The sequence below is a fragment of the Sorex araneus genome, chromosome 3 (assembly GCF_027595985.1).
Source record: "Sorex araneus isolate mSorAra2 chromosome 3, mSorAra2.pri, whole genome shotgun sequence".
NCBI lineage: Eukaryota > Metazoa > Chordata > Mammalia > Eulipotyphla > Soricidae > Sorex > Sorex araneus.
This window is the reverse complement of record NC_073304.1, coordinates 77,441,082-77,585,260: the sequence shown is the minus strand read 5'-3', so window position 1 is coordinate 77,585,260 and position 144,179 is coordinate 77,441,082. Positions and strand designations below refer to the sequence as shown.

The window sequence follows — 144,179 nt, the reverse complement described above, 5'->3', positions numbered from 1 at the left end:
CTGAGATTTTAGCAGCGTCTCTTTATTTGCCCTTCCCAATGGTGCCGCATTGGAGGCTCTTGCAGGGCTAGGGGAATGAGACCCATCGTTGTTGCTGTTTTTGGCATACCGAATATGCCATGGGGAGCTTGCCAGGCTCTGCTATTCGGGCAGGATACTCTCAGTAGCTTGCAGGGTTCTCTGAGAGGGAGAATTAGACAATAAGACAATAACAATATTTCTCAAAAATTTATGCATTAATGGATGCGGTAAAGAGATTCAGAAGCTTATTATTTTGTAGCTGACACTGAGTTTTACAATTCTTTTTTTCTGTACTGGAGAGGAAGGTAACTTCCAAGTGGCTTCTTTATAAGCCTTTGCAGGTGAAATCTTGTAAGTCTCAGCTTATATTCTATCATAGAACAGCTTTCTCTGTATATTTTGTATTCATTTATTTTGATAACCAAGCGGTTGCACTTTGACACTACTTAATATTTACTCCAGAGATACCAGTAACATCCAAGTCTTGCCCTTTGAATTCCATCAAAGCGCAGGATGGACCACTATCAGAAGTGTATTTATGAGAATTTTCAGGAATAACTTGCCATAAAATTTCTCTGTTTTGGGGGCCGGAGTGATAGCACAGCGGGTAGGGCGTTTGTCTTGCACGTGGCCGACCCGGGTTCGATCCCTGGCATCCCATATAGTCCCCCAAGCACTGTCAGGAGTAATTCCTGAGTGCAAAAGCCAGGAGTAACCCCTGAGCATCGCTGGGTGTGACCCAAAAAGCCAAAAAAAAAATTCTCTGTTTTTTCTTTTGTCTTTCTAAAGGGTTTTGTCACATACAAATAAAAACATTAAATCTCACTATTTCTTTTTCTTTTCTTTCCTTTTCTTTTCTTTCCTTTTCTTTTCTTTCCTTTTCTTTTTTTTTTCTTTTCTCTTCTTTACTTTTCTTTTCTTTCTTTTTTTCTTTATACATGAAAAGAAAATGCTTGACAATTACCTGCTGGAAATGAAAGTAGATGACTAAACACAATGGCATACTACCCTTCAGTGACCAATAATGATATTTTTTGATACTTCTTTGAATTGATTGATTAACCATGTGAGGTTATTTTCGGTTACTGTCACTGCCCTATGGTGCGGGTGATCTGGGAGCAACAGGCCAATTCCAACCTAAGATGGATAATTCACAGACACAAATTCAAGCTACTGACTGGGAACCAATAGGCACAGGCCAATAACTGATGGTCAATTAACAAGTGTATTCAGGGTAAGCAATGATTATATAGAGGCAAAAGGAATGCAGTACGTGCAGGATGAGGGCATCTGGTAAGGGGAGAAAAAGTGAAGGTTAATGTTTGTGTGACATCATAGTTTCTGGGGACACATGAAATGTGTCTTTAAGCTCTCCAAACGGAAACAAAGCTTTTCTCCTTAAAGGTTTCTAAAGGTAACCTGTGTCCCCAAGCCCAGCCAATGGTGTTATTAATCTATATTCTACTCTGGGCCATGCTAGGTCCCTTCACATCAGTCCATGGCCATTGTCTGGACTTAGTATCTGAAACCATTGCCTCTAGGAATCCTGGAGTGATCTCAAGGGTTACTCCGTCCAGCGGCTTTGGGAGCTGCACCAGCCAACAGTCACTATTGTTAGGGTTTGGTGTCCAAAAGATGACACAAAGCAATGAGCTCTGCAGTATAAGTTTATATTTGACACAAGTCAAACAAGTATGGAGTTTGGAAAGTTGACCAGTCAGGGCCTTCCCTTTTAGTAGGAGAGAGACCCCTCCCCTTGTTTTTAGGGTCCTTTTATACTCTAAAAACACTTTACGTTACTACTAAGTCAGGGAAACAATTGTTTTGTATTCTCATTTTTCTATTTCTAAAATTAGTAGTTCTACTTGGTGCATAGGGCTATCTAAGTGTAGTTTTAACTTACATACTGTAATAATTCATTGATGAGAAATGCTGCTCAGCGTCTTTTTAAATGTCTATTAAATATTTGCTTATATTCTACTGTGTAGTGAACTTTCAGACTATTTACCAAGAGGAATTTATTGTGTATTCTTTGTCCTGTTTGATGCAAGTATATGTTTTTTGCTGAATTTTTTTTCTCAAAAGTATTAAATTTGGGGTCAGAGCAATAGCACAGTGGGTAGGGCGTTTGCCTTGCATGCGGCTGACCCGAATTTGATCCCCGGCACCCGGTTTGATCCCCAGAGTCCCATATGGTCTCCCAGGCACCGCCAGGAGTAATTCCTGAGTGCAGAGCCAGTAATAACCCCTGAACATCACTGGGTGTGACCCAAAAAGCAAAAAAAAAAAAAAAGAAAATTAAAAATTTTTAGACATTTTAGCATTTACTACATGCTCCAGAAGTCACATTTCTCACTCTTTCTTAGGCTTTTACTTAATGTGTACATGGCTAATGTGAATCAAAATCTTTAAGACTGTAAAATGTTCTATTTTTTAATCAGAGATTCTACAAGGCACTAACTCAAGTCTTTTAGAGTCTTACTAACAGGTCTTGGAGTCATACCATAGATTTATTCTTTAATCCAACATCATTTATTTCCTGGACAACGCATTTTACGATTGGGAGACTTTCTTGGCTTTAACTTTTTTTCTCATATCTTTTGAAAAATAAACTCTATGTGTTTCTCTTTAGGCTATCTCCTGGTCCTCCATTATATGTTCAAAGAAATGACTGGCACTGTCAACAATCTCCCTAGAAAACTCTTGTGTTTATCTTCAACCTTTGTTTGCTTGGGGGTCACACTTGGCAGTCCTCAAGGGTTGTTCCTGGTTCTTTGCTTAGGGATAATTCCTGACAGGATTTGGAGGATCATATGGAGGAACTGGGATTGAATCCAAGTCAACTGTGTGCAAGGCAAGTGCCGTGCCTATCTCTCTGGCCTCCCGAGTCTGTGCTTTAATAACTTTTTACATTTTCATATTAATTCTAGAAACAATATTATCTATAATTTCCTTATAATGTAAAAGGGACTTATTCTATACATAGAATATTCTACAAATATTCTACATTTCAGCATGAATTTCCTTCACTGTTGTTTCTTTTAGCCCTATTAGTCATCTCCTTGCTACTAACTTCCCTCAATTTCATACCAAAGTCAGTGTCACATGCTTCCAGTTTTTGCTATAGGAGCACCCACGACTGATGCATTTTTCTGTTTGAATCATTGATAACTACATAAAGTCATTCCATAACTTTTGTCACTTAAAGCTGTAGCTCTGTGGTAAAGCACATGCCTGTGTGTAGGGCATCACCTGAAATAAATTTCCTGTGTGAAATCAGTGCAAGTGAGGAACTTTCTCTTGCAATGTAAATGAATATCAATATCTATTTTATCCATTTTGAATATAATTGGAGTAATTGGAGGGTCTGGATTAGTTTTTCAAAGATAGAGGAAAATTTTGCAGAACTAGATACAAGAATGAAAGAAAAATTTAAGCATTATGTTTAAAGCAAGTCACAAATACAAAATCTAAGCTGGTTCCTCTGGCTACTTGTGGTACTTGTGGTTGCATTTGCCCACAGTCATAAAATTTTGTTCAAAATGTGTTATATCCATATTGCTAGGAGTATATATTTAAAGCTTTCTTTATCCTCTCTTTAGTATATACTTGATTCAGGAAAGAAATGTATGAATAGAAACCTATATAATGTTACTTAATGATTGTTAAAAATCATATGATTTGAATTGATATCAATGAGGTCATACTATGACCTTTTATTCTAAAGTTCACAGACAATAGTTCAGACATTATGACTCAGTAAATTTTATGGCTTTCTTTATACACAAGATCCAATTTTGAATACTTCCTGTTCAGTTATTTAAGGAATATCTAAAATAGGTAGTAACTTCTTTGCCTTTTCTGTCCAAGAAGACTAACACAATAGCATGGCTTTTATTTCATTTTGAGTGATATATGAATACAAAGGGCTGGAGCGATAGCACAGCGGGTAGGGCGTTTGCTTTGCATGCAGCTAACCCGGATTTGATTCCTCTGCCCCTCTCAGAGTGCCCAGCAAGCTACTGAGAATATCCCACTTGCACAGCAGAGCCTGGCAAGCTACCTGTGGTGTATTGGATATGCCAAAAACAGTAGCAACAAGTCTCACAATGGAGACATTACTGGTGCCTGCTCAAGCAAATTGATGAGCGACAGTATGACAGTGACAGATGAATATAAAAATGAATAGAAACATTAATAAAAAATGTTAAATTAATTATATGTAACTGCTTCTAAGCAATATTTGTTATTAATTGCATTTGTTATTTGTTATTATTTTCATTTATCTACTCATAAAAATCAACCTGTTCACTTATGGAATTGAAGTAATTTTTGTATAAGTTAGAACACACAAAAATGTTAATTTATACATGTCCAATTCTGTTAATATACTATTTATTTACTAGAGATATTTGTAGGTTACAATAACACAATATTTGTGTTCTTTGATTTTTATTTAAAAATTTGTCTGGACTATTTATAGATTTCTATTATGCTTACTATTTTTCTATTTAATTATTTTCTATATGAAAGATTAATAATCCAAACCAAATTTAATTTCAGTTAATGTATTCTTCTAAAAGAAAATAACATAGAAATATATGAAGCAGTTGAGAATTTCAATATGTTTTACAAAATTTTAAAAAATCATAGAAACGAAACAAATTAAAAGTTATATCTGAGAGGTGATACTTGTAAATTTTGCATGGAAATGATGTTTTCATATGATTGTTATCTACATGGTTTGTTTGGAACTGACATGCTGGAATCTCAGTTTGCCCATGGCGGCTTTCATCTCCTGATTTCTCAAAGTATAAAAATAGGGTTTAATAAGGGGGTATATCACTGTATCACTGTTATCCCATTGCTCATTGATTTGCTCAAGCAGGCACTAGTAACGTCTCTATTGTGAGACCTGTTGTTACTGTTTTTTTTTTTCTGGCATATCGAATACACCATGGGTAGCTTGCCAGGCTCTGCCATGCTGGTGAGATACTCCTAGTAGTTTGCCAGGCTCTCCAAGAGGGGCGGAAGAATCAAACCCGGGACGGCCACATGCAAAGCAAACGGTCTACCCACTGTACTATCGCTCCAGCCCAATAATAAGGGGGTAATAACTGAAAAAATACAGAAAGAAATTTGTCCACGGAGAAACCACTGGATGGCTAAGCATAAATGAAGATGCATGACCTAACTAACAGAATTGCCACAGTAAGATGAGCAGGCAATGTGGACAGAGCTTTGGAGAGACCTCCAGAGGATCCATTCCAAACAGTTAATTAGAATGACAGTGTGGGAAATGAGCAGGAGTACAAAGCAGATGGAAGACAACACTTCACTGTCCGCAGTTACTAGCAATTCCAGAACATAGGTCTGGAGGAAGAGCATCTGTGCCATACAATCCCACAAAGTAGTTTTTTTTTTCTTTTCGAGAAAATCTGCAATCATCTTTGGGGTTGTGATTGTTGAAATAGACATATCTAGAAAGGGGAGATTTCCCAGGAGGAAGTACATTGGTGTGGAGTGCAGGTGAGAATCAAAGGTGACCACAATGAGGTTTCCTGCCATAATTGCTGAGTAGGCCAACAGAAACATGAAAAAAAAAAAGTTCAAGTTTCTCATTACTGCTGAGATGCAGTAACACAAACTCAGTTATCACTGAGCTATTCAACATCTTCATTTAGTCTATATAGAAGTTTTCAGTCTTCAAAAAAAGAAATCTGAAAAAAGTGACAATTTGACCTGTGAAAGTTTGAAGGTGTGAACATATAGAAAATGGTACTTGGTTCCTATAGAAAAAGAGAAGATGGGTATTTAGGCAAATTATGTTTCAATAATCAGGAAAAGTAACATTCATATTTCTGTTTTTCCTTAGAAATGAATGCACAAGTTATGGAAAAATGATTTTGTTTGAAATTACTGTTTGCAGGTAGAGCTTGTTTCTCTGCATTGATTGTTGTTCTATCATTATTTTATGTGCCATGATTTAAATGGGTGAGTTAATAAAAGAGCCACTGACTATTAGTCAAATATGTTAGCCTGTTTAAAAATAATATAATTATATGTATTTTTACTGCCTATCATTTTAAGCCATTTTTCCCTTTATAATGAAAAGATTTATATATGATATTCTATTTTGAGTGCCTATTAATGAATTACATATCTTCTTGGGAAATTAATGTAACTACTTTTGGTGGTAGGGGTACACACTGGTGTGGGGCAGTGAGGCGTTGTGAGCAGAGGCTATCCTGCGTGGATATACATATTGCCAGAAATTGAACCCACGACTTCCACATGCAAAGTGTGTGCTCCAATTCTTTGAACTATCTCTTGGCCCTCTCCCTAATGCACCTTCTATTATCAATCATGTTATATTTTAATTTAATTTCCCCTGTAGTCTGTCATAATTTTTACCTTCCCTTAATTATAAATTATAATAACTAAATAGAAAGTTTCAAAGAAAGAACATGCATAGTTTTAGTGTCCATGATGTGAATTCTCTCTCTTTCACTCTCTATTTCTCTCTTACTGAGATCTGTATCTCATATTCTGTATCAAAATTCTGACTAGATGTTGAACCTTCTTGGCAATTTTTCAAATTCCAATGCTGCTGGATTTCTGGTGGCTATTCTTTTACTGATTTTGCAGTTTGTATATTGATAATATAAATAGTTAAAAAAACTTTCCTTGACTCCTAAATACTTATCTTCTTTACATCTTTGGGATTTTATACTTGTGTACAGGCAAACTTTTGACTACTGTTTCATACATCCTAGACTTCACTGTCACTGTCATCCCTTGCTCATCGATTTGTTTGAGCGGGCACCAGTAATCTCTCTCATTGAGAGACTTATTGTTACTATTTTTGGCATATCCAATACACACGGGTAGCTTGCCAGGCTCTGCTCCTCAGGCTCATACTCTTGGTAGCTTGCCAGGCTCTCCGAGAGGGGCGGAGGAATCGAACTCGGGTCGGCCAAGTGAAAGGCGAACGCCCAACCGCTGTGCTATTGCTCCAGCCCATCCTTGACATATGTAATCAATATGTTTTCCTACGCGGTTGGCCATTTACCTTTCACGTGGTCGACCCGAGTTCGATTCCTCTGCCCCTCTCGAGAGCCCGGTAAACTACCAAGAGTATCACGCCCACATGGCAGAGCCTGGCAAGCTCCCCATGCATATTGGATATGCCAAAACCAGTAACAATAAGTCTCTCAGTGAGAGATGTTACTGGTGCTCGCTTGAACAAATCGATGAATGTTTTCCTACTTTGAACAAAGAGCTTAACTCACTTTTACCTACATTTTATTTTTATTTAGATTTTTTTCTTTTCTTTTTGAGTCACATCCGGCGATGTACAGGGGTTACTCCTGGCTCATGCACTCAGGAATTACTTTTGGCGGTGCTCAGGGGACCAAATGGGATGCTGAGAATCGAACCTGGGTTGGCTGCATGCAAGGCAAAAGTCCTACCCGCTGTGCTATGGCTCCAGTCCCTTTTATTTAGGTCTTTAAGGTTTTGTTTTCTATTTGTCTTTTTTCCTGTTTTAAAAATGTTCCAAATATACATACCAAACATGTAAACACAGAATTCCACATACACAGAGATGCATGTGCTTATACCATATTTCAGTTCTGCAGCCAGTAAAGCTAAGTGAAAACTTTATTCTGAATTAACGTTTTAAAAATAAAATTCATTAAATATTTATAATTTATTATTAAGCCCAACTATAACAATAAAAAGAGTCAACAGCCAAAATTTAAATTCTAGTCTTGGTCTTACAAGTTACTAGAGATATATGCTCTAAAATTTTGAGTTAATATTTATTTGCTTCTCAAAATAAAATAATGCACATTGTTTCATATCATAGAGATTCTAAGGAACAATGTATTTGTAGTGCATTTATATTTTATTGTAGATACATGATATATATGCTTATATATTCAAAATTCTATTTTGCACATTATTTTATTCCCTGGTTAAAAGGAAAGTGAACTAATATGAGCCCTGGAAGAATTTTACTGTGTTAAGAGCTTGGTAAACTAGTTATAAGATTTTTATCCCAACTATAAATAAAATAGTTATCTAGCTATCTTTTTATTAAAAATTATTGTGGTCATTTGTGATGTTTTATATCACGCAGTAATTCTGCAGACTTTATTATTTTAGAATGATTGCAGTCTGTTCTCAATCTTAACATACGAGTAGCAGAAAATCCTTCAGAGAATCACGAAGACCACTTTCACAGTTTATTATGTAAAACTGGAAAATTAAAGTGAATACACTTAAGTCCAACATTTTAAGGGCTTTTTTCTAATATGTTAATCATGTTTAAAATATGAAATTTGGCTAGTACTTGCTTCCCAGGAGTTGGTGTTTCTGAATGCCAGGTGTTCATTCCTGATTTTTGAGCTTTATTTTAAGTCTTGAAGTTACTGTTTTATCACTGTATCACTGTCATCCCATTGTTCGTCGATTTACTCAAGTGGACACCAGAAATATCTCTATTACATTCAGCCCTGCGATTTTATATATATGTGTATATATATATATATATATATATATATATATGTGTAGAAATGGATCTTTGGTGCGTGAAGAGCCTGCAAAGTGTGAGCGGGGTCTGGAGCTGAGCTGCAGGAGATTGCAGCTTGGCACAGTGAAGGTGTTGGCGGCCTCAGCTTTTGCTTTAGGAGCCTGGGATGGTACTCTCTAAGAGGTACACCAGAACCAAAGAGCACAGCCACTCCACTTTACTTGGGACCTAGCATGTCTTCACCACTCCATAACTCATCTCACACATAAAAACTCACTCTAACGTAGGCTTGTGACTGTACAAAAATACCCAGAAATGAGAAACTACAAAGGTCACAATGGTAAAAAAAATCAATGCAGAAACCCACCAGTGTTTCAAAATGAAACACTTCTGACCATGCAAATGGAAGCAAAGATTTTTAGAAAAATGGGACCACATTAAACTAAGAAGCTTCTACATCTCAAAAGAAATGGCGACCGAGATAAAAGATAGCCCACAGATTGGGAAAAATTATTTATGCAATACCCACCTGATATAGGGTTAATATCATTGTTGGTGGGACATTTCTCTGAAAGTTAGAAATTGAACTCTCATGCAACCAAGCAAAAGCTTGCTTATACAATGAATATACAACGGTGGCCCCAAAACACAGAGCAGAAATGCTTTCTTCACTTCTATGTTCATTGCAGCACAATTCATAATTTCCCTAATTTGGAAACAACTCAAGTGCCCGAGAACAGGTGAATGGTTAAAGAAACTATTGTACACCTACAAAATTAAATACTATGCAGCTGTTAGGAAAATGAAATTATGAAATTCACTTATAAGCGGACATGGAGAGTATGCTTAGTGAAATGAGTCAGTAGGAGAGGGGTAGACATAGAATTATTGGACTTATTTGTGAAACATAAAAAACATAGTATGAAACTATTACCCAGGAACAGCAGAAACAAGGCCAGAAGGGTGGGTCCATGCTTGCAAGACTGCCTGAAGCTCTTTTTCCAAGGATTGCTCTAGCTACTCCTGGGGGATCATTGTTCCATATGAATTTCAGGAATGTTTTGCCTATCTTTTTGAAAAATGTCATAGCTACCCTTATAGGGACCACACTGAATCTATAGGATGCTTTGGGGACTATTGCCATTTTGACGATGTTAATCCTTCCGATCCATGAGTAGGGGATACGCCTCCATTTCCTTTTGTCCCCTTTAATTTCCGGAAGTACTGTTTTGTAGGGTTGTTTTGTGTGTGTGTGTGTGTGTGTGTGTGTGTGTGTGTGTGTGTGTGTGTGTGTGCAGGTTCTTCACCTCTTTATTTAAGCTGATTCCAAGGTGCCTGGTTTTCTGAGGCACAATTGTGAACTCAGATTTATCTGGTATATCTTCTCTTTCACTATTTGTATATAGAAAAGTCATGAACTTTTGGGTATTGATTTTGTAACCTGTCACTTTTACAATCGTATTGTTTCTAGGAGTTTTTTTTGTAGAGTCTTGAGAATTTTATAAGTGTAGTAGCATATCACCTGCAAATAGTGATATATTGACTTCTTCCTTTCCTATTTGGATGCCCTTGACGACCTTTTCTTGCCTAACTATTATGAGAAGTAGTTCAAAGTTGAATAGAAGTGATGAAAGTGGGCAACGTTGTCTCGTCCCCAATCTTAGAGGGAAGTCTTTAGTTTTTCCCCATTGAGGATAATGCTTGCTGTGGGTTTGTGTTAGATGTCTGACTATACAGAGGAAAGATATTTAAATTCCCATTTTGTTGAGAGTTTTTATCATGGCCAGGTGCTAGATCTTGTCAAAAGCTTTCTCTGCATCTATTGATGTGTTTTTATGGTTTTTATCTTTTCTTTTATTGATACATAGTATTATGTTAATTGAATTGCGAGTATGAGACCATTCTTGCATCCATAAAATGAATCCTACTTGGTCGTGGTGTATGGAGGAAAATGTAGGCAGAACTGTCCGTGACATTGAAGCTAAAGGTCATCGTTAAGCATAAAAAAACACTGACCCAGCAACTGAAAACAAAGATAAACAAATGACCTACATTAAACTAAGAAACTTCTGCACATCAAAAGAAATGGTGACAAAAATACCAAGACAGCTAATAGAATGGAAAAAATTACATCCAAATATTCATCAGATAAGGGGTTAAGATTCAGGATATATAAGACATTGGATTAGAACTTTAAATTTAAAAAAAAAGCCAACCCCATCAATAAATGGGGAGAGGAAACAAACAGAAACTTCACATACACAAAAAAGAAATTAAAATGGCCAAAAGGCACATGAAAAATGCTCCACATTGCTAATCATCAGGGAGATGCAAATCAAAACAACAATAAGATATATCTCACACCACAGAGACAGTATACATCAAAAATAACAAGAACAACCTTGTGTTGTTCTGGCATGGATGTGGAGATAGGGACTCTCTTTCATTGTTGGTGGGAATGCCTACTGGTCTAGCCTTTTTAGATAAACAATATGGGCATTCATCAAAAGACTAGAAATTGAACTTCCATATGACCCAGCAATACCACTTCTGGGAATATATCCTGGGGGTGCAAAAAAACACAGCTGAAATGACATCTGCACAGTCAAAATGACATCACAGATAAAATGACATCTATGTTCATTGCAGCACTGTTCACAATATCCAGAATCTGGAAACAACCCTTAGTGCCTGAGAACAGATGACTGGTAAAGAAACTTTGGTAAATCTACACAATGGAATATTATGCAGTTAGTAAAATGAAGTAATGAAATTTGCTTATAAGTCAGTGGACATGAAGAGTATCATGCTAAGTACGATGCGTCAGAAAGAGAGGGACAGATATAGAATGACTGCACTCATTTGTGGAATATAAAGTAACATCATAGGAGAGTAATACCAATGACAATAGAGACAAGGGCCAGGAGGATTGGTCCATGGTTGGAAGTCTGCCTCAAGCACTGGGGTAGAAGGCAGTTAGGATAGAGAAGGGATCACTAGGATAGAGAAGGGATCACTAAGTCAAAAGCGGTTGAAGGTATCTCTTGGGTTGGGAGATGTGTACTGAAAGTAAACAAAGGACCAAACAATGATGGCCTCTCATTATCTGTATTGTAAAACATAATGCCCCAAAGTAGAGAGAGAGGAGAAAAATGTCTTTCACAGAGACTGCGGGTGAGGTGGTGGTGGCAGGAGACTAGGGACATTGGTGGTGGGAAAACTACACTGGTAGAGGGATGAGTGTTCCATCATTGTATCACTAAAACTCAATAATGAAAGCTTTGTAACTTTATATTATGGTGATTCAATTAAAAATATTAAGAAAAGAAAAAAGGAAAAAGAAAACTAATCAAACACAGATTATAGATTAAAATACAGGAAGAAATTTAGCTATAAAATAGTACATCTATTTTGAATAGATCATCTTTTTGAATATTTTTGAATTGTTTTGAAAATTGTTTTGAATTTTTTGAATCTATTTTGAATAGTTTATCTTTTCTTCATTCACTTAATAATAGGCATGTATTAATAACTCTGTGCCAATGTAAGTGTTAGATAATGTGAATATGCAACTTGTATCCTAAAATAAAAGTGACATTAGCCTGTAGTTACACAAGTAATTATTGTTTTAATTTGTATATACAATAAAAATTGTAATATGGTATAAATAGAAATACAGAACATAAATATCTTTGGCCAAAGACATTTGGAAAGATGTTCTAAAATGCAACATTTTAAGTATGAAAGTCTCAATTTAGCATTCACTGTTGTCTTCTTATAAATTATTCAGGTTTAACTTATAATGAAGTTAATACCTTCAAATAAACTTGAGATTAGTTTTAGTTTTGAAAAATTGAAAGAAAAAGTTGCAATGGAACAATGCATAAAAGCCAATGTACTTTTACTATTTTTATTAAGGTTTGAACATCACTTATTACATTTGTAGAGCATGTAGCTTCAGTGTTCTTTTTGTCCCCAATACAATTTTATAAGTTGAAGCACTCTGAGTTACAAAATTATTCATAGTTGGCTTTTTAACATATAATATTCCATCACCAATCCTGCCAACTGTGTCAACTTCCCTCCACCAATGTTACCAGGTTCCCTTTTTTGACTGACCCACACACCCCAGCCTGCCATTTCGACAGACATAATTTAAGTTTGGTTATTAAAGTCTGTGTTTTCAGTGGTTTCAGTGAAGTTGACTTTGTTGTTTGGATATTTAGGTCTATCATTCCTTAACAACCACTAATGTACTGAATCCCCTTGATCCCTGCATCCATTGCTTTTAATCTATCTCTTTCCCCTTCCCATTCACTCTGTTTCTTTCCTTTTCCTTAGACTGTGGGTCAAGGATGATCTAGTCACCCCCCTTTTAAACCACTGTATTTTCTCATTCATTTATTCTAAATATCATTTATATAAGTGATATCTTCCTGTATTTATCGTTCTTCTTCTGGTTTGTTTAATTTAAAATGAAGTCTTCCAGTTCCATCCATGTTGTAGCAAATTGCATGATTTCATCATTTCATAGAACAGCCGCATAATATTCCATTGTGTATTTATACCACATCTTCATGATAAACTGATGTGTTGTTGGACATCTAGGCTGATTCCAAACTTTAACTATTGTGCTCAGGGCTCCAGTGAATAATGGTGTGCATATGACCTTTTCAATGAATGCTTTTCTGTCCTGAGGATTACTAGATCATATGGTAACTCAATTATAAGATTACTGAGAACCCTCCATACAGTTCTCCATAAGGATGGAACCAGACAACATTTTCCCAAGCAGTGGATGAGAGTTCCTTTTTCATCACACCACATCCTCACTAATACAGATTTTCCCATGATTTTTGACCTGTACCGTTCTTACTGGCTTAGATGGTATCTCATTTTAATCATGACTTTAATTTTCTGAATAATAAGTGATGATGAGAATTTTTCATATATCTCTTGATCCTCTGCTGCTCAGAGAAGTCCCTTTTTATTTTCTTTCCCCATTTTTTGATTTTGAAATTTATTTTTGTTGTTGCTAATCTTTATGAGTACTTTATATATCCTGGGTATCAACGCTTTATCTGATGTGTTGACCACAAATATTTTCTCCCATTCAGCTAGCTGCCTTTTAATTTTAGCTCCTGGTTGCTTTTGCCACAGAAACTCTTTAATTTGATGTAGTCACATTTATTTATTTTTGTTTCTGTTACCTTTGTCATGATACAGTGGCATTGCATTATTGAAGACTAGGCTGTATCATTGAAGACAGCTTTGAGGTCCAGATCTTGGAATATCTTGATATATTCTTCAATGTATTTTATAGATTATAAAGAGTCTCTTGCCTGCGCGCCTGGCTGTCTTCCCCGGGGCCCTTTGGAGGGGATGGGCTCCAGCTTCCCTCCCCTCCCCAAGCAGAGCTCCCAGTGGCCGAAAACCTCTGGAACCTAGCCACAGCCATGCTCAAGGCCCCTCTCCACACGTTCAGATGAGCCTCACGCATGAAGGTACTGACAGAGGAACCCAGGTGTGTGGGATCCGGGGCTGAGACCTCCAAGGCTGCTCGGATTGAGACTGGGCCTCTTCCGCTCAGACTTCCCATTTCCCAGGGACTGCCCCCGGTGCCATGTAATTCCACCAATGGCCAACATCCAGAGACTTAAAAGCAAGCTCCTGGAAGCGCGCAGCCGCATAGCCTACTTCTCGTCTGAGACAACCTGGCAAACTACATGGAGTTTCCTGCCCACATGGGAGAGCCTCGCAAGGTCCCCACGGTGTATTAAACCAGTAACAAGCTGGGTCTCATTCTCCTGACCCTGAAAGAGCCTCCAATGCATCATCGTTTGGAAGGACAAGAGAGGCTTCTAAAATCTCAGGGCTAGGATGAATGGAGATGTTACTGAGATTGCTCGAGAAATTCGACGATCAACGGGATGATGATGATGATAATGATGATGAGTCTAATCAAGGTCTTTGATCCACTTTGAATTGACTTTTGTGTAGGGTGTGAAATATGGACCCAGTTTTAATTTTTTACCTGTATTTATATAGGTCACATGGCAGAGCCTAGCAAGCTACCCATGGTGTAGTCGATATACCTAAAACAGTAACAACAATGGTCCTTATTCCCCTGATCCTGAAAGAGCCCCCAATATGCCATCAGGCTATACTAGCATGCTACAGGGACGAATGGACACATTACTGGTGCCCGCTGGAGCAAATCGATGAAAAACGGGATGACAGTGATACACAGTGATTTATATAGTTTGGCCAGCATTTGTTGAAGAGGCTGTCTTTACTCCATTTAATTCTCTCAGCACCTCTGCCAAAAGTTAGCTAGCCGTATGTCTGAGGGTGTGTCCTTGAATATTCTATTTTGACCCATTTCTCAAAGAGTCTGTCCTGAGAAGTAGGCTAATTATAGATAGTCTTTACTAGCTTAAGGAATGTTCTTCAACTACTATTGCTTTGGACTTGTTATAGATAGCCTTTACTATCTTGAGGAAGATATCTTCTACTATAATTTTGTTGAGGGTTTATATAATAAATGGATGTTGGATCTTGTCAAAAGCTCTCTCTTAATTGATTGATATAATCATATGATTGTTATCTTTCCTTATACTGATGTGGCATACTTTTTATTGATTGTGATTGATTTGTAATTTATCACTATATGTTGAACCATCCTTGCAATCCTGGGATAAATCCCACTTTGTCATGTATATGATTTTTGTTATATACAGTTGGATTCATTTTGCTGAGATTTTGTTGAGGATTTTGGCATTGATGTTCATCAAGATTATTATTCTAAAGTTTTCATTTTTAGAAATGTTTCTGTCTGCTTTGGGTGTCAGTGTAATGTTAATTTCACAGACAGTATTAGGAGTGGTCCTGTTTCTTTGATATTTTGGGAGAACTTAAGGATGAACAGCAGTAAGTCTTCACAGAATGTTTGATAAAAGTCACCAATAAATCCATCTGTACCAGAACTTTTTTGTTTGTTTGTTTTGAGCCATACCTGACAGTGTTCAGGAGCTACTCCTGGCTCTTCACCCAAGAATTATTCCATGCGGTGCTCAGGGGCCATATGAAATGCTGGCATTGAGACCAGATTGGCTGCTTTCTAGGGAAGTGTCTTACCCACTGTACTATCTCTCTGGTCCTGGAGAGAACTTTTCGGGAAATTCTCTTTTGGGTGATGTTTTTGATTACTGATTTAATTTCCTTGCTTGTGGTTTGCTAATTAAAGCTACCTATTTTCTCCCTCCCTGCCCCAAGGGACCCAGCGCGGGCAGCTGACCTCACTACCCAACCGCCGCCATGTTCCAGGCCGCTTTCCAAATGCTCATGCCGAGCCTCAAGGATGAGTAAAGATATTCCTGGACCGCAGCTGCTTTGTGTGGCCATAAGACATCATAAGACACATCATAAGACACTGTCTACCCATTTGCTATAAAATCTTAGAGAGAAATACATATATGTGTATATATACACATATATGTGTATATATGTGTATATATGTGTATATATGTATGTATGTATATATACATCTCGGAGAGCCTGGCAAGCTACTGAGAGTATCCCGCCCACACGGCAGAGTATCCTGCCCTCACGACCTGGCTAGCTCCCTTGTGGCATATTAATATGCAAAATACAGTAACAATAATAGGTCTCATTGTCCTGACCCTAAAAGAGCCTCCAATTGTTGGGAAAGACGAGTAAGGAGAGGCTGCTAAAATCTCAGGGCTGGGACAAATGGAGATGTTACTGGCACCTGCTCAAGTAAATGGATGAACAACGGGATGACAGTGATACAGTGATTTTCTCTTCATTCAGTTTTAGGAGATTACATGTTTCTAAGAATCTATCCCTTTTTATTTTTGCTTTTTGGGTCATACCCAGCGATGCACAGGGGTTACTCCTGGCTCTGCACTCAGGAATTACTCCTGGCGGTGCTCAGGGGACCATATGGGATGCTGGGAATCAAATCTGGGTCAGCGCCTTGCAAGGCAAACACCCTACCTGCTGTGCTATTGCTCCAGTCCCAGAATCTATCCATTTCTTTTAGGTTTTCTAGCTTAACTGAGGAGAGTTGTTAATAGTCTCACAGTGTTTTGTATTTCTGAGGTTTCTGTGGCAATTTCTCCCCTTTTGTTTCTGATTCTATTTTTTTAGTATTTTTTTTTTCCTCATGAGTCTAGCCAAAGGGTTTTTCACCTTATTTATTCTTTTCAAGACCTAACTTCTGGGTTCATTGATTTTTTTTCTTATTGCTTTCTTGTTTCTATATCATTGGTTTTTGCTCTGGTTTTATTATTCCTTATTTCTGCTTGTCTTTGGAGTCATTTGTTGTTGGTTCTCCAGGTGTTTCAGATGTGCATTTAGATTTTCCTCTTGCTGTTATCCTTTAAATACATTACATTATCTTTCATTCTAGTGCTTATCTTTTCTTTTGCCACTTTCCAACCAATTCTGGTTTATATTTTGTCTTCAAATTCATCTATATAGTTTTCTACCTGTGAGATTTTGCTACTGTGGCTTGCTATTGTGTTCTCTAGTTCCTTCAGTTAACTTTGTATAGAATCTATTCTCTGAATAAATTACTCTTTGAGTTGGTTGAATTTCTTTTCTAGTAATTGCTGAATTTCACCAGTCGGTATTTCTTAATTTTGATTGCCAATGTGTCAGTGTTAGTTTTAGATCTTCACTGGCCAGACTGCAGAGTTTTGCTGGGCTTGAGGATTTGCATGGCTTTTTATCTCTGTGAGACACACCATTTGGGTTATTTAGTCTTTCCATTATTATTTGAGTTTCATGTGGGTTAATGTTGGAGGTTTAGATTCCCAGTTACTTCAGAATTAATATATTCAGTTGTTTATACCAGTGGGCTACTGGTAATACCTCTTTTGTTCAGATTATTTACTTTACCATGTATGCTATTAGACTATGACAAGGGGTTTTGAATTAGTCACTTGATTTATATGACTGAGATATAGACTGTATACAGTCTGTGGAGTATGCCTGTTGTATCCACTGGCTTCAATATGAAGATTGTATTTAGTAATAGTCTTGCAGAGCTAACGCATATGCATGATTTTGGGTTCTGAGAATTAGAACTGATGTCAAATGGTACAACTCTCTGATATTGTGGCTGGGATCAGGTAGGAGGAAGTCATCAAGGTCTGAAGCACAAGACTTTAGGTCTGGGGCCTGGTTGTGGTGAGAGGGAGAGGATAAGTGGAGTTAGGGTTCTTTGAAGGTTTGAAATTTATATTCAAACTCTGTAGTTATACTTAAGTATTCCTCTGTTGTTTATTTTCCCTCTGGTATTTTATAATCACTCTAGCATATTATCACGGTCACTGTTACTGTCATCCCATTGCTCATCGATTTGCTCGAGTGGGCACCAGTAATGTCTCCATTGTGAGACTTGTTGTCACTGTTTTTGGCATATCGAAATACTCCACAGGTAGCTTGCCAGGCTCTATGTGTGGGCGGGATACTCTCAAGGGATAGCACAGCGGGTAGGGTGTTTGACTCATATTTGATTCCTTGTCCCTCTCAGAGAGTCCAGCAAGCTACCAAGAGTATCCCAGCATATTATAACATTATATTTATTACATTGTGAGATTTTACTTTTCAATTTACTTATTCAGGAAATTTGAATCATGCTTTCCCATTTTTGTTAACTTTACTTAATCAAGGTTTGTTCATGGTAACTCATTTGATAGAGGCACATGTTTATTAATATCATTAGAAGAACTTATTTGTTCAAAAATTTCTAATACTATTCATAGTTAAACATTTATTTTGTCACTTGTAGATATGTATCTGATACATATATTAAATGTCTATAAAATTAGTTAATAATTTCATGTGTTTATTTGGCTCCAGGTTCCTAATTACCATTATGTATTCTAATAACATTAACTATGGATTAAATATTGATAGATATACACTGATTATGATACATGCATCAGAAAAGTAAAATTATATATAAAAAGATATTCCCTTCAAATGCAGTTAACATAGTTCTTTTATTGTTTGTTTGGCTTGGGACCATACCTGGCATGATTGGGGCTTACTTCTGGCTCTGTGCTGAGGGGTTACTACTGGAGAATCCAAGAAACCATATGGGATGCCGGAGACCAGTCCTTGGTCAGCTGCATGCGAGGCAAGTGCTCTAGCTGCTGTACTATTGTTCTGCCTCCCATGTATTATAGTTCTTAAAAGCTGTGTCATAAAGTGCTAAAATCTAGACATTCTACACAGAGCTAACGTGATGAAACCTTAATTTTCTCATTGCCCCTTGCATTTTCTCATTTCTCAGAGTATATATAATAGGATTCAGTAAAGGTGTGATAACCGTGTAAAATACAGAAAGTATTTTATTGCCTGCAAAGCTATTGAAGGGCCAGGCATAGATAAAGATACAAGGTCCGAAAAATAAAGTAACCACAATGATGTGGGCAGATAATGTGGAGAGAGCTTTGGAGAGCCCTCCAGATGATCTTCGTCTAACAGTGATCAGTATGACAGCGTAGGAGACAAGCAGAAGGATGAAACAAAGAAATGAAAGCAGTCCACTGTCAGCAATCACAAATAATTCCAGAGTATATGTTTCAATACATGCAAGCTTGATCACAAGGGGAAGGTCACAAAATATGTTGTCTATAACATTGCTGTCACAGAATGGCAAGTTCACTGTCAATACCATCTGGCTCATAGTGTGTATAAAACCAATTATCCATGAAATTATCACAAACCCATTCAGTAACCTGTGGTTCATTATTGTCCTGTAGTGCAAGGGTTTGCATATGGCTACGTATCTGTCAAAGGCCATGGCTATCAAAAGAGTCATTTCAGCACCACCAAAGAAATGCATAAAGAACATCTGTGCCATGCAACCCCACAAGGAGATGGTCTTGTGTACGGTCAGCAAGTCTGTGATCATCTTGGGTGTAGTGACAGTGGACAGACACATGTCCAAGAAAGAGAGGTTTCCAAGGAGGAAATACATGGGAGAATGAAGGGTGGAACTAAATGTCACTGTGATCATAATAAGAATGTTTCCAAACACAGTAGCTCCATAGATCACCGAGAAAGCCACAAAGAAGAAAATCTGAAGTTCCCATTGTGCAGAAAATCCTACTAAAATAAACTCAGTCACGACAGATCCATTTTTAAGATCCATTTATTCAGTTCAGAAAGGTTCCAAAGTTCCTTTAATACAAAGAAAATAGGTGTTAATTAGCACATCTACTTTTGTTTTTATATTTATTGCATTAATCACAACTACCTTTGCCTTTTAGTTTCAGTTGGGAAGAGTAATAGTAATTTTAGAAAAACTGACTTAGCCTAAAATCTTTTCAAACTTTTATTCTCAAATTTTTGTTTTTGTCCAAAGTGAGAAGTTTGCATGTTGTAAGTGTATATGTGATGGCTTTGAAGTAGTGAAATGATTCAATCCTAACATACAGATTTTACTTTGTTTAAAGTGTAACATATTGTATAATAATTACTGAACTTTTGTGGAAATTGCTAAGTGGCTCTAGACTGGTAAAACATCATGAATAATAATTAAGTCATTACTTACATAATTAAGTGATGCATATTTCAATATCTGTTGTAATTAACACATGGTGATCTAAAGATTTTATGAGTCTATTAATTTTAGTATCTGATTTGTTATATGTGGAAACTATGGAATAGAAGTATCTTATGACTAATTTAGAGGCACACAGATAATAAGAAAGATACTTGGTATTCATGTTCAATCTGATAGCAGAATTTGGACTCATATCAATATTAACCATTGCTTTCAAAATTCTATACAAATCTGTAAATATCATGCAAGTAATTATATAGATAGCATAAGAGCATAGATATCTGTTTGTACATTTCAATATGGATGATAGTTCCTAAGTATTTACTGAATTTATATGTTTAATATTAATTTTAAGAGATATTATTCAGGAAGGTTTTTAAAAATTGAATCACTGTGAGATACACAGCTACAAAATTGTCCATGATTTGATTTAAGTCATAATTTTCTAACACCAATACCTTCACCAGTGTATATTTCCTACCACTAATGTCCTCAGTTTCCTTCCCACCCACCCCCACACTCAACTCTATGGCATGCCCTTCCCCCCTCTCCTTTTGAACATTAATTTTTTCCAAAAGGAAAGATACTGAAAAGCTATCAAGTATATCACTCTACCCACTTTCAACACTCAGTTCTTGTCCAGAATGGTCATTGCTAACTCTTATTGTCATACTGTTCCTTCTCTATCCTAACTGCCCTTTCCATATCCCTACTACCCCCAACACACACACTTTTAGCAAGCTTCCAGCCATTTCTTATTCACATTAGAGTGAGCAAAGATTTTTTATTATTAGATAATTGGAAGAAAACATTTCTGCTCTTACCCTTGTATATAAAATTTATACTACTGAATGTAAAATAAGTTATTAAAGTAGACATTTCTTTGTAGTCAATATGCCAAAAATAGCAACAAGTCTCACAATGGAGACGTTACTGGTGCCCGCTCAAGCAAATTGATGAACAACGGGATGACAGTGCAGTGCTACAGACATTTTCTTACACTTTTATTATGGACTTTTAAAAATGTATATTTTCTTTTTGCTCACACCTGGCGATGCTCAGGGGTTACTCCTGGCTCTGCACTCAGGAATTACTTCTGGCAGTGTACAGGGACCACAAGGGATGCCAGGGATCAAACCCAGGTCGGCTGTGTGCAAGGCAAACACCTTACCCACTGTAGTATGGCTCTGGCCCCTATTATAGACTTTTAAAGAAAATAACAATTTCCATCCTGACTTCCTTTACTTTTCAAAAATTATAAGTAATTATGTTAAAATAAATCACATTAAGTCAAAAAGCATCACTCAAAAATCACCTACTCTATGGTTTTATTTCTATAAGAAGAATAAGACGTAATATATTATTGGTGACATTGAACTGGGGATTGTTTACAAGTGGCAATGTTTTCTTTTTGTAGGAATGAAAATGACTTAAACTATAATTGCACTCACTGATGGTTGCACACTATGATTATAATATCATGGAAAGGTATATTTTAAAAGTAAATTTATTAGTGCAAAAGTTATATTTTAAAAATCATTGTAAATTTTTATCTTATGTGTGTTAAATTTATATTTATTAAATTAATTTAGAATTAAAAAATGCAGTTTTAAAATACCATAGAGCTACTTAAGTTAAAATATATTTAACTTATAAGGCAATCACATTGCAATTCCAATAGCAAATTTTTTAATTTTATTATTTTTAATATTTGAATTAATACCTAACTGCATTTTGAGTTGAAAAATTGCTAGTCTCTGCTTTAATTAAAATTTTGAAATACTTTTTAAAGTATAGTACTGATATGTTGTTTCTAAATCCTGTACATTACCCTTCATATCCTTGAAGATGAACATCTATTAAAAATAGTTATCCCACTTCACTCACACCAAATCATATTTATGTTCATGGTATGTTATGGTATGTAATTTTTATGTGGAGATTTCCTAAATATCTAGTTATAGTCACTAATTCTGTCTTTCTAGCTGTATCTTCGAATCTCAAAAAAATATATATGTTTATTTACAAGTTCTGTTAATGCCCATAACCTGATGAAACTAAGAATTACCCTATATTCTTAGTCTTCCCGTTATTTTTAATAGTAATATAAGTTATCTGAATTCTCAGGACTTACCTTTCTTAATCATTGTTAGTAATTTATTATAGTCAAATTATACTCTGCAATATTCTGAGAGCATATACCTTTTGCTTTTTATTAGACATTGTTATCTAGTGAGAGAATTTGATGTACAAAACCACAGATTTCCCCCCATTTAGCATAAAATTAATAAAACCTACCATGATCTATATGCGAGACTTCTAATAGATCAGTTCTTTACCATACTCTTACCTGTCCTAAAGGCACAGAATGAGGAATATGTTCAAAGATTCTTCATAATAAAATATCTGTCCTTTGTTCTCTGTGATTCTTTTTAAATGATTCTGTGTGTTATTTTTCTTCCATTTTAATAAAGATTTGAACCGCTTTGGAAGCCTGGAGCCCGGGGACTCCAAGTTTCAGAGGGAGTTGTTAGGCAACACTAGAGCTGATGCCCTAGTGTGACCAGAAGAGAGATTTACACCTGCTTTCTGGCCCTGACATATGTTGCTGTTCTTCCTGAATGGTGGTCTCTTAAAGTAACTTTGAGACTCTGGTGGGTCGCTTTGATAGAGTTAGTGTAGTAGGTATGTTTGATTTAATGCCCGAGCACTTTCCTTTGTGTTAACTGAGTTCTCCTTTTCTTTTCCTTCGGACAGCTCCATGAAGATATTTTTTCTTTTTTTCAATAAGAAAAACCTTTTAATTTTTATACAATTCTAGAGTTGGTATTGGTTAGGTAACAAAGCTCTGATAATAAAATCAATTGGTATAAAAAATACAATTTCATGTGAAAATCGTTATATATCATCACACAGTTGTTAAGTCCTTGTCTAAGAATTTACTAAGATGTTTGTTGATGGTTGAGTCTTCCATCTTATTGTTCATGTGTGTTGAGTTTAGTTGGCTTCAATGTTCATTTCCCATCTAACTTGCTGTGCTCGTATTGGAATTTCAATATTGAAGGATTAGGAGGTGCTGCAGCCACACAGTTCAGAGACTATAGGATCTATGGTTTGGGCCAGTGATTCAACATGGCAGCAAACGTGGGAGGTGGATGTAGCTTCCAGGGCTTTTGGAAGTAAGGGAGTGGGAGGTTGCCCACCCTGACTTCAAAAAGACATTAGAGTTTTCAGCCTGGGCATTTGAGGACCTGAGATTATTCACAGTTCGGCATCTCTGCAGAGAATATTTGTGAAGTGGTGGGGTTGAGCCCTTGGGGTGACTGCAGTGGCGAAGGGTGAGTTGGCTGCCAGGGCTTCGGTTCCCAAAAGAACAGGGAGATGGGAGGTCTCCTATCCCAGACTCTCTGTAAGCCTGGAGATTTCCGTCATAAAAGCAGCATACCTGAGTTTTTCAGCAGATTCATTCTTATGGATGAGGCTTGTCCAGAGCCTATGGAGACTGGTTGTGAGGATGGCTGTGATTGGGTTCTGGAGCTTTTTGGCTGCCAGGGCTCTGTTGGGGCAGATGGAGGGACTCACCCCATGCTTCTGGGGTGCCCCCGATGATACTCAGACTGGTGCTGGGTCTGGAGGCATCTTTGCAGTGTGTTCTTCACTTTTTGAGATTTATTTGTGAGTCTCTGGATCATGGTTGTTAATGAGCTAAATCCAGGATCTCTGGATTTCTAAGTGTGAACATTCATACTAGAGGGACCAACTGAGATGTCAAGTACTCTCCTTTCCTCTGTGCTTGCTCAGAAAATGGGGATACCAGATTGGGAGGAGAGAACTGCTCCCTTAGCCTCCAGCTCCTGTGTTGTTGCATACAGAGTGTGCCCTAAGGGTGGGCATGCATAGATATGTAGAACCACACTGACTTAAACTGAGGATCTCAGACACATGTTGGAGTTGACTGGATATTTTCAAGAATAAAAGCAACAGTATTAATAAACAGGGCTCCTGGTTTGGTGTAGTCAGGTTTAAGATCTTATGGTCACTGTCACTGTCACTGTCATCCCGTTGCACATCGATTTGCTCGAGCGGGCACCAGTAACGTCTCCATCGTGAGACTTGTTGTTACTGTTTTTGGCATATTGAATATGCCATGGATAGCTTGCCAGGCTCTCCGAGAGGGGCAGAGGAATCAAACCCATGTTGGCCGCGTGCAAGGCAAATGCCCTACCCACTGTTCTGTTGCTCCAGCCCAAGATCTCATGGTAGGACACTGATATCCACAAACTAATTCAATAGGAAACAACAGGGCAAGATATAAGCATTGCAAAAGGTCTTAGTCAACCTTGGGGATAGGTGAACCTGTGGGCATACAGTGGGTATAAACACTTAGGAGAAATCAGAATCGCAGAGAAAAGTAATGGAAAGATTCTCTAAATCACATTCAAATCCATTAACAGAGGATCTCATTGACAAAGAACTTATCACACATGCTCTAAAGTTAGGGGAGAACTGTCCCTTCCTTGAATTGTGATAGCAGCATCCAGTTATCCATAGGCACATATATTTAGTAGCAGAGGTTAACATTTGAATTGGTACAGGAAGCTTAAGCAAAAGCACTATTTAATAAATGGCTTTTGCTTTGCAAAATTAGCCAGTATAGAGGATTATAAACAAGGAAATAAACTTGAGCACAAGGACCAAGTAAGTATCTTTACATTGCATGGGAAAAAAGCTTCAGAGCTAGAACAACCAAATATCTAAACAAACACCCAAGAACATATCACTTCTGCCAGAGCAATATGGGTAAGTAAACCGCCACTACAATATAGTATCTATTCAAACAAATGATGGGACATGAAAATAAAAAAGTATATCCCATACATAAAAATTAAAGCTACATATGTAGGGACTCCAGGTGTTAACAGTTAGTTGAACAATATAATTTGAACACCTGTTATAAAAAATATACTCTGGGAACCAATGGAAATCATGTGTAAACAATTGGAAGAAACTGTAAGATCATCTTATCAAATAAAGAATGTCAAGAAAGATATGACAAATTATAAAATAATGAAACTTATGGAGTAGGAAGGTAAAACTGGAATGAAGAAATTGAAATTAAGCTTAATGGAAAATCTAGTTGTTTCAAAGATATGTTTAAAGGGTTAGGCAGTCTTACAAATAGAAGAAAAAAGAAAATGAGGGAATATAAACAGAACCTTAGAAGAAAGTGGGACCCCATTAAATGCACATACAATATAAACATTCCTGTAACATATAGGTTTATTTTTTGCCAAATATTAAAGATTCTTGTAACATTTGGATACATTGTTTTGATGATACAAAAACTCATAGTTTTATTGTATGATGTTTGCATAAGAAAATGTTACTGATAATTGTAATGTATCAATAACATAACTATTAACTGATAAGTATACATAAAATAAAAGGATATTAAAAAATACATGCACATATGACCTAAACCTTAAGAACTAATTCCAAAAATATACACAGACATGTAACATGATGACTTTTGAATATGGTTTATATTTCTAGTCTTTTGTCTGTTTGTTTTGGGGCCACATCTGGCTGTGCTCAGGGCTTACTTACTGCTTTTCACTCAGGATAACCCTGGTTGTCTTGAGGGATCATTGATCAAACCCAGACTATAACCTTACTCAATGGACTATTTCTCTAGCTCCTGTAGTTTCAAGTTTTACATGTTAAGTGATCAAATAAGCCTGAATGGTGAAACCTGGAATTAAGTTGAAGTTAATTATCGTACTGTGTTATCCAATAAAAGTTACATTCATAATGTAGCCTTTTCAGTACATAGCACATGATACTTTTAAAGGTTGGGAAATCAGTTCTTTCTAATTTAGGTATACTTAAAAATCAATTCTTTCTGAAAAAAAGTTTACTATATTATCCTGTTACCTAATTGTATTAATTAAAAAGCTTAATAACTACTCTTCACTCATACCTTCATTTCCAAGAATCAGAATAGGCTTATTTGCCAATGTTTTCAAGCAATGGCATCATCTGTCATTAGTAACATAAGTTCTTTTGTTGGTTCTTACAGTTTTGAACGGTCTGCACAATCAACCAGAAAATATGCCATTGATAGCAAAGATGTAGTTTATCCATACTCTGAGTATGAATAATTTATATCCTCCCAGATAAAAGAATTGCAAAGATCATGTCAGCAATGGTTTGCTCTGCTGAAATAGATCATAATGTTGAGATTCATCATCCACATTTGTCATCTTTTAGCACATGCAGCAATATTGTTTTTTCTTCATTATCCATTCGAGGAAATACAATTTATAAGTTTTCGTATATAACCCTGAAACCACTGTAAATCCAGTCAAATCCAGTCCAATTCTATTGGTCTGCTACTGGACAGAAGATAGTTCTCTATCTTGGTGATTGCTTTGCAGCTTCTGAGACCCAACCACAAAGCATGATGGCTGCTTTATATATCTCTACATTGGACATGAGTTTCGTCACTGTCATTGTCACTGTCATCCCATTGCTCATCGATTTGTTCAAGCGGGCACCAATAACGTCTCTCATTGAGAGACTTATTGTTACTGTTCTTGGCATATCGAATACGCCATGAGTAGCTTGCCAGACTCTGCTGTGCAGGCGAGATACTCTCGGTAGCTTGCCAGGCTCTCCAAGAGGGGCAGAGGAATTAAACTCGGGTCGGCCTCGTGAAGGGCAAATGCCCTACCGCTGTGCTATCGTTCCAGCCCATGAGTTTCTCAATTAATTTAATTTAGCTAATGGGTACAAAAAGTAGCTAGGAGAAGTTATGTAATTAATTTAGCTCAGGTTTCCTATATGGCCTCCCTAAGGGCTCCCAGGCTATTTTATGGGGACCACAAGTGAAAACAGCATGGATAAGCGACGAAATGCATGGGACTATAAGACCACCCCATAGGACAGGGAGGTCACAGGAAGCAAACAATGTCTAGAGGAGGGTATGATCTGAAAAAGATTGAGAAACCCTGATGTAATAATTGTCCAAGATATGTCACATTTAGATTTTAAGTTTGGGGCTTGAGGTATTGTCAAGACACTCAGGGAATGGAGTAATTAGAAATAAAATTTTCAGGCTGGTTGAGTCTTCTACTATAGTAAAAATGATGCTCCAAAAGCTAATATGGGGAGAGATACGACAGTGAGGAAAGTGCTTGTGTTGCATGCTGTCAACTCTGGTTCAGTCTCTGGCACCACAGGTGGTCCTCCAAACACCAGCAGGAGTAAACCTTGAACACAGAGCCAGAACTAAATCCTGAATAACACTGGAGTTTACATACCAAAAAATAAAATAAAACAAAACAAAACCTACATGAGACTGAAGACACTCATTCAGACTCCTTTTTCCTTTACTCAGTATCTCTATCTCCTTTTATATAGTAGATATCCCAGTGCACTTTGATAATGGGATTGATCTTGATCGCTGGCTTAATAAGAACTTTTATAGAATCAGAGGCATAAGAAGACTGAAATAATTGCTGGTATTATACTTTTAGATCAATAGAAATGCCAAGAATGTCATATCTATTGTAAAAATTTATTTACTAAGAGCAATGATTAGTATAAAGGAGAGGACAGGAAAGAATAGCTTATGAATTTTTTCCTTCTTGTTTTCTGGGGGCCACATCCAGCAGTGTTTGGAGGCTGTTTGTGGCTCTGTGCTCAGAAATGATTCCTGGCGCTGTTCAGGGGATGTATATGGTGCCAGGAGTTTAAACTGGGGTTAGCCAAATGCAAGGTAAATGTCTAACCTCCTGTACTATCTCTTCAGCCCATGTTTGAATGTCATTAAATATTATATAGAAAAATATTTATATTTATGAAAACACATGTTGAAGTCATATTCAGGATATGATTTTAGGTACAGTACTTAGCGCAAATTTTATGATGCTCAGTTTTCTATTAAGATAGTATACAAAAAATAATCTCTATTTTCATTCTTGAAAAGTTAATGGAATGTGCATACAAAGCGCCTCATATTTTCCTTGAACCCAGTAACATTAAAATATAACTTAGTTTATAGACAAAATTATAATAAATGAATGTTAATATGTTACAGTGGTTCCTTGGATGAAAAATTCATGCATTTTATTGCATATATTTTGAGTAGAAGAGATTGTCATTTCCCAAATGTTGACTTTTGTTGGATAAAAAATTATACATTTCAGCATCTTAGATGATGTTGATGAAGATGATAACAATGATGATGGTAACTTTGTTGTTTGTAATATTTCTGTCAAAAAGTCGAACTGGAATTCACAAATTTGGTCTTTATTTTTCTTATTGCTTTCTTCATGTCTTTATTCCTGAATGTATAGATAATTGGATTTAAAAGAGGAGTAAAAATTGTATAAAATACCGAGAGTATTTTATCTATAGAGATACTGCTGAACGGCCATACATAAATAAAGATGCAAGGTCCAAAGAATAGTACCACCACTGTAATGTGGGCTGAAAGAGTGGACAAAGCCTTGGAAGATCCACTGGAGGAGCGATGCTGGACAGTAATAAGAATGACGCTGTAGGAGATGAAAAGAAATATGAAACAGAACAAAGAGAGCACTCCACTGAATGCAATGATTAAGAACTCCAAGATGTACGTGTCAGAGCAGGAAAGCTTGATAACCCGAGGCAAATCACAAAAAAAACTATCCACAACATTGGGACCACAAAATGGTAACGTTGCTGTGAAAACCATTTGACTTGTAGTGTGCACCAAACCAGCAGTCCAGGAGAGAAGTGCGAGAACAATGCAAACACGATGAGTCATAATATTTTTGTAATGGAGAGGTTTACATATAGCTATATATCTGTCAATAGCCATGGATACAAGTAACATCATCTCACTTCCACCTAAAAGGTGAAGAAAAAACATTTGGGCCATACAACCGTCATAGGAGATAGCCTTATTTTCACTGATTAAGTTACAGATCATTTTAGGAGTAGCAAAGGAAGCCAGAGACATATCAATAAAAGAAAGATTGGCCAGTAAAAAGTACATGGGAGAATGCAATTGAGGATCCAGTTTCACTACCAAAATAATGGTAAGGTTACCTAATACAATGGCTATATAGATAACAGAAAAAAATGGGAAAAAGAAAATCTGTAACTCACGGAGATCTGTGAGTCCCAGTAAAATAAACTCAGTCACCATGGAAAAATTTTGGCTTTCCATGTGTTTGGCTGTTGGCATATATTACCTAAAATAAAATAAAATCAGGTTAAAATATACGAGTTAAAATTGAGAGATATGTCATTATTAAACTTAACTATGAAATTTAACCAAATGTGCAAAAGAAAAATTTTAAACACAATCTCAAAGCTAAATAAAATTGTAGACCTTTTTTTTAACAGATTATTAAAGCTATTTGCCACACATATGAAAAATAGATATGCAAGTGTTACAAGTGATAGAGTTAGATTTTCTTGACCATTAAACAAAACATTTGATAAATAATCTTGGACCATAGCAATTGGGGGAAAGGATATTAGGTTTTCAACCTTACTAATCATTTGAAAAATAAATTTCAGAGATGTGAAATATTTGCACCTATAAAGTAAAACTGATATTATTAAAGTAAGTGGGTTAGTATTTAATCATAATAGACCTGATTCAGACATTTTGAAAATGCAAGAGAAAATAAAATATATAATTGTTGCATTAAAATCATTCAATTTGCAGGCAGGAATTATAGTACAGTGGGTAGGGCATTTGCCTTGCATGTGACCAACCTGGGTTCGAGCCCCATATCCCATATAGTCCCCCCCAATCACCATCACTGAGCATTGCTGGGTGCAGAGTAAAATAAAGAACAAAAAAAGTTTGATTTTGGTAAGGGTGTATGATCTGAGACTTTATACAAAAATTTGAATATGAACACAATATCTTGTTAGGAATTTGGCATTGTATTTTAAATTTAAATGTTTTGCAGCATTTTAATAGAGAAATAGACTAAATTTTCAGAGAAATGACTCACTGTAAGTATTCATTATACTATTGTTCTTAATAACCAAAAATCAGAATGTTATCCCAAAGTCCTTATTAATAAAATGATTTTAATATCAAATATATATGCACTGATATGGAAAATATACATGGCATATTATTATTTTCTAATGTAAACAAATTATTAAAACATTATATAAACTCAAGACCATCGTAATTTTCTTCAAAAATGTAAGGTTCTCATGATATACATTAGCTTATATTCAAATTTGTATAAGATGAAATATTTTAAGTTTTTAAAAAGTGCATTAGATTCTAGCCCTGAATAAGTGTACCCTCCATGTAGTTGTAATGTAGGTAACAAGGACTTCAAATCAGACAATCACTTGTTTCACACATCTGATTACAAAAGAATTTAATATAAGTAAATAATAACCTAATGGTAATAACTAGCAATGCTTGTTTATCATCTGCTGTCTAAAACATTTAAAATTATAGCAGCACTAAAATATATTATCGTAGTTGTGGATTTGTCAAATTGATTACAGAGAGCTTAGACTGGAAAAATATTCTATTATATGTTGACTTCTGACAAAGACAGTTCAATAGTAGGCTGAAGGATGTCTTTTGTTTTAGTTTTCCCACTAGCCCTTACAAAATATCCTTGAGAATTACTAGAAAAGTTGTTGAAAGATAAAATAGGTAATAAAATTTACCTAATATTTAAATGTGTGATAAAACTAGAACGAGACAATCACTATGCCCTTTGCTATCACAAGATAGATAAAATAGATGTAAAATCCCTAAAAAGTCATATTAAAAATACATTCTTTAGTATAAAAGTGAAGCCATTTGGGAAAATATAAAACTAGTAATGTTCACAATCTTAATTCAAAATTAAATTAAAATATTTAAATGGTCCAGTAATAATGTCAGATAATAAAATATCAAAATAGGTAAACAAGCCATATCTGGATTTTTTTGTATTTTGTATTATTAGATTAGGATCATGACAAGGGTAGAAAATACAGCAGCTAATGAGTTTTAGTTAGTGCATATGAGAAAGTTCTTCATTTCTCAACAACTCATACAACTGAAAAATTGAAGAAAAACGTTACTGATTCAAACAGTTACATGTATGTGTCCTCAGTAACAAGTTTTTATAAATAAAGGAAATTTCAAAAGCTTAATATTAATAATAAGAATAAAATATTTAAGAAAATTTGTAAATGATGTTTGAACATAGGAAAAAGTTTAATACCAGTAAAACTAAAGCTTGTGGTCACATACCTCAAAGTGCTTAGTGATCTACTTTGATAGAATTACATATCAGTAAAATTTTTAGGTAGTTCTTAATATATTAAAAACATTATGAATTAAATGCTTCTTTTTAAATTAGAAAAATATTAATAAATAAACACAAACTTGAGAATATAACTAACTTTTCTTCTCCATACCTTTTGCTTCCTTTAGTTGGAAGTTAGGCTGAAGTCACTAAGGATTCGCTGAGACACTTTACTTGCCTCTCACTTCCTTCTGTCTCCTTTTCTTTATCAGTTCTCATGAAGGATAAATCCCTTTTATTTAAAAATGGTTAAAGACAACATAAAAATAAATGTTGAGTAATGACCCAGGGAAAACTAGTTCACGTAATTTAATTCCCTCATCAATTAAAAGGCTGTGCATTGGGCAAAGTAGTTTATTCAGAGCCTCTCATTAGTATATAGCTTTTATCCTTTAAGAAGGGACATATGGTCACAAAATATATTTTGCCCCACCAATAACCACCAATAAATTATGATCTACAGTATAGTTTTTTAAAGCATTTTGAGTGGTTAAAACTGTCTATTTGAGCAGTTTGACTTTTCAAATGTTTTATGACCACTTCATGGTCATTATTTCAATTCCACTCTGATGAAATTTGAGGAATTGCAAAATAAATTAAAATATTATAATGAAGTTTTATATATACATAGAACATGAGGGAATATATTCTAAATCTATGCTGAATAGGACAGTAGCTACTAGTTAACATGTGACTATAACAGTTAAAATATGACTAAATATGAACAGAGATGTGCTCTGAATTTTAAAAATTTATGTTATTTATGCAAATGTATAAATAAGATTATGAACAAATGTTAAATGCTCATGGATTTTTAAAATAGGTTACATGTTAACATGATTAGTTAAATGAAGTAATATTGAATTTTACTTTTTACAAATGAACATAGAAAGCATTAAAAATCAAGGAATATAACCATGTTTATATTAGATATGGATCTAAGAAATCTGAGTGTATTTAAGAAATGGGTAACGAATTTTTCAAAAGTTCAATATAAGTTGAGTTAGAAGGAATATTCTGGGTTATAAAGCCCATATAGGAGGTAAGGCAGTATAGGAGGTCTTGTATGAAGCTGATTTCCCTTTCATCCCTGGAACAACAAACGGACCCTCAGCCTCTGCTGGGAGTGATCTCTGAGCACAGAGCGAGAGTAAGCCCTGGGTATGACTAGGTACAACTTCAATTCCCCCACCCTACCGAATAAAAAGGAATGGACCAAATTAATTAATATTTTACTATATTGTATAAAATTTATTATACTTTGAAAATAATAAAGATTTCTTTCTTTAACCATATTATCTGAATAAAGGCTAAGAGATAAGATCCAATTTAATTGGAAATATTAAGAACACATATTTTCTATAAGTCCTATTCCTCTGATACCATTCTAATTTTCTCTATAATTAGTTCCTCTTGGATTTTCAAGTTCTACTGATATTGAATTAGGCCATAATAACTCACAGTTAAGGTGAAGAAAATATGATATTATTTAAACCGAAGTTGATTAATATTTTATTTCTAATATTTGGATATCTGTGTTTAAAATCATCTTTATGCCATTGTATCGATATATATGGGATTTACATAAAGTCTTTTATTTTCAACAGATCCAAAATAACTTTGCTATTTTATTTTCCCTCTCTCCATCATGGAAAGATACAGGAAGAAGATCAGTAAGCCTGAAAGCTCTTAACAAATTCTAACCTTATTCATACCCAAATCTCATATTTTTAAAATATTTTGATATCAAGAAGTGGGAGGAATGTTTGCTGTTTGAACTGTCCAGTGTGTGATATTTTGTTATAGTGGTTATAACGGAGTAAGACAATAGTGAAATGAAGTTTTTGAGTTCAATGTCAACATATCAAATTATAACTACAAAGTTGCTCAGCAAAATTAAAGAAAATTTAAGTGCCCAATGGTAGATGAGTAGATAAACATGTGGTATGTAAACAATGAGACAGTAAGATCTAAGAATCTTAATTTTTGGGTCTTGCTTTTTGCTGCAGCATAGATAGGACTAGAGGGTATCTTGTTAAACAAAGTAAGACAGTACAATATGTTATTACATATAAATGGTATAAAAATAATTTTAAAAGGAAATATTAAATGTCTAATAAAAACAAACTCTTTAACTCTGAGGTTACCTAAACTAGTGATTTTTGTCATCTAAGTTATCTTTAGTTATCCTTAACACTCTTTGTTTTGTGAAATTTGAAAAAAAGAGACATTCACAATATCAGCAACTATCGCACAATCTGCCTGTTGTCCGTCATCTGTAAGTTGTTCACTCAAGTCATCCTGAATAGAACAGGCAGGACACTAGATGAAGGACAACTATGCGAAAAATCTGGGTTCCGAAAAGGATTCAGCACAATTGACCATATCCACACAGTGACCAAGCTCACTGAGGTTTCGTGAGAGTTCAAGGTGCCGCTCTGTCTAAGTTCATCGATTTAAAGAAGGCCTTCGAGCTTTTTGGACCCGGCTGTGGAAGGAGCATGATGGAGGGGCCCGAGGGGGCGCCCTCGGACCCCAAGCAACCCACTGAACTAATTCCGGCATGGGACCAGAGACCCCACGGCGTGCTGAAGCTGTGGGACCCGGGCATCCCCCAATTCTTTTAACCTGTCTCTCTCTCAACTCCTCCCTCCTGAACACAGCGCAGGGGCCGCGGTTTTCCTGAGCGCAAAACGGAGTCGCCGATTCAGCCAAAACAGGAAGTGAGCGCGCTTGCGGGAGTCCCCAGGGGGCGGGGGCGGCGACCCCCGCCCACCGCAGTTAGATACTTAAACCCACCTCCCCCACGTGTGCTTCCTTTTGGACCCGGCTGTGGAAGGAGCATGATGGAGGGGCCCGAGGGAGCGCCCTCGGACCCCAAGCAGCCCACTGAACTAATTCCGGCATGGGACCAGAGACCCCACGGCGTGCTGAAGCTGTGGGACCCGGGCATCCCCCAATTCTTTTAACCTGTCTCTCTCTCAACTCCTCCCTCCTGAGCACAGCGCAGGGGCCGCGGTTTTCCTGAGCGCAAAACGGAGACGCCGAGCCTCTCTCTAGGTTTCTCCATCTTATGAGCACCATAAAAGGGTAAAAGTTTATAGTGATGTTATTTCTGGTTGTACTTTCCCTGGACTTTATACAGAAACCCAAAACCGCGCGGCCGCTGCCGCGGCCGCGCGACTTAATGTCATCTTAGTATGAGCAATATGTAATGGTTCCTTTCTAATGGGGCGGACTTTTGTGGGAGATCCTAATAGTAAGTCTGTTGCTGAAATATTGAAGGCAATCAAAGTGGTAGCCATCTCACTAGACTGAACTAAGCTATATCCCCACGCCGGCTGAGAAGAAATTTTCTTCTTTCTCGGGAAGAAACGCGGTGTGTCATCAACTACAGTGTGATGCCCATTAAGCAAACAGACTTGGTGGTGTGGGAATGGGATATAAGGGGAAAAATTATGTACAAGGAACAGCGGGACGCTGGTGGAATCTCGAGCCGGAGCCGACACCAGCGCAAGACCGTCGGTTCCAGAGACTGCTTGCAGATACTCTACAAGTCTATCAACTAAGCCAGAGCCCCACGCCTGCTGATGACGGGAAATAACCATCCTTTTCGGTTTTTTTTTCCCTTGTCAGGCAGCGTGGCGATTACTAAAACAGGCGTGAACTCGGTGGCGCGGGGCAAGGGGGAAAAAGAAAAACTATGTAACAAACAGCGGGACTTAATATCTCTATATTCTTAGCAATGGAGAACTATCAAATGCCTCCTTGGCAATAGGACTGCTTTTCTTTTTTGGGGGAAACCCCAACAATGGTAGTGAGTTGTATGTTGAAACATGGAATGTAATCGAAATAAGGCGTAAACGAAGTGAAACATGTCATGTGCAAGGGTTGGGACTGGGGAGGTGGGAGGGGGCGGCAGGTATACTGGGGGGGTTGGTGATGGAAGATGGGCACTGGTGAAGTGAAGGGTGTTTGAGAACTGTATAACCGACATAATCCTGAGAACTATGTAACCCTCCACATGGTGATTCAATAAAATTAAAAAAAAAAAAATAAAAAAATAAAGAAGGCCTTCGATTCTGTTGAGACTGAAGCGGTCTAGCCAAACAGGGTGTTCAAACTCAGTACATCAAGATCCTTCGTGAGCTATATTACAGATTTACCACCAGGATCTCACCAGTCTACAAGGAAGTGATCATCGACATAAAGAGAGGGATTCATCAGGGTGACACCATTTCACCGAAACTCTTCAGTGCCACCCTCAAGAACATCATGCGACGACTGGAATGGGAAGGAATGGGAGTGAAGAAGATGGTCAGCAACTACACCACCTCTGCTTCGCTGATGACATTGTTTTCATAACACCCAATATTAGCCAAGTGGCACAAATGCTGGCTGACTTCGACCGTGAGTGTGGAAAAGTCGGACTGCAGCTGAATCTCAGCAAAACAATGTTCATGAAAAACGAACTGGTCTCTGATGTTCCATTTGCTCTCAACAGAATGAACAGCTCTGAATGCAGCAGCTATGTGTACCTAGGTTGAGAACTCAACATGAGGAACGACTTGGCGTCAGAACTGAGCAAAAGGAAGAGAGCAGCGTGGAACACCTTCAAGAGCATCAAAGAAGTAATTAAGAGGACGTAGAACCTCTGGCTCCAGGCATATCTTTTCAATTCCACTGTTCTTCCTGCACTAACATATGCCTCAGAGACGTGGGCGTCTCTGAGGTCTGTTTGTGGCTTTCCCACTCTCGGCATTCTTGGTGCAAGAATGGGCTGGACACATAATGCTATTCAGAGACTACTGCTGGACTAGAGCTATTACCAACTGGATTCCACGGGATGTCAAAAGACTGCGTGGCCGCCCACCTATGAGATGGTCAGACTTATTTGTCAAAACCCTGAACGAATGGTTTGAGGCTCTTCGTGTTCCTGAAGCAAGCAGATACACTGGGCTACACTAGCATGTGACAGGGATGAATGGAGATGTTATTGGCGCCCACTCGAGCAAATTGAAAATCAACGGAATGACAAGTGACAAGTGAAAAAAAGATGATTGCACAAAAGATTTGTGAAGGCTGATGAAAATTATGTGTAATAAATTCTAATGAAGAGAGCCAAATATACAGCATAAAAGGTAAATCACTTTCCTTGCATAGGGCCAACACAAGTTTGAATTCCTGGCACCAGATATGGTACCTTAAGCACTGCCAGCAGTGACTCCTAAGCATAGTACTAGGAGAATAAAACATGAGCACTAATGGCTATGATCCAAAACCTCGTGAGGAAATTATTATTATTATTATTGTTATTATTATTATGATGATTTTACTTTTTGGTTCACACCCGGGGATGCACAGGGGTCACTTCTGGCTCTGCACTCAGGAATTACCCCTGGCAATGCTCAGGGGACCATATGGTATGCTGGGAATCGAACCTGGGTTGGCCACGTGCAAGATAAATGCCCTACCCACTGTGCTATCGCTCCAGTCCCATCCTGAGGAAATTCTGAAGAAAAATAAAGCTGAATACTTATGCCACTAGATTTTGATACATTTTTGAAGTCTGTAGTAAAAATGATGGTATGTTCGGTGCATTTTATTTAAGTACAGACAGATATGAAATCGAGTTTGGAGTTAAATCACACTCATGCAACCATATATGTATGGTTATATATCAACTATCTATCTATCTATCTATCTATCTTCATAAAATGATACTGCACTTTAGTGGGGAAAGATGGAATTTTAAATAAATTTTGGAGCATTTTTTGGTTGGATTTAGTGACATATAAAAAAAGTATTCTGTGTCCTACTTCACATTATACACATTGCTAGAAGACAGTAAACACTTAATTGTGAATGATGCAACTGGTTTAAAGCAATTGTTATAAGTTATTCTTGTTTTCTTTTTACCCAAACTTAATTTTATTAAAGCACTGTTACAAAGTTATTTAAAATTGGTTTTTTGACAAAAAAAAGTTCCATCAGAGATCCTGCTACCAGTGCCAACTTCCTTCCACCAGTGTTCCCAGTTTTCTCCTCCCCTCCCCTCCACCCCAGCACCAGCCTGCCATTTTTACAGGCATATTTCATGCTTAGTTATTAAAGATTGGGTCTCATGATTTCAATGTTGGTGCTGTGATTTGGATACTGAGCTCTATCAGTCCTTAGAAACACTGATGTACCTGAATCCCCTCAACTTCTGCTCCCATTGCTTCTCAAATATCTCTTCTACCCTTTCCCTTCCTCTAATCTTCCCTTATCCTCCCTATACCTGGGGCCAAGGGAGATCTAGGAATTTCCTCCTTAAACCATTGCATTTCCACACCCAGTTACTTTAAATACCACATATAAGTGATATCATCCCGTGTTTGTCCTTCTCCTAGCGTAATTCATTTAAATTATTGCCTTCCAGACTATCCACATTGCAGCTAATTACGTGATTTCATCATTTCTTACAGCTGCATAATATTCAATTGTGTATATATACCATATCTTCATGATCCCACTGATCTGTTGTTAGACATCTAGGTTGATTTCAAACCTTAGCTATTGTACTAAGTGCTCCAGTGAATAATGGTGTGCACACTTCCTTTAGAATGAATGTTTTTCTGTCCTGTGGAATATATACAAAAGTGGGATTTCTGGGTTATATGGTAGCTTAATTATAAGGTTACTGGAAACCCTCCATGCAGTTCTCCATAGGGGTGAAGACAGATGTGCATGAGTTCTTACCAGCAGTGTATAAGAGTTCCTTTTTCACCACTTCCCACCAACACAGATTGTTCCATTGACTTTTGATTTGTGCCATCCTAACTAATATGAGATGGCATCACAATTTTTTCTTGATTAGAATTCCCTGAATAATGAATAATGATGAGTATTATTTATCGTTATTAGGCTCCAGCTTCCCTCCCTGCCCTGAGCAGAGCTCCCGCGGCCGAAAACCTCCGGAGCCTTAGCCACAGCCATGTTCAAGGCCTCTCTCCACACATTTGGACAAGCCTCATGCATGAAGGTACTGGCAGAGCAACCCAGGAGTGTGGGACCCGGGGCTGAGACCTCCAACCCTGCTCAGATCGACACTGGGCCTCTTCCGCCCAGATTTCCCATTTTGCAGTAGCTAGGCAGTCACACCCAGGGACTTCCCCTGGCGCCCTGTGATCCCATCAACAGCCAACATCCAGAGACTTAAAAGCAAGCTCCCAGAAGAGTGACGCAAAGAGTCTCTGGCCTGTGGGCCTGGCTGTCTTCCCCAAGGCCCCTAGAAGGAGATGGGCTCCAGTTTCCCTCCTGGCCCTGAGAAGAGCTCCCATGGCTGAAGACCTTTGGAGCCTTAGCCACAGCCATGGCTAAGATATAAGATATCATATAAGATATAAGATATCACAGACATCTTATAGCCTACTTCTTCTTCTGGGAGAACCAGCAGGCTACTGAGAGTTTTCTGTCCACATGGGAGAGCTTCACAAGCTCCCTGTGGCATATTCATATGCCAAAACCAGTAACAATGCTGGGTCTCATTTCCCTAGCCCCGAAAGAGCCTCCAATTCGGTATTGTTGGGAAGGACAAGTAAGAAGAGGCTTCTAAAATCTCAGGGCTAGGACGAATGAAGACGTTACTGAGACCGCTTGAGAAATTCGACAATCAACGGGATGATAATGATGATGATGATAATGATGATGATGAGTACTATTTCATATGCCTATTAATAATCTGCTGATATTCCTCAGAAGTCCCAGTTCTTGTCCTCACCCCAATTTTGATGTGATTTGGGATTTTTTGATTGCTGATCTTTGTAAGTATATATTCTGGATATCAACCCTTTATCTGATGTGATAACTACAAATATTTTCTCTCATTCAGTTAGCTGTCTTTCATTTTAGCCCATGTTTCTTTTGCCATGCATAAACTCTTTAATCAGATATTGTTCCATTTGTTTATTTTTTATTCTGTCGCATTTGCCAGTGGTATTATATCATTGAAGACTGCATTCTGGAAGACACCTTTGAGATCTAGATCTTAAAGCATGATGACTATATTTTTCTCAATGTATTTTAAAGACTCTGGTCTGATCTCAAGATCTTTGATCCACTTTTAATTGATTTTTGTGGAAAGAGTGAGATATGGATTCAGTTTTAATTTTTTAATGTGTTTGTTCAGTTTTGCCAGTTTTTACTCCATTCAGCATCTTTGTCAAAAATTTTCTGACCAGTACTTACCTGGCAGGGGTAATAACATGATCACAAAGGTGGTTTTTCCACAGTGAGACTAAATTTATGCTGACCTCTGCAATTTACCCAGATGTGGAAAACTCTATTCCATAATTTGTGGTAGTGGGGGAATGTGTTCACACTCTCCTCTGAAAAAATATTAGCACCCCATGAATGTGGGGGATTGTTCTTAGCTATTCTGTTCTGACCCATTGGTCAAAGAGTATTTCCTTACTACGATACTATGCTGTTTTGATCACTATAGTTTAAAGTTAAATCATGAGATACCCCACAGCATCTCATTTCTTATTTTTCAGTATGATTTTGATTATTTGGAGTCTTTTATGATGCCATACAAACTTTATTATGGGCTGTTCTAAGTCCTTGAAGAACATCATCTGATTTTTTCCGGAGGGTCACACACAACTCCTGGAGGTGCTCAGGGGACCATATGGGATGCTGGGAATCGATCCAGGACAGCCTCGTGCAAGGCAAACACTCTACCTGCTGTGCTATCACTCCAGCCCCTGTCATATGATCTCTGTTAGAGATTTCATTGAATCTGTATGGTTGGTTAGGTAGGCTTGTCCATTTTGACAACATTGATTCTTCCAGTTCAAGATAATTGAATAATTGAATTTTTTTCCATTTTCTAAGGTCTTCTTCTATTTCTTTCTTAAGTGTTTTGTAGTTTGCATGGTATAGATTTTACACCTCTTTTGTTTTATTTTTAGATATTTGATTTTCTTAGGCACTATTTTGAGTATTATAGATTCTTTATCTCTCTCTACTCTGATTCATTGTTTGTATGTAAGAATGTGATTACTTTTGTGTATTGACATAGTAGCTGGACACTGTGCTCTATAGATTCATTGTTTATAGAAATCTTTATGGATTTTTTGGTTTCTAATGTGTAATATGTCATCTGCATATAGAGACAATATGACTTTCTTTCCAAATTTGATGATTTTGATTTTATTTTCTTGCCTGGTTGCTCTTGCTAGGACTTTCAATACAATGTTGAATAAGAGAGGAGACATGGACATTCTTGCCTTGTCCCGGGGGGAATGCTCTCAGTTTTTCAACCCCTGATCCCAGGGGGAATGCTCTCAGTTTTTCACCATTTAGAATAATATTTTCTGTGAGCTTGTTATAAATAACCTTTACTATTTTGAGGTAGGTTCCTTCCATTCCTATTTTGTTGAGGGTATTTTTTTCTAACATACATGGATGTTGGATCTTGTCAAAAGATTTCTTCTCTACATTTATTGATACAATCATTTAATTCTTATCTTTCCTTATACTAATGTGGTGTACTGTATTAATTGATTTCTGTATATTAAACCTCCTTGCATCCCTGAGATAAATCCTATTTGATTGTGGTGTATGATTTTATTTTAGTTTTTTTTGTATTCTGTTGGATTTGGTTTACCCAGATTTAGTTGAGGATTTTGGCATTGATGTCCATCAAGTTTTCTTTTTTAGAAGTGTCTCTCTGTGTTTTGGGTACCAATGTAATATATAAGGTGTTAGAAAGGTTCTTGTTTCTTTGATCTTTTTAAAGAACTTAAGGATCAGTGGCAGTAAGTCTTCTCTGAAGGTTTGATAGAACTCACCAATAAGCCCATTTGGACTAGGACTTTGTTCGGGGGAAGATTCTTGATTATTGTTTCAATTTCCTTGCTTGTTCAGGCTTTCTATTTTCTCTTCATTCATTTTTCAAAGATTGCATGTCTCTAAGAATCTTTCCCTTTCTTCTGAGTTCTACAACTTAGTTGAGTAGCATTATTCATAGTGACCTCTCATGATTTTGAGGATTTCCATAGTTCTGTTGTAACTTCTCCCTTTCTGTTTCTGGTCCTGTTTGAGTACTTTTGCTTTTTTACCTCATAGGCTACCCAAAGGTTAGGCTTCTTTAGCTTATTTTTTTTTTTTGAAGAACCAGCTTCTGGTTTCATTGATTATTTTTTTTCTATGGCCTTTTTGTATGTATATCATTGATTTCTGCTCTGGTTTTTATTATTCCCTTTCTTCCTTTTTGAATTCACTTGCTGCGGGTTCTCCAGATGTTTAAGATGTGCATTTAGGTTGTTGATTTTTTTTATTCCTTTCCTAATCTAGGACTATATTACTATAAGTTTCCCTATAATTATGGTTTTGATAACTTGTTTTTAATTAGTCACAAGGAATTCTTTTATTTCTTCTTTGATTTCTTCTTTGATCCATTTGTTGTTAGTGTGTTCTTGTTTTTCCAGGTGATCGAATCTCTCCATATATTCTTGTTATGATTAATTTCTCTCTTTAACATTGTGGTCTGATAGGATACCTGATATGATTTTTATGTCTGTGAATTTATGTTGGTTTGTCTTATGTGATATGTAATTTCTCCTGGAGAAAGTTTCCATGTGCACCGGAGAGGAAATTTGGGGTATATAAGAGGCTGTATTTATCCACTAGTGCCGGCTCTTCTAGTTCTTCATTTAGTGCTCTTATGTCTTTATTGACATTCTGTCTAGTTGATCTGTCCAGTAGTGACAATGGAGTGTTGAAGTATCTCATTAATATTGTGTTTCCTTTCACATGTTTCCTTGGGTTTGTGCGCAAAAACCTTATAAACTTTGTTGACTTTACATTTGTTGGGTATATGTTATTCAAACTTAATTTTTTTGACCTGTTCTTTCCTTAAACAATAAGTAGTGTCCATTCCCATCTCTAATTATTTTCAACAGGATTAGGTGCTCTTTGGTCTAAGTGTGTCTGTCCCAGCTTTTTGCTATTTACCAGTGGCTTGTGTGATTGTTTTGAATCTTTTCACTTTGAGTCTATGTCTATCCTCTGATTCCAGATGTGTTTCCTGTAAGAAGCAAATGGATGGATTTTGTTTCCTGATCCAATCTGCCACTGTGTGTTTTGTGATGGGAGAATTCAGTTCATTGGCATTCAGAGAAATTATTTACATAAAGGGCTTTGTGGCCATTTTAGTACATAAGGCTTTTGCTACTACAATTGACTATTTAATTTATGTCATTTCTTTCAGTATTTAGTTTAGGATCATTTAGTTACAGCAAATACTGTTAACACTTGTTTGTCTAAAAGTGGTGATGCTCAGGGTTACTCCTGGCTCAGCACTTAGGATTTATTCCTGGCAGTGCATAGGGAATTATATGGGGGATTGAACCCAGGTCAATCATGTGCATGATAAGCACCTTCCCAGCCTTCCTGTCACTCGGCTGTTGTTCATACCAGTGGGCTATTGATAATACCTCTCTTCAGATTGTTTACCATGCAGTGCTCTTAGTCAATGACAAGAGGGTTTTGAACAGGTCACTTTGTTTAGTTGACTTAGATATATGACTGTGTAAGTTCTTTCAAGTAAGTGTATTGCATCCACTGGTTTCAATATGAAGTGTGTTCAGTGATAATCTCACCTAGGTGGTCTGACTCCATGATGTGGGGGCTGGGGTCAGCGAAAAGGGAGCCCTCAGGGTCCTGGGTCTGATGCTCTTATTCTGGAGCCTGACCGTGGTGAGCAAGAGCAGGTTGGCAGATTCCCAGTGCTCAGCATCATACACCTGGTTCGGAAAATTAGAGCTGTCGTTAGACAGAACAACTCCCTGACCTAGAGGCTGGGGTCATTGAGAAGGAAACCCTCAGTCCCAGGTCTAAGCCTCTTCATCTAAAGCCTTGCTGTGATGAGAGGGAGTAGGTAGGTGAGTTTCCCTATTTTCTTAAACTATAATAAAAACATCATCATCAATACATCAAAACAATACACCACCACCATTAAAGTGCCAAACACCCCCTGCTGCTATGTTTTAAAATCTTTTTGCTTATAAGGCCATACCCAGCAGTGCTTAGGACTTACTTCTGACTCTGTCTGCACTTAGGGATTGCTATCGTGGTGCTCTGGGGATCATATCAGGGAACTCAGATCAAATCCATGTCAGCCACATGTAAAGCAAGTGTCCTTCCTACTTGTTTATTTTCTCTCCAGTCTCAACATCTGTGTTTTGTTACACTTAGTCTGCCTCTTCCTATCCACCATGAGTTCCCACCTCTCCCCACTGGTAACTTCTACAGTCACAGTCCAAGGATTTGTTACCATTCAATGTTCTCTATTGCTTTTTTTTCTTTATGTAGCAGAGATAAGTTCAGTCATCCAGTATTTGTCCTTATACTTACTTTGCTTAACCTGATGCCCTATAGCTGTAACATATTTTATCAAAGGACAAGACTGATATTTTCTTTGAGTTATGTACCATTCCATTCTACTATATCACACGTTCTTTATGCATTCAATCTGTTGAACTTTCCAGTTGTTTCCATATCTGGTTATTATACTTAGACAATAAACATAGGCATGCATTTATCTTTTTTGAATTAACGTATTTGTGTTCTGGTGATAGTCTCCAAGGAGTGGAATCTCTGGGTAATACAGTAGTTTTATTTTTAATTTTTGTGAAGTCTCCTACAGTTTTCTTTAGAGTCTGAAATAGATGGTATTCCCACCATTAGTGAATAAGTGTTTCGGTTTTTTTTTACCACATCTCCCCCAACACTATTTGTTTCTAGTCTTTTTGATATATGCTGTTTTAATTGGAGAGAGGAGATTGCTCATTGTCACTTTGATTTGCGTTCCTTTGATAGTAAGTTATGATGAACAGTTTTTTCCAGATGACTATTGGCCACTTGTATCTATTCCTTTGAGAAAGACATTTTAATGGAGTTATTCTGTTGTTGTTGCTGTTGTTATTAAACTTTGTCAGTACTTTAGATAACTTAGATATTAGCCCTGTACCTGATGTATGGCATAGAAATATTTTCTCCCATTCAGTAGGGGGTTTATATTTTTCTCGATATTTTTGGTATAAAGAACTTTAAAAAAATATTGAAATCATTAGAACAGTGAGAAGCTGAAACTTGTGCCTGAGAAGACATTTCAAAAGTTTATTTACATTAGTGTTCTTATTGTCAGATTATATAGATAACACCAAAAAGTAATGTTTATAGCTTTTAGCAGGCTTGTTCAATCTTGGCATTATTGGTATTTGGGGGTGGCTAGTCCCTTTTTTATAGGCCGAGAGGCTATTTCATGAATTTTAGAATGCATAGTATTCTGCCCACATACATTAGATGCCCGTCTAAGCTATAATAGGTAGTATCCAGAAATATCCCAGCTATCACTAAATATTATTTGGCTGAAGCCACTAATTTAAAACATAAAAATTATTGTTTTATTAAACAATAATTAATAAAATTCAAAGAAGTATCACCTATAACCAAAACAAAAATTAAACAAGAAAATATCTAGAATTCATTTAAATAATCCTTTTCTAATTAACTGTTCTAAAACATACATTACATAGTTAGAAACTTGATGAAATGTGAACATGAGAAGATATCTAGTTTGGTGTTAAATTTCTAATTTAGAACAAAATAGCCTAGGGGAAGTTAAGTTTTGAAATTTCTAAATGGATTAAAATTATTCAAAATCTGTGATTAACTGAGACGTTGTGTGACAAGTTATTTGAGTAAAAAATGATTTTTAAAGATGATAACATGATGTTTATTCTTTGTAACATTTATAATATATATTGGAGGCAAATATCAAATAAGATAGCATTTCTATATATATTTGGTATTTGAAATTATTTTTTAATATTTTGAATAACATCAATTGTATTATAACCTGTGGATATTTTATTATTTCTTCCCCGTCTGTTTTGTCTACTTAAATTTGTATTGCATGTATTAACTCTTTTTATTTCTAACATAACACTTGATCCTTAGATATTTAATTTCTGCTAATTTTTAACTGTTTATATATGTGAATTATTTTATACATTTTTCTCATCCCAACAATAGATCCCTCCTTATATGCTTCCATAATTAGTTTCTTCTGAATAATAAGAAATATCTGTGCTTTTGCACATTTCATAAATATTATGGGGGCCAGAGCAAGAGTGCAACGGGTAGGGCATTTGCCTTGCATGTGGTCAACTGGGTTACATCCCGAGCATCCATATGGTCTCCTGAGCACTGCCAGGGGTAATTTCTAAGTACAGAGAGCCAGATATAACCCCTGAGCATTGCCAGTGTGACCCCTCAAAAAACATAAACGTTATGCATTTATAATATAACTCTAGAATTAATAATTTTCTTTATAATCTCTTTACTCTTTTTTGTGGTAATCATAAATGGTTATGATTATTTGAATCATAATTAATTGAATTAATCATGATTAATTGAAACTTCAATTATTTGAAGTTAGGAGATCACCTCTTTTCTAGAAGAATTGACTCCGTTTTATCTAAATTGCAATTTTTGTGCTTCAGTGTACTTCTGGTTTGTGTCTATCCCTTGTAAATTTTTATTATGATTGCTTTTGCCGAATCCTCCTCCATTTGTTTTTGTTGTTCCTGCTGCTTCTGTACATGATTGGAGGTTACATAGTTTAGCTATGAATTTGGTTCAGTCTTCTAGTTATTAGAAAAAAGTGAGAATACATGATTGGAGGTTACATAGTTTAGCTATGAATTTGGTTCAGTCTTCTAGTTATTAGAAAAAAGTGAGAATAAGTTTAGTTTCACAATCTCTACAGACTGAGTACACATACACATGTGGGATCCATGTATTGACCAAGAAAAAGGTTTAAACAGATCACTCATGAAAAATAATCAGACAAAATTTTGGCAGTGTCGTTGTTGGGACATGTACTACTAATTGTGAAATGATCACATCAACATGTATGTTTAAGGAAGTCATTGACTTTAATCATTGTAGAATAAAATATCTATATATATATTTGTATGTGTATGTGCATGCACATATGTGCCGTGCACATTTGTATGTGTATGTGTGCATAAACACATCCTTGCCCAGGACCAATAAAAGATACTTTGAGACCATTGAAATTTAGGTAAGAATAAGTGTATAGATCACAGGACAAATACATGAAATGTACTTGTAATATGCTTGTAATATGTAGTACATGAAATATAGCATGTCTTAAACTCATCTTCATTTTCCCACCATCCATATGTCAATATCTCTGTAGTTTAGTATTGTGTCCATCTACTCCTGCTTATCTATCTTGCTTAAATTCTCCATTCTGCTTTTTTTTCCCATTTTAGGTCCTCTATAATACTTACTTTAGGAAAAATATAAACATAAACAATTAATATAGAATCAAAGGAATTTTGATTAATTAAATTAAATTAAATAATATATTTAATAGTTTGAGTACATTAGCTCTACACTCATTAATTTGAACCCAGGAAGTCCTATGCTTGATACCATACTTTCAGTAGATCCTAGATCTGTATTTGTATTTTTTATCAATTCCCTATACACAATTCCTGGAACTTTACTTAAGTTTAATGAAATTTTTAATTGAGTAACTAACAACTTGTTAAATAGAAACAAAATTAAGTGTATACTTATAACCAATGATCTGTTGATTATAATGGAGATTCTAAAGAGATAATAGATATTTCAAAGTAACTTTATTATATAAAACTATTCAGGATGTCACAAATCTTGGCTTTAAAAATAAGCTCTGGGTCCAGAGCAATAGGACAGTGAATAAGGCATCTGCCTTACAGCCAGCCAACCAGGATTTGATCTTGAAATTCCATATAGACTCCTGAACCTGCCAGGAGTGATTCCTGAGTTTAGAGCCTGGAGTAACCCTTGAGCAACACCGATTGTTGACTGAAAACAAATAAAAACCTTGCAAAAACAAAAGTAAATCATAAATTTTGAACGAATATTTAAAATTTGAATTATTTGAAGTTAGGAGATATACGAAATATTTTGTGCTCTCTGAGCTACTTAGGGGATACCCTCAAACCCAGAAGTTGACTACTCAGTCTCTTCATTGACATCTTCATGTCTTTGTTCCTAAGTGTATAAATGGCTGGATTCATAATGGGTGTAATCATAAAGTCCAAAATGGCAAGAAATTTATCCACTGGTACTGTGGGAAATGGCCACATGTAAATCACAATACATGGTCCAAAGAATAAAACTACCACAGTGATGTGAGCTGAGAGAGTAGAAAGGGCCTTTGACAAACCAACTGAAGAACGTTTCCATACAGTAAACAAGATGTAGATATAGGAGATAATCAGTAAAAAGAAGGTTCCCATGGAAATAAATCCGCTATTGGCAGTAACCATGAATTCCAGTCCATAGGTGTCCGCACAAGCAAGTTTGATAAACCAAGGAAGGTCGCAATAAAAGCTATCTATCTCATTGGGACCACAAAAAGGCAAGCGGACCACAAATGCTAACTGGGCCACTGCGTGAATGAGGCCAATTGTCCAAGCACTGCATAAAAGCACAATACACATCCGTGGATTCATAACAGTCAAGTAGTGGAGGGGTCTGCATATGGCCACATATCGATCCAAGGCCATGGAGATGAGCAGCACCATCTCAGATCCACCCAGAATGTGAATACCAATTATCTGGACGACGCAACCCTGGAAAGAGATAGTTTTGTTCCCAGAAAACAAGTCAGAAATCATCTTAGGAACTGTTAAGGTAGAAAGACACAAATCAATAAATGAGAGATTGGCTAAAAGAAAATACATGGGGGAATGTAAATGGGAATCAATGATCACTGTAAACACAACAATAAGGTTTCCCAGAAAAATTATTATGTAAAGTACCAAAGAGAAGGCAAGGAGTACATGCTGTATTGGTCTAGAGGCAGAGAGTCCCAGGAACACAAATTCAGACACTGAAGAGTAATTTGTTTTATTCATTGACTTTATGTTTCCTGAAAAGAAGATATAAAAAAATGGTATAAAGAAATGCACCAGGGCTATTGAAAGAAGCAATTATTAAATTTCAAGTTGATTTGAAAAAATACTTATACAAGTTATTTGAAAGCATCATTCAGTATTCTGTATATTCTTGAGAGGTTGATCTCTCAAGATGATGAAGATATCTTACATACTTGGTACCATGCCACATTCTGACCATGTACATATTATGTTTCTATGCAGTTTGTACTTTAGTTGTGATGCTAGGAATTACATACTATTCATATAAATAAATGGCCCTTTGGGTAAAAAGTTATTTAACTAAAGCACAAAATGTTATATGAAATTCATGATCAGATAGTAGTGTCATCTGATTTTTTTAACTTCCATTCTGCATCTAAGTATTAGATGAAGAAGATGAGGAAGAGTAATTTACCCAGAAGAAAGCTTGGAAAATGCCCAGAATTGTGAAGACACAAAAATGTGCAAAATAAATTAAAGACCAGAAAAGGTCACATCAAGGTAGAATTCTGTTGCATTTCTAATAAATTTGGTCTACATCTTAGAAGTGAGATGAAGTCATTGAGGTGCATAAATAAAATACATAGGAAATATAAATTAAAATTTTAAAAAATTTACAAAATAAAGTATAAGTAATGTATTAGTCAATTATGTACATATTTATGTTTACTAGTTTGAACCACACTTACCAATTAAGTATATCAAATTTATACTGAAATATCAATTCTGGGTTCAATCTACCATATTCGTTTATTTTTTGCTCATATGATTTTTTTAAACTGGGGTTGTAGAGATGGTATAGTGGGTAAGACATTTGCCTTGCACATGGTCAACCCAGATTTGATTTCCAGCACATCATATGGTCCTCTGAGCCCACCACGTGGAGTAAATCCTGGACACAGAGCCAGGTGAAAGTCCTCAGCACAGCCAAGTGTGGTCCCCATTCCCACCAAAAAAAAAATGTTTAAGCTGCATTTCTTCCTTCCTTCCTTCCTTCCTTCCTTCCTCTTTCTTTTCTCTCTCTCTTTTTCTCTCTCTTTCTCTTTCTTTCTTTCTCTCTTTGTTTCTTTCTTTCTCTCTCTCTCTTTCTCTCCCTCCCTTTCTTTCTTTCTTTCTTTCTTTCTTTCTTTCTTTCTTTCTTTCTTTCTTTCTTTCTTTCTTTCTTTCTTTCTTTCTTTCTTTCTTTCTTTCTTTCTTTCTTTCTTTCTTTCTTTCTCTCTCTCTCTCTCTCTCTTTCTTTCTTTCTTTCTTTCTTTCTTTCTTCTTCTCCTTCCTTCCTTCCTTCCTTCCTTCCTTCCTTCCTTCCTTCCTTCCTTCCTTCCTTCCTTCCTTCCTTCCTTCCTTCCTTCCTTCCTTCCTTCCTTCCTTCCTTCCTTCCTCTTTCTCTCTTTCTTTTCCTCTTTTTCAACCAAACATGTATTGGTTTCACACCCAAATTGAATTTCAGGGCTTACTTGTACTGCCAACAACCAAAGATTCCATTGGGATCCAAAGCGCTGTCAACCATTGTCTTTTTTGGGTCCTCACTCCACTCTGTGCCATTCTACCTCTACATCATGCTCATCCTGGTTGTCAAAAGTAGAGCCATACAAGGCTCTTAAAAAGTGCAGAGATGGGGGTTTTATAGTCTCTGTTCAGAAAACAGCCAAACTGAACCAGAAAGAATGCTTCAGTCACTGAGTTGGATATCACTGAAGGCCACTTGCTAGGAACTGCCAGTTTATTTTAAATTTTGACCATGTAATGTGTGAATTTAAAAAGTATATTTAAAATTACTGAATTTTCATATACTTATAATGTTTAAGAAGTATCAATATAACAAAATATTAATATTTGTAATTTTAAATTTCTAAAACCCTTACATGTGCCTTTTAATGGCATTTACTGTTAATAAGAATATGTATTTTAAAAAATATTAACATGAGGTTTCAAAACACACAGCATGTTAAATGAAATAAGACAAAAATATTTATAAGATAAATGAAAATTATTGGTATATAACCATTCTTTTTCATATAAAGGTCAAATATAATAATTTTAAGTGACAAAACAAATATCTAATGCAGAGATTTATCAATAATAAAAATTAAAATTTACTCTATATTTATATATCCACTTGTGGTACTCCCATTATGAATGTACAGGAGTTTCCTGAAAATTTACAAGTAGATCATATATATTTTGAAATGAAAAATCCTACATGAATCAAGGTGACCTTGAAGTATAAAGCTAGATTTACTCTCTATATATCAAGACATGAGATAAGGCTTTATTATAAGACAGTTTGATGCTTTATCACGGATACAAAAATAAACCTTTGAAACTGAAAATAGAAAGAAAGTTATATTTGATTATGGCAACAAACAGAATTATTTACTAGTGAACCAGCAGGTGAAAGCCAGTCTTGTGACACTTTGGCAGAAATTTTCTCATGTCAGAATTCTACCATATTTATAAAAGCCAACAGCTGGATTTTTCATAGTCATGTAAAGTAAAATATACATAAGAAATGTATAAGCAATTCTTGAGCATGTGAAAAGCATGTGATTTTTAATAAGAATGTAATAGGATCATATACATCAAACTGTTTTAGTAAATCACAGTACGGTTGTCTATTTTTCTTGATGTATGAGATACTCAGTAATTAACATGTTTTACTTTCTAGTTTGAAAGTTTTCAAATGAATATTTTAAGTAATACAATTAAAGTGTAAGAGTGTTTTTGATTATCTGCTTGTACCTTTGCTTTCTTTGAAGTTGTAGTTGGATCTCACTAAAACTGAGGATTCTTTCACTTGCACACCACTTTCTTCAGTCTTCTTTTGCTACCTCCAGTTCTAATGAAGGAGAAATTTCTTTTATTTTGCAATTGTATATAACAAAATGAGAAATGTATCAGTTAATGACCTGTGTCTGTAAATGAATTCCCTCAGCAATTAAAGTGCATGCATTTAGTAAGGTAGATTATTCAGAGTTTCTCATTAGTAGGCAAGTTTTGTTTTCACTTAAAAAAAACAAAATAAGACATTCAAAAAATAATATACCTATTTATTCAATGCTCAGACTGTAATATAAAAACGGAGTGCCTATTTAAAATAAAGATATTGAATTTTCAAAGAAGAATCTAAAGACCAGAAAGGAAAGACAATTATACTATTTTTATGAAGTACATTTCTTATAAAACTTTAGTGGCCCTAAATACCCTTTATATATACCCTAAATATATACCCTAAATACCCAAAATACCAAAACCAGTAACAAGCTGGGTATCATTCTCCTGACCCTGGAAGAGCCTCCAACACAGCATAGTTGGGAAGGATGAGTAAAGAGAGGCTTCTAAAATCTCAGGGCTAGGACGAATGGAGACATTACTGAGATCATTCGAGAAATTAGACAATCAATAGGATCATGATGATGATGAAATACCCTTTATTAATCCTATAGTCTGAGTCAGGTCAAGAGAATACCAATTTATTGAAAATAACAGAATTTTTTCCTAAAGTTTTGTCCATGTGATACCTCCTCAATTTTCCTCTGTAACTAGTTCTTCTTGGATTTGCAAGGTGTGCCAGTACTTTATTACGCTAGAATAATCCATGGTAGAAGGAAGCAAATTTTAATATTATTTATTTTATCTTTTCCTTATTAAATGACAGAAAGCAAGGAATGAAATAAAATTTAAAAATAGCATACTCCTGTGTGAGTTTCAAAGAAGGCACATGGGGGGCAGTGGACTCGAGTGTTCAGCCCTTGGTGACAGATGGATGAAGGACAGGGGGAATGGAGAGACAGGAACTGGACCCCAGCCTGGTCAGTAGTCAGTCTATTTCCCTCTCCTCCCCAGTGCGGTCCGATCCCTCCCTTTACTGCACAATCATAGTCGTAGTTTTTGTCATAGTCCCAGTTATCATAGTTCCATCTAGTCTCCTCGTAGACCTCAAAGTCCTACATCATGTCCTCATCTAGTCCTTCTCCTTTTAGTCCCTTCTTTCCCCTTACAGTGTAGTTATATAAAAATCATAAAGGGTGGAGGTACACATAGGTGGGGTTGAACATTATCATAACAACAAACAAAGGTAAAGCCACTCTTCAGGGAAGTTCTAGGGAATTAACTCAAGGACAAAATTTTATCTGAGGGTTCAGCACTCCATATTACTAGGAGATCCACTCAAGGGCAGGATTGTCTCTAGGGTGTATTGCTTAATCCTTTCATCCGATAGTAATCCATTTTAACAGTCATAGTAAATTTAATTCTTATAATATTTCTCGTTATTTTGTATGAACACAGTAAGAGCTTAAAGGTTGGCTCTTCCTGGGGATATCACGCTATATATCCCAGACTAGAGTCCTCAGGCGAGGTTAGTCTTTCCTAACCCCAGCAGGGTCCTTATTCAGTTACTTCTTTTTGGGTCATGACAGAGTTTGTTCATGACCATACTCTTAACTTATAATACTTATGGTGCTTAGCTTGTCCTCTTTCGATGCCAGGGTAGTTTACAGCTTGCCCTGGGCCCCCATCCAGTCCCTTCCTCAGAACCCTCCTTTTGGGGGGTGTTAGGAAGTCAAAGCTTAAATCAAGTAAATATGATGGATGCCTAGGAGTAAATATTATTTGGAGTCAATTAACTCCTATGTTACAAAGCATAGCATCAACTGTCTTCCTGTGTCTATACAAAAAAATAAAAAACATTGCTAAACATATCAGGCAAATGACATAAAAGAAAGAGAAAAGCTATATTGCTTTTTCTCTAATAATCCTATATTGGATTATTAGTGCTTGATGGAATTGGGTGTGTCTCAGGGGCACTGTTGTGGGAGCAACTCAATAAAGCTAAACTCCCTGCAGGAGGAGCAAGGACAACCCAATGTTATCCAACACTCCTGGACTTTAACTACAAAACCAAGGTGGCCAAATTGTGGAAGCTGGAAGATAGTGATAAAGGAAAAGGAGAATTAGATGTGAAATAAGGACAATGGTGGAGGCTTTGGAACACTTTGGTAGTGGTGAAAATATCAAAACTTTGTATATTAAAGCCATAAATATTAACAGTATTATAATCATGTTATATAAATTATGATAACACACTTTAATTAACTTAAAAAAACTGTTGCCTGAAGCATATAATCTCAAAATCTTTAAAATTTTTATAGATTGATTTATGTATGACTACCAACTTCACCTGATCTCTAAGTGTTCTCTAAGTCTAATGTGTCATAGTTGATTTTCTGTCTGTAAGTCATATCCAATGGTGGGGTATTAAAGACCTTTATTTTTATTGTGTTGTTGTCAATATTTTCATTTATATCTGTTAATATTTGCTTAATTAATTTCAGTGCTCCTATATATAATGGGTTTATGTGACTTCTTACAGATTGTTCCCTCCATCTGTTGGGCTGGTCAGATATTGAAAAGGGCTGCAGTATATGTCTTATATGTGTGAGGCTGTGACTTTGATCCTGGGCATTATTTGCTCCCACCCTGAGTACTTACTTCAGACATGATAGTGGTCCCAGAAAACATACAAACCTTGCCAGTATTGTCCCGGTGGCCCCCAGCACCACTGGGCCTAAGTATCAGTGTATCGTGATGCAGCCTAATCTTGGAACAATCAGTTGACTGATTATCACTGAGTGGCTCCCAAGTCCCCAGAGAATTGCTTGGAAGTTCCCACAAAATATAAATAAAGGTATGAATAAAATGTTCACCTGTATTTTGTTCTCTTATTTGCCTGCAGAATATATTCAGAATATACTTTTTCTGTCATAAGAATATCTAAACCTATCTTATTTTGACTATCATTTGTTTTGACTATCATTTTTATCAGACATTCACTGGGAGCTTATTTGTGCTCTTAGAACTGAAATGAGTTTCCTGAAGGAAACTAAAATTGTGTTATATTCAGTTTTGTATCTACTCTATCCCTTTTTAATTGGTAAATTTGAACCATTTATATTTTGGTTTTGATTTTTGTTTCTGATTTTTTTCATTCAAAACACATATTGTTACTTTTCCCTTATGATTTTGTCCAGAATTTTAATTAGAAGTAAACACAATTTTGTGGACCAATTAACCAGTGTGTTACCTTTGGCAATTTTTCACCCCATTACCGTGGAATTAGAGTATCATGCTGTGAAGTCAGAAGCAACATATGGGTTAAACATATGGGTTAAAAAATAAGGGCTGGAGTGATAGCACAGTGGGTAGGGCATTTGCCTTGTACGCAGCCCACCCGGGTTTGATTCCCAGCATCCCATATGTCCCCTGAGCACCGCCAAGAGTAATTCCTGAGTGAAGAGCCAGGAGTAACCCCTGTGCATCACCAGGTGTGACCCAAAAAGCAAAAAAAAAAAAAAGATACATAGTAAGGGAACAAATTATTTTTATCATGTGAATTTGTTAATGTGAATACAAAATTCACTTAATTCACATTGTATTAAGTGAAGCAATTAATATATTGCTTCACTTAATACAATAGCCAAGATAATTGGCTATTGCCCAACTACAGATGAATGGATCATCAACAAAGAACCAAAGGCAATAGAAATGAAGTGCATGAGAACTGGTCTTCAGTAGGAAGCCTGCCTCTAGGGTGGGGTAGGTGCTAAGTAGGCAAGGGAACATTAATAGAACGTTGAAGGGGGAAGTGCCTGTCATAGAGGTAGTGTAAGAGGTGGGAGGGAAATCCAGGAACTTGGTGGAGGGAAGTGGACACTGGTGCATCCTTTTGTTGGTCAATTTCCAGATTCTTTTAAAAAATGTTTTTAAATTAAATTTATTTATTTTTTAATTAGTGAATCACTGTGAGGGTACAGTTACAGATTTACACATTTTCGTGCTTGTGTTTCCCTCATACAATGTTTGAGCACCCATCCCTCCACCAGTGTCAATTCTCCACCACCAATGAACCCAGTATCCTTCCCCCCCCCCAATTCCATCCCCCTCCCCACCCTATCCCACCTCTGTGGCAGGGCATTCCCTTTAGTTCTCTCTCTCCTTTTGGGTGTTGTGGTACTGAGTGGCCATCGTGTTCAATCTATAGTCTACTTTCAGCATGCATCTCCCTATCCGAGCGGGTCCTCTAACCACATTTTACTTGGTGTTACCTTCTCTATCTGAACTGCATTTTCCCCCAGCATGTGAGGCCGGCTTCCAAACCATGGAGCAAACCTCCTGGTGCTGTTAGGTTGTTTGTGTGAGACCTTTATTACTTTCTAAAAAAAGCTTGCATAGCTATGACCTTTGCTCTTAACACAGGTTTCTGGTAGCTTGTGTCCACATTCTCATTTGTTTTCAGGAAACTTCTTCTATGATTTCTTCTCTGATTAACTAGATTTTCAGTAGTGAGCTGTTTAATTTCCAGGTCTTTATTTCTACACTTCTGTTTGTGGTTGACCTCTATTTTCAGAGCATCATGATCTGAGAAGATGAAGATAGTTGATATGATTTCTGTCTCTTGACTTTATGGAGGTATGTTTTGTAGCTTAGCATGTGGTTTTTCATGACGAATGGCCCATGTGCCTTGGAGAAGAATATGTATTCTGCTCTTTGGGGTTTAAAAATCTCCATGTATATATGTATATATATATATAGTGATTTTAGATCACATATCTGTGTATGATTTTAGTATGTGTATATGTAGCACATATATGTGTGAGAGGTGTGAGTGTGTATGTGTGTGTATCCTAAGCCCCTCTCTTTCTCTTTCATTTCTTCCTTCAAGTCCAGTATTATTTCCTTGCTGAGATTATGTCTAGTTGATTTACCAAATGGTGATAGAGCAGTGTTGAAATCTCCAACTATTATTGCGTTGTTATTGTTGTTTTCTTTCAAGTCTATTAGCAGATATTTTATGCATTTTTCTGGACTGGAGCTATAGCACAGCGGGTAGGGCATTTGCTTTGCAATGGTCGACCGGGTTCGATTCCTCCATCACTCTCAGAGAACCCAGCAAGCTACGGAGAGCCTGGCAAGCTACCCATGGCATATTCGATATGCCAAAAACGTAAACAAGTCTCACAATGGAAACATTACTGGTGCCCGCTCAAGCAAATCAATAAACAACAGGATGACAGTGATACACACACACACACACGCACACACACATGTATGTATTTAGGAATATGATTCTCCCTTGATCATTAAAAAATCTCCTTGTACATTATGTATATTTTTCAATCCAGTATGGCCACAACAGTGTTTTTGTGGGGGATGTTTGCTTGAAATACTGTCTTCCAATTTTTGACTTTGAGTCTGTCTTTTCTGTTCAAAAGTGTTTCTTGTAAGCAGTAGAAAGTTGGATTCAATTTTCTAATCCACCCTGCCACTCTATGTCTCCTAATCAACACATTTACATCATTGACATTGAGTGAGATTAATATCATGGAGTTTTATGCCATATTTCTGTGGAACTTTGGTGTGCTTATGATATTTGTCTTGTAGTAAGCCCCAGGCAAATGCAGTTTAAGAAAAGCCCTGCTATGAAGACAACTTTGCAAAGTCAAAGTAATTACTTGGAGCCCTCCAAAGATAAAATAATACCCTACCTGTTCTTGAATTTTTTTCAATATGAATTTATTCTCTATTGAAACTACTATGTTTATAAAAACACTGTTTAAACCTGAAATCTGTGCTGAATCTGGTAACTTTTCCCACTCACGGGTACTTCTATTTTGGCAGGCCTGAAAACTGAAATCATTGATTTTAATTTACATATACTATTGTGTTTTTGTAAGCATCCCCTTTTACATATGTTACTATACACTTTATATATTTTGATATTCCTGTATTAAGTGTGTCTATAGAAAAATATATTAATCTGCTTGGTGCATTGTCCCCTTCATTGGTGTTTTGGATTAGTCTCGGCCTTTTGATACTGATATTACAACAGTGATATGATCCTTATGATTGCCAGATGACAATAAAAACATTGACTATCAATGAAGACTTGCAACTTTTAAGATCTAGAAATAGACAAGCATATCTGGGCCATGGTGAGAATCATGGATATGTAACCATAAAGATTCAGATCCACTGCTGCTGGAGGGTCAACCAAAGTAGAGTACCAGCAATTTAGCTTTCATGATAGGTGACTGTAAATCTTATCTGACTAGGGGAAAACTACTCAGTCAGCAAGAAAAATTCAAAGGGTCAATAGCTAAGACATAACAGAGTATGCAGTACCCTGGGAGATGACAGAAACAGCAACAGTTCTCACCTGTGTAAAACTGGAGAACAAAGGAAAAAGAAGACAATTGATGAAATAAATACACCTGCCTATGTGTTCTGTATTTTTCCTTTCTTTTTGGGGGATGAAGGGAATGGGCACACTCAGTGGTGCTCAAAGTTTACTCCTGGCTCTGCTCTCAGGGATCACTCCTAGCAGGTATCAGAGGACCACGTAGGGTGCTAAGTATCAAACTCTGGTTGGCAGCATATGAGCCAAGTGCTGTACCTGCTGTGCTGTCTCTAGGGCCCTTGATTTTGTATTCTTTCTTGTGTTTCTTGTGTTTACCTCCCACACTTGAGCTTACTATATAAAATAGCGTCTCTGAATGGCTTTAAAAAGAAAATGTTTAGGCAGAGCATTTTTATCCCCCAAACTTATTTGTCCTAAAGCACAGCCTCATTTTCAGGGAAAAAAATGTCACTCAGAGCCCTCTTAGAAATCTACCTTCCTTCAAAAAATAAACAGAAACACCATCCAGTTGTATGGGTTCTGTGACAGTCCCTTCAACCTCCATCTCCGGCACCATTTCAGTGTTTTAACCTCCATAAAGTAGTTTGTCTGTTTTGGAAACAGCTACTTTAGACTCTGTGTCAGTACAGTTCTTGTTTAATGATAATTGAGATAATTTATAAACTCATACAGACAGTTTTTAAGAAAGTATGGCAAACATGAGGTAAAACAGCTATTGTAAACAGACTATATGGATATGACTATGACAGATTTAAGGAGAAAAGAAGGTCAGAATCAATAAAGCCTAATGAAGTCTGAAGGTAGTCAGTATCCAGCTAGATAATTTTGAAAGACAGGGTAAAAGTTCAGATTTTTATTTCAAATACAATTTTTATTTCAAATACCATTTATATACAAAGCTGTATATAAAGAGCTTTATATACAAACAAAAATATATTTGAAATAAGATTTGATCAAACTTTGTTGTCGCTTTTTTCCCTCTTATATGACCCAATTGTCTATCCTGGATCAAATTCCACCTCTAGGTAACTATTTAAAAAATACAAAAATAATAAATCTAAAAAATATTTGCATATCTCTTCTCACCACAGTCCTATTTACAATAGTTAATACATTAAATAAAACCAAATGATGTCTACTAACAAATGAATAAATAATGCATATATGCACTATAATAAAAGAGGAAATCATTCATGAATAGAACTGGGGGTCATTCTAAGTGAATGATCAAAGAGAAAGAAAATTAACTGATGATCACACATATGTAGTATAAAAGAAATATATAAAGGAAACAGACAAAGATCATTGAAAACAAACCTTTAGGCTGACATAACAAAATTAAGTTACCAGGATGAGGGAGTGGACTGAAAGCATTCAATGGACTATGGTAGAGGATGATCATGAGTGTGGTGGGGTAACTATGTACCTCTAAAATGCATAAACACTATGTTGGTGAGTATGGACGGGTAACGTACCCCTGAAATACATAAACATTTACAAGTGTTATAAACCAATGTTACTTTGAGGGATAAAGTAAATGAAGCAACAAATAATTGGTATACAAGCTTTACTTTCAAAATAAGTTTATTTTTTTGGGGTCACACCTGGCAATGTACAGGGGATACTTCGGACTCTGCACTCAGGAATTACTCCTGGCGGTGCTCAGGGGACCATATGGGATGCAGGGGATCGAACCCAGGTCGGCCACATGCAAGGCAAACGCTCTACCCACTGTGCTATCGCTCCAGCCCCTCAAAATAAGTTTTTAAAATGTAATATACCAGTGAGAACACAGTAGATAGCACTTGTCTTGCACACGACCTGCTTATATTTGATCCTTAGCATCCCAGATGACCCTTCAAGCCCTTCAGGTGTGATCCCTGAGTTCAGTACCAGGGCTAAATTCTGAGCTGCATTGGGTGGGGCTCAAAGCCCACCCAAAGTACAATATATAATAGATAAATAAAATATTCAAAAATATACAATTTTAGTTCAAACATATTTTAAAATATTCAAGTAATATACAATACACAAAATGAAAATTTCTTTATAAAATAGTTTTATATCACTGTCATCCCGTTGCTCATCGATTTGTTCGAGCAGGCACCAGTAATGTCTCTCATTGAGAGACTTATTATTACTGTTTTTGGCATATCCAATACGCACAGGTATCTTGCCAGGCTCTGACCTGGGCTCCATACTCTCAGTAGCTTGCCGGGCTCTCGGAGAGGGGCGGAGGAATTGAACTCGGGTCGTCCGTGTGAAAGGCAAATGCCCAACCGCTGTGCTTTGGGCATGGTGGCACGCGCCTGTAGTCTCAGTTACTAGGAGGCTGAGGCCGGAGGATCGCTTGAGTCCAGGAGTTCTGGGCTGTAGTGCGCTATGACGATCGGGTGTCTGCAATAAGTTCGGCATCGATATGGTGACCCTTGGGGAGCAGAGGAACACCAGGTTGCCCAAGGAGGGGTGAACCGGCCCAGGCAGGAAATGTAGCTGGTCCAAACTCCTGTGCTGATAGTTTTATATACAAACAAAAAAATCAGATGGGAATAATAAAAAATATTTAAACTAATTTAGAAACTGAAACTGTTGCAGAAAAATTAACAGTCTCTGACCTATCAAAAAATATCAAGTGATATACAAATAAAAATATCAAATTATCAGGGAGAATAAAAAACTACTTGTAGAAATAATGTTCAAATAATGTTACAATATAGACAAAGGTCAAAACACAATATGACCAGTGCGGAGAAGCCCCCTCCCCGTTTCCTGCCTGCGGTGTGGGGCTCGCCCTGACGCCCCCACCTCCGCCTGGCACCTTTTGGCCACCATCTGTTCCTCTCCACCCCCGACTCTGCTGGTTAGGGGCGTGTCCTCACCGTAGGGGGGTGGCCTCAAAAGTGGGCGTGGCCTCTTTCCTGAGCGGCTGCAGTTGTTTTTTTTTTTACCATTCCATGCATTGTCCTTTGGCCACAATTGATAGAACCCACTCCTCTGGAGAACTCCCTGGTCATCTTAGTCACTATATGTTAATAGTCAAGTAACTAGCCTATCCTAACTTCACGAAAACTGTCAGTGAACACATTGAGTTGCACATAAAAGTCCTTAGTAAAAAGAGCATAGCCCCACATCTTCAGTTGAGGTCCCTCCCAAGCTAAGGAAGATAGTAAAGCCCATAACAACATGAAGAAACAGAGAAAATCCCCACCACCAGGAGAGATCCAAGAAAATATCTCACTAACCTCCCCAGCGACCTCCCAGAAATACAACCTCCTCTCAGATAAAGAATTCAGAGAGGAAATTGTGAGGATGGTTCACGAACTCAAAGCAACTATGGAACGAACTTCCAATAAATTAAGTGAGGATATGGATGCAGCATTGGAACGCTCCACCAAGATAATCCAGGAAGAAATGAGAGCAGAAATTTCAAAGCTACGAACAGAAGTCACACAACTAAAAGAATCAGTAGATGAAATAAAAAACTCCGTAGGAGCCCTCAATAGTAGAATGACTACAGCCGAAGACAGAATCAGTGAGCTTGAAGATGAGCTGCACAAAACATATAGGGAATAACAAATAATGGCAAAAGACCTCAAAATGGCTCTATACCGAATTAGAGTCATAGGGGATGACCTCAGAAGAAACAACATAAGAATCATGGGAGTACTGGAACCACACGGAACCAATCCCAATGGAAAAAAAAAGCACCATTAAAGACATCATTGCTAAAAAATTCCCAGAGCTAGAGAATTCGGACATCCAGATACAAGGAGTCCGAAGGGTGCCAGCTAAAAGGGACCCAAATAGAAAATCCCCAAAGCATATCATAGTCAGAATGATGGATGCCGTGGATAGAGACACAATACTGCAAGCAGGAAGATCAAAGAAGGAGATCATATACAAAGGAGCACCCCTTAGATTCACAGCAGACCTATCAGAAGAAACCTTCCAAGCCTGAAGACAATGGTGGGATATAGTGAAAAAACTTCATGAAATGAATGCCTCACCAAGAATACTCTACCCGGCTAAACTCTCAGTTAAACTTGAAGGAACCATACACTAGTTCACGGAGAAGCAACAACTCAGGAACTTCATAGACTCAAGACCAAATTTAAAAGAAGGACTCAAAGGGCTACTATAAGACAAGGAAAAAACCTACAAGAACAACAAACCCTACAGAAAAATGGCACAAAATCCCATGACAATAATTTCTCTTAATGTTAACGGTCTAGATGCACCAATCAAGAGGCACAGAGTGGCAAAATGGATTTGGAAACTAAACCCAACTTTCTGCTGCCTACAAGAAACACATCTGAATAGTCAGAACAAACACAGACTCAAAATCAAAGGATGGAAAACAATCCTGCAAGCAAACAGCTCCGTCAAAAAAGTGGGGGTGGCCATACTACTATCCAATAGCTTAGATTTTAGGCTGAAAAAGATCAGAAGGAACAGCAAAGGTCATTTTCTATTCATCAAGGGATATGCACAACAAGAAGAAATCACACACTTAAACATATACGCACTTAATGAACAACCAGCTAAATACTTAAAAGAACTCCTCAAAGAATTTAAGGAGGACATAATTAGCACCACGATAGTAGTTGGAGACTTCAACACTGCCTTATCACCTCTGGATAGATCGACAAGAACAACACTCAGCAAGGAAACGATGGCTCTGAAGGAAGAAATGGAGGAGAAAGGGCTAATAGACCTATACAGGGCTATACACCCCAAAAAGAAAGAATACACATTCTTTTCCAGCGCACACGGAACGTTTTCCAAAATAGACGATGTTCTGGGCCACAAATTATACCTTAATAGAATCAGGAAGATAGAAATTGTATCAACTATCTTTTCAGACCATGATGCACTGAAAATGGAAGTTAATCACGCACCGATGCGGAGAACCAAATGAAACACTTGGAAATTAAACAACTCACTATTGAACAACGAGTGGGTCATGAAGGAAATCAAGGAAGAAATCAAGAGATACCTCGAAACAAATAAGAATGAAGACACAAGCTATGGGACATCCCAGAATCTATGGGACGCAGCTAAAGCTCTGTTAAGGGGAAAATTTATAGCTCTGCAAGCCTTCTTCAGAAAGGAAGAAAGGGCCTCTATAGATAGCTTGACTTCACAGCTCAAGATCTTAGAAGAGGACCAGCAAAAGGAACCCAAACCAGATCGAAGGAAAGAAATAATAAAACTTAGAGCAGAAATTAACAATATGGAAACCCGGAAAACAATCCGAAAGATCAATGAAATAAAGAGCTGGTTCTTCAAGAAAATAAATAAGATTGATAAACCACTAGCAAGACTCACAAAGAACGAAAGAGAGAAAACCCTAATAAACCGAATCAGAAATGAAAAGGGGGACATCACAACAGAAACCAAGGAGATTCAAAGGATCATCAGAGACTATTTTGAAAGTCTGTATGCCAAGAAACAAGAGAACCTAAAAGAAATGGACGAATTCCTTGACTCCTACAATCTCCCAAGACTGAACCAAGAAGACATGAAATACCTGAATAGGCCCATAAATATCAAGGAAATCGAAACCGTAATCAAAAGTCTCCCCCAAAACAAAAGCCCAGGTCCAGACAGATTCACTGGCAAATTCTTCCAAACATTTAAAGAAGACTTGCTGCCAGTTCTCCTCAAGCTTTTCCAGGAAATTGAAAAGACAGGAACCCTTCCAAACAGTTTCTACAAGGCACATATCTCCCTAATACCAAAAGCAAACAAAGACACCACTAAAAAGAAAACTATAGACCAATATCCTTGATGAACACCGATGCGAAGATCCTCAACAAAATACTAGCAAATAGAATCTAACAACTCATCAAAAAGATCATACACCATGACCAAGTGGGATTCATCCCGGGGATGCAAGGATGGTTTAACATTCGGAAATCAATCAATATAATCCATCATATCAACAAAAGAAAAGATAAAAACCATATGATCATATCAATAGATGCAGAGAAAGCATTAGACAAGATCCAACACCCATTCATGATAAAAACTCTCACCAAAATGTGTTTCGGAGGAACTTTTCTCAAGATAGTCAAAGCCATCTACCACAAGCCTATGGCAAGCATTATCATCAATGTAGAAAAACTAAGGGCCTTTCCTCTAAGATCGGGGAAAAGACAAGGATGCCCTCTCTCATTATTTCTCTTTAATATATTACTGGAAGTATTAGCAATAGCCATTAGCCAAGAAAAAGATATTAAGGGGATTCAGATCGGAAAGGAAGAAATCAAGCTCTCACTATTCGCAGTCGATATGATGCTATACCTAGAGAAGCCTAAAAGCTCTAGTAAGAAACTCTTAGAAATAATTGACCTGTACAGTAAAGTCGCAGGCTACAAAATCAATACCCAAAAATCCCTGGCCTTCCTATATGCAAACAATGAGACAGAGGAAAGGGACATGAAAAAAGCAATCCCGTTCATAATCGTGCCCCCAGAAAATCAAATACCTTGGAATCAGCTTAACTAAAGTAAAGGACCTCTACAAAGAAAACTATAAAACGCTACTCCATGAAATGAAAGAGGACATGAGGAAATGGAAACATATCCCTTGCTCATGGATAGGTAGAATAAACATTGTCAAAATGGCAATACTCCCCAAAGCATTATACAGATTTAACACGATCCCTATTAAGGATACCCATGGCATTCTTCAAAGAAACGGATCAAGCAATCCTGAAATTTATATGGAACAATAAACGCCCACGGATAGCTAAAACAATTCTTGGGAAAAAGATGATGGGAGGCATCACCCTCCCCAACCTTAAACTCTACTACAAAGCGGTAACAATTAAAACAGCATGGTACTGGAACAAAGGCAGAGCTGAAGACCAATGGAACAGGGTGGAATATCCCTAGACACAACCTCAATATACGATCATCTAATCTTTGATAAGGGAGCAAGAGATGTGAAGTGGAGCAAGGAAAGCCTCTATAACAAATGGTGCTGGCACAACTGGACAACCACATGTAAAAGAATGGGCTTAGACCTTGACCTGACACCATGCACAAAAGTTAGATCAAAATGGATTAAAGACCTCAAGATCAGACCACAAACCATAAGGTACATTGAAGACAAGGTCGGCAAAATCCTCCACGATATTGAAGATAAAGGTATCTTCAAAGATGACATGGAACTAAACAATCTAGTAGAAACAGAGATCAACAAATGGGACTACGTTAAACTAAAAAGCTTCTGCACTGCAAAAGATACAGTGACCAAAATACAAAGACTATCTACAGAATGGGAAAGGATATTTACACAATACCCATCAGATAAGGGGTTGATATCAATGGTATATAAAGCACTGGTTGAACTCTACAAGAAGAAAACATCCAACCCTATCAAAAAATGGGGCGAAGAAACGAAGAAATGAACAGAAACTTTTCCAAGGAAGAGATACAAATGGCCAAAAGGCACATGAAAAAATGCTCTTCATCCCTAATCATCAGGGAGATGCAGATCAAAACAATTATGAGATACCACCGCACACCACAGAGACTAGCACACATCCAAAAGAACCAAAGCAACCTCTGTTGGAGAGGATGTGGGGAGAAAGGGACCCTTCTACACTGCTCGTGGGAATGCCAACTAGTTCAGCCCTTTTGGAAAACAGTAAGGACGATTCTCAAAAAACTAGAAATTGAGCTCCCATTTGACCCAGCAATACCACGCTGGGAATATATCCCAGAGGAGCAAAAAAGTATAGTCCATATGACATCTGCACTTCTATGTTCATTGCAGCACTGTTTACAATAGCCAGAATCTGGAAAAAAGCTGAGTGCCCTAGAACAGATGACTGGTTGAAGAAACTTTGGTACATCTATACAATGGAATACTATGCAGCTGTTAGGAAAAATGAGGTCATGAAGTTTGCATATAAGTGGATCAGCATGGAAAGTATCATGCTAAGTGAAATGAGTCAGAAAGAGAGAGATAGACATAGAAAGATTGCACTCATCTGTGGAATATAGAATAATAGACTAGGAGTCTAATACCCAAGAATAGTAGAAATAAGTACTAGGAAGGTGACTCCATGGCTTGGAGGCTGGTCTCTCATTGTGGGCAACTCAGAGAAGGGAACACCAAGTAAAATGTGGTCGGAGGTCATGCGGGGGAGGGGTGACGCGTGCCGAATGTAGACTAGAGACTGAACGCAATGGCCGCTCAACATCTTTATTGCAAACGACAACACCTAATCATAGAGAGAGAGAGAGAACGAAAGGGAATACCCTGCCATAGTGGCAGTTTGGGGTGGGGGGGACGGGACTGGGGATGGTGGGAGGGACGCTGGGTTTACTGGTGGTGAAGAATGGGCACTGGTGAAGCGATGGGTTCTCAAACTTTGTATGGGGGAAACATGAGCACAATAATGTATAAATCTGTAACTGTACCCTCACGGTGATTCACTAATTAAAAATAAAAATTAAAAAAAAGAAAAGAAAATACTAAAAAAAACACAATATGATATTTGGATTCTTTCAAGAACCAACTAAAATCACAAGACATACAATTAACACTAGTAATGAATAATTTAAAAATATTAAAAGTTTTGAGAGAAAGGAATACTTTCTATATAGAAATAAATAACTAAAAAGTGGGACTGGAGAGATAGCACAGCAGATAGGGCATTTGACTTGCATGCAACCAACCTGGGTTAGATTCCCAACATCCCATATGATCCCCTGAGCACCACCAGGGGTAATTCCTGAGTGCAGAGCCAGGAGTGACCCCTGTGCATAGCCAGGTGTGACCCAAAAAGCAAAAAATAATAATAAATAAATAAATAAATAAAAAGATTTCCACATAAACTATCAAGCCATCTTTAAATATTAAAAGAAAAAAATTTTAGTCTCCTACATCCTAATAGCTGTGGCCTTGCCTCTGTTGGGACTCCACCACCTCAAGACTGAGCTCCACGGAGATGTCAACCTGCCAAAAGTTTTAGGCACACTGGATCTTTTTTTTATTTGTCCACATTTGCTGCATAATTTTGTTTTATTTTTTAAAATGAATCACTGTGTGATACAGTTATAGACTTACAAACTTTCATGATTATGTTTCAGTCATACAATGATTGAGTACTCATCCCTCCACCAGTGTCCGTTCTCCACCATCAACGTTCCCAGTATTCCTCCTGCCACTCCCACCCCTTCCCACCCCCTGCCTCTGTGGCAGGCACATTCTCTCTTTCTCTCTCCTTTTGGGTATTATGGTTTGCATACAGGTACTAAGCCACCATCATAGTCTACTTTCAGCACACATCTCCCATCCTGAGCCATCATTCTAGACATCATTTGCTTCATGGTTCTTTCTTTATCCCAGCTATCTTTCCCCTCAGCACATGAAACCAGCTTCCAACTTATGGAATGATCCTACTGGCCCTTATCTCTTACTATCCTGAAGTGTAAGTCTCCTATTATGTTACTTTATATTCCACAAATGACTGCAGTCATTCTGTGTCCATCCCTCTCTTTCTGACTCATTTTACTTAGTATGATACTCTCCATGTACATCCACATATGTGCAAATTTCATGATTTCATCTTTTCTAATAGTTTCAGTGTATTCCATTGTGTAAATACACCAAAGTTTCTTTAACCAGTCATCTGTTCTTGTGCATTCAGGTTTTTTCGAGATTCTGGCTATTGTAAGTAGTGCTGCAAAAAACATACAAGTGCAGATGTCATTTTTACTGGACTTCTTTTGTGTCTCTGGGATATACTCCCAGAAGTGGTATTGCAGGATCAAAAGGGAGCTCAATTTCTAGTTTTTTGAGAAACGTCCATATGTCCATATTGCTTTCCAAAAAGGCTGGACCAGTCGGCATTCCTACCAGCAGTGAAGGAGAGGCCCTTTCTCTCCACATCCACACCAACACTGGTTGCTTTTATTCTTTTGGATGTGTGCCAGTCTCTGTGGTGTGAGATGATATCTCATTGTTGTTTTGATCTACATCTCCCTGATGAAGAACATTTTTTGCACGTGCCTTTTGGCCATTTGTATATCTCTTTTGGGAAAGTTTCTGTTCATTTCATCGCCCCATTTTCTGATGGGATTGGCAGTTTTCTTCTTGTGGGGTTCAACCAGTGCCTTGTTTATCCTTGATATCAACCCCTTATCGAATGGGTATTGGGTAAATATCCTTTCCCATCATGTACATTGTCTTTGCATTCTGCTGTTTCTTTGGAGATGCAAAAGCTTCTTAGTTTAAGATAGCCTCATTTGTTTATCTCTGTTTCTACTTACTTGGTGAGTGGCATTTCATCTTCGAATACACCATTAGCTTCAATATCGTGGAGGGTTTTGCTGACCATTTCTTCAATGTACCTTATGGATTCTAGTCTTAGGTTGAGGTCTTTAATCCATTTTGATCTGATTTTTGTGCATGGTGTTAGGTAGAGGTCTAAGCCATGTTTTTGCATGTAGTTGTCCAGTTTTGCCAGCACCATTTGTTAAATAGGCTTTCCTTGCTCCACTTTATATTTCTTGCTCCCTTTTCAAAGATTTGATGATTAAACATTTGAGGGTATGTGTAAGGATATTCAACCCTATTCCATTGTTCTCTGGATGTCTTTGTTCCAACACCATGCTGCTTCAATTATTACCACTTTGTAGTACAGTTTGAGTTTGGGGAAGGTGATGCCTCCCATCTTATTACCCAAAAAAATTGCTTTAGCTATTCATGGGGTCTTGATGCTACATATGAATTTCAGGAGTGTTGGATCAATTTCTTTGAAGAATGTTATGGGTATCCTTATAGGAATCGCATTTGAATCTGTATAATGCTTTGTAGAGTATTGCCATTTTGACAATGTTAATTCTCCCAATCCATGAGCAGGGGATGTGTTTCTATTTCCTTATGTCTTCTTTTATTTCTTGAAGTAGCAGTTTGTAGTTTCCTTTATACAAGTTCTTTACCTCCTTAGGTAAGCTGATTTCAAGGTATTTGATTTTCTGAGGCATGGTTGTGAACGGGATTGTTTTTTTCATATCACTTTCTTCTCTCTCATTATTTGTATTTAGGAAAGCCTTGGACTTTTGGGCATTGATTTTATTGCCTGCGACTCTACTATACAAGTGAAGTATTAATATCAGAAATAATGCAAGTATTGTTTCTTATTATTATTGAATAAAAAACAATTTTTTATTATTTATTTTTAATATCTCTAGGAACTTCTTCGTAGAGGCTTTAGGATTCTCTAAGTATAGTATCATGTCATCTACAAATATACACTGGGTATTTTTGGCTGAAAACTTCAGGTCTTCTTGGAGTTGGGGTTGTTGATCTCCCCTACCTCTTCATACAACCAGAAACCTCTGCAACCACACCCACGTCCAACCGCAGGCAACATGTAGGAACACTGCTCAGTTAAAAAGTTTGGATTTTCATGTCCAAACTACAATAATAATATCCCAGTAGAAGCACACCAGATAGGATAAGAAGTTAATGTAGAAGCAAACTAAGCTCCACTAACAAAAACCTTAAGACAAAAAAAGACAAAAATGAATAATTAATTTAGTTATTATATATTCATCTATAAGATCTGCATATCCTCTTAAAAAGTAATCAAGAATATAAGTAAATGTTTAAAACATTGATGTCTATAATTGGACTTCACTGGGAAATACCCAGCCACAGCCATGCTCAAGGCCACTTCCACATGCTCGGATAAGCCTCACCCATGAAGGAACCAACAGAGGAACCCAGGTATTCGGGACCCGTGGCTGAGAACTCCAAGCCTGCTTGGCTCAGGACTCAGCCTTCTCCATCCAGATGCCCAGTTTTCCAGTAGCTTGGCAGTCACACCCACAAACTGCCCCTGGGTACCATGTAATCTAATCAACAGCCAAGATCCAGAGACTATAAAACAAAGTTCCAGGAAGAGAGCAATGCAGAATCTGGAATGACAGAGACTGGCAAGCTACCCGTGGCATATTCGATATGCCCAAAACAGTAACAATAATGGGCCTCATTCCCCTGACCCTGAATGTGACAGGGACAAATGGAGACATTATTAGCACTGCTTGAGCGAATCGATGAACAACGGTATGACAGTGATACAGTGATACTGGGATATAATTTTTCTGATTCTTTTAAAAAAAATTATTAGTGAATCACCGTGAGGTACAGTTACAAGCTTATGAACTTTCGTGTTTACATTTCAATCATACAATGATCATTTACCCATCCCTCCACCAGTGCCCATTCTTCTCCACCAATGTTCCCAGTATCCCTCCCACCTCATCCCCCACCATTCCACCCTGTCTCTGTGACAGGGCATTCCCTTTTGTTCTCTCTCCTTTTGGGTGTTGTAGTTTGCAATAGAGGTATAGAGTAGCCATTATGTTCAGTCTATAGTCTACTTTCGTCAGGCGTCTTTCAACCCTAATGGGTCTTCCCAAGATCCTCTACTTGGTGTTCCCTTCTGTATCTCAGCATTTTTCTATTTTTAAAGAGCATTTTACTGTTATTATCATGTAGAATGAGGAAAGAAACATTGGATTAAATGACTATCTCCCATTTTTGGATCTCTTAAAATAGGTTACATTGAAAACCAATAAAAGAAATTTAAAGCATTCACTGCTTCAAATATCAGTGACAGAAGACATGAAAGACAGGCTATTTTTCCTGGGTAAATGTAGTTTTTCAATGGGATATTAAAGAGAAAAAAAGAGGCTAATGAATAGGAAAAATTTCTTAGAATTGGAAGTGGGAATGAGAAAGTAGGGGAAAATTCAATGACACAGCTTTATGTCTTTTGTTCCTCTGATAATTTTAAAGCTGTGTTCTGCCTAAAATAATGCTAAGCCTAATGTTAACATACAATAAATATTAGTTGCATTTTTCTAATTCATGCTATTTAGTATTGTAGATAGTTTTTCATACAGGAACACTCCAGACCAGTAATGGTTTTATATTGCTCATCTCAACTGTTGTCCAGAAGTAAACTTACCAATACATAATTATGCAATGCCAGAGAATTTTTCTCTTGTAATTCATGGAAGCAACATGGCATCTTTAATAATTCTCACTGGGATTTGAACATCAGTTGGGTATTGTTAGATCTCAAAATAGAACATCTCCTTGTTACTGCCCTTTATATTTATGGTCCTTTTATTTTCAGAAAAAAACTATGCATATATGTAATTATATAAGGTTAATTCCATTTTTTAGTTTTGAAGAGAGAAGCTAAGTTTCAGTGTGCCTTGATCAAGTAATATTCTGAAACACTCTTATAGAGCTGGTAAGTATTGGGAACGCTTAACAAATAAAAAGCAATATAGCAGCATTCCTGTAAATTGGCCTTTAATAACGTAGTAAAGGTTAAATAAAATGCGAAAGTCACATAAAATTTGAACAGTATAATAGAATTCTAGAAGGCAGTTATTATTCCAATTGCCATGCGTGGCATAATTTGATTTTAAGGTGTCAACATGGGCAAATTAAATGCTTAAGTTAAATGCACTTTACTACAATTCAATAGATTTTTATTTTACATCTGCTAAACAGTCTCCAAGTTAAACTTCTTCAGGTAAGTATTATTACCAGTTAAAATGTTGCAGCATTTTAGTTCAGAGCAAAGAATGATAATTCAAGAAATAATTGCACACTTAAAAAAATCTATTATTCCCTTGTGCTAATAAAGCTATTAAACCCAATGAAACAGTTTTTCTTATTCTTTATATTTTTTAATGTCACTAAATTTCCTTAGGAATGTGTGGATAAGAACATAATTTTGTCAAATTAAAGCCAACTTTATATCATTTGAATTTTATATTTTGCATATCATGATTACAAATAAAATATGAATTTAAATGGAATAAAGCATTTACATGTTCTATAAAAGTAGGACATTTTATCAGTCAAAAATTTTATTTTTCTCACCATGTTTTGATGACTATTCTGTAACTTTCAAGTTTTAATACTTAGTTCAATTACAGTAACAGAATGTGCATCTAATTAAAACTAAAATGTTGATTTTAAAATTCTCATGTCATAATTTGGGAAAAGAATTACCACAGTAGAAGGGAAAGACCTAGAATTAGAAAAAAAATTGTTTTAATTAATGTCGCATGCATTTTGGAATTTTAATAGCTAATATACATAGTATACCTAGGAAGTAACAAATGGCAGAATACATGAGAAGAATCATACATTGATTGAAAATTTAGAGTTTTATATGTAGGAATGTTTTATTATGGTTTTATTACATAGGAAAGTGGCATTGAGATACCCTTAAGGATATGGTGTTTAGACAGAGAAATTTGTTTAACAAAAAAAAATATTTAAAATGGAAGGAAAGCATGCAAAGGTAGAAAAAATGTATAAAGAATGTAGAAATTAATAGAATTTTTAAAACTGAAAATAGAAGATTGTGTTTTTATGGCCACACTTGGCAGTTCTCAGTTGACAGTGCTTACTCTGGCACTGTGCTCAGGGATCATTCTGGAGTGGCTTGAGGGTCCATACAGGCTGCCAGAGACTAAAGTCAGGCATGCAAGACTTACTTTCTGTACTATCCAGCACCAAATTTGGATATTTTAATACTAACAAGCAGTACTAAATTTATAAGATAAATAAGAGACTGAGCTTGAAAACCTGAGAGAATATAGGAATTGATAAAACCAGTAATGTTAAATTTCTAAAAATAAACATGTTTGGGAAATTATATTATGTATCACCTGTAAAATACAATTCTCTATAGCTATAAGGTTTTAAATTTCTATGTGTCTTGCATCATATTTAGTTATTAAGCTATAAAAATGAATAATTATTAGGGTACAATAATAATTATTTTATCAGTCAAACTCCAGGAAAATGGCTGCATATAATATGAACAGTTCTTTTCATGATATTTACAAATTTTAAAATACACATGTTAAATATACTTACGTATCTAGTATGATTGTATATTTTGCTTTTCTTAAAAAATTGGAACGGGAGAGATAGTAAAGAGGGTAAAGAGCTTGCCTTGCACACTGCTGACCCATGTTCAATTGTTAGCATCCCATATGGCCCTCTGTGCACCACCAGGAGTAATACTTGAGTTCAGAACCAGGAATAACCCCTGAGCATCACTGGGCATGACCCTCAGACTAAAAACCAAAACAGAACAAAAATAAAAACAACCCAGGGAACAAATTCTAATAGTTTTTATTTCATTACATCTGACGTGGATTTTAACTTTTGTCCATTAGTGTAAGATACTTAAAATATAAGTGAATTCGGGACACAAGAGCTTGCTCTATGACCTGAGAACTGGCTGGAAGTTCATGCTTTGCATGCAGGAAGCATAGGTTTAATAACCAGAATCACACTGTTCCTCAAGCACCACCAGGAATGACCTGCAAGCACCACATCTAGAGTAGCTTGGTTTGCCTCCCACTAACCACCCCCCCTTTAATAAAAAGCAAGGAAAACTGCATAATTATATTTTAAGGAATTATTTCAAAATTATTCTATTTATGTTTAAAATTATTCTTCAACATTCAGTTTCAATTAAAAATATTTATCATCCACGTTTCAATTTCTGTGGATTTTGCTGTACAATTGATTTAATGTTTTTTGTGAGGACCACAGTGGGTGTCCTCCCTAGTAATGCCTAGGAGTCTAGGGGACATTTTCAGGGATTCCTGGCCGATCAGGCCAGCAGTTCAGTAATTGTAAGAGGCCAAAGATGCAGTGCTGCTAGTGCCTAGTGGTGCTGGGAATTTCCTGGGCCACCCAAGACAGTGCTAGCACAGGGTTCTGCATGGTTGCACCTAGTGATGCTTGGGAGACCATATGTGGTACAGAGGATTGTTCCAGGGTTGGCCACATTCAAGGTATGTGCCTTAACCTTGATACTGTCTTTCTGGTTTCTGTACAGCTGATTTTAATCTGGATTCTAAATAGGAATAATTGTTAAGTATTTAATTCACAGATGGACTGGAGCAATAGCACAGCGGGTAGGGTGTTTGCTTTGCACGCGGCTGACCCAGCTTCGATTCCTCCATCCCTCTCGGAGAGCCTGGCATGCTACCGAGAGTATCCTGCCCACACAGCAAAGCCTGGCAAGCTATCTGTGGTGTATTCAATATGCCAAAAACAGTGACAAGTCTCACAATGGAGACACTACTGGTGCCTGCTAGAGCAAATCGATGAACAACGAACGGCAATGCTACAGTGCTTAATTCACAGATATTTGAGTGTCATTCATTATTCCAGATGCTTATAATACTTATAAATACTTGCATATATTTAAAAAGTCCTGCTCTCTTAAAATATGGCTTCAAAAATTTCAAAAAGGAGCATCAATTTGGAAACCTAAAATATAAGGCATAAAACGAAAGAAGCTGTAACTTTTCTACACATGGAAATAAATATATACAATTTATGTGATTTAGTGCTTTATATCAATCTGAGTTTTTTGAGGTAGGAAACATCACAGGCTATGTTTATGTGTAGGGAAAATGTCATCCAATTAGATATGTGTACCTATGGAGCTGTGTCAAAAAGAGCAAAATGTACAGCATTATAATCACTCCTCTTTCTGTTTCTGATGATTGAGAGAGGAAATTTCAGAAAACTGATGGTGCAGGAAAAGAAATGTATAAATTTTTATGAGTTTCACATACAACACCTTCATATTAAAGTAATTTTGCTCTAAACTATGTAACAGTAGTGCAAAAAGTCATTATTTACTGAAGTCCTATAAATAAAACATATTATTGCAGCATCATTAGAGATAAAAGTAGTTTTTTAAAATATTTTATGATGCAAGTTTGTCACCAGTCCATTTTTATTTTCTGTTTCATTCGGATTTAATTAACATTCTGTACAGTTGATCCACATATTGTATACAATGTATTTTTGATGTATGTATTGATGATGTATTTTACTTCATTTTTTTATTTAGGTAGCACTGTAGCACTGTAGCACTGTCGTCTTATTGTTCATCGATTTGCTTGAGCGTGCACCAGTAACGTCTCCATTGTGAGACTTGTTACTGTTTTTGGCATATTGAATAGGCCACCGGTAGCTTGCCAGGCTCTGCCATGCTCGAGGGTCGGTAGCTTGCCGGGCTCTTCAAGAGGGATGGAGGAATAGAATCCGGGTAAGCTGCCTGTTAAATAGTTTAATATTTTTGGTATTTATTTACAAAGTACATATTTGCCACAATGTCCACCATTGTCACTAAAGTACCCATTGACTCTCCAAACTATCCCTATGTCAACTCTTCTCTTCCTCATTCCCCATTACTTGTTGATTGACAGTTATGACTTGAGTACACACAATTACTTCCATTGGTCACCACTCTTGTTTTCAGAATCATCACCTATATCCTAGTGTTATTTCCAGGCAACTTAATTATTCCCCTCGTATCTATTTCCCAAACCTGGCATACTCACATCTGTAATCCAGTGTCCAGTAGTTATTATGGGTTTATATTTGTCCATACCTTTGATTTGTTTCTCTACATAACACAAATACATGAAATCATCATCCTATATGTGTCTTTCTACCTCTGGTTTCCTTTGCTAAATATGATACCCTTCAATTCCACACATACAGCATGACTTTATTTACTTGTGGTTGCATAGTATTCCATTATGTATATACCATAATTTCTTTATCCATTCATCTGTGTTTGGACATTTGTGGGTTTTGCATATCCTAACTATTGTACAGTTATAATAAACATAGGTGTGAATATTTCTTTTTGGATTAATGTTTTTGTGGTTTTGTCCTACATTGAAATGGAATAGCAAAGCCAATTGTAATCTTCACTTTTATTATTTTTTATTTTAGAAACCTTAATTTTGTCTTCCATAGGGTCTGGAACAGATAACATTTCCACCAACAGTGAGTGAGGGTTCCTTTATTGACATTCTCCACCAAGAATTTTTTCAGTTTATTTCTTTTTCTTTTTAAGATATGCCACTTTTTAAGATACCTCACTAGTGTGAGATAATATTTCATTGTTATTTTATGTTGGTTCTCCTGATACTGGGTGACAGTGAACACCTTTTTCACATGCTTACTGACCATCCGTATGTCTTTTTCATTGAAGTGTCTATCTCTTCTTCACATTTCAAGGGTTTTTTAGTATATATGTTGCTGAGCTTTGTGAGTGCTTTATAGATTTGGGTTATTAGTCCTTTATCTGAAGCATTGTCTGTGAATATCTTCTCTCGATCAGCAGGATGCCTTGTTATTTTAATCTGTGTTTCTTTGGTTATGTAAAAACTTTTTAACACACACTGCCACTTGCTTATAATTATTTTGGAAATACAATTCTTTGATCAATATAATCAACTACATTGTTAACATAATGTAGATATTATGAATTGTATTAATATAATTATCTCATGAGTTTAGTAACAAAACTATTTTACTAACTTTGATTAAAAAAAATCCCAATTAGTAAACTTAATCCTCAAAATGCTTTATTTGTCCCATGTTGTCCATGAGTAGTTTAACTAAATGATGTGTTGAGGTCTTCTGCTTCCATGTTCACAGTCTACATAATTGTGGTTTCATGATTGCTCTTCATTTTTGTCTTTCAGAAATGTAGATTCTGAATTCAACCATTTGATATGCTTTTCTGAGTCATTTAGAAAACCACTGACTACAAAAATTCTCAAAAGTAACAGGTGCTTGTAATAAAAGATAAGAATCAACATTAACTATTATTGCTTTAAAAATAATTTTTCTGTCTCTTGCTATCACTCAAGTTGATTGTCATGGGTTAAAACTGATGTCATGGAAAAGGCAAACTATTCAGTGGTAACAGAATTTATTTTGCTGGGACTATCCAAATCTCAGAATATTCAGATTTTATTCTTCCTGGGATTTCTGGCAGTCTATATTGGGATTGTGTTAGGAAACCTCCTCATCGTGGTCACAGTGACATTTGACTCACATCTTCAGACACCAATGTATTTTCTACTTATCAATCTCTCTTGTATTGATATGATCCTGGCTTCCTTTGCTACCCCTAAGATGATTGTGGACTTCCTCCGAGTAAAGAAGACTATCTCCTGGTGGGGATGTTATTCTCAGATGTTCTTCATGCATCTCCTAGGTGGGAGTGAGATGATGCTTCTTGTAGCCATGGCAATAGACAGGTATGTGGCCATATGCAAACCGCTCCATTATATGACCATCATGAACCCACGGGTGCTCCTTGGGTTAATACTATCCTCCTATACAGTTGGATTTGTGCATTCATCTAGTCAAATGGCTTTCATGCTGAATTTGCCCTTTTGTGGTCCCAATGTCATAGACAGCTTTTTTTGTGATCTCCCCTTGGTCATCAAACTTGCCTGCAAGGACACCTACGTGATACAACTCCTGGTCATTGCTGACAGTGGCCTCCTGTCGCTGATCTGCTTCATCCTCTTGCTTATCTCCTACACAATCATCATATACTCAGTTAGACATCGTGCTGCTGGTAGTTCCTCTAAGGCCTTCTCTACTCTTTCAGCACATATCACAGTTGTGACTCTGTTTTTTGCCCCATGTGTTTTTATCTATGTATGGCCCTTCAGCAGATATCATGTAGATAAAATTCTCTCTGTTTTTTATACGATATTCACACCACTGTTAAATCCTATTATTTATACATTAAGAAATAAAGAGGTGAAAGCTGCCATTAAGAAGATAAGGACTAGACATATAAACTCAGCACACACTTTGTAGACCACATTTGTTTAAACTTTATTGAAGAATTGATTTTTAATGTATTTCAAGTTCCCTACCAAAACATATAAGCGCAATAGTAAAACAACAAACCCCATTTTCCTCACAGTGGTTAAAAACACAACAGCTAGAGTCCAGCAGGTATGCATTTAAATCCTACCTTCACGTCTTCCTCCATTGGATTTAAACAAAATGAATAAATTATCTTAGAATGAATCTTTGTCTTATAAAACACAATTGGATCTTTGTAGTCTAAGTAACTAAGCCTGGAAATGGATTATAAAAACACAAGGAAATATATGACAATTGACTATGGAATGAGATGCCCATTTCTTTTAACTTTATCTTTATGATACATCACATTAATAGGTCATTTTCTACAGAAAGGCCACTTCACTTTAATCTTAGTTTTTTATACTGAACCACATATTTTCTTGAATATTTTATATAAAATATTTTATACAGCAGGTTCATTTATTTCTTACCTAGAGATATCTTTTCTTTGTCATGTCTAATGGAAAAGAATCATAGATTTTCAATAATATAGAATCTTGCTTTCATAAAAACATTATTTTCAGATCACTGTCCCTGAAAACTTGTTGAACAAATTGTCAAAAATTATGATAATAAATTGTCACTAATTTGTATTCACTTTTGCTAAAAGAATAAAATTACTGAATGCTCAATGTTTTTTCTCTTAGATTTACCACTTTTATCACCAATATTATTTTTAATAATGCTTACTTGATCATATGCAATTTTTTAGTTATCAGTATTAGCAGGAATTATTTTTCCCTCTCTCAAAGTTCTGTCTCTCAGTGCAATATTATTTGTAAGTACAACCTCCCACTTTCCCCCATCTACTTCCTTGCTCTTTCTACCCTTTTGAAGCAGGCAGGTAGTTGTGGGGAGAGGGCCATGAGTTCTTGGGAGGTTATAAAATCAAGATGGAATTTAAAGAAATTTATCTGTCACTATCCCTAAAACATTATTGCCAGATCCACTCTATGGACACAGGAACTTAGGTCTGAAAGGCTCTAAGTGGCACCAGCGCAGGCCCAGAAAAGCCTGGACCCTCCAGAGTTTCCAGCAGGAATATACAGTTGTGATATGGACAGGAAAGAGACCATCAAAAGTTTCAAGCTCTTCTCTTTAACAATGCCACAGAAACAGGTTCTTATCTGGTAGTAAGCCCCAGTGGAGCAGTTTGGGAGAAAACCAATAAAAACTAACTTTTTAAAGGCGGCAGCATGCCTCCTCATTCGAGGGTGGCCCACAGCTCTACCTGAGATAATAAAACTGTTTCACTTCACTATTAACCTTGTCCTGAGATTCTTTTCTTAATAAGGGCCAAAGCCGGGTAATGTCTAGGACTGAATTTTCCTTCCTACAAAGAGCAGTTCCTCACTCTAGCCTGAGTTCACAGATCCCTGAGTTACTGGATGGCAGGGATCATTTCCCATGCCATGCACATCACATGGATTTCAGGTGCATCTTGACTGCCGGTAGAGTGGGTGAGATGTGAGGTCTGTGCTGATTTTTTGTTTGGGGGGCTCCACCTGGTGATGCTCAGGGGTTATTCTTGGCTCTTTACTCAAAAATTACTCCTGATGGTGCTTGGGGAACCATATAGGATGACAGGGATTAAATCCTTTATTTTTTCTAGGATGGGAGAAAAAATATTTTTCTCTTCTCCCTTGCTCACCACCCTCAAGGCATTTTTTCCTAGGCCCTTCCTCTATGCTCTGGGACAGGCGCCAGGCCTTGAGTCACTCAAGGAAGTTGGGCCTGACTCCTGCTCACAGGGTTCAAGCCGAAGTTAGAGAACAGGGACTGCTCTGTTCCATGTTCATGTCTCTGCTAGTACTGGCACTTAGCACTTAGCCACTTAGTCCACAATCAATATTTGTGGACTGCAGGAAGTAAACTTTGCAGAAGTCGCTGAAAGGTATTTCTTCTTCTGTTCGTCCTAGCTGACAGCATATCGGCAGAACCTCAAAGAGATGCCAGGGCCCAGAGACTAGGCTGCATACAAGGCAAGCACCCTGTACTATTTTTTTAGGTATTTACTGTTTAGTGGCTCATCACAAACTTTTATCAGTCAGATTTCCCCAATCACTTCCCAGGTAACAAAGGTGGGTAGAGAGGGAAGCTGCTGATTCCCTTCTTGGAAATCTCCATTCTCTCCCTTCTGCCCATGTCACATAAATCACCTGTAATACTTTAATATGAAGTTGGTTTATAAATCGTTCCATTTATAAGAGATTAAAGGTCCTTAAAGCACTTTGTCATCTTATTTTTTTCAAAAATGGGTGCAAGCACACAGAATTCTCTGATCCTGTGCTCAGAATTAAACCTCAGTTATAGATGAGAAACTGCCTTATAGAAACATATTTAAAACTGCTCTCAAATAGTTTCAGTCTCTTAGACATCTTGCAGTCTAAAATTATCCTGTCTCTTCTTAGGTATTTTTTTCTGCAAACTCTCTTTTCAGGAAGTCATAGGGTTAAAATTGAGGTGAAGTTGGAAGACTTTGGGGCTGCAAGTTCAATGCAACTTTACTAGTAATATCGCTGATATTATTTATCAATTTATTCTTATTCTATCAACAAACTGATTTAAAACTCACAAAGGCAAAGGGATTATTGAGTCCTTGAGTTGCTGAAAATTATTTCTTTGTACTAGTGTCAAGCTATATTTTAAATAAAATTATTATTTTTATTTATTTGTTTTTTATTTATTTGTTTTATATTTATTTGTTTTGGGGCCACACCCAGTGGTGCTTGGGGTTTCTTTGCACATGGCTCTGCACTCAAGGATCACTCCTGGAGAAGGGGGCCCATATGGGTGCTGGGGGTCAATTCATTGGTTACATGCAAGTCTAGTGCCTTAGCCTCTGTATTATCTCTCCAGTCCCTATTTTTTTTTTTTTTTTGCTTTTTGGGTCACACCCAGCGATGCTCAGGGGTTACTCCTGGCTTTGCACTCAGGAATTACTCCTGGCGGTGCTTGGGGGACCATATGGGATGCCGGGGATCGAACCCGGGTCGGCCGCGTACAAGGCAAACGCCCTACCCGCTGTGCTATCGCTCCAGCCCCCCTATTTATTTTTAAATAAGAGCTTACATATAGAAAAAAGATAACCATGCTCTTTAGTGTAGAGTTCGATGAGTCTTAAAAAATGCATAAAGTTGTGTAACCATCATCATTGTTTTTTTACAATTAAAATATCTTTTACAATTAAAATATTTTTACAATTAAAATATATTATGAAAATTAAAATATTTTTGGTAATTAAAAATATTTTTACAATTAAAATTTTTTGACAATATAATATTTTTTGACAATTTAAAATTTTTGACAATTGAAATATTTTTTGACAATTAAAAATATTTTGACAATCAAAATATTTTTTGATAATTGTAGCACTGTAGCACTGTCATGCTATTTTTCATCGATTTGCTCAAGCAGGCACCAGTAATGCTTCCATTGTGAGACTTGTTACTGTTTTTGGCATATCGAATATGCCACAGTAGCTTGCCAGGCTCTGCCGTGTGGGTAGGACACTCTTGGTAGGTTGCTGGGCTCTCCCAGAGGGACAGAGGAATCAAACCCAGGTTGGCCTCATGCAAGGCAAATGCCTTACTTGCTGTGCTATCACTCCAGTCCATATTAGGATGACAAAATTTAAACTTTGTGCTTGGTTTATTTGTAAATTTATTTGTAAAAGTCTTTGTAAAGTAGTAAAATTTACTCCAGCAAAATCACGCTGGAACTCTACACATGATTCCTGATGAACATCACTGGTTATTTTGAAAGATTCAGACAGAATGGCGTTGGCAGGGCACGGAGAAACCGGGACAGCAGCCTCAGTGTCACCGCCTGCCTCGCCTGGGCCGAGTTGCAGCGCCATCAGACACAGCTGTGGTGGCAGTATGAGCCGAGCAGTGGCTCATCCTCTGTGGGGTGCTATCAGCCAACCAACGGGTTATCTGGGACTCAGTGCAGGAGTTTGACCTGGCACAGACCCTCCACAATAGATAGGGTCCTTCTCTGCCAGCTGCTCAACAACCTCTGGGCGGACTCCATCAACCTTAAGGAGATCAAACTGAGGCTGCAGATGTCCCAGGTGCTGCCCAGAGACACAGGCAGGTGCTTGTGTTTACCAAAAGCTTGCATTCGGTAGGCTGGGAACACCTGTAAAGGCAATTAGAGGCTGCTCCAAAAGCCTCCATCCCTCTTGGAAAGCCTGACAAATTACCAAGAGTATCCTGCCTGCACAGCTACCCGTGGCATACTCCATATGCCACAAACAGTAACAACGACAGTCCTCATTCCTCTGATCCTGAAAGAGCCCCCAGTACGCCATCGGGCTACAATAGCATGTGACAGGGACAAATGAAGATGTTACTGGCACCCGCTCGAGCAACTCGATGAACAAGGGGATGACAGTGATACAATAATACAGTAAAATTTACTAATTTCATTAAATTAGTATCAACATTTCCAACTGATAGAGGTAAATCATCATTTTTTTTGAGGCTTTGCGATTTACAAAGTTATTCATAGTCGAATATCAGGCATACAATGAGATACTGCATCTTTCAAATTTGGATTAAGAAAGCCAAGAAAACAAAATCTCAAGTAGGTACTCAAATTTTCTGCCAAAAAACAATTTGCAAGAAATTTGTGTGACACCTAGTGGTCATATTTTAAATTTTTGTTTCTCTTTGCTTTTATCTACAAAAACAAAACCAAAAAAATCCACAAGGATGAGGAAGGAGAATTTAAGTCTTTCTAATGTCCTGTAAAATAATCTATGTATAATCTGAATCTTATACCTTCAAAGATTTAGTTTAACTCATTATCCTCTCATCACTACCCCAATTTTACAGATAAATTTTAACAGCGTCTTGAGACCTTTTCCTTCCACATTACACCAGCAAAATTCAAAATATTAGTGGGCACTAAAAACTCATTGTCACACTGTCACTGTCACTGTCATCTCCTTGCTCATCGATTTGTTCAAGCGGGCACCAGTAACGACTCTTATTGTGAGACTTATTGTTACTGTTTTGGGCATATCCAATACACCACGGGTAGCTTGCCAGGCTCTGCCGTGTGGGTGGGATACTCTTGGTAGCTTGTTGGGCTCTCCGAGAGGGGCGGAGGAATCAAACATGGGTTGGCCTCGTGAAAGGCGAATGCCCTACTGCTGTGCTATCGCTCCAGCCCCATTGTCACAATTAAGGTTAAATTATTTCTTTAAGAAGCAGTTTATTCTTCTGAAATAAAGGCAAAACAATAGATTACCTGTATATCAAAATCTTTGTTTATGAATTTAAATGTTATCTGCCTCAGAATTTTACAAGTTTGAGACTTTATACAATAATGTATAGATGATCATTTTAAATTAAGGGGATAAGTAAACATGAAAAATATTTATCATAATTAATATCTAATAGATTTGGGGACCCTGATTGGCACAGACAGAGGGATAAAGACAAACAAAAGTGAAGGAAATAGGAGAAGTTTATTGGGGTGCACTACTGGACAGAACTCTAAGAACCTCTGGTGTGCCACTCAATCTGTGAGAGAGTAAGCAGGATATTTAAGTTGCCTTGTGTGGGAAAAGGAAACAGAGATGGTGGAACTGGTGTGTTTGGTCTGGCCTTCTTATCTGTAGGGGCTGGATGTGGGGAAGCATGGAATGCAGCCTGGTGACTTTCTGTCGCCATCAGTCCTGCCTTCTGTGCTGGGGCAGGATGATCTTTGATTCTGGGAATGTTGCTATTTCATCCGCTGGCTGGCAGTCAGTCCCGATCAAGCCTTACAATCTCCAAAATCCTTTTGCTAAATGTTTATTTCCTAAGTCATTTTTTCTCAAGACACAATTGATCAGATAAGATGCTGTGTTTAGAAAAAAATAGAAGTTATTTTAAATCACTAAAGAAAGAGTTTTAAAAAGCAATTCTACAGTCTGTATCCAAAATAAAGAATTAAAAAATATATATAGGCTTTGATAAGAAATTAAGTATTATACTAGGCTTTTAAAATTTTTTCATTGGGGGGGTGTTTGGACTTCACCCAGTGGTGTCCTGGGAACAGATATACAAGGCAAGAACTTTATATTTTGTACTGTTTTTTGGCTTGTAATAAAGTCTTGGAATATCTCAAGTCTTATGAACTAGGTGCTACTTCTATCCCCTTTACATATGAGGAAAAAAAAGAAAAAGGAGTTTTTTAATTTAGCCACTTAGAAAGTGAAAGAACTAAGATTCAAACTCAATGCTTCAGCAGTCAAATGTACCTCTTTCCAATTCTGTGCTTATTCTACAAGTGCTACCAAAATTTTGGAAATCACAATTTGTAATTTACCCTCTTGTCTAAAATCCATAAAGAATTTACAATGTAACAGAATAATGGAGGGCTAAGTGTCTAGACAAATAGTACAAAGTTTGATTTATTATTCATACTAGACAAAGAAATGTGATGTAGGCCATTTTGCCCCATGACCAAGTGGAATTCATCTCAGATATTCAAGTATAGTTTGGCATATGCAAGTCAAGTAATGTAAATACCATATCAATACATGGGAAAAATTAAAATCATGTGACCATATCAATAGATGCATAGAAAGTATTTGACAAGATTCAACACCCATTCATGATAAAGACACTTAATCAAATAGAAATTGAAAGAACTTTCCTCATTGTTGTCAAAGTCATTTACCACAAGCCTACAGCAGACATTATACTCAACAGGGAAAAACTAAAATCTTCACCTTTAAAATCAGGTACATACAAGGTCGCCCATTCTCACCACTTTTATGTAATATAGTATTGGAAGTACTTGATATAAGATACCAAGATATAAGATATCTTGATATAAGATATCAAGGGCATCCAGTTATAAAATGAAGAAGTTAAGCTTTTATTATTTGCAGATGACATGATACTACAGAAAATATAGAGTTTACAAAAAAAACTCCTAGAAATAAATGAATTGCACAGTAAAGTGGCAGGTTACAAAATTAGCATGTCAAAATCCATGGTTTTCCAATATGCAAATAATGAAACAGAAGAGAAAGATATTAAAAAATCAATCTCATTCACGATTGTGTCTCAGAGTATCAAATACCTAAGAATTGGCTTAACTAAAGAGGTGACAGCTTTTGACACAGAAAACTACAAAAGAATACTTCAAGAAATAAAAAAGGACACACAGAAAAATGAAAACACATCCCCAGCTCATGGATTATGACCATTACATTGTTAAAATGCAATACTCCCCAAAGCATTATATATAGTTCAATGCAACCCTATAACAATCACTGTCACTGTCATCCCATTGCTCATCGATTTGTTCGAGCGGGCACCAGTAACATCTCTCTATTGTGAGACTTATTTGTTACTGTTTTTGGCACATCCAATACACCACAGGGAACTTGCCAGGCTCTGCCATGCGGGCTCGATACTCTCCGTAGCTTGCTGGGCTCTCTGAGAGGGGTGGAGGAATCAAACACGGGTCGTCTGCGTGAAAGGCGAATGCCCTACCGCTGTGCTATCGCTCCAGCCCCCTATAACAATAACTATGAAAATTTTCAAGGAAATAGATCAGGAGTCTGAAGTAAATATGTAAGGATACTTTTTTTTTCTCTAGACCCTTCAAAGGAAGCACGACTTTCTTGATTCTTATATTTTAGAATTCTGTTATAAAACTGTGAGAGAATAAATTTGTACTGTTTCATGCATAATGTGGAAATTAATTATGGCAACACTAGGAAACTAATGAAATAGAAAAACTTCTTATATGAGAAAAATCAACTAAATACAAATTTGTACCGTCAAATGAACATAGTTCTATAAATTTAGATGATGAAAATTGACAACAAGTATGGATATACAGACTTTTGTGAGTGTTAAAGGGAGGTTGAAAACAGGTTTAGATAAAGATGTACTGGGAAATGTTATTGGTGCCCGCTCAAGCAAATCGATGAACAATGGGGACGGAATGACAGTGTTACTGGGAGATATGCTGGTGGAGGGATGGGTGTTGGAATACTGTATGACTGAAACCCAATCATGAACAGCATTGTAAGGGTCTATCTCACAGTGATTCAATTAAAAAGTTTAAAACATAGTAAGAAAAAGGAAAAAATGATATCATTTAATGAAATTAAATTTAAGCATATGCTGTCAAGCAATCACTTCACTTGTATCACTTGTAGTCCTGTTGATCTTCGATTTGCTCTAGTGGGCTCCAGTAATGTCTCCATTTGTCCCGGTCTCGAGCTAGTGCAACCCAATGATATCTGCTTGCTCCAGGAACAGGGAGAGCCTCAAATCGTTCATTCAGGGATTTGACGAAGAAATCTGACCATAGTTGGTGGGTGGGCACAAGGTCTTCTGACGGAATCCAGTTGGTAACAGCTCTAGTCCAGCAGTCATCTCTGAATCACATTACATGACCGGCCCATCTGATTTTTGATGCCTTGGCAAACGAGACAGCATCCCTGACTTTTGACCGTTGACGGAGGTCAGAACTCCGGATTCCTTCTCTCACTTGAGTGAGACATGATATTCCCAGCATAGCTCTTTCGATTCCTCGGTCAAGCAATATTACAGATATACCATGTACTAGAGCAAAGGTCTAGTACATGGAAACTATTCCCAAACAAATACATTAAACAGATTTTAAGTTACTACTAAAATATCACTCAATCATAATGTCTGACAAAAACATCTGTATCTCATGAATCGGGAATTAAATGTTTGCTGAAACAAATGTAGATGATGGAAAACAGGCAGATTTGGCGATAGTTGCTGATGTCGTGGATGTCTCCCTTCTTACAACAGAACGGTCCTGCTGGTTTTCCATTGGGACGGAACCTTGCATACAGACAGGTAGTGTGTGAAGAGCCGATTCAGTGTATTGATGAGTACTAGAGGCAGATTCTTCAGGTGTTCGGGTCTGACCTTGTCTGGAACGGGTGCTGTACGAGTCTTTATCGGTGAAATGGCATGTCAGATTTCGGAAGAGAGGACGTTGGGACATACCCATCCTGTGGAATTTGGTATGTGGGCACGTGGACATGGCTGTCAAAGAGATCCGAGTAGAAGTCGTGAAAAGCCCACACATAGAAAAGCTATAACTAATATCAACACACAATAGTGTAAAATTGAAAGCATTTTTCCTATGATTTGGGCACAGAATCAGAGGCTAGGAAGCATGATATATCCTTATTTTAAACTGTATTACAAAATATAGTAATCAGAACACTGTATTATTGGAATAAAGGAAGACATAAATTATTGCAATAGACCTAAATACCCAAAAGTAAACATTCAGAAATATGAACAGTAATAGAACACTGGGTAGCAGTGTGAAAGATTAAAAAAAAAAGATTCCGACATCACTGGCAAAAAATACAATGCAAAAAAAATTAAATGGCACATCAAACTAAAAGAAGACTTAGTGGGCCAGACAATTAATATAATGGGTAAGGTGCTTGCCTTGCACATGACAGTTGTGGGTCAGTCCTTGGCATATCGTCTGTTCCCAAGCCCCACTACAGCCCGTGAGCACAGAGCCAGATTTCCCTGAACACTGCTGATAGTAGAAACCCTAAAAGACTTCTGTACTGTGAAAGAAAATATTAAGTAAGAAAACATCGACTGCGTGGGGGGAAATATTTGCAAAGAGTACACCTGGAAAATGGCTAATATATCCAAGATATGTAATGCACTCACAAAATTCAGTAAACAACAACCCATCCAAAAAAGGGTGTGGGGCAAAGTTGAACTGACACTTCTTTTAAAAAAAAAAGACAGTGAATGTTGGTGGAGATGTGGATAAAAAGGAGGTAGGGGAAAATAAAGAAATGTGCATTCATTGAGAATGCACATTTCTCAATGTTGAGAATAACTCACAGTAGTCTGATTCTACCTGTATGGGAAATATTGAGACCTGTTAAATGAAAATTCAGGTAGAACTATTCTGTAGTCCAGAGATTGTGCTCCTTGGTTTCTATCTCAAGAACAAAAAAACCACTAAATTGAAAAGATACATACATACATAGTTGATGTAGGTAGTCCAGTAGCCAAGTTCTGGAAACTCAATAACTGATGAGTAGGGGAAAAAAGCAGAGGTATGCATCTAAAATGGAATACTTCTGGAATACTTCTTAGCCCTAAGAAAGGAAGAAAATTGCATTTTGTTACAATAAAGATGGAACTAGATGGTGTCGTGTTAAGTGGAAAAATAGAAAGAAGACAAATACAGATGATATATTTGTACATGGTGTATAAACAAAGCAAAAGACTAGACAATGAACATATAAATTCTTATATTCTGACAACAGTACTAAAGTAATCAAGAGAGCGGGGATGTGCATGTATGGGAGGGTGGGAGTTTGAATGAGAAAAAAACTCCTATAGGCGGTGGTGGATGGGTGCTGACACTTTGGTGATAGATGTGTTATGGTAATATTGTACTCCCAAACACAAAGATTTCCATTCTTATACATCACTTCTACTTCAATTATGAATAGAAATATGCTGAGTAAATTTATTTTATTGCAAAAAAGTGTATTTTTGCAACCTATGAACAGAATACTGGTATCATGCCAATATAATCAGAAATATCTCTACTAATATTTGAGTGACTTTATAATAAGTCACATAAGAAAAAGTTCCTCATGTAAGTATTTCACTTTTATTTTTTGTTCAGTCTTATACCATATTTAATGTTAAATACATAATGTACAGTTAAAAAACAATGTAATCTAAAATTATTTCTTAATGATTCTTTTACCTAAACCTGTTTCCTGAGTTATAATTGACAAATCCTGTTTATACCCACTCCCTCTCTATTCCCATTTTATTTCAAATATAACTCTTTATTGCATTTAATTATTTATTTTTCAAGTGCCACTAACCAAGTTATTCCTCAAGGATAACAATGATATCTCATTTTTCTCATTCCCACTGGAATACTGCACAATATATGATATATAATATGTTCTCAGGGAAGATTTATTTTGGTTAATTAAAAGATAATTTAAAGACTTAAGAAAAGTCAAGTATGTCTAACCATTTTCAGCTTGTATGGCAGTAAAGTGGTCAATTGATGTATTTCAAAAGATAATAGTGACTTGAAATTAGAATAAGGGAGGAAAGAGTACTTAGAAAAGAGCAACTTATAATAAATATTGTATTTTGGTTATGAACATAGATGCATATTCCCAACATGAATTCCAATTTATACTAAAGATACGTAAATAATAGATTCAATAAAGAGATAAACAAATCTGGGATAAAATGTATGATAAAAATAAAATATTTGAGACTCAACTTCATTTTTTATCTGTCAGAAGAAAATATGTGATCCTAAAGACAAAAATGTTTGAGATTAATCAGTTCAAGAAACAGAAAAAATATCACTTGTATCACTTGTACCACTTGCCTACCACTTGTCTTCCCGTTGATCTTCAATTTGCTTGAGTGGGCCCCAAAAATGTCTCCATTTGTCCCTGTCAAGTGCTAGTGTAGCCCAATGATATCTGCTTGCTCCAGGAACAGGAAGAGCCTCAAATCGTTCATTCAGGGATTTGACGAAGAAATCTGACCATAGTTGGTGGGCGGCCACGAGGTCTTTTGACATCCTGTGGAATCCAGTTGGTAACAGCTCTAGTCCAGCGGTCGTCTCTGAATCGCATTACGCGTCCGGCCTGTCTGATTTTTGATGTCTTAGCAAACGAGACAGCGTCCCTGATTCTTGACTGTCAACGGAGGTCAGAACTCCGGATTCTTTCTCTCACTTGAGTGAGACGTGATACTCCTAGGATAGCTCTTTCGATTCCTCTTTGGGATACCCGAATAGCGTTCTCACCCTGTTTGCATAGGGCCCAGGTCTCTGAGGCGTACGTTAGTGCAGGAAGAACAGTGGAATCGAAAAGATGTGCCTGGAATCTGAGGTTCTTCGTCCTCTTACTCACTTAATCAATGCTCTTAAAGGTGTTCAATGCTGCTCTCTAACTCCTGCGAAGTTCTGGCGCCAAGTCATTCCTCATGTTGAGTTCTTGACCCAGGTACACATAGCTGCTGCATTCGGAGATGTTCGTTCCATTGAGAGCAAATGGAGCATCGGGGACTAGTTCATTTTTCGTGAGCATCGTCTTGTTGAGGTTCAGCTGCAGTCCGATCTTTTCACACTCTCGGTCAAAGTCAGCTAGCATTTGTGCTGGTTGGCTAATATTTGGTGTCATTAGAATGATGTCATTAGCAAAGCGGAGGTAGTGTAGTTGCCGACTGTCTATCTTCACTCCCATTGCTTCCCATTCCAGTCGTTGAATGACGTTCTCGAGGGTGGCACTGAAGAGTTTCGGTGAAATGGTATTGCCCTGCCGAAGAGTTACAACAATGGGCCTTATTCAGAAAAAATAATAAATGGTAATATACTTAGAAAGATATATAAAATATTATCTGCATGTATAGCTTAGTGTCCTTTTGTTCGTCCTTAATAGAAATACCCTGAACCCCTCTGTCCAAAAACCTTTCACACAATAAAATATTTGTTAAAAGCATGGATTTTTATATTTTGTTGTCTTTTATCACATAGAAGAATTTTAGCTTACTTTAATTAATGTAGCAGAATTAAAGTTTTTATAATTTATGTATTCATATTCAAGTATGGTGTAGATCTTTTTATCATATCATGATGACCAGATCAAGTCTACTAGCATTTGGGAATCGCATGTGGTTTTTAGGCCAGACCCAAGGGCATTCAATGCTTACTCTTGACTGTGTGCAGAACTGTGATCAGTCCTGGTGGTACAGGGGATGGAATCAGTGTGAGCTGCATGTAAAGCAAAAACCTGAACCCTTGTACTATCTCTGCAAACTGTAGTAACATTTTTAAGGGTCCCCTTTCCATTTTATAAGTGCATTCCTCTGATTAATGAGCCTGCCCAACTTATGGGAAGAAATATACTTTACTCAAAACTCACTAATGAATATGCATCACCAAAAATGCCTCATCTTCACATTTCTGTAAAATTCACCATCATATTTAGCATAACCTTCCTTAACTCCAGATTAAGTATTCACTTCATTATGTTCTCCACATTGCTCTATAATTCTTGCTTCATTCAATGTATCTGTAACTAAATAGCGAATGAATTTCAGAAATAAATGATACTGACCGAGGTACCCTCTTCATGCAACCTTTCTTTAGCAATAATTATTTGTGTGTTTTAAATAAAATATCAACCTCAGAGTTTTGCAATTCCTTTACATGAAACACAGTAATCTAATACCAGTACAAACTTGAGACCTTTTCTTTCTACACTGAGATGTAATGTTGGCAACAAAATTCCTTATAAATTTAGGTTTTACTCATAAACCTAATATGCAATTGAATATCATGTGAATATTTATAGCTTTGTGATTATTATTCATCACACAATGCTTATGTTTATTACATAGTAGTTATCAAAAAATTTTGTATTACCTAAATTATCTTTGGAATAGAATCAGTAGTAGTAGTAGCACTATCATCCCATCATTCGTCGATTTGCTCCAGCAGGCACCAGTGACATCTCCATTGTGAGACTTGTTACTGTTTTTGGCATATTGAATACTCCATGGGATCCTGTGCAGCCAGGAAAAGTTATTCTTGGTGACTTGCTGGGCTCTCCAAGAGGGACGAAGGAATCAACCCAGGTTGGCCGCATGTAAGCTCTACCTGCTGTGCTATTACTCCAGCCTAGTGATAGTAGAAAAATAATTATAAATTACACAAAAAGTAACCCAGACATGAGATTTCATTGCCGTTGCTATGCAAATCTGGATAAAACAACTATTTTGGTACATCTGATGATTGTGGTAGAAATAAGCCTTCTTCAAAGTATTAAAAATGATCAAAGTTTTATATATATACACATATATATATATATAAAATGTACAGGACTGCCAATCTTTCAGTATATTTTTAGAATACAGTTTGTAAGTAAAATTATTTAAAGAAAATGCAAAAAAAAAATAAAGAAAATGCACATTTCCTTTTCCAGTCAATAAACTGGATAATTATACACATTATACACATCACCCTGCTTAAAGTAAAATAATTGCATCACTAATTGACAGATCTGTAATTTTTTTCTTCACTTGTCACTTGGGAAATAAATGAGATTCCGTTCCACAAATTTCCAAGCTAAGACATTTGTTCCCTATCCTCAATTATATAACTTGACTAAGAATTTTCCCTTCTTTAAAAGGATCTTAATTTGATGGGAGAGAGGATATAGCTATTTATATCTATAATAGAAAAAATATGAGTTTCTCTAGATTCTTAAAGTGATTCTTTTTAAATCACCTTATGGGGGCAGGAGATGAAAGTGATTGAATAATCTCTGGAATAAAGACATGCATGTTACTTGAAAGTCTCATTAAAGTAAGTATCACAAACTTGAAATATAAAGGAATTAATCTGTAGGCAACAAGTAGCTTAAATCCAGTTAAATAAAAAACTTATAAATAGTAGTACACATATATTGAAGATATAAATCAAATAGACTAAATTATTATGTTACCTTATACATTAATCATTTATTTAAATAATATTAACTTATCAGTTAAATTTAAATTCTTTCATTTTATTTAAGAAGCATCTGTCAGTAAAAAAAGTAAACCTCATGTTTCTTATTGCAAATTTAACAACTATTTGGTAATCTTTTAAAAATCTTTGCAAATCATAATTTCTTGACATTAGAACCCACCCTATTTAAATCATTTTAATTTATTTTAAGATTCATTTTAAAATGATTGAATGCAATTTATATAATAAAAGTTATCTCATGTTACATGTAAAATTTGATGATTTTCACATGTTTAGTATTGTACAACCAACCAAAATCTAAATTTAGAACATTTTTTATTATATTCAAATTAAAGGTTTGTTTTTATGTATTCTGAATTTTCCATAGATTATTTCATCATTCCATTTACCTAATTTTTATAAAAATTAACTTTTCAGTTTACAGGTGAATTATTTTCCATGGTCACAAAGAGAAAATGAATATAATTAGCAATATAGTTCTTCTGGTCTATAGAATGATTGTCAAAGTAATCTGACTAAACTTGTGAAGAGTTACTGAATTGTGATTATATCCACTGTATCCACAGAAGCATTTAGCTTCAGATTTATAGATCTTTTAAATAGAGGTAATACTGATTTGTCAAAAGTTGTTAGAATTAAATCTCTTTAGTTCAAGAGGAATAAATAAAATTTTGAGTCATTATCCTTGCAAAAGTGTTTAAAATGGGGGTTAGTTAAAACAGATATACTGGTCACAAATTCCTACACATTGTTGTTGTTATTGTTAATGAGTTTAGAGATGAAAAGGAACAAGAAGCAAGTGTGGGTTTTGTTTTGCGATTCCAGAGTTCAAATCCAGGACCTCATGCATGTAAGGTATACATTCTATCAGTGAGAAACATCTACCACCCTGAATTTAAAAATTTCTCACTGTATCATGCTAACATTATTAAGAAATTCTGCATCTGTAATTTAAAATCTTAGTTCCTTGAAGAAAACATAAAACCATTATTTTATGCTATCTTTCAATTATATAAAGGTCAACATAATTAAAACTCATACAAAAAACAATTATACACCTTCTTAAAATTGTTCGTGAAGTTTTCTGAACTGTCTTTATAAAGAGATTTATAAAATAGCATCAAAGAAAAGAGTGAGACACCAGTTTTCTCTCTTTATAACTGATAATGGGATCTGCCTATAGAACTCAAAACTTCTAAAAATTCATTTAAATCAAATGTTGAATTTATCAGTAACCCATGTACGATTGTGAAGCATCCCCTCAAAAATTATATAATTTGGCTCTAGTGCTGTTTAGATATTTTAAAAGAATATCTCTTTCACTCAAAACTATCCTAACTTACTCTCGGAAGCAATTTGTAAAAAGATGAATCAAACCATTGGTTTTTAATCTCAATCCCAATTGACTAAAAACATATGAGAATAATTTAAAAAATGATGGTGTTGGGGAAATGGTATAATTACTAAGTCAATTGACTGATTCCCTTTTATATTGATTATGTTTATACTGAATTAACAGAGATGAAAAACTTTTAGTGTTATTGGAGAGAGTCAGAATGAGCAAGCAGATATGAATGAGCAGATAAGTAAATGGAAAAGGAAAAAAAAACCTGAGGCTTCTCACCACAAAAGGCCCTGGAAGAAACTGTTTATAATAAGTTTTAAAATGTTTATAAGTTTCAGCGGCACAATATTTCTGAACCATACCCACCACCAGAATGCCTGTGTTCTTTTCCTGCTTTCCATTAGGATCCTCCCCAAGCCCTCTGCTCCTCAGTCAACTATTATGTTGTCAGAGTCCATGGGTTGTTTTTATTGGACACTAAGCATTACTTCACTTTGTTTTTCTATATTTCACATATAAGTGATAATAAGTATTTGTCTTTCTCCTTATGCTTACATGATACACTTTAGATATACTTAGCTTACATGATACACTTCAGTTCTATCCACGTTAAAGCAAAATAAAAGACTTTTTATCACTGATTAAATTTGCATTGCATTAATACACTACAATTTCTTGATTCCCTCACAAACACATAGATTTATTCCAGAACTTGGTTACTACAAATAACTGCAAAACCTAGGTTTACATGTATCTTTTAAAATCAGTCTATTTTTGCATGTTATTGATATTGATTCAAGGAGTGAAATTACTAAATTGTACAATAACTCTATTTTTTGTTCTGAAGGGAAGTCTCATCTCTATACTGTATTCAGAGGATGAATAAGTTTACATTCCAAATTAGTAAATAACGGTTCTTTCTTCTCTATAACCCTGCTTTCAATATTTTATATATGTGTTTATATATAATACATATGTGTAATATATATGTGCGTGCAATATATGTATTGTATATATATGTATACACACATATATGTGCACACACATATATATTACACATAGGACATTGTCACTGCTGTAAGGTGATATTTTATTTCCATTTTGATTTGCACTTCCTGATAATTAGTGATAATGAATATTTTTTCCATGTATTTTTTGGCCATTCTAATCTCTTTTTAGCAGACATGTCGATTTAGCAATTATCCCCACTTTTTCTTTTTTTTTTTTTTTTTTGCTTTTTGGGTCACACCTGGCGATGCACAGGGGTTACTCCTGGCTTTGCACTCAGGAATTACCCCTGGCGGTGCTCAGGGGACCATATGGGATGCTGGGATTTGAACCCGGGTCGGCCGCGTGCAAGGCAAACGCCCTACCCGCTGTGCTATCTCTCCAGCCCCTATCCCCACTTTTTCATAGGCTAATTTCTTTATTGTTGAGTTTGTGAGTGCTGTATATCTATTAAGTAATAACATTTTGTCAGATGTACAGTGTGCAAACATTTCCTCCCAATATGTAGAACAATCTCTACTTTATCATATTTTTTCTCATAGTACAGACACTTTTAGTTGGACGCAGTCCAACTTCTTTATTTTTTTTTAGTTGTTGACATTGAAATTTTTTAAATAATTCTACCTCTTTTTAAATTTTATTCTAGCTTTTACTTTCATTTTTTCAATCGATAGTACAGTGGGTAGGACATTTGCCTTGCACACGGCCAACCCGGGTTTGATTCCTCCACCCCTCTTGGATAGCCCAGTAAGCTACCAAGAGTTTCTCGTCCTCAAGGCAGAGCCTGGCAAGCTCCCCGTGGCGTATACCATATGCAAAAACAGAAACTCCAAATAATAATAGTGAGTTTTTTGTTGAAATATTGAATGTAATCAAAGTAAGGAGAAAGTAAAGTGAAATTTATCAGCTACACAGGCGGGGTGGGGGGCTGGGGGGAGTGAGGGGGAGGTCTATTGTGGTTCTTGGTGGTGGAATATGTGCACTGGTGAAGGGACATAAAAAAAAAAACAGCAACAAGTCTCACAATGGAGACGTTACTGGTGCCTGCACGAGCAAATCTATGAGCAACTGGACAACAGTGCTACAGTGCTACAGTGCTACTTTTATTTTTGTCACCATGAGATACAGAGTTACAAAGCTGATCATGGACAGGTTTCAGTCATACAGTGTTTCAACAACCATCCCTCCACCAGCGTACTTTTCCCATCACCAGTGTCCCCAGTTTCACTCTAGCCACCCTCTCCCCAGCTTGTCTTTATGGCAGGCACTTTCCTTTTTTCTGTCTCTGTCTCTATGTCTTTCTCTCTGTCTCTTTTTCTCCCCTTTGGGGCATTATGGCTTGCAATACAGGTATGTTACCTTGTTTGTTCCTTTACCTATTTTAATCTTGTAGTTCTTATTCAGAGTAATCATTTTCAACTATCTTTGTCATGGTGATCCTTTCTCTATCTCTTTCCCCCAGCATTTGAGGTAGGCTTCCAACTGTGGACCAATACTTCTGACTTCTGGCCCTTGTTTCTGCTGAACTTGAGTTAGTCTCATATTATGTTATATATATGTATATATATTACACAAATATATCCAATCATTCCATGTATATCCCTCTCTTTCTGACTCATTTCACTCACCATGATATTCTCCATGTCCATCCATTAATAAGCAAATTTTATAACTTCATTTTTCCTGACAGTTGCATAGTATTTCATTGTGTAGATGTACCATAGTTTCTTCAGCCAATCATCTGTTCTTGGGCACTCTTTATTCATTGTTCTTGCTGTTGTTCTCCTTGCCTATGGAGTTAAATAAGCAAAGGCTTCTCTAAGGTCTACCTTATTTTCTTTCTGCAATGTATTTTGTGAGTTCAGATGTAACAAAAATGTCTTTCATCTATTTTGAATCTTTTGTACATGCCATGAGGTGGTGGTCAAATTTTATTTTTAAATATATTTACATATATTTATTTCCATGTATTTGAGAGATTACTTTTAGGCTTCCAATTCTATTTTATTGATCTGGGTTTCTGCTTTTATTCTGATACCACAATGTTCTGATTATTATAACTTTATGGTAGAGCTTAAAGCAGGGAATATAGTGCCTTTCATCTTCTTAGGATTGCTTTGGCTATTAGTGGTTATGTGGTTCTATATAAGTGTTAATATTTGTTTTGTGATCCTAAAGAATGCCATTCTAATTTTTATAGGGTTTTCATTGACCTTGTATATTTCTTGGATAGTAGAGTGATTTTTATTATTTATTACTTATACTTAATGAACATGGACTATTTTTATTTCCTTATATCATCTATTTCTTTTTATTACTGCCTTACTATCCTGAGATAATACGTGCTTATTATGCTGTTTATAGATGTACTTTTTTAACTGTTATAAATGATATTTAAATTTTTCTTTTTTTCTAAATCATTGTTTACATATAGAAAGGCAGCATATTATTGTATATTCATTTTATAATGCTAACATACCACATTAGTTTATTGCACTTAAGAGATTTTTGATGGAGTCTTTTAAGTACATATTTAAATGTATTCAAAGGCAGCATTTTTTTTTAATTTATTTTTTAAAAATAAAGTAAATTAATTTTTTGTTGCTGCTTTGGGGCCACACCTAAACAAGTAGTAACTCAGAGGTTACTACTTGCTCTCCATTCAGGAATCACTGCTGGGAATGCTCAGGGGACCCTATGGAATGCAGGGTAGTCAACATGAATTGTCTGCATACAAGGAAAGACCCCTACCCACTGTACTATCACCTCTAACACCTGAGCCATCATATTAAAGATTACTGTCCCACCCAGTAATTTATTGAAAATCATTGAATTTTATGCTCAAGATAGATAAATTTTATGATAGGTAAATAATTTTTCTGTCTATACATTTTATAGCATATCTTATCCAAGATAACACTGAATATTAAGTATAATGAAAGAATTTCATGATCTGCAACTAGAAGCTGTTCCCCCAAGGGTCATATACATATTTTAGATTAAAACAATGGAATTCTGCTGTAGATTTTTCCTGAGATATTATCGGACTATGACAAATGTCATTCCACTTTAAATAGCCCAACAATGTAACTCCTCCAAAATTATTAAATAATACTTATAATTTGCTTAGTATTTGAAAGTTAGCTGCTCTATATACACGTATAAGTATATAAGTATACAGGTCATATAGCTACATTTCACTATAGTAGTTGAAAGCCAAAGAGTTTAGTGATTTTTACATATACAAAGCAGATAGTTTTAGCTTAAGAGACTTTTTCTTCCTCTTCAAGGATGAGAAGACTTTTTCTTCTCATCAAGGAAGGAAATTTATTTTTCTTGTCTTCAGGAGATAATTGTTGTTTGATATGCAGCATAGCCACCTCTCTGATGCTTTAATAATATTTATGTGTTTTGTGGATGCATGAAAAATATAGAGGAGACATTCGATATCTTTGTTTTACATGGTGCTGTTGGTTTTCAAATTAAACTTTAAGTTTTTAGAACTGATTCATAAAAATATTTGCCCATTGGGCTATGACAGTGACCCAGATGAAGAGAACATACCATTCAGAAAATATTCACATTCTCATTCCTTCTAGGAATTTTTAGTTCACATCTTGTATTTTATTGACTTCATATGTTTCTTGAACAAAAGGTTGGGAAAGGAGAAAAAAATCTTTACAACTCCTAACTACATTGGAATTACTCAAAATATTCAGCTAGCCTCTAAGGAACCAGTATACTCGAAAAAAGTAAATAAATATGTTGCATAAACTGGCTTTTTAGCTTAACACACAATATATTTTTGAGAATCTATTTTGTATGGGGTCATCCCCCTGAGGTATGCTCAGTAGTCCTAGAAGTCTCACTTGCTATTTCTGGTTATGAAAGGTAGAGATTCGATTCAAGGGTCCAAGGACAAAAAAGGCTGCTTTGTGTGTGTTCCATGGTTGGGAGATACTCAGATGACCTAAGGAGACTTGGACCTCCAGGCTCACACCCAGTGGTGCTGGGGGATTTTCAGTGCTGCATCTCATGGTGCTTGTGGAACCATGTGGTGCTAAGAATAAAGTCACAGGAACACATCTCAACCTACTTAGATTATCTTTTACAAATTAAAATGTATATTCAAAATTCACTATTTCTTGTGCTTCAGCTGGCAGATATTTTCAAGAATACCTTTTTATTTTTCAGGACAAAGTCTGAAACCTGAGATAATGGACCTGAAAAATAATTCCTCGGTGTCAGAATTTGTATTACAAGGACTATGTACTTCACGGCCACTCCAAAATTTTCTCTTTATATTCTTTTCTGGAATTTATGTGACTATTGTGCTAGGTAACCTCATTATTGTAGTCACTGTAATTTCTGAGCCCTGCTTGCATTCCTCCCCTATGTACTTTCTTCTGGGAAATCTATCTTTCCTAGACATCTGGTTGGCCTCATTTGCCACCCCCAAAATGATCAGAGACTTCCTAAGTGATAGAAAGCTCATCTCTTTTGGAGGATGCATGGCTCAGATCTTCTTCTTGCACTTTGTTGGTGGGGCAGAGATGGTACTTCTGGTGTCTATGGCCTATGACAGATATGTGGCCATATGCAAACCCTTGCATTATATGACTATGATGAGCCGGAAGACTTGCATTGGGCTAGTGTTGGTATCCTGGTTGATTGGATTTGTTCACTCCATCAGTCAGATTGCATTTACTGTAAATTTACCTTACTGTGGCCCCAACGAAGTGAACAGTTTCTTCTGTGATCTTCCTCTTGTTATTAAGCTTGCCTGCATGGACACCTATGTGCTGGGCATACTTATGATTTCAGATAGTGGGTTGCTTTCAATGAGCTGTTTTGTGTTTCTCATGGTCTCCTATACTGTTATTCTCACCACAGTTCGACGGAATGCTTCTGGTGGAGTGTCTAAAGCACTCTCTACTTGCTCTGCACATATCATGGTAGTCACACTCTTCTTTGGACCCTGCATTTTCATTTATGTGTGGCCTTTCAGTCGTTTCTCGGTAGATAAGCTACTTTCAGTGTTTTACACCATTTTTACTCCACTCTTGAACCCTCTTATCTACACACTGAGAAATAAGGAGATGAAAACAGCTATGAGGAAATTGAGGAATCGATGTATGACTTTTCGAGAAATTCCATAAAGAGTTGATTCTTTCTCAAGCAAGAGATCTTGTTTCTTCCATATGACCATACTTAAAAATTTTAGTCACTATATTGTTATATTTTATTGTGTTATATTTTATTACAGAGAATAGTGGATTTCAGGAAACTATTTGTGTTCAAACCCACATATATATTTTGGAATGAATTCTGAGATTTTCTTTCTTTCTCTTTTTAGTCTTTATATTAGTAAGTTGTATATTAGGTATATTGTATATTACTACATTTTGCATAAAGATCAGTTTTTATTGTCTAAGATTAATCCAGCACAGCAATCAGATAATAAAAATTTAAGACATGAAATAATTATCACAGAGAATAATCTCATTTATTTAAATAGTATATTTATCCTACATAATATGTATTATGCATAAGCTTTTAAGTATAAAAATGGATGCATACTAGCACTATTTACAATAGCCAGAATCCAGAAAAAACCCGAGTGCCTGAGAACAAATGACTGATTAAAGAAACTTTGGTATATATACACAATGGAATACTATGCAGTTGTTAGAAAAGATGAAACCATGAAATTTGCATATAAATCAATCAACATGAATCATCATGCTAAGTGAAATGAGTCAGAAAGAGTGGAACAGACACAGAATGACTGTACCCATTTGTGGAATAACACTGTATCACTGTATCACTGTCATCCCATTGCTCATCAATTTCCTTGAACGGGAGCCAGTAATGTCTCCATTCGTCCCCATTGCATGCTACTGTAGCCCTATGGTGTATTGAGGGCTCTTTCAGGTTCAGGAGAATGAGGACCATCGTCAATTCTGTTTTGGGCATATGGAGTACGCCATGGGTAGCTTGCCAGGCTTTGCCATGATGTGGAATATAACATAATAGGAGAATAACAGCAAAGGATAGTAGAGATAAGGGTCAGGAGGATCGTCCCAAAGCTTGAAAGCCGATCTCATATGATGGGGGAGAAGGCAGGTGAGAGGGAGAAGAGACCAATAAGCAAATGTTGATTGGAGGGATTGCTCATGATGGTAAATGCGTGCTGAAAGTAGACTATGGACCAAACATGATGGCTGCTTAGTGCCTATATTGCAAACCATAACACCCAAAAGGAGAGAGAGAGAGAGTAAGAGGGAATGTGTCTGTTACATGAGGCAGGGGGAAGAGAGGGTAAGGGTGGTGGGAGGGACACTGGGAACATTGGTGGTGGAAAAAGGGCACTGATGGAGAGATGGAACTCAAACATTGATTTATTGAAGCGTAATCATAAAAATTTGTAAGTCTGCAATTGCATCTCAAGTGATTTACAAAAATAAAAATAATAAAAATAAATAAATAAATAGGCTATTTTCTGCCCTAATTAGTAATAAAATTGGCTTGCATATATCTATAACTTTACTCCATAAACAAATGGAACAATAAATGCACATCCATCAATTAAATATAATTGAATTTCAAAAAAAGGGTGCACACTAATTATATTCAACTAAGAAGTCAGTTTTTTTAACATGAAAATATTAATAGGTATTCCTAAATGTTTTAAGACATAAGCATAATTATGCCTTAACAGTTTTTTTTGTTGTGGGGCCACACCGGACTGTGTTCAATACATAACTCCTGGATCTCTGATCAGTTTTTATTTCTGGCAGTGCTCAGAGAATCACAGGTGGCACCAGGGATTTAACTAATGTCAGCTGCATACAGGGCATGTAATTTACCTGTTTACTATCTCTCTGTCCCTCTACGTTTAATTTTAAGTTAATAAATTTTTATTTGTGGCAGCCTTTAAGTATGAAATCCTATTGAGTTATTCTGTTCACTGGTAAGTCATCTACTAGTGGGTACTATAGAAATTCCACAAATACAGATTTTATCTGAGTTTTTAAATGTCTTTGATTCCCAAAAGAACATCATAAATAAAGGTTAAATTTGAGGGGCAGAGAGATGGTACAGTAGGTAGGCATTTGCCTTGCAAGTACCCAAACTAGGTTTGATCCCTAGCACCATTATGGTCCCCTGAGCTCTGCAAGGAGATATCCATGAATGAAGAGCCAAAAGTAAGACATGAGCACTTCTGAGGTCACCAAAAAACTGACATGAGCTAAATAAATTTTCATAGTATTCATGCTGAAACACCAAACAAAGGAAAAAGTAGTGTCGTGGTCACATTGTCTTAGTAAATGGATGAGACTTTCAATAATTCTGGACACTATATTCAACAATGTGTGGAGAGTGGCCTTGAGCATGGCTGTGGCTGGATTCCGGAGGTCTTCAACTGTCAAGGCTCTGCTTGAAGCAGGGAGGGAAAGGCAACCTGCCCCTCCGAGGGGCCTTGGTGAAGACAGCGAAGCACGGGGGGCAAGAGACTCTGTGTCACTTTCTTCTGGGAGCTTGGTTTTATAGTCTCTGGATGTTGGCCATTGGTGTGCGCGGGCAGTTTGTGAGTGTGGCTGCCAAGCTACTGGAAAATGGGGGTCTGGGTGGAGAAGGCCCTGTCCCAATCCGAGCAGGCTTGGAGATCTCAGCCCCGGGTCCCACACATCTCAGTCCCGGTCTCCACACATTTAGATGAGCCTCACGCATGAAGGGACCAGCAGAGGAACCCATGTGCAGGATCCGGTGTTTGGCAACTACACTCACAAACTGCCCCCAGCGCCGTGTAATCCCACCAACTGCCAACATTCAGAAACTATGAAACCAAGCTCCCGGAAGCACACGGGACATCTAATACCCTTGTTCTCCCTCTTGGAGAACCTGACAAGCTACCAAGAGTCTATTGTCCCCACAGGAGAGCCTTGCAAGCTCCCTATGGCGTATTCAAATGTGTATTCAAATATGCCAAATACAGTAAAATATATATACATACCTCTCGGAGAGCCCAGCAAGCTCAGAGAGCTCGGCAAGCTACCCAGTGTATCCCGCCTGCACAGCAGAGCCTGGCAAGCTACCTGTGGCGTATTCAATATGCCAAAAACAGTAACGACAGATCTCATCCCCCTGACCCTGAAAGAGCCTCTAATGGTTGGAAAAGACGAGTAAGGAGAGGCTGCAATAATCTCAGGGCTGAGTGTAATGAGACGTTACTGGTGTTTGTTCGAGTAAATCGAAGAACAACAGGATGACAGTGACCCTGACAGTGATATTCAAAAACAGGGAATAAAGTTCTTTCTTGAACTTAAAGAATAATACATGGCATATACTTTTGTGGTTTATTCATGTCATCTATAAATGAATGTATCCCTATTTCTAATATTTATGATTATTATATTATAAAATTAACTTATTTGGGGAAAGTTGCACAGATCTTATTGCTGGTTCTATTCTCAGTGTCACTCTAGGCTATGCTCAGGAGTTCATATGCACTTGCCAGAAATAAAACTGGGGTCTGCTATATGCAAGGCAATAACCCTATACTATTTCTCTAGCTCAAGATATTTTTTTAAATTTAGTTTCCTTTTCTTACTGCTCAGATTAGAGCTTTACCAAAACATTAGATAAAATACCTGTATCAATAACAAAAAGTAAGACATTAAATATACAAATAGCACATTTAACTTACTGGTACAAACAATATAGTTTAAAAATAGGTAGAGGAGCTGAACAGATATTTTCTGAAGAAGACATAAATGGCCAATAAATACTTGAATAGTTATTCTAGATCATAACTACCTGGAAAATTCAAGTCAAAATTCCCAATTAGATATTATTACATGTCAGACTGCTTCATGAACAAAGGAGAAAAGATAGGTAGAGTAGAGAAAGGATCACTAAGAAAATGATGGCTGGAGGAACCAGTTGGGATGGGAAATGTGTGCCGAAAGTAGATAATGGACCAAACATGATGACCTCTCAGTGTCTGTGCTGCAAGCCATAGTGCCCAAAAGTAGAGAGAGAGTATGGGGAATATTGTCTGCCATGGAAGCAGGGAGAGAGTGGGAAAGGGGGTGTATACCAAGGATATTGGTGGTGGGGAATGTGCACTGGTGGGCGGATGGGTGTTTGATCATTGTGTGATTGTAATCCAAACATGAAAGCTTGTAACTATCTCACAGTGATTCAATATTTTTTTAAAAAAAGATATTATTCAATGTCAAGTAGAATACCTGCCCTAAAAGGAAACATAACTATTGGTCATGAAATGGAGAAAAAATAACCTATACTCACTATTTCTTGGAAAAAATGCAAATTGGGGAAGCCACAATAAAAAACAACATGAATAGTCCTTCAAATTAAAAATAGAACTTATGTTTTTAATTAAAATGAAACTTTTTAATGATTCTCCCTCAAATTAAAAATGAAACTTTTGGATATGAGGAACTAAAAACAGGATCTCCAAGAAATCATTTTAATCCCATGTTCATTGTATTCACAATAATCATCATCATCCTCATGATCCCATTGATCGTCGATTTTCTCAGCGTCTCAGTACCATCTCCATTTGTCCTAGCCCTTAGATTTTAGAAGCCTCTCTTTACTCGTTCTTCCCAATGATGCCACATTGGAGGCTCTTTCAGAATCAGAGAATGAGACCCATCATTGTTACTGGTTTTGGCATATAAATATTTCACGGGGAGCTTGCCAGTCTTTCCCATGTGGGCAGGAAACTCTCGGTAGCTTGCCAGGTTCTTCGAAGGGGAGAATTAGGCTATAAAATAATTAGGCTATAAGTGGACGCACACTTCCAGGAGCTTGGTCTTATAGTCTCTGGATGTTGGCCGTTGGTGGGAATATACGGCGGCACCAGGGCAGTTTCTGGGTGTGACCTCCTAGCTACTGGAAAATGGGGGATCTGAGCAAAAGAGGCCCAGTCGTGATCTGAGCATGCTTGGAGATCTCGGCCCCGGGTCTACACACCTGAGTTCCTCTGCCGGTTCCTTCATGCATGAGGCTCATACAAACAATAATATGGCAAAGTTTCTATGGCAAAGTGAACTGTCACTGTTACCACATTGCTCACCGATTTGCTCGAGTGGGCACCAGTAACATCTCCATTGTGAGACTTGTTGTTCCTGTTTAGCATATCGAATATGCCACTGGTAGCTTGCCAGGCTCTGCTGTATAGGCTAGATGCTCTCGGTAGCTTGTCAGGCTGTCTAAGAGGGGCAGAGGAATCAAACCCGGGTTGGCTGCATGCAAGGCAAGCGCCCTGCCCACTGTGCTATTGCTCCAGGCCCCGAACAATAATAATAAGTTGAAAATAATTTGTCAACAAATAAATAATTTGGGGGAGGTGTGTTTGTTTTGTTATGTGTGTTCAGGGCTTACTCCTGGCTCTGTGCTCAGGGATCTCTCCTACCAGGGCCCAAGGACCATATATGATACCAGGGATTGAACCTAGTTTTGCCACTAGCATGAAGAAATATTTTAGGAACATAAGACATATAAAAAAATACAAGCATAAACATATTCCAATTGATTATTCAGCCTTGAGGAAAAATAAATATGCCATTTGTCATATGACTTATATGTATTATAAAAAGTAAGCTTATAGGGCTGGGAAGATAGCTTAAAGAAATGGAGTACATGTCATTTATGCCCATTCTCCTTATTCAATTACTGGTTGCATAACTATCTGAGAGAGAAAAGTGGAGTCACTGGATCATATGGAAGATGAACTTTAAGTTATTTTTTAAAATGTCTGTAGGATAACATTAGATTTATCCTTTAGCCTTGCCACAGAGAACTTAGTTTATCTTAAAGCAACGTCCTTTCTGTATGGACACAGGAAGACAGTTAATATTATGCTTTGTGACTTGGTAGCTGATTGACTCCAATAATATTCACTCCTGGGCATCTGCTTTTTCAACTCAGTTGCCCTTACTTCCTAGCACCCCCAAAGCAGGGTCCCGATGAGGGACAGAATAGACCCAGGGCAAGCTGTAAACTACCCTGGCATTGAAGTGGGCCAGGCCAAAGCGCCACAATACTTAACTATAAGTTGAGAGCATGGTCAAAGATTAATGCTGTCATGATCCAAAAGTAACCACGAGACTAGGACCCTGCTGGGGTTAGGAAAACTAACCTGGCCTGAGGACTGTGGTCTGAAATATATAGTGAGATGTCCTCGGGAAGAACCAAACTTTGATATATCTCTTACTATGCTCATACAGAATGAAATTGCTAGAAATAGTAGAAGTAGATTTATTATAACTATTTAAGTCAATTATTAGCTGAGTAAAGAAGAAAGTGACACACCCTGGATGGGATCCCACACTTAAGTGGATCTCCTTGTAATCTGGAGTAATCTCCTTAGATGAGATTTGGTCCTTGAACTAATCTCCTGGAGGAGTGGTTTTACCCTTCTTTGTTGATTTGTTAATGTTCAACCCACCTTTGTATCACCACCCTAAGACTGTCAGAGCAAAGGAGGGAGAAGCAGAGTCAGAATCAGAGTCAGAAGTGAGAGTGAATGGGGCTCCAGAAACTGAAGCAGAAGGGCTCCAGAGAGAAAGATCAGAAGAAGAGAGATAGAAAGAGACCAGAGGAGAGATGACAGTGACAGAGAGAAGTCAGAAGAGATCAGAGGAGAGACTATAGAGACAGAGTCAGAGATAGAGAGCTAGATAGAAGAGAGCACAAGGGCACACACAGAAGCAGAGCACAAAGGAGGAGTCATCCCAATCTGGTCCATACACAGCGGCTCAAGAGCACCAAACTCGAGCTGAGAGAGAGAGAGAGAAAGAGAGAGAGAGAGGGCACTGCCCTGAGAGCCTGAGAACACACATCATCACATCACCCTTCCACATGTGCGCGCTTATAACTTTTTATAAGTGTCCATATAGTTTTCATCTAAAAAGTCTGGACCAGTGGACATTCACACTATCAGTGACACATCCCTGCCAACCCTGGATGCTTTTTATTTTTATTATATGCGCCAGTCTCACTGGTTGAGATGGTATCTCACTACTGTTTAATTTTTATTTCTCTTATGATAAATGGTTAGGAACCATTGTTTCACATACCTTTTGGCCATCTGTATCTCTTTACAAAAGTTTCTGTTTCTTAAAAAACACTTTTGTGGTGAGTTGTGTGTGTGTGTGTGTGTATTTTGGTAAAATTCTGTCAGTATCAGTGCTTTATACAACTCTTTATCACATGAGTGGTGGACAAATATTTTCTCCCAGTCTGTGGGTTGTCTTTATATTCTGACCATTATTTCCTTTGAGAGTAGAAGCCTCAGTTTGAGATAGTCCTGTTTTAAATTTTTTATCCCACTTTATTTCTTTATCATGCCTCATTACTTTGTCTGACCTCCAAAAATAATGTTTAATTAAAATACTCTTGTTTATTCTACTTTTTACTTATTTCTCATTTCCCATCTTTGTGATGAAAGTGTTTAATATTCCAATAGTGAACATAATTATTTTGGGTATTTTTGTATATATTCTCAACAGTGAACATAATAATTATTTGGGGGTATTTTTGTATATATTCTTTATCAGAATAAGTATACCCTAGTATAAGATTACCTAGTGCTAGCTTATATATTTAAATAACTAGTGTTAATTTTTAAGAACTATTATTAATTATATTCTGCTTTATATATGTAGAAAAAATCTTCTCTTATTACATCATCTTCAGAGATACTATAGAGCTTTATGTTTCTAATTAGATATATATTCTCACCTTTCCCGTGGAATTCATAGTTATGAAAGTTATTTGAATTGTAAAATACTCTGACAAATTCCTATCTTGCTAGTGTGATTCTCCGAATTCCAGCCCCATCATCAAACACAATTCCAGTGACAATGGTGCTTGGGACTCTCACAACACAACAAAGCAGAGATACTCATTATACCACAAGAGCAGATGAGCACTGTGGCCAGTTGTGTGACCCCTGGAGAGCATAAGTTCAAGGAGTGAAACTAACTATAGAACCCATGGCAAGCATCACAACCAACTTTTCCCACAATGAAACCAAATGTGTATAGTCATATTACAGCAACAAGCTCAAAAAGGAATGGAAAAGAAATAGGTAAAAATAAATTATAAAATGTTTATGTTTTATATTTTTATATTCTCAAATTATTGAATGTTTTAAGGTTTCTAAATATTCTTTTTCACATACCAATAATCTGTAAAAAAATGTTTAAATCAATACATAATATATTGTTCTCTAGTGAAAAATCAACCGGATCGCTTCTTTGTGACTAATTGTCTAAATTCTATTGTATTTTGACCTTCAGTTACCTCCTCTGTTGTTAATACTGATTGGGAATTTAAATATAGTCTTATTTGATTCCAAAATCAACTCTATAACTGAAGCAACATGATTCACATGATTTATCAATCTCCTTGCTGAATTTCTTCAGCATCTGTTTAGAATTAAGAAATCTGATTTTGCTGACACTAGTGGTGAAATATCCATAGGTGTTTTGATATTTAAGAATTCTGTTTTAAATATTGGCTAATTCTTGTTTCATAACATCTCTGGAACTGTTTTCTATATCTCAACAAAAATAATGTATCTAATTGAGATATAATTCAGGGCTTAAGACTCTTTCCTTCCATGAAACTGATGCCCAGCTACACTCCAGATACTACATATGGTGCTTTGAGTACTGCCAGGAGAGATTTCTAAGCACGTAGCCTAGGGCACTGCTGGGTATGGACAGCCCTACCCTCCTAAGATTCCTTTCCAAATATGAGAGAGATTGTCTCCAAAACTCTCTGATTATTACCACAATGCCTGAGAAAATATAATAATTTTCTTCATTTAAGTCAACATATTGTTATTTTGAGGTTTTTTTAATTTAATTTTAGGCATTTAAAAATTTAAAAATTATGTTGGAGGTGTAAAAATTATAGAATAAATACCTGTTTTTAATCTAATTTTATTGACTTCTGTATTATATAAATTAGTTGCTAAAGTTGTTTCTATAATACACTAAATAAGTTATAAAATGAATGAATATAATTTACAACATGTTTTTATTTTAGATTCATATTATATTAGTATCTAGTTAGTTTTAAATTTGAGGGTCAATTGTTCTTATCTTTTTAAAAATTGTTTTTATCTTTGATTACAAAATCTTAGTAAGCAATCTGAAAGCCTGTATTTACTCAACCTAACTCCAAGGAAAAAAAATGTTTGGGATGACAATGGTTACAGTATTATAAACTATTTCCAGTAAATATAAATGTTATGAATGTGTTTATGATTTTGCAATTTATTTTTCATTGTTATGGGGGTCACATCCAGCAGTACTGAGGAATAGCATATGGTGCCACAGGCAAGGCATGCACTCTTCCTCTTGTCACACATCCCTGGCCCTCTGATCTTACAGTCTCTAGTTCAAAAACTAATTACAGTTGTTCAGAATTCTGTCTTATTAAAAGAAACCATGCAATTTAGAACTTCAATACCTATATTGTTATGTCATTAAAAGTAATTAGGAAGCATTTTTATGAGCAAGATACCAATGATGACACTGTCATAGCTGGGGTACAGCTAGATCATACCACTAGGCAATTTCTCTTTTAACTACTATGTGATAGCATTCTGGTGATGTGATAATGCTGACCAATGTAATAAATTAATTTTCATATGGTAATATTAATCTGAGTTATTCCATTAATTTAATTCATATCCATTTAAATATTATTCAAAGTAAATTATACATTTGTACATATTATAGATTTCATATTAATTTATTGTAAAATTTTACTTAGAATAACAAAATTAGAAAGAAAACGAAAACTGTAGCAAGATTAATTAGACAGTACTGAGTTTTAAAAGTGTGACTTGATCACATATAACGACAATATGAAAAGAATCTATTGAGTGTAATTTGATCAGATAATATATAATGAAAGAGTATAAATTAATTGAAAAAAAGCAGATAAGGAAGCATAGCAGGAATAGTATGAAAGGAGTTTTCCTGAGTTAAATAATTATAAAGCCATAAATAGGAATATAATCACTGAGTGAAATAAAATCAATAATGCTAGCATCATTAAACCATTTCATAAAAAATAATTGATACCATTTCCAAATCTCTGTTCTCAAAAACTCACTTAAGCTTATACCTCCTGCTCTTTCCTAGTAAGTCCACTCCGATTCCATAGTTTTCGCATGGCTGACTTGACCTCTTTGTTCCGAAGTGTATAGATGAGGGGATTCAACATGGGGGTGATAACATTGTAGAGTACAGACACCATCTTGTCCACAGAAAAAGAGGAGAAGGGACGGGCATAGATGAAAATACAGGGTCCAAAAAATAGTGTTACGACCATAAGGTGTGATCCACAAGTGGAGAGTGCCTTTCGTCTCCCTTCTTTGGAGCGAATTTTGACCAGAATAGTAGTGTAGGAAGAAACTAGGACCACAAAGGAGGTGGTAGAGATCAGCCCACTGTTAGATACCATTAGCAATTCAATGACAAACGTGTCTGCACAGGCAAGTTTGATGACAGGAGGAACATCACAAAAGAAGTTGTCCACATGGTTTGGTCCACAGAACGGCAAACGGATCGTCAGGATCGTCTGGACAGTAGAATGCACAAATCCTCCCATCCAAGCAGCAACTACCAACACACAGCATAATCCCCGACTCATGATGGTCGTATAGTGCAGGGGGCGACAAATTGCAACGTAGCGGTCATAAGCCATTATTGTGAGCAGAAACATCTCTGCTGCTCCTACAAAATGTAGGAAAAAGAGCTGCACTATGCACTGATCATAGGGAATGAGTTTTGCATCATTGAGAAAATCAACCAGAAGCTTTGGGGTCGTTACTGTTGAATAACATAGATCCAGGAAAGAGAGGTTGCCAAGAAGAAAATACATGGGTGATGAATTCAGGTGGCTATCAGAAGCCACAGTGACCATGATGAGAACATTGCCCACCCAAGTGGACACATAGAAGAAAAAGAATAAGGCAAATAGCCCTGCCTCAATAGATGCTGTCTGTGAAAAGCCTGCCAGAACAAATTCTCTCACTTCTGTTTGGTTTCCGTCCATTTGGCCTACTCCACCTAGATTAAAACTTAAAGAAGAGGCATTAGTTAATGGAAATGAATGAGACATTTTCCACAATGTAATAATCTTCTCGTTTCAAAACATAATTCTTTTGTCTACAATGCATCCTCATTAATTCTCTACTAAGCCCAAAGCTTGAGAAAAGGATGAGGTCACCAACATTTGAAGAGGAGAGAGAGACAGAGAGAGAGAGACACAGAGAGAGAGAGAGAGAGAGAGAGAGAGAGAGAGAGAGAATGTTGTGGTGGTTGTGGAAGAGGGTGGTGGTGGTAAGGGGGAAGAGGAGGGCATAAAGTAACCTGGTAGATGGTTTTTAAACTTCTATTGGACATATCTCTCTGCCATAAGCTTTTTTTCTTTCTCCTTTTTAATATATTCAGTCTCAAGACGTTACATTTTGCTGATTCATAAAATACATTAATGTCAGTATATTTGATTAATAACCATCAATGTGTTGTTTAGGCTGCTATAACAACATTAGGCCCCTGGCCATCTGGATAACACTTGTGGACCTCTACATTGTGCAGATAGAGAAATAATCCCATTCCACTTTGGCCTTATTACTAGTTCATTAGCCCAAACTTGTGCTTCCTAAATGCTTATCCAACTTATTGTTGTCCATAACATGTTTATCATTCTTACTCATAGCTGTGAATATACAGGCATAAGTTAAGTCTTTGATTATCTAAATGGTAGAATAATAAAATGGTTATTAATAATTTCAAATGGTTACTTATGGTCTTATCAAGCTGGGTAAAAAATTAATTTTTATGAAATATAATATATAGTGATTCTGGAACCGTGCTTATATTTGTGTATTTTATCTGGTTATTTGAACAATGGCTGCAAGGTGCTGCTACATGAAATGAAGTGGAAAATACTTAACTAAGGACTGTGTAAGCTAATTAATTCTATAACTCAGTTCTACATCACATGGTATTTCAAAGAAGATGAAAAATTTAAAGTTTAAGGGCTGGAGTACATGGCAGTTATCTTGTATGCAGCTGACACAGTTTCGATCACTAGCACCCTATATGGTCCCTCAAGTGTTACCAGGAGTGATCCCTGAGTGCAGAGCCAGGATTAAGTCCAGAGAACTGCTGAGTGTGGCCCAAAAGCTAACAAAAATTGCAAGGTATAATAACCAGAGAAGCAAAGTATATATATATATATATGTATATATATATATATATATACATATGTGTGTATACATGCATATATAGAACTTTTTCTCCTATCACTAATCATTTCCTCTATGTCTAAAAAGAAAAAGTCCCCAAATTTAAATATTTTGTTAAAATATTTGCAAAAGTTTTTATTAACCTGAGATGATTACATAATAAAGAGAAAAAATACATAAAAATTTTTAATAATATGATGAATATATATTTTTAATTTATATAAGTTAAATACTAAAAGTAAAAGGCAAAAACATTTATAGTGCCTTCAAAAATACAAACTTTCTATTTATTAAGAGTTTCAAATTTTCTCAATGAGTTCATTTAAATTTTTTACAAATATATAAATGTTCCATCAATTTGTAGTTATATATATACATTGGTCTGCTAATAATTGCTGTATATGAAAGTTTTTAATATTTAGATTTATTATCTGTCCATACTTTAGTAGTTACTAATTTATAGTTACTAAAATTGAGATAAAATTTTATTAAGTATAAGTCATGTGATTTGTTTTGAGAGTAATAATTATTGTTTAATATGAAAAGCATCAGATTTAGAAGCAGGAGCAATAGCACAGCAGGTAGGGTGCTTGCTTTGCACAGCAGGTAGGTCAACTCAGTTTTGATCCTCATATGGTTCTACAACCACCTCAGGCGTGACCCCTGAACGTAGAGCCAGGAGTGAGCCCTGAGTACTGCTTGGTGTGACCCCAACACAACAAAACAACAAAAACCTCAAACATATTAAAAGTAAATATTTAGGGACCCAAGCGATAGTACAACGGGCAGGTTGTTTGCCTTGCACATGGCCGACACAGATTCAATCCCTGGTATTCCAGGTCTCCCAGCACTACCAGAAGTAATTTCTGAGTGAAGAGCCAGGAGTAACCCCTAATCATCACTGGGTATGACCCAAAAAGCAAAAAATTTTAAAAAAGTTTAAAAATTTTTTAAAAAGTAAATATTTAGCAATGGGTTGAATTTATTATTTAATTTTTTATATTTTGCTTTATTTCTTGTTGCAAAAATGATAAAAACTGTTAACATATATGAACATGGATAACATAAAGAAAGTAATTTACTTCCCAATAAATCTCAAACACTTTTTCCTTGCCTTGTATTCCTAAAAATTCTTTAAATGCACTATTTGACCCATTACTAGATGTTATATATGCAGCATTATGTACAACTGAAAAAAAAGCAGCTACTATTAAATATTGATCTTGAAAGTGGTGACAAAAGCATGAAGAAAGGTTTTCAGTAAGTACACTTTAAGTTAAATTTCATACCTTCTGTTGTGAAGTATAAATTCTTAGTTCTACAATCACAGATGCTTGACACACTGACACTATATAATCATTCTAAACCGTATAGAGCTTAGAAGATAAATAAGCTGAATGGAATTCCCTGGTTACACTGGCCATCATTAGGAGATTTTGGTGTTTAGGGATTTAGGGATTCTGAATTCACAGACAAATCACAAAGGGAATCATTAAAAAAAAAAAAAAAAGACTACCTTTGCCAAATATGTGAATGCTTGGGTGAGAGAGGGATGTAAAAGGGGAAAAAAAAATGTATAGACAAAGGAGAAACAAGACATGCTAGCTGCAAAAATTGTGAGTGATGTTTTATTAAGATTTGCATGCTACCTGGGCCAGAGGATTTGAGGTTGCTGGCTGGGATAGATAACAAAATATTAATAAGGATATGACTGAGATAGTCTTGTAAAAGCCAACGTGTTTATATATGAGCTTATTTCTCTGTATGGAAGACTTTACTACTCAGAATTTTACTTAAGCTTTTATCTTATTTTATACTCGCAAGTTATACAAGTATGTCGTTAGAATAAAATTTTCTGTTTTCCCTCTTCCAACTCCATACTTCCTGGGGTGGCAGCAAAAGGAAGGGAGAGGATACATACGAGGGAAGGGAAGGGATAGTGAGGAGAGAAAAAAAAAGAGAAGACAGTTTCATGGATATACTTTCATGTACTGTACTCAGCTCATTGTTAAAACAGATGCATGGCCTTTTTGGCACGGCTGTCGCTCAAGCATGATACAAGAGCCCAAAAGAGCGCCCTTGGACTCCAGCAGCCCACTGAAATAATTCCAGAATGTGAACTGAGACCTTACGCCAGGCTGAGACAGTGGAAGCCGGGTATTCCTCTATTTTTTTTAACCTCTCTCTCTCAACCCCTTCCTCCTGAGCACAGCACAGCCTCCACCGCTTTTTGAGCACAAAATGGAGACGCCGAACCAGCTCTCTCTAGGTTTCTCCATCTTATGAGCACCATAAAAGGGTAAAAGTTTGTAGTGATGTTATTTCTGGCTGTACTTTCCCTGAACTTTATACAGAAACCGAAAACCGCGCGGCCGCGGCAGCGCGACCTAATGTCATCTAATCATCAGCAATATGAAATGGTTCCTTTTTAATGGGTCAGACTTTGGGGGGAAATCCTAACAAGAATACTAAGTCGTTTGTTGAAATATTGAAGGCAATCAAAGTGGTAGCCATCTCTCTAGACTGAACTAAGCCATATCCCCACGCCGGCTGAGAAGAAATATCCTTCTTTCTCGGGAAGAAATGCGGCGTGGCGTTAACCATAGTATGATGTCCATTAAGCAAACACAGACCTGGTGGCGTGGGAATGGGATATAAGGGAAAAATTATGTACATGGAACAGCGGGACGCTGGTGGAATCTCGAGCTGGAGCCGATACCAGCGCACTACTTTTGGTTCCAGAAACTGCTTGCAGACATTCTACTAGACTATCAACTAAGCCAGAGCCCCACGCCGGCTGATAACGGGAAATAACCATCTTTTTCGGTTTTTTTCCCTTTGTCAGGCAGGATGGCGATTACTAAACAGGCATGAATTCAGTGGCACGGGACGAGGGGGAAAAAAAGAAAAGTTATGTAACAAACAGCGGGACTTAATATCTCTACATTCTCAGCAATGGAGAACTATCAAATGCTTACTTGACAGTAGGACTGTCTTTTTCTTTTTTGGGGGAAACCCCAGCAACCATAGTGAGTTATGTGTTGAAACATGGAATGTAATCAAGATAAAGCGTAAACAAAGTGAAACTTACCACTTACAAGGGCGGGGACAGGGGGGCAGGAGGGGTGGGAGGGGGCGGGAGGTATACTGGGGTGGTTGGTGATGGAATATGGGCACTGGTGAAGGGAAGGGTGTTTGAGTATTGTATAACTGACATAATCCTGACAACTATGTAACCCTCCACATGGTGATTCAATAAGTTTTATCAATAAAACTTATTTTTTAAAAAAAAACATACCAACGTAACATAAATGTTATGTTACGTTATAACATAAATATAACATAATATAACATAAAAGAGATAAAAATAGATATGGGATCTTGATCTATTACTAATGTGGTATTATTGTTTAGTGTATAAAGACATCATTTTTGAAATGGTATAAGTATTCTTTATCCATGAGAATGCATGAAAAAAATAGGTTGATTCACATTATGTAAAACAACATCCGTAAAAGTAGGAAAATTGTTTATGAACCGAAATAGTAAATATATTTTATCAAAGTGAAAATAAATAAATAAATAAATAAAAATAAAACAGATGCATGGCATTTTAAATATACATATCCTATAATTACATAAATATTAATGATAAAATAATAGGTCATCTATTATTTTATCACTTTACAAACAGTGCTGCAATAATCAATATTGAAATTTAGTGCGTTGTTCTTCAGACAATGGGTGTGTGTATCAAGTAAAAAATTGACTAAAATTTCTGAGACAAGTGTTGAGGTTTTATTTTTTCTTTCAAGTTCTGTCAAGTTGTAGTCTATTAACAATATAAAAGCTGCTATTTGCACACAGGACAATATCAACTTGACTACTGTTACTTGGTTTATAATCACGAAGGGCAAATTTTTATCTTAATTTACATTTATCATATTAGCATTTTAAATGACTATAATTCCAGGCTTTTGTTTTTTATATAATTTTCTAATAAAAATCTTATGCTTATGTTGTTATTTTACTGAATGTTAATCCTATTTTCATTATTAATATATAGGAGTTCTAATGATTTTTTTTTTTTTTTTTGCCTGGCAGCTTGTGTGTGTCTCTTGAGGGTTGGGGTGCGGGTGCAGGTTCCGGGAGGGCCCTTCCTGCCCCCTTCAACGCCTCCCTCCCTCCCTCCCTCCCTCCCTCCCGGGGACTTTCAGGAGTTCTAATGATTTTTAAGGATATTTCTTGATACACTTTTTTGAAGCATATAATTTGGATCTAAGGTTATACTTTTATTCCATTTTATTATTTACCACTTTTATTAAAGTACAGTGATTCAAAGTACTATTAATTGTACCTTAAATACATGCATTGTTCAAATTCAACTATGTATATACATATAAGCACACACAGACACATATATATACTTCTAGTATATATATATATATTAGAAGTTGGTCTTGGAATTTAGCTTTGTCTTTGGATGGTTTGTGTTTCCGTAGTTATTTCTATATCATAGCATTTTGGCTGATATTTAGGGAAACAACCATCTTGCTATTATTTGCTTACTAGCTTTATATAGAAGAATTTCTACCAACCAACTTGACTGGTGATTAGTGGTGAGACACATACCTTTCCTAGTTATTTTTTGGGGGGGTCACATCCAGCGATGCTCAGGGGTTACTCCTGGCTTTGCACTCAAGAATTACTCCTGGCAGTGCTTGGAGGACCATATGGGATGCCGGGGATCGAACCCGGGTCGGCCGCGTGCAAGGCAAACGCCCTACCCGCTGTGCTATCGCTCTGGCCCCTCCTAGTTATTTTTCTTCCTTAGTTTCACATTATCAAACTAAAGCTCTAATGCCTGTCTCTCTTTTCAGTGTCTTTTTAACTGATGCTTCTCATAAGTGCATATTTTTAAATATAATTTTATAAATATTAGATTAATTATTTTTATTTTGGCTTTGAGGTCACAGTGGTGCTCAATTCTCACTATGGGCTCTGCACTTAGGGATCACCCTTGGTGAGACTTTGGGAACCACATGGAGTGTCAGGGATTAAACTCAGGTCAGCTGTGTGCAAGGCAAGCACCCTACCCACTATTTCTCCATCCCCTGGAATTTTATTTGAAATCTCTATTGTTATGTGCACTAACTTTTGTAGCACTGTAGCACTGTCTTCCCGTTTTTGCTTGAGTGGGCACCAGTAATATCTCCATTGTGAGACTTGTTGTTACTATTTTTGGCATATTGAATATGCCATGGGTAGCTTGCCAGGCTCTGCCATGTGGGGGGGGGGATAATCTCGGTAGCTTGCCAGGCTCTCTGAGAGGGACAAAGGAATTGAACCCAGGTCGGCCACGTGCAAGGCAAATGCTCTACCCACTGTGCTATCGCTCCAGTCTTTGTACACGTTAAAATTCTCCTGTCTTTACCGGGGCACCTTGAAGGGGGGCAGGTTGAATTTCCCTCCCCGCCCTGGTGCCCCATAATCTCATCAAAGGCCAAGACTCAGAGACTAAACACTAAAGCTCCTGGAAGAGGGCTCCGCAGAATCTCCTGACCCCACGCCAGGCTGTCCTCACTGGGGCACCTTGGAGGAGTCTGGGTTGAGATGCCCTCCCTGCCCCAAGCAGAGCCCTGGCAGCCAAAAACCTTCAGAACCCAATCACCGCCACACTCAAGGCCACTCTCCAAAAGCTTGGACAACCTCTCCTAAGAGGGGACAAGCCTCACTCAAGACGGGATAAACCTCACTGGAGAGTAGACGGGCCAGAAAACCCAGGTACGGAGGAACCCCTGACTGAGATCTCCAAGCCCATTTGGATAGGGACTGGGCCTCCTCCCCCTAGGTCCCCAGTTTTCCAGAAGCTTTGCAGTCACGCCCATGAACTGCTGCCTCCCCCCACCCCACCACCATGTAATTTCATCAACGGCCGAGAACCAGAGACTATAAACTATAAACTAAAGCTCCCAGAAGAGAACGACACAGAATTTCCTGGACATTATACTCTATCCATAACAAGCAATATAAAACAAATAGTCTATCATTGCCTTTTTGGCAGGTTTGAGTGGTGGTGAGACTGGTGTTGAAATATCAAATGTAACCAAAGTAGAGAAAGAGTAACACTGTAGCACTGTTGTCCCCTTGTTAACAGATTTTGCTCGAGTGGGCACCAGTAAGGTCTCCATTGGGAAACTTGTTGTTACTGTTTTTGGCATATTGAATACGCCACAGGTAGCTTGCCAAGCTCTGCCTCGTGGGCGGGATACTCTCGGTAGCTTCCCAGGCTCTCCGAGAGGGACGAAATATTCGAACCTGGGTTGGCCGCATGTAAGGCAAACACTCTACCTGCTGTGCTATGGCTCCAGTTCAGAGAGAGAGAGAGAGTATGGGAGAAATTGTCTGCCACATAGACAGGGGAAAGGTTGGAACGGGGGTGGGGATGGAGGAATACTGAGGATTTTGGTGGTGGAAAATGTGCACTGGTGAAGGGATGAGTGTTTGATGATTGTATGACTGAAGCTCAAACATGAAAGCTTGTTACAAAACTTTGTATCTTTGTATCTCATGGTGAATCCAAAAAGAGGGGTGGGGGGTAATAATAATAAAATAAAATTAACATTCTGAACAAAAAAAGAAAAAGTAATGTGGAGTTCATGCCCAATTCAATCAGTTCAATTAATGGCTGAATAAATGGCAGTACTCCTACATTCACTATCAGTGTATCACTGTCATCCTGTTGCTCATCAATTTGCTCGAGTGGGCACCAGTAATGTCTCCATCTTTTTTGAGACCTGTTGTTACTGTTTTTGGCATATCAAATTCTCCACGGGTAGCTTGCCAGGCTCTGCCATGCAGGTGAAATACTCTTGGTAGCTTTCCGGGCTCTCTGAGAGAGGCGGAGGAATCAAACATGGGTCAGCTGTGTGCAAGGCAGACACCCTACCGCTGTGCTATCACTACATCCCACTCCTACACTATATAAAACAATAAGATATCAGTAAATTCGGGCCAGAGGACACATCCTCTGAATCAGCAATAGAGTCCTCCACACAAGAGTATCAAAGAGGAAGTAATATCCTTGAAGGGGAAAGAGGAGACCACCATTTACTGAACTCCCCCAGAGTCCTCCCTTGCAGTGAGAGGGGGAATACTAATAGTGTACTGGAATCATCCACCTTCAGACTACCATGGTATCATGGGGAAACAGCACAGATCCCCACCATGAGAATTGGATAAAGAAAAGAGCCCTGAAGTCTCATCAAGAGATACTCATACACATAATCTCTCTGATAAAGAATTCAGAGACAAAATAGGGAGGATGCTTAATACGCTCAAAGAAACTGTAGAGTGAACATCCAATAAAATACAGGAAGATACGAAAGAAACAGTGGAACTGACAGCCAATAAAATACAGATGAAAATGAGAGCAGAAATAAGAAAACTACAAACAGAAGTGTCATAATAAAAACTTCAATAGATGAAATGAAAAATTTGCCGGGTGCCCTCAACAATAGAGTAGCAACAGTTGAAGATAGGATGAGCTTGAAGGTGAGCTGCAGAAAATCTCCAGGTAACAACAGAAAATGGAAAAAGACCTCAAAAGAGCTCAAGGGCAGGCAAGAGAACTATGAGATGAATTCTAGAGGAGCAATATAAGAATCATTGGAGTCCCAGGACACAGACACAACCCCAATGAGGTCATAATAGTTAAAGACGTCATTGCTGAAAAGTTCCCAAAGCTAGAGAATGCAGGTATCCAGATCAAAGAAGTCTGAAGGATACCAGCTAAAAGAGACCCTAATAAAAAGACTCCAAGACACATCCTAATCAGAACAATGAGTGCCATAGAGACACAATACTGCAAGCATCAATATCAAAGAAGGAAATTACATACAGAAGAGCATTCCTTAGATTTATAGCAGACTTATAAGACAAAACTCTTCATCCTGAAGACAGTGGTGGGGTATTGTGAAAAACCTCAATGAAATGAATGCCTCACCAAGAAAACTTCACCCAGCTAGACTCTCATTCAGATGTAAAGGAATGATGCACAACTTCATGGATAAACAACAGCTCAGGAACTTCAGAGACTCAAAATGAACAATAAAAGGACCAAAGGGCTACTGTAAAACAAAATATATCCCACAAAAACAACAAGTTTCTACAGAAAGATGCCACAAAACCCCATAACAATAATTTCTCTCAATATCAATAGCCTAAATGCACCAATTAAGAGACAGAGTGGCAAAATGGATTTGAAAACTGAATCCAACATTCTGCTGCCTATAAGAAACACGTTTGAACAGTCACAGCAAACACGGGCTCAAAGTCAAAGGCAAGAAAATAATTCTTCAAGCAAACACTTCCTTAAAAAGACTAGAAGTATTATCTGGCAACATAGATTTCAGTCTTAAAAAGGTTCTAAGGGACAACAATGGCCATTTCTTAATAATTAAGGGATATATCCATCAGGAAGAAATCACAGTCCTAAACATATATGCACCCAATAAAGGGCTAGCAAAATAAAGCAAATGCTAATAGACTTCAAGAAGGATATTGGTAACAAATAGTAATTGGAGACTTCAACATCACCTTGTCACCTCTTGATAGATCAATAAGACTAAAACTCAGCAAGACAATACTGTCTTTGAAGAAAGAAATAAAATAGAAAGCAATAGTAGATATGTATAGGACTTTACATCCCCCAAATTATGAATACACATTTTTCTAAAGTGCACACGGACATTCTCCAAGATAGACCACGTACTGGGCCACAATACATAACTCCAGAAGATAGAAATTGTAACAACTATATTTTCATGCCATTATGCACTCAAAATAGAAATGCAGAATCAAATCAAACACCTGTTAATCAATCTGCTCACTTCTGAACAACCAGTGGGTTGAAGAAGAAATCAAGGAAGAAATCAAAAGATTCCTGGAAACGTATGAGAATGAGGACATGAGCTACCAGAACCTGTGGAACACAGCAAAATCAATCTTAAGAGGAAAGTTTATGGCCCTACAAACATTCACAAGATGGAAAAAATGGCCCACATAATTAACTTGACTTAGTGGCTTAAGATCATAAGAAATAACCCACAAAAGGAGCCCAAACCAGGAAGGAGGAAGGAAATAATAATATTTAGGGCAGAAATTAATGAGCTGGAATCCCCACCCCCAAGATCTAAATGATCAATGAAACCAAGGACAGGTTCTTTAAAAAAATTAACAAGATCAATAAATGACTAGGAAGACTCACAAAGAAAGAAAGGCAGAACCCTAACAAACTGAATTATAAAAGGAAAGGGGGACATCACAGCAAAACCCACAGAAATTCAGAAGATCATCAGAGATTAATTTGAGAGTCTGTCTGTCGTGAAACAAGTGAACCTAGAAGAAATGAATCAATTCTTGGATTCCTATAACCTTCCATGGCTGAAATAGAAGACTAGTAATACCTGAACAGACCTATGACTATCAAGGAAATTGAAATGATAATCAAAAGTATTTTCCAAAACAAAAGCCCAGGTCCAGATGGATTCACTAGTAAATTCTTCGAAACCTTTAAAGAGCAACTACTGACAGTCCTTTTCAAGCTTTTGCAGGAAATTGAAGAAACAAGAAGTACTCCTAAACGGTTTCTATGAGGCACATATCACCCTAATACCAAAAGCAAACAGAGACACCACAAAAAAAGAAAGAAAGAAAATTGCAGGCCGATATCCCACATAAACACATATGCAAAGATCTTCTACAAAACAGTAGCAAATAGAATCCAACGACTCATCAAAAAGGTCATACACCATGTCCAGGTAGGATTCATCCTGGGTATGCAAGGGTTGTTTAACATTCGCATGTCAATCAACATAATATATAATATCAATAAAAGAAAAGAACAGAACATATGGTCTTATCAATACATACAGAGAAAGCATTTGACATGATCCAGCATTCATTTATGATAAAAACTCTCATCAAATGGGAATTGAAGAAATGTTCCTCGATATAGTAAAAGCCATCTATACCACAAGCCCACAGCAAGCGTTATCCTCAATGAAGAAAAACTGAAAGCCTTCCCTCTAGATGGGAGACAAGACAAAGTTGCCCAGTCTTGCCACTTTCATTCAATCTAGTACTGGAAGTACTTGCTATACTTAACTTCCCTTGCAGTTAGGGAATAAATTGATAATAAGGGTATCCAGATAGGAAAGGAAGAAGTCACTAATAACTCTCACCATTTTCAGATGATGTGATACTATACTTAGAGAACACTAAACTCTCTACTGAAAAGCTGGAAACAATAACTTTGTAGAGTGGCAGGTTACAAAATCAGTTCCCAGAAATCCATGACTTTCCTACATACAAGTAATAAAATAGAAAAACGTGATATTTAAAAAACAGTAACGTTCACAATTGTGCCTCAGAAAATTAGAACCTCAGCATCAGCTTAATTAAGGAGGAAAATTACCTATATAAATAAAAATACAGAATGCTACTTCAAGAAAAAAAAGAGGATTTGAGTAAGTGGAGACACATCCTGTGCTCACAGATTGGGAGAATTAATATTGTCAAAGTGGCTATACTCTCCAAAGCATTATATAGATTCAGTGCAGTTTCTATAAGGATTTCCATGGCATTTTTCAAAGAAATAGACCAAACACTTCTGAAATTCATATGGAACAGTAACGCCCCCATGAATAGCTAAAGCAGTTCTTGGGAAAAAACATTGGAGGAATCATTATAATCAATGATAGTTATCAATCGAGAATGCATTTAAATAAAGACAGGCCTGCAAACTGACGAAATAGAGTCGAAAATCCTGATACACAACCTCAAATATATGATTACTTAATCCTTGTTATGAAACAAGAAATATGAAGTGGAGCTAATAATGCCTCTTCAGCATGTGGTGCTGGGAAAACTGGGCAGCTACATGTAAAACAATGAATTCAGACCTCTTTCTAATGCCAGGCACAAAAGTCATATCAACATGGAAAAATGACCTCAACATCAGGTCTGAATAAAAGAGGTACTTGGAGGAAAATGTAGGCAGAACCCCCCCATGACATTGAAACTAATGGCATCTTCAAAGATGAAACACTTACCAAAAAAGTTGAAATAATGATCAACATTTAGGACTACATTAAACTAAAAAGGTTCTGTACCTCAAAAGAAATGGTGATGAAAATGCAAAGATATCCCACAGATGTGAAACATTATTTACCCAATACCAGTATGACAAGAAGCTAGTTAGTACATAAGATATATGGGTCACTGGTATAACTTTACAAAAAAAAATCTAATTCCATGAAAAAATGGGAAGAACAAATGAACAGAAACGTCCACAAGGAAGAAATACAAATGTCCAAACCGCACATGAAAAAATGCTCAACATTACTAATCATCAGGTTGATGCAAATGAAAATAACAATGAGATATCATCTAACACCTCAGAGACTGGCACATATCAACAACAACAACAACAACAAATGCTGGTGTAGAAGCTGGGAGAAAGGGACTCTTCTTCATTGTTGGTGGGGATGCCGGCTGTTTTGGAAAACCATATGGTCATTTCTCAAAAAAACTAAAAAACAGCAATACCACTTCTGGGACTATAACCTAAGAGCCCCAAAATGCCCAGTAGAAACACCATTTGCACTTCTGTGTTCATTTCAGCACTATTCACAATAGCCATATCTGGAAACAATCCAGCGCCCAAGAACAGATAACTGGATAAAGTCACTATGGTACATCTCCACAAAGGAATACTGTGCAGCCATCAGTAAAAATGAAGTCATGAAATTTGCTTATAAATGGATGACATGGAGGGTCTTATGCTGAGTTACATGCGTCAGAAAGAGAGGGACAGACATAGAATGATTGCACTCATTGTGGGATATTAAAATGAAATAAAAGCACAGTATAAAACTAATATCCAAGGACAGTAGAAACAAGGGTCAGGAAGACTGGTCCACTGTTGGAAGCTTGCCACAAGTATAGAGGGGCCAATTAGGATAAAGAAGGGTCGACTGTAGGATGACATGACTTTGTCCTTTCCCTCCTTGCCACAAGTAGCTTGTCCCGGTTTTACCCAGAGTTTAGGCTTACCCCAGTCACACCCATCAAGGTGTTCCTGAATTTCTCCCATCCCTTTGTTTAGCTAGAATCACTTCTCCATGCTCTCTTCCCCAAAAGAGTTAATCCTCGGCTTTCCCTTAATCTGACTCTGCTAATTTGCAAGGTCAGACCTTCCTAGGATACTGAATTTATATTATATAAGTTAATATTGCCTTTCTCCTCTTCTTGTGCCTTTTGAATAATTTACTTTAAAGCTATGTCTGTTTTGTATAGACACAAGAAGACAATATTATGTTTTTGTAACTTGGGAACTAATTGGCCTCGAATATTATTCCCTCCCGGGCATCTGCTTTCTCCACTTAAGCCTCAGTTGCCCTCAGTTCCTAGTACCCCAAAAGCAGGGTCCCCGACGTGGGACGGAAAGGATCCAGGGCAAGCGGTGAGTTATGTGCTACCCTGGCATTGAGATGGGCCTGGCCAAAGTGCCTAATTCTTAACTATAAGTTAAGAGCTTGATCATAGACAAATGCTGTCATGATCCAATAGTAATTATGAGATTGGGACCCTGCCAGGGATAGTAAAGACTGATCTGGCCTGAGCACTGTAGTCTGAGATTGAGATGGCCCCAGGAGAGCAATTCTATAAGCTTTAATGCATCTCTTATTGTGTCCATACAAAATAATTAATATTATGAATTCTTATATGTTTGCTGGCTGAGGAGAAGAGAAACACATTCATGGGACTCTGCCCTTGGGTGGATCCTCCTGCTGAAAGAGAATTAAGTCCTAGGAGAAGCATCCCCTAAGGGAAAGGACCTTACCCTATTGATGGTGACTACACCTATGTGTATGCCCCAACCCCCTCATGCTGTGGAGATTTAACTAGGCTGTAAGAGTGGGTTGGGGGGCCAGATCCACGGGGGCCAGATCCATGGGGCAGATCCACGGGGCCAGATCCACGGTGGGGAGATCCACGGGGGCGAGATCCAGGAGAGCGGGAGAGAAGCGGAGAGAGAGAATGAAATAAACGGATCGAGCAACCAGTTTGGCCTTCTTCCTTCTTCCTTCCGTCGCCTGCCCTTGACCGATGGCACACACAGCGGTTCCGGGGCACCGGACGCGGGTGGTGAGACAGAGCCGCCCGGAGAGCCCGAGAGTGCACTCGCCCCTAGACGTTCTTTAGTTTTTTACAGTCGACTATGACAATGATAATTGGAAAGACCAGTCTTGACAAGAATTGAGTGCTCAGAGTAGGAAAAGTGATATACATGATAATATGTCAGCACCTGTATTGCAAACTATAACGCCCAGAAAGAGAGAGAAAGAGAGAGAGACAGAGAAAGAGAGATATAGACTCAGAGAGAGCAAGTGAGCAAGAGAGACAGAGAAATGTCTGCCATAGAGGTAGGCAGGGCTGGGAATTTGAGATGGCAGGTGGGTGTGGTGGTGGTAGAGGAACTGGGGACATTGGTGGTGGGAAATGCATTCTGGTGAAGAGATAGGTGTTGGAACATTGCATGACTGAAACCAAATCATGAACGACTTTGTAACTGTGTATTTCATGGTGATTCAATTAAAAAATATTTTTAATTTAAAAAAAATTCAAAAATGAAATTGATAGGTTGTCCTGGGTTTCAGCACCATCATCATGGGTCAGAAACCTCACTAGGCAGACAGAGTGAGAGAGACAAGTAAAAGTGAAAGAACAGAAGTTTATTGGGTTGCACTTTCAGGAGGGACTCTACAATGCTGGGATAGAACAGTGCCCTGGCAAGACTAAGCAGGCTTTTAAGTTGTCCTGGGTGGGGGGAAGGGAACAAATACATGTGGAGGATCAATGTTTTTGGTCTTGCCTTCTGTTATCTTTAGGGGATCGATGTGAGGAAGCATGAAATGCAGCCTGATAGCTTCCTGGCAACAGGAGGGTCATAAGTCCTGTCTTCCATGTTGGGGGCAGAGTGATCTTTGATTTATCAGCCAGCTGCCACTTGGTTTCGAACAAACCTTACAAAAATGATTACATTTAAGAAGGAAGATGCCTGCCACAGAGACAGGGAGTGGGATGGGGTAGGAGTGGTGGGAGGGATACTGGGGACACTGATGGTGGAAAATGTTCACTGGTGGAGGGATGGGTGTTTGATCACTGTATGACTGAAACTCTGTGGAAGTCGATGTGGAGGTCTCCTTCTGTTCAGCAGGGAGAACCCTTCGTAGGGCGCAGCCGAAAGAACAGACGCAGAGCCCAGAGGAGGGAGAAAAGGCATTTATTCTACGGCAGTTACAGTATTTATACCTCCCTGTTGGGAGGAGGTGGTGCCAGGACCCCCAACAGAAATGCAGGGTGTGGCACGGGATTTAGCTAGTAATAAACAAATGCTGATAGGATAAGATCAGTAAGATTAGGAGTGGCAACCTTTGCTAGGTGTGGCATGGGGTTAGATAGTGATTAAACAAATAGTGACAGGATAAGATCAGTAAGGTAAAATGGCTCCCTACAAAACTCAATCATGAAAGCTTTGTAACCGTAGCTCCCGATGATTCAATAAAAATAAATAAATAAATAAAATTTAAAAATTATTATAATTTTAAAAAATAAAATTAATCAATGGAAAGATTTCTTATTTTTCCTCTTGTGCTTTTACTTTCAAGTAGTTAATTAATATATGTATTAGAAATGCATAATTATATCATTGTAGTTTAATACAGGCAATTTAAATTCAATATTAATGTGTTCTGATTTCCTTCAATTTTTCTCTTTCTGAACATAATGAAAACTAGGGTTTTCTATGAGATAATTTTCTTCATTTAAATAACTACATTTTTATTTCTTTTCTCAGTTGTATAAAAGATTCTAATTACACATATATTTGAATGTTTTATCATGTTCCTTGTTTATATCATACTCTGACAATATAAACTCACTCTAGAAATATCATTTGTACAGTCTGAATTGAAAGTCAGTCTCTTCATTCATTTCTAAAAGGAAACAGTTGTCCCTTTGAAAAGTCTGTCTTCAGCTATTTTTGTATTAGCCATCCTAGAGTCTTGGCCTGTGCATCCATAGATTGGAAGCTGATGAAGGTTCTGAGGAAAATCACTGTCACTGGCATCCCGTTATTCATCAATTTGCTCGAGCGGGCACCAGTAACGTCTCTATTGTGAGACTTGTTCTTACTGTTGTTGGCATATCAACTACGCGATGGGTAACTTTCCAGGCTCTGCCGAGCAGGTGGGATACTATCGGTAGCTTGCTGGGCTCTCCAAGAGGGGTGGAGGAATCGAACCCAGGTCGGCCTCCTGCAGGGCAAACGCCCTACCTGTTGCAGTATTGCCCCAGCCCCTGAGGAAAATATTACATATAAATCTGAGCTCTTTTCTCCCAAGTTTGAGGTCACACTGAGTGGTGCTCAATGCTTACTACTGGCTCTTATTCAGTATATTTTCCACAAATATACTGAGGGGTCTTGACAGATTCTAACTCATGCTTTTCCTTTTCAAAAAAACCTTGCTCACCTATATTATGAAAGACGCCAATACTGGGGCTTGGGGTATTTCATAAAATTTTATATAATAACTATAAAACTGTATGTAGCTCCGGGGCCATGTCTTAGCAATAGAGTACTTGTATTGCCTGTGTGAGAACCTAGGATTTCTAGAAATGCAAGAAATAACAAAATCCAACAAAAGCACAAACTATTAACGCTTTATTGAATCTTGGTATTTTTTAAGTTTATCAGATGCATTGGTCTTGGATGTTTATATATATACATTAGAATGTCAGGATTTTAAATTGTAATGTTTTACATATTTGAATTTGACATAGCCTTTGAACACAACAAAATGAAATTTTTTCCCTGCACTATATATTAGCTAGATCTGCCCGTGCAAGGCAAGCACTATACCCACTGTGCTATCGCTCCAGCCCAGTGCAGAGATAAAAATTTTAAAAATTGCTTTGCTGTTTTTTTTCTGGGGTTGGTGGGGGAAGGGGGGATTTTGTTCCCAGCCCTCTGGAACATAGTTCTGTTTTACCGTTTTTTTCCTTTCTGAGTGTGAGTGGAGAGACCTTTCACATCCATCCTACAACCCTGTACAAGTTAAAAAACAAAAACCAAACACTCAAGGTCTCTGGCACATGCTTCTTGGTTTTTGTTTGTTTGCTTGTTTGGGGTTTGTTTGTGTTCTTTTGCAGTACTTGGGGAGGAAATAAATGCCCCCTTTCCTAGTCCAATTGGAAAAATAAAGAATATTCACCCTGGTGTCCTGACAGTGTCTCTCAATTTCTGGTTTCTCTGTGGGGAACTGGGTGGGAAGCTAGGGGATATGCACCTCTTCCAGAGTTGGGAGAAATATTTTTCACCCCAGTATCTTGCCCATTCTTCTGGGTTTTTTGGTTTATTTGTTTCTTTGTTTTGTCTGAGCACTGAACACTGTAGAAAAAGAAAAGAAGGAAGGAAGGAAGGAAGGAAGGAAGGAAGGAAGGAAGGAAGGAAGGAAGGAAGGAAGGAAGGAAGGAAGGAAGGAAGGGAGGGAGGGAGGGAGGGAGGGAGGGAGGGAGGGAGGGAGGAAGGGAGGAAAGGAGGAAAGGAGGGAGGGAGGAAGGGAGGGAGGGAGAGAGGGAGAGAGGGAGGAAGGGAGGAAAGGAGGAAAGGAGGGAGGGAGGAAGGGAGGGAGGGAGAGAGGGAGGAAAGAAGGGAGGGAGAGAGGGAAAAGGGAGGGAAAGGGAGGGAGAAAGGGAGGAAGGAGGAAAGGAGGGAAGGAGGGAAGAAGGAGGGGAGAAAGATAAGGTATGGATATCACACATCCTGTAAGCACTGTAAGCACTGTCATTCTGTTATTCATTGATTTGCTTGAGCGGGCACCAGTAACATCTCCATTGTGAGACTTGTTACTGTTTTTGGCATTATTGAATACGCCATGGGTAGCTTGCCAGGCTCTGCTGTGTGGGCGGGATACTCTTGGTAGCTTTCCGATAGCTTGCCGGGCTCTCCGAGAGGGGTGGAGGAATTCAACCCGGGTCGACCTTGTGCAAGACAAACTCCCTACCTGCTGTGCTATCGCTCCAGCCCATCACACATCCTAATTTCAAAATATATAACAAAACCGCAGTAATCAAAATATGTTTTTCCTAGTCTAAAGAACAGAATAGAGAGTCTAGAAATAAACTTGCTCATACAGTCAACTAATATTTAACAAAGGTTACAATAACTCACAATGGGAAAATGTAATTATTCCCACTGCTGGGTGACTTCACAGATCTCTAAAGAGTGATTGTTCACTTCCATGAAATAATTTTCTGTCATCAGGGTAGATAAGGGCTTTAATTTGTCTTATCTTGGGATACTGCAACTTTACTGTTGAGCAAAATCGTAGAAAGACCCTCACAGCTTTAAGGCACATCCTAAGGGGCACAGCTCATTCTGGTGCAGGACTCAAGTTGAAAAGCATCATATCAAGAATTTATGAAATGTTATCAGTATTAAAGCTCACAGATGATGGAAGTTTAGATTTGCAGACCTGGGGAAATTACTAAAATGTGTAAGTACTGTAAAAAGATCTCTGAATAGGTAAATCAAAGCTGTTTTCTAGATGCAAAATGCTAAAATTTATCAGAAGTGATCAGATTGTCTTCGTCAAATTGGAAACTGCTGGAAGGAGAAAGTATTCTCTTCCATTCTGTTTATAATAGACTGTATGTAATATAATATAATATAATATAATATAAGCTGCTCCCCAAGCCTGTCTTACTGGCAGTTCTACTAAAATTTACATTATAATATAATTTATATTGCATTATTAAAGGAAGTTAGAAACAGTATGTTACATGTCTTCTGTTTTATGCTTTCTAGTGAATGTATACTCATATACTCATTCAATATGTATGTATTGACTATCAAAAGTTGATTGAAATGAAGATACAATTCTGAGCAAAGCACAGTAATGATAAATTTGGTGTTATTACTTTTATGTTAATGCACTTATAGGAAATAAAGTGTTATAAGAAAAAGTTAGGACAAGAGAAAATCATGCATGGTGAAATTTTCAAGTTTCTACTCATACATTTTAGATTATTCTCAGTATAAGATCAGTTCTGTGAGAATAAAACATAATATTAACAGAAGGGAAAAACTTGGAGATTATCTTATGCCATTACTTTATCAAATAGAATATCATAATTTATCTTTGCTAACCTTTACCCCTCTTGTTAGAAAGAAAATGAAATATCACATTAACCTTGTCTGCAACACATGTTAATGGAAAGAAGTTATTGTAGACTACTCCCAATTAATTAATAGATAGTCCAGCTCTTTTTTATTCTGAAAATGAAAATTGACATTCCAATGTTTATTATGTAAGGAAAGATGGGTAGTGATATAAGAAACACTTCAAAAGCCTTTTATAAAAATAAACAATTGTTTCTAGCTTCTTTAGAAGAAAAAACATAATCTGAATATTATCTGCATACTAAGGGCAAAGATGCTCTAGTGAGTAAGAAGGGAGAGACTAATACCCGAGAAAGTTATATTCTCTGTTTTTGCACTTTATCCATGGCTTCCACAAAATTTTGTTTCACTTGGTGAATGGTGATATTACAATTCATAAGATAAGGGGGCAGCTGTGCTTCCCTGGGCTCTTCATTTACTTAGAAAAAAAGAGTCAGTTGTCCTTCAGCTCCTGTTTTTCTCCTCCCAGTTTCTGTACCAAATTTGTATCTTGGCAATTATCAAATAAATATGTGACCCTAAGTTATTGATTCTAATTTTTTTAAATATAAACTCAAGATAGTTTTTCTCCTTTGGTTATAGATTCTGCTTCTATCAGTTCAACCCATGCTTTATTATATATCTTACAGTTAATTCATTGATATTTTAGGATAATATTTGAAAATAATATTATTGCTTTGTAGGAATAGTCCTTATCCTCCATCCAGTTTGGTAAAGAGAGACTGTGTGCCTGATAAGGTTCCCAAGTTTCCTAAAGCTCGGTAAACCACTTAGTGGAAAGGATTAGAAACAAGGATTTCTAAATCCGAAACTAATGCTTGTTCCATTGCATATGGTACTTGCAGACATCATTCTTTGATTTGACTTCTGACTAATTTAAAGCTTATACTTTAGAATGGTAGTTTATTCAACACAAGACAGTACTAGATATTAGATAAAACTGGTTTATCATAAATAAACTGATGAAAAAAATTACTGTTGTGCACCTAATTATAAAGAAAATATGTACTCCCATATAATATCTGCTTTTGCAAATCTTATCCTTAGCACAGTTAAATCCATTATATCAAAGAATAAAATGTCTTAATTATGTGATTATCATATTTAACTCCTTCTGAGGAGAGAAATGTTAACCTATGGTTTAAAACTAAGAGAAACATTCTCTACTAGGTGTTCCCTTCTCTATCTCAGCTGCCTTTTCCCCCAGCATGCTTCCAAGCTGTGTCCAGTTTCCAAGCTGTAGGGCAGACCACCTGGTTCTTATCTCTACTACTCTTGGGTGTTAGTGTCCCATTCTGCTACTTTTTTTTTTTTGCTTTTTGGGTCACACCTGGCGATGCACAGGGGTTACTCCTGGCTCTGCACTCAGGAATCACCCCTAACAGTGCTCAGGGGACCATATGGGATGCTGGGAATCGAACCTGGGTTGGCTGCGTGCAAGGCAAACACCCTACCCGCTGTGCTATCACTCCAGCTCCCCATTCTGCTACTTTATATTCCACATATGAGTGCAGTATTTCTATGTCTGTTTCTTTCTTTCTGACTCATTTCATTCAACATGATACTTTCCATGTTGATCCACTTATATGAAAATTTCATGACTTCATCTTTTCTAACAGCTATATAGTATTCCATTGTGTAGATGTACCAAAGTTTCTTTAACCAGTCATGTGTTTTTGAGCACTCTGTTTTTTTCCAGATTTTGGCTATTGTAAACAGTGCTGCAATGAACATAGAAATGCAGATGTCATTTCTACTATACCTTTTTGCCTCTCTGGGGTATATTCCCAGGAGTGATATTGCTGGGTGAAATGGAAGCTCAATTTCTAAATTTTTGAGAATAGTCCATGTTGTTTTCCAAAAGGGCTGAACCAGTCATTATTCCCACCAGCAGTGAAGGAGAGACCCTTTCCCCCAACATCCCATTTATTTATCCCATTTATTAATCTTTGTTTTCACTTGCTTGGCCAGTGGCGTGTCATCTTTGAAGATGCCTTTGGCTTCAATGTTGTGGAGGGTTTTGCCAACATTGTCTTCAATGTACCTTAGGGATTCTGGTCTGATGTTGAGGTCTTTAATACATTTTGATCTTCTTTTATACATGGTGATAGGTGGAGATCTGAGCCCATTTTTTTCCACATGTAGCTGTCCAGTTTTGCCAGCATAGTTTGTTAAAAATGCTTTCCTTGCTCCATTTCACATTTCTTGCTCCCTTATCAAAGATTAGATGATCATATATTTTGGGGGGGTTCCAAATATTCAACCCTGTTCCATTGGTCTGCAGCTCTGCCTTTGTTCCAGTATCATGGAGGACCCACTCGGGTTGAAAGCTGCGCACCAAAAGTAGACTATAGACCTAACATGAGGCCACTCAATACCTCTATTGCAAACTAAAACATCCAACAGGAGAGAGAACAAAAGGGAATGCCCTGCCGCAGAGGCAGGGTGGGGTGGTGGGGGTTGGGGTGGGGCTGGTGGAAGGGATACTGGGAACATTGGTAGAGGAGAATGGGCACTGGTGGAGGGATGTAAACCAAATGCAAACATGAAAGTTCATAAGTTTGTAACTGTACCTCATGGTGATTCACTAATAAAACTTAAAAAACAAATAAATAAAACTAAGAGAAAGTTATATAAGGGAAGGGAAAAACTTAATTTCTTATAAGCATTTTTGAGAATATGACTGAATTTCCTGACACGTAGGAAATGTAATGGAACCTAAATGATATGGACTTTACCATAATTGGCTGTACTTTCTAAAACATATCATAGTGCTTTTGATCAGTGTTTCTAACTAAAGCTTCTCTTAGAATAGGTGTTATAAAAAAAACCAGAAAGTTATGGCTAGAGTTTATGAGTCCCCCTTTGCAATAAATTTGTTGCTTTTTGATAAATTTCATTTGTATTTCCAGAAGTTAAACTGGATTGTGGAACTTTCATAGGATATGTGGCTGAGATACAGATCAGTAGTAAAATCTCCTTTTGTGATATTTAGTCATAGTTCTTTCTTTATTGCTATATTAAATAGCTTATATGTGGTGACATATAGGCTAAGCCTAGGCAACATTAGCACCTTTATTTCTAGCATCTCTTATCTCTACAGGCCATCTCCTTTTCTTCTTTCAGATTCCTGAGAAACTTAAGTCTCCTTCTCAGCCCCCAAAAGGCTTCACTACTGTAGTCCTGCATCCAGTTACATCCCGTTACTTTGAAGACAAGCGCACCTCAGATAAAAACACCCTATGCCTTCTTTACTTCTTTAAAATACATCTGGCTTATTGCACATTTCCCCAGCACCTGGCAAGTGCTTATCGTGGAACCTCATCATTAAATCCTAAGTCTTAGTGGCGATCAGCTAAAGAATGTGTGTCTTTATTATGTCTTAGATAAATGACACCTTTTCTGAGTCTCTTTCTGAGAACTATGCAACAGCACTGGTTTGTATCACAGTAACAGAGTTAAGAGTGTAAAGGAGGAGATGGAGAAAGCAAGCAATGAAAGGAACTTAGAAATGGTAAGTATGGTGTTGTCTGCAAATTATATTTATTCTATTCACTAGGTTTACAATTTCAGGTACAGAACTACTGGCAAAAGACTCAGAATATCTGAGCCCTGTGAATGCTCTAGAAAAATATTCTATAATTTTATCTTCTTCATCTGAAAACATTACCTCCAAAAGTGTAAAATCAAATTATCTAAGGCCCATATAGTAATGGTAACTCATTCTTCTGTAAGCCATACAGTTCTATATAGTTGAACAAGTATAATTGTCAGAAACAAAATACTCTGATTTGAAATAATACATTAAGAATGTATATAGATGTATTTTTACTTTTTTTCTTTTGCTTTTTGGGTCACACCCAGGGATGCTCCTGGCTCTGCACTCAGGAATTACCCCTGGGGGTGCTCAGGGGACCATATGGGATGCTGGGAGTCGAACCCAGGTTGGCCACGTGCAAGGCAAAGGCCCTACTCGCTGTGCTATCACTCCAGTCCCTGTGTTTTTACATTTTATTGAAAATATACCAACTATAATATTTTAATTATCTTTACCATTGCTCTGAGGATATTACAATCAATATTTAGTTGTGAGGAAATCAATTTCAGAAAGCTAACCAATTTGCTGAATTTACTGGTGAATGAACAGAGAGACCATCATCTTACTTAAAAAAGTAATAATGATGGTTTTAAATAATCTCGAGCTATTTATTTTATATGGCTTTTGGTTTGGGAACCATGTCTGACAGTGCTAAGCGGCTACTCTCAGCTCTTTGCTTCAGGAAACACTTGGTGCTGGAGATTGAACCTAGGGCATTTGTGTATAACGGTTGAACTTATCACTGAATTACAAGTGATGTTCCCTGATCTTTAGATTATTGGAAAAAATCATAAGCCTTATTGCTCTCTTATCAGTGCCTTATGTTATGTCCTTGGAAAAGTAGAACGCAATAAGATTCTTATAGAATAAATTAACTAACATAGAATCAATTAATTAAAAGAAGAAACTTTGGACTTTGATTATTCAACTTGATTTCACATTCTTAAAAAATAGAGGTATTGATTTAAGGAATCCTCCAGATATCATTAAGCTAGTCTATGTTAGAAGAGGGAAGGAATATATTGATATATTTATTCTTGGCGTCTGCCTTGCACATGGCTGACCCAGGTTCAATTCCTTCGCCCCTCTCAGAGAGCTCAGCAAGCTACTGAGTATCCCGCCCACACAGCAGAGCCTGGCAAGCTCCCTGTGGTGTATTCGATACGCCAAAAGCAGTAACAAGTCTCACAATGGAGATGTTACTGGTGCCCACTTGAGCAAATTGATGAGCAACAGGATGATAGTGATGCAGTGATAACAGTGATAGTATGTTTGTAGCACTGTAGCACTGTCGTCCCATTGTTCATCGATTTGCTCAAGAGGGCACCAGTAACATCTCCATAGTGAGACTTCTTGTTACTGTTTCTACTTTGGAGTCAATCAAAATTTCTCCTGCAATACCCATAGCCTCTAGCCTGGTGGGATAGGGGTGGGGGGATTAAAAGAGTGGTTTACTAATTACTTATTAAGCAAATCTCAATTGCTCATGCTATAATATGTGTAACTATTTTCCCCAAAATTCTAGATTTTGGAAGAAGTTAGCTTTTATTTTTGTGAGGGGGGGTTATACCTTGTGATGCACAGGGGTTACTTCTGGCTCATGCACTCAGGAATTACTCCTGGTGGTGCTCGGGGGACCATATGGGATCCTGGGAATTGAACCCACAGGTCAGCCATGTGCAGGGCAAATGCCCTACCCGCTGTGCTATCGCTCCAGTCCCAGAAGATAGCTTTGTAAAGACCCAATGTCAGAAACTAACTAATAGAGAGACAAGTGTGCTGGAGCAAACTTCTGCTACAGCAGGCGAGGGTCTTTATAACTCATAAAGAGAAAGGAAAAAGAATCTCTTCTTGTGGTGGTGGTGGTGGTAATGTCACTCTAGTAAGCCAGTATTAACAGAATTGATCTATAGAAACATCATATTGCCAGCATTCAAAAAGCCCTTACAGTGACTCATCTGTGACTCATTGTTTTTTCGGTTTTATTGAGGCAGTGTGATGACCGCACCATAAGTGATATAGTTTTATGCATGCAATGTTCCAATGCCACACCCTCCACCAGAGCATCCATTTTCTCCCACAATGTTCTAAATTTCCTCCCATCCACTCCCCTGCCCACTCCCTAGGCAAGGTCAAATTCATAAGACCAGTTTTCATGTTCTGTTGCCTTTGGCCATTTATTGCTCCTTCCTATGTTTCTTTATAACTCACAAAGGAGAGAAGTCATGCTCCTCTCCTTCTGATTGACTTCATTAGCATGACACTTTCCAGTTCCATACTGGTAGTGGCAAATAGCATGATTTCCTATTTCTTGTATCTGAGTAGAATTTCACTGTGTATATATACACCCCCTCTCGGAGAGCCCGGCAAGCTACCGATAGTATCGAGCCCATGTGGCAGAGCCTGGCAAGCTACCCGTACATATTGGATATGCCAAAATCAGTAACAATAAGTCTCTCAATGACAGACATTACTGGTGCCAACTCAAACAAATTGATGAGCAACGGGATGACAGTGACAGTGACAGTGACATATATACACCACAATTTCTTGTAGTGTATAAGAATTATATAAAAGTGCTATCTTAATTATTATATTATTAATAAATAAATATTTATACACTAATTAAATTTATATATCCTAAAATTATTAATATACTAATTAACAAGAGTGCCATTTGTTCTTTGGCTCTTAGGTTGTTTCCAGATATTTGTTATCCTGAGTAGTGCTATGAACTTAGAGACACAAATGTCTTTTGGAAGTGTTTTTGCTCTGTCCTTTTATATATTCAAGAAAACCATTAGTCTAGTTTCTAATGCTATAAATTATCTGTCTTTAAACTTTACTTAAATAAAAAAAAGTCTTTACTGTCCTATATTTTGCATGCTAAATTTGTAGAAAACTGTTTCTTTCTGGAGAATTCAAATGTATTCATCTTATTAAGAATTCTTATTTTGGGAAGAAATACTTTCCCCTGTAGATTATATTAGAATTCAGTGATATAAAAACAACATTTTGGATATGTACTTGGAATTTTCTATTATAAATTGCATAGATTTTTAGATTTATATAGCTACATTTTTTATGTGTGGGCTGAAAATTTCTCTATCAACCTACCAATAATTGTATTGTTGAAAGAGTTTTGTTTACTATGCTGTTCCAGCTATACTTGTTTCATTTTTATTCACTGCATCACTGCCATCCTGTTGATCAACAATTTACTGGAGCTGGCCCAGTAACATCTCCATTCGCCCTAGCCCTGAGATTTTAGCAGCTTCTCTTTATTTGTCCTTCCCAATGGTGCCACATTAGAGGCTCTTCAGGGTCAGGGGAGTGAGACCCATCATTGTTACTGTATTTGACATATGATTATGCCACGAGGAGCTTGCCAGCCTCTCCCATTACATTTGTTACATTAAAATATAAAATTTACTTAGTGTAGAAGTTTATTTTTAGCTAGTGGATTCATAAATTCTATTTTGGCATACCTACAAATAAACATAAATTTGGTTAGAAACTAGAATCTATAAGAATGCAGAAAGGGTGGAGAGATGGTTCAGCGAGTCTGACTTGCCTTATATAATGCCCACCAAATTCCATCCCTGGCACTCCACGTATTTTGCTGAGCTTGCCAAGAGTGATCTCTGAACTCAGGGACATCAAGAAGCCCTGAGCACTGTTGGGGTCTGTCAAAAAAAAATACCAGAATAGGGACATCAAAACCTAAGCACACTTTATTTATTGATCTGTCTTTTTCCTTTATAGGTAACTCACAATAAATCATTTTGGAGGCCAATGAGTGAAACAAATTATTCTCGGGTGACTGAATTTGTATTAATGGGACTCTCCAGTTCCAAGGAGCTACAACCTTTCCTGTTTGTAATATTTTCAGTACTGTACCTAGCAATACTATTGGGAAACTCTCTCATCATCCTCACTGTGACCTCAGATTCCCGCCTTCATACCCCCATGTACTTTCTCCTTGCAAACCTCTCTTTTATAGATATGTGTGTTGCCTCCTTTGCTACCCCCAAAATGCTTTCAGATTTTCTAGTTGAACGCAAGACAATTTCTTTCAATGCCTGCTTGGCCCAAATTTTCTGTGTTCATCAGTTTGCTGGTGGCGAAATGGTGCTCCTCGTGTGCATGGCCTATGACCGCTATGTCGCCATATGCAAGCCTCTCCATTACATGACAATCATGAACCGCCGGGTGTGTATCACCCTTGTTCTCATCTCCTGGTTTGTTGGCTTTGTCCATACTACTAGCCAGTTGGCATTTACTGTTAACTTGCCCTTTTGTGGTCCTAATCAGGTCGATAGTTTTTTCTGTGACCTCCCTCTTGTGACTAAGTTGGCCTGCATAGACACTTATGTTATCAGCTTACTAATAGTTGCAGACAGCGGCTTTCTTTCTTTGAGCTCCTTCCTTCTCTTGGTTGTCTCTTACACTGTGATCCTTATCACAGTTAGGAGTCGCTCCTCTGCCAGCATGGCCAAGGCTCGCTCTACACTGACCGCTCATATCACTGTGGTCACGCTTTTCTTCGGACCATGTATTTTCATCTATGTGTGGCCCTTCAGCAGCTATTCGGTGGACAAAGTCCTTGCTGTGTTCTATACCATCTTTACTCCCATTTTAAACCCAGTTATTTACACTCTAAGGAATAAAGAAATGAAGTCAGCTATGTCAAAACTGAAGAGTCGATACCTGAAGCCTGGTCAGGTTTCTACACTCATAAGAAATTTTCTTTTTCTAGAAACAAAGTAAACAGACAGTACCATTATTATTGTAATTATATAATATCACTGTGTCTAAACAATTGTAAGTAAAGTCACTTCGACATTAACGCTAATCATTTTAACTTCTGGAAATGTTGATTGAGAAACTTGAATTAAGAGTCATTTAATGATGATGTAAAAAGTCATAGAATGAATCTTGCTAATTTTACTTTTTTTTTCCAATGGGGCTGGAGCGGTAGCACAGCAGGTAGGGTGTTTGCCTTTCATGTGACTGAACCCGGGTTCGATTTCTCCCTCCCTCTTAGAGAGCCCCCACTTGAGCAAATCAATGAGCAATGTGATGACAGTGAGGTTTTGGGGGTTTTTTTGCCTTTTTGGGTTACACCTGTCGATGCACAGGGGTTACTCCTTGCTCATACACTCAGGAATTACTCCTGGTGGTGCTCGGGGGACCATATAGGATGCTAGGAATAAAACCTGGGCTGGCCGTGTGCAAGGCAAACCCTCTACCAACTGTGCTATTACTGCAGCCCCAAATCTTGCTAATTTTAAAATATCTTCCTCCAGTTTTTTTTTGCATTTCTATCTACCTCTTTTTATTTAAAATGCTGTTTTAATATGTAGACTTTGTACATATTGAGAAACGCCATTTAATTATAATTGCAAATAAATACTTTTTTTCTCCCTCAAAAATAGTCCTATTTAGTTGCAATGTTGTAGTAATAATACATGTATATATATATGCCCTAATAGATACTAATAAATACTAATAGATAATAGATAATAATATATGTATATATGATATATACATATATACATGTATAGATAACAATATATGTATATATGCCCTAATAGATACTAATAGATACTAATAGGTACTAATAGATAATAGATAATAATATATGTACATATATGCCCTAATGTTTCTATTTAATACTTATAAAATAATCTGAAAAACTTTAAAAATTGTGGTATAATTCAGTATCATCATAATGACAGGATCCCAAATCAGCATAAACCCTCTCTCTCTGAGTCATGATTCATGTTTTCTCAGAAAAGGTAGTTTTATCATATTAAGATCTATTAGATATGATAATTTTATATGAGTATTTTCATGTTCATAATATGTTTCTAGTTTAACAATATCTAGAAAATGATAGAACCTCATTAAAATGAGGTTGGGGATATTCATCACCTATCTCTCAGTTATTAATAAGAAACTGAGGTTTTCTAAGAGTTGCTGCTACAGGTTACTTTATTTCTTTCTCTCTCAGTGTCTTAAAAACTTTTCCTATTTTTCTTCTTCTCCTTTAGTTTTTATAGTCTAAGCGATTTAATATTCATTTTCAGTATGCCTTAAAGGAATTATATATTGATATTACTGCAAAAGTATAAAGTTGTTGTTTGAGCTGGATGGTGTCAATTTATTATGGATATAACAACTGGAAGCAAGAATAAATGTACATGAGTGTCTAACTACATTTATATACTTAAACTTTCTACTAAGTAAAAGATCTTCAAAATTCTGAATTATTCATGTACACTGTTTTTATGTATTATAGTGTTATGCTAGTAACACAATGTTTCATTGTGGATTTGGCACACTTGTTTGTTTCTTTTGGTATGCTTTTCCCACAGAAGCATACCTTTGAAGCATTTCTGCCAAATGTGTTCTGTAATCTGTGCAGAAATGTAATTTTCTGCATACTTCTCAGAGCTATAGACAAAATTAGGGAAAATCTTACAAAATAAGGACTTAGACTCAATAGGGAACTTGAGTTCTTTGCACAATCATTTATGCCGCAAGAACACAAAGCAACTAAATTACTGTCATGCTTATAGTTGTAAGACAAACCAAGCGTCAGGAACATACAAAATGGAGGAAGAAGAATTTCATAAGTTTTGTGGATTATAGAATCAATTTGTCCTGGACATTTTTTGTTTTCTAAGCTTGAAATAATATTAATGATGTCAATGGTCCCACAAAAGCTATGTAAGTTCTTTCTCCCAGTATGGCTTATAGTCCGAATGCTCCTGATCTAATGACAAAATATGATAGGTGTACAGCAATAAAATCTCTATTCAATTTGTGAATGTCACTTGAGTACCATTGTTCTTTCCTACGTAAAAAATAAAATAAATTGGCCTTAGTTATACAGCTATAAATAAAATAATTAATTAAAGTAAATCTTAGGTCACAGCTATAGGACAGGGGGTTAGGCACATCTGGGTATTGCACCCCCCAAAAAAAACACAAAGAAAGAAAACTAAAACTTGATTGAATATCCTCAATGGTACTTCTTTTGATAAAACATAAAAATTAACAACAGCAAAAAAGCAGGTGTGTCTCAAAAAAACAATTTAGGGTTACAATGTAATAGGATAATAATTTCTTGTTTCCTCATATACGTATTCTAAAATGTAGAAGTAGAATAGAATAGTGATTAAGGGTATAGCTTGGCAACCTGACTGCCTGAATTCAAATTTTGACTGTCATCACTATTTCTGTGTATGGCATATTATTCAATCTTTTTTTTTTTTTTTTTTTTTTTGCTTTTTGGGTCATGCCTGGCGATGCACAGGGGTTACTCCTGGCTTTGCACTCAGGATATACCCCTGGCGGTGCTCAGGGAACCATATGGGATGCTGGGATTTGAACCCTGGTCGGGCCGCGTGCAAGGCAAACACCCTACCGGCTGTGCTATTGCTCCAGCCCCATATTATTCAATCATTTTGTTTCAAACCCTTCCTGTGTGAAAATGGGAAGAATCTGTAAAACAAAGGGCTTCTTCCGTGAGTGGCATGTGTAGGGCAACTTGATCTACATGTGGAATTGACATCAAGATATTTCAGAAGCATAATTTTTTGGTGGTTGGTAACTGGTGATCACTGGTTTAAACATCCCAGAAAGAAAATGATAAGAATCTTAATGTATCTCATTTTTGAGATGATTAAATATGTCAGTGGAAGTAAAGGAAAGGATTTAGAGCAGTAGTGAGATACTGCCTGCCACTGTTTAGTTCTCTACAGTATTTTTATAATATCAACATTAAGGTGACTTCAGGACAAAGTAAAACTTCCAAGATTAGTTCACAGGGCCAATTCATTATATAGTATACAGCACTTGTGAGAAATGTTCTTTGTTTTCTATTATTTCTTTTGTTTCATCCAACTGTGAGCAACTGTGAACTGTGACTTAGTTACCCCATGCTGTTGTAGCATCAATAATGGTGCAAAAAATGCAAGAGCCATCTTTAGTCTAACTGCTCACTTAATAAAGTATTTCCTATTTTCTAAGTTGAAAAGAGATATGAAAAATATGTGGAGAAATAAATTTTCTGCACTTGTTACAGACTACACTAGACAGTAGTATATTCAAAATTATGGCATTATGGGCAAAAATAAACAGTGGTTTCCAACATATGAAAACACTCTGTCACTTCCTCAAAAGTCTTATCACTTATTTTTATCATCCATAAAATAAGTATCTCATATAGACATTTTAATGTGTAAAATAAGTATAAAATTTTATATATGTCTTGTTGTAAAGTGTGAATTAATTTATAATTAGCACAATATTGTGCTATTAGTTTAGCACTGTTATATAAACTTCATAAATAATATGAAATTCTGCCAGTTTTATATTATTAAATGTTTGAGTACATTTTTAAAGTACATAATGCACAAAATGCACATATTTTAATAATCACATATATCACACATAATTTATGTTTACTTTTCTTTGATAATTTCATAATAAATTGATATCATTTAATTTAAATAAAAATTTTTAAAGACACGCCCTCGGCCCAGATAAACCCGGAGCCGCTGAGTGCGAATCGGACCCTCTGCACCGAAAGACTTTGATTCCAAAGATGTAACACATTCGGGCATCCAGCGCAGCACCCGAGAGTGATGCACTGGGACACCAAACTGGGCTACAACTCGGTGCTGCTGGGGGTGGATTTTTTTTTCCTCCCCACCCTGTCTTCCTGCACGGAAAGCGGCGGGCTGGCGGCACCATCTTCTGTGACTCCAGACCCACAGGTATTCGGATTTTACTTTGGGGGCTCCCAGGAACTCATGGGAAGGGGGCGTAACCGGCACACCCTCAGCCCAGATAAACCCGGAGCCGCTGAGCGCGAATTGGACCCTCTGCACCTAAAGACTTTGAATTCAGAGACTTCTTACAGCAATGCACTGGGACTGTGAGCTGGGCTATGTAATTTCTGGCAGAATTTTCCCTGGGCTTTATACAGAAATCCAAAACCACGCGGACGCGACCGCGTCCTCGCGACTTAACATTTATAATTGTCAGCAATGTGAAACGGTTCCATTTGAACAGGTCTGACTTGGGGGGGAAACTCCAAATAATAACAGTAAGTTTTTGTTGAAATATTGAAGGTTTTTAATGTAGCAGCCACCTCTGGACTGTGAACTAAGCAAAAGCCCCACGCTGGCCGACGCGACGTGGCGTACACCATACTATGAGGCGCAGGAAGGGAGATGAGGGGGAAAAAGAAAAAAAAAAAGGGAAAAGGAAAAAGAAAAAAAAAAGAGAGAGAGAGAGTTATGTCAACTATAGTGAGTTTTGTGTTGAATTATGGAATGTAATCAAGGTAAAGAAAAAATGAAGTGAAATTCATTAGTTATACAGTAGGGGGTAGGGGGTGGGGCGGGGGGTATACTGGGGTTTCTGGTGGTGGAATATGGGCACTGGTGAAGGGATGGGTGTTTGAATATTGTATAACTGACATATAAACCTGAGAACTTTGTAACTTTCCACATGGTGATTTAATAAAAATTTTTTTTTAAAAAAAAGAAAATGATGGCTGGAGGAATCAGTCGGGGTGGGAGATGTGTGCCAAAAGTAGATAATGACCAAACATGATGACCTCTCAGTGTCTGTGTTGCAAGCCATATTGCCCAAAAGTAGAGAGAGAGTATGGGGAATATTGTCTGCCATGGAGGCAGGGGGAGGGTGGGAAAGGGGGGTATACCGGGGATATTGGTGGTGGGGAATGTGCACTGGTGGAGGGATGGGTGTTTGATCGTTGTGTGATTGTAACCCAAACATGGAAACTTGTAATTATCTCACGGTGATTCAATAAAATTTAAAAAATTTAAAAAAAAAGAAAAAAAAATTTTAAAGAATATTTTTAGGACACTCAAGCATAAACTATAAAAGCAACTATAATAGACTAGGAAATTAGAATATATTATAAAACAGCAAAAGTAATAAATATAAAAAGGAAAGAAATATACGTTGCTATAGAGAATTAGAGAAAATAATGAGCTCTATAAGTAAAAATGGAAAATAGATAACACATCTGTCTCAAAGGCTATGAAATAGGGTTTTGTTGTTTTGGATTCACACTACAATACAAAATTAAACATTGCCCAAATAAAAGTCCATATACAAAAATGATGACATCTAACTAACAAAACTGTCTGTTTGAGAAAACATGAATTAAGAAGACCTAGAGAGAAAGTTTGTAATAAGATAGGAAGATTCAGGGTCATTTATTATGAAGATAGAGAATTATACCAATATTTAAAAAATTCCACCAGATTCTTTGACAAGCATTGAATGATACTTATTTAATTAAATGCAGCACACTGGAATGTTGACATATTCAATTATTTATTTTCCAGATGTGACATATATTGTGCAGCCACTTTAAAGAAATTTGTAAAAGTGACAAAAATTAATACCTTCTTCTGGATTATGAATTCAGTTAATTTTGCTATTTCATGATACCAATTATAGAGCTGTCTTTCTGTACAGTGAATTGTATAGTAAAATAGGAAATTC

General features: G+C 37.0%; 7 protein-coding genes, 1 non-coding gene and 1 pseudogene across 8 annotated transcripts; 5 read left to right on the top strand and 4 right to left on the bottom strand.

Annotated features, from left to right (window-relative positions):
• Nucleotides 1–18,818: 18,818 nt before the first annotated feature.
• On the bottom strand, nucleotides 18,819–19,748 carry LOC101541176 (olfactory receptor 4L1-like). Its single transcript, XM_004609739.1, has one exon. It carries the CDS (start codon nucleotides 19,746–19,748, stop codon nucleotides 18,819–18,821), a length of 930 nt encoding a protein of 309 aa, XP_004609796.1.
• Nucleotides 19,749–28,440: 8,692 nt separating this feature from the next.
• Nucleotides 28,441–29,379, bottom strand: LOC101540912 (olfactory receptor 4K3-like). Its single transcript, XM_004609738.2, has one exon. The coding sequence runs from the start codon at nucleotides 29,377–29,379 to the stop codon at nucleotides 28,441–28,443; it is 939 nt and encodes a 312-aa protein (XP_004609795.2).
• A 10,337-nt stretch (nucleotides 29,380–39,716) lies between these two features.
• LOC129404120 (U1 spliceosomal RNA) lies at nucleotides 39,717–39,867 on the top strand (annotated as a pseudogene).
• Nucleotides 39,868–47,544: 7,677 nt separating this feature from the next.
• On the bottom strand, nucleotides 47,545–48,486 carry LOC101540644 (olfactory receptor 4F15-like). Its single transcript, XM_004609737.2, has one exon. The coding sequence runs from the start codon at nucleotides 48,484–48,486 to the stop codon at nucleotides 47,545–47,547; it is 942 nt and encodes a 313-aa protein (XP_004609794.1).
• Nucleotides 48,487–76,492: 28,006 nt separating this feature from the next.
• LOC101540388 (olfactory receptor 4K13) lies at nucleotides 76,493–77,431 on the top strand. The gene has a single exon (XM_004609736.2). The coding sequence runs from the start codon at nucleotides 76,493–76,495 to the stop codon at nucleotides 77,429–77,431; it is 939 nt and encodes a 312-aa protein (XP_004609793.1).
• Nucleotides 77,432–98,617: 21,186 nt separating this feature from the next.
• On the top strand, nucleotides 98,618–101,005 carry LOC101540122 (olfactory receptor 4K14). The gene is made up of 2 exons (XM_004609735.3): nucleotides 98,618–99,531; nucleotides 100,972–101,005. Exons 1-2 carry the CDS (start codon nucleotides 98,621–98,623, stop codon nucleotides 101,003–101,005), a joined length of 945 nt encoding a protein of 314 aa, XP_004609792.2. The 5' UTR covers nucleotides 98,618–98,620.
• Nucleotides 101,006–109,577: 8,572 nt separating this feature from the next.
• Nucleotides 109,578–110,516, bottom strand: LOC101539859 (olfactory receptor 4Q2). The gene has a single exon (XM_004609734.1). The coding sequence runs from the start codon at nucleotides 110,514–110,516 to the stop codon at nucleotides 109,578–109,580; it is 939 nt and encodes a 312-aa protein (XP_004609791.1).
• A 26,835-nt stretch (nucleotides 110,517–137,351) lies between these two features.
• On the top strand, nucleotides 137,352–138,392 carry LOC101540559 (olfactory receptor 4K15-like). The gene has a single exon (XM_004609527.2). It carries the CDS (start codon nucleotides 137,418–137,420, stop codon nucleotides 138,390–138,392), a length of 975 nt encoding a protein of 324 aa, XP_004609584.2. The 5' UTR covers nucleotides 137,352–137,417.
• A 2,749-nt stretch (nucleotides 138,393–141,141) lies between these two features.
• On the top strand, nucleotides 141,142–141,270 carry LOC129404044 (U11 spliceosomal RNA). The gene has a single exon (XR_008629652.1). It is a non-coding gene; the product is annotated as a U11 spliceosomal RNA (small nuclear RNA).
• The last annotated feature ends 2,909 nt before the right edge of the window (nucleotides 141,271–144,179 follow it).

Bases quoted from the DNA above. Each gene is read 5' to 3' on its own strand.
- LOC101541176 (XM_004609739.1), bottom strand. From the start codon at position 19,748: ATGGATCTTAAAAATGGATCTGTCGTGACTGAGTTTATTTTAGTAGGA.
- LOC101540122 (XM_004609735.3), top strand. From the start codon at position 98,621: ATGGACCTGAAAAATAATTCCTCGGTGTCAGAATTTGTATTACAAGGA. The intron at 99,532-100,971 runs TCGATGTATGAC...AACAAATGGAAC, and splicing joins GCTATGAGGAAATTGAGGAA to AATAAATGCACATCCATCAA.
- LOC101540388 (XM_004609736.2), top strand. From the start codon at position 76,493: ATGGAAAAGGCAAACTATTCAGTGGTAACAGAATTTATTTTGCTGGGA.
- LOC101540644 (XM_004609737.2), bottom strand. From the start codon at position 48,486: ATGAATAAAACAAATTACTCTTCAGTGTCTGAATTTGTGTTCCTGGGA.
- LOC101540912 (XM_004609738.2), bottom strand. From the start codon at position 29,379: ATGGAAAGCCAAAATTTTTCCATGGTGACTGAGTTTATTTTACTGGGA.
- LOC101540559 (XM_004609527.2), top strand. From the start codon at position 137,418: ATGAGTGAAACAAATTATTCTCGGGTGACTGAATTTGTATTAATGGGA.
- LOC101539859 (XM_004609734.1), bottom strand. From the start codon at position 110,516: ATGGACGGAAACCAAACAGAAGTGAGAGAATTTGTTCTGGCAGGCTTT.